Source organism: Salmo salar, chromosome ssa13 (genome assembly GCF_905237065.1).
Source record: "Salmo salar chromosome ssa13, Ssal_v3.1, whole genome shotgun sequence".
Lineage (NCBI taxonomy): Eukaryota > Metazoa > Chordata > Actinopteri > Salmoniformes > Salmonidae > Salmo > Salmo salar.
This window is the reverse complement of record NC_059454.1, coordinates 114,058,150-114,202,328: the sequence shown is the minus strand read 5'-3', so window position 1 is coordinate 114,202,328 and position 144,179 is coordinate 114,058,150. Positions and strand designations below refer to the sequence as shown.

The window sequence follows — 144,179 nt, the reverse complement described above, 5'->3', positions numbered from 1 at the left end:
ATTTTAGGCTTGTGTTTGGATGAACGGCAATGAATACCCATTTCATGAAGATCCTAACGAACAGTTCTTGTGCTGACGTTGCTTCCAGAGGCAGTTTGGAACTCGGTAGTGAGTGTTGCAACCGAGGACAGAGGATTCCTGCCTTCCCATTCTGTGAGCTTGTGTGGCCTAGAACTTTGTGGCTGAGACATTGTTGCTCCTAGATGTTTCCATTGAACAATAACAGCACTTACAGTTGAACGGGGCAGCTCTAGCAGAGCAGAAATTTGATGAACTGACTTGCTGGAAAGGTGGCATCCTTTGACACATTGACACATTTAAAGTCACTGAGCTCTTCAGTAAGCCCATTCTACTGCCAATGTTTGTCTATGGAGATTACATGTCTATGTGCTCGGTTTTATACAACTGTCAGCAACGTGTGTTTCTGAAATAGCCAGATCCACTCATTTGAAGTGGTGTCCCCATACTTTTGTATATATAGTATATCTTTGATCAACAGATGTATATTTATATTCCCAATCATGTGAAATCCATAGGTTAAGGCCTAATTATTTAATTTCAATTGACTGATTTCCTTTTATGACTGTAACTCAGTAAAATCTTGTGTTTATATTTTTGTTCAGTATAGAATAAGTCAAGTTATCCCTCTGTCACAGATTGTGAATTATACTGACTTCCTCTGGTCACTGCAATTCCTGTACTGAAAGTAATCTGTGTCCTCTGTTTCTCTCTACAGGAAAACGTTTGTCACGGGTGTCGTAGGTTAGAGACCAAGGCGCAGCGGGTTGCGTGCTCATCATTATTTTATTTATAGGTGAACACGAAAAAAAAACAATAAACAAAGTATGACAGTTTCGCAGGCCATACACAGCAGTGCAAAAACAATCTCCCACAAAGGGAAAGGTGGAAAACAGGCTCCCTAAGTATGACTCTCAATCAGCAACAACGATGTACAGCTGTTCCTGATTGAGAGCCACACCAGGCCAACAAAGAAACATACAACAACCCTAGAATACAAAACAAGAACATAAACCAAAAATCCCGGAACACATAAATCCAACACCCCTGTACATACACACACACCCCGAACCATATAAAACAAATACCCCTCTACCTAAATACATAGCCCAAACCACATGACACAAACACCCCCTGCCACGTCCTGACCAAACAATAATAACAAATAACCCCTATTACTGGTCAGGACGTGACAACGTTAAAAAAAAAAATGGCACATTACTCCAGCGCTGTGGATATGAGATCAAATGCTTAATATGAGGTGGAATTATAGAACATCACCTTTAATTTGAGGGTATTTTCATAAATACAGGGCATTCGGAAAGTTTTCAGACCCCTGGACATTTTCCACATTTTGTTACGTTACAGCCTTATTCTAAAATGTATTGATAATCTCCATCTCTCACTTCAAGCAGCTCCACACTCCAACCAACCTGCTCATCCTCTCTCTGGCTGCGTCAGATCTCCTGGTGGGACTGATTGTGAAACCAGTAATGACTGTAGCAGTAATGGAATCATGCTGGGTTTTTGGGGAATATTTCTGTGCGTTTCATTTCTACATCTCTTTTTTATGTACTTCTTTATCTCTGGGTAATTTGGTCTTGATATCTATTGACCGCTATGTTGCTGTGTCTGATCCCTTATTGTACCACTCTAAAATAACAACAACAAGAATGATGTGTTGTATATCCGTTACCTGGTGTTGTTCTATCATATACGATGCTGCTATTATAAAAAACTTAGTAAATGTACAGGTACCCAGTAGGTGTTTGACAGAATGTTTTATTTTTGAAGGAATAACCTGGGGTAATATCATTGACGTTGTATTTACAATGGTTGTCCCGTGCTCTATTATTATAACACTCTATGTGAAAATCTTTGTGGTGGCCAGATCACAGGCCAGAAAGGTGTTTTCTAAAGAGGCTGCCAGTGTGTCTGGTGTTAAAACTCTACAGGCTAATAAGTCTGAGAGAAAAGCAGCAAAAACTCTAGCTATTGTTGTTTTGAACTATTTAATTTGTTGGATTCCAACTCTATTTATTAACTTTTTTTATTTATTTTTTAATTGACCATTTTTTATCATATTTCATATTTTTCTGCCACTTGTTAATTCCTTAATTAATCCAATAATTTATGCTTTCTTTTACCCATGGTTCAAAGTGACAGCTAAACTTTTAATAACTTTGAATTTAAGACGTTCGTAGATCCTAAAATTTTATTCCATACGTTGGCTATCATAGGTTTGATAGTTTTTTTTCTACAATTGTTGTAAGTATTTATTTCATGTAACAGAACACTGGCATTACTTACCTCAGTGTTGTCATCATAGATACATGTGGTGTTGATACAGATTGATTTGGAATGGATTGGAATGACTTGGAGAAGGCATACCCTTGTTTTATAAAGGATACTGTAGTCATTATGGATTGTGTACTCCAAATACCTAAGGCTGTGGTTGTTCCGTGTTACTTAATGACAAATAGTAAGCCTTCTCATACTACATTTTGAGGACGTCATGAGTCATTCTATATGTTGTTTAACATCTCCCTCTAGTGGCTCAATTGTGACACAACATCTTCATCAAGTTTAGTAAAGTTGAAATGTGCAATACTGCATGATAACAGATAACGTCCAGGTCTAAATAAATTCTGTATTGGGTAACTTGTTGATGGTAAAATGTAAGAATATGCAATTATGGGTAACACTTTATAATAACATTCAGTAATAAACCATTTGTAAGGAATTTACAGTTTGCTCACCTTTAAATATTAAGGCCACATTTGTGAAATGTTACTCAGCTAGGTATTCTCACATTTATAAATAACTACTATAGTATATACATTAATTATTCAACACAACAGAGCAGGAGACCACAGCATACACTTGAACCTCAACATACTGGTTATGAACACTACCACTACTCTCACAACCACTACTCTCCCTACCACTACTCTCACTACTACTACTCTCACTACCATTACTCTCACTACCACTACTCTCACTACATCACTGCTGCTAGGTCAGGGGTCACACCAGAGCAGCTCTCTCAGAAGCTGTTTACTCTGAATGAATATAGAGATTGGGCAACACACTAAATAGTTTATAATGGATTAGTAAATTGTTTATTATCATTTCTCTTATATTTATTTTAGTAAGCTAGTTATTCACACATTTATAAACAACTTTTATAGTCTGTAACAATGATTCAGAAGATCATTCGTCAGATGTTTAATAAATATTCTTATGAACCGTGATTGTTAGTGATTGTTAGTAAAGTAGTTTTGCAGTCCCTCATCCAATGTGAGGACTATTCATACTTTCTTAATACTTTATAAATGTTTTGAACAGTGATCAGTGTAATTTATCACAAAAAGATGGACATGCTATTGGTAGACATTCCAGCAGTACCTGATGCTCCTTAAGTTCCCAAAATGACCTAGAACAAATCAATGGTTAAACAATAAGCAACACAACTTGAATATGAAAAAAGATATATTGAACATTTATTTGAAAACAGTCACACTGTTGTAATAGTGTGCTGAAGGAAGTAACGTGTTTGTCTGAAAATGATAACATTCTTGTTTCTAGGAAGTGACTGATTGCACTCATTAGTATCAAATCAAATCAAATTGTATTGGTCAAAAACATGTGTTTAGGAGATGTTATTGCGAGTGTTGCTAAGTGCTATGCATCTAGTTCTGACAGTGCAGCAAATCTAACAAGTAATATCTAACAATTGCACAACAAATACCTAATACACACAAATCTAAGTAAAGGACTGGAATTAAGAATATATGAATATACGGATGAGCAATGTCAGAGTGGCTGAGACTAAGAGCAGTTCATAGACTGCTCACAGGGTAAGGGAACCAATATCTAAATACATAATTTAACTTAACATTACGTTTCAAGGGTTATTACCTTTAATATACTACAAAATCAAATCAAAATCAAATTTTATTGGTCACAAACACATGCTTAGCAGATGTTATTGCGGGTGTAGTGAAATGCATTTCTTCCTATCTCCAACAGTGCAGTAGTATCTAACAATTCCAACGATTGTCACGTCCTGACCAGTAAAGGGGTTATTTGTTATTATAGTTTGGTCAGGACGTGGCAGGGGGTATTTGTTTTATATGGTTTGGGGTGTGTGTGTATGTAGAGGGGTGTTTGATTTATGTATTCCGGGGTTTTGGTCATTGTTCTATGTTTGTATATTTCTATGTCTGTTCTAGGGTGTTTAGATCTGTGTTTAGGTAATTGGGATTGGGGCCTTCAATTGGAGGCAGCTGTCTATCGTTGCCTCAGATTGAAGGTCCTATAATTAGGAATGTGTTTGTCATGGGATTTGTGCGAGATTATTCTATGCATAGATAGCTGTGTGTTGCCTGCAAGACTGTTTGTCGTCCGTTCACTGTTTTCGTGTTTTATTTTGTAAAATAAACATGAGCATTCACGTACCCAATGCGTCTTGGTCCATTCACTACGACGACCGTGACAACAATACACACAAATCTAAAAGTAAAAGAATGGAATTAAGAAATATATAAATATTTGGACAATCAATGTCTTAGTGGTATTGACAAAAAATACAGCAGAATACAGTATATACACATATGAGATGAGTAAAGCAGTATGTAAACATTATTAAAGTGACCAGTGATTCCATGTCTATGTACAGACTGTAGGACAGCATCCTCTAAGGTGCAGGGTTCAGTAACTGGGTGGTAGTTGCCTAGCGATGGGTATTTAACAGTCTGATAGCTTTGAGATAGAAGCTGTTTTTCAGTCTCTCGGTCCCAGCTTTGATGCATCTGTACTGATCTCTCCTTCCGGATGATAGCGGGCTGAACAGGCCGTGGCTCGGGTTGTTGATGCCCTTGATGATCTTTTTGGCCTTCCTGTGACATCGGGTACTGTAGATGTCCTGGAGGGCAGGCAGAGTGCCCCCGGTGATGCGTTGGTCAGAGCGCACTACCTTCTGGACATCCCTAAGTTTTCTGACTCTTTACTCAGTACCTTGTTGAAGCATCTTTGCCAGCGAATACAGGGTATGACGCTACAAGCTTGGCACACCTGTATTTGGGGAATTTCTCCCATTCTTCTCTGCAGATCCTCTCAAGCTCTGTCAGGTTGGATGGGGAACGTCGCTGCACAGCTATTTTCAGGTCTCTCCACAGACGTTCGGTCAGGTTCTAGTCCAGTCTCTGGCTGATCCATTCAAGCACATTCAGAGACTTTTCCCGAAGCCACTCCTGCATTGCCTTGAATATGTGCTTAGGGTCGTTGTTCTGTTGGAAGGTGAACCTTTGACCCCGTCTGAGATCCTGAGAGCACTGGAGCAGGTTTTCATCAAATCATCAAATCAAATCAAATTTTATTTGCCACATACACATGGTTAGCAGATGTTAATGCGAGTGTAGCGAAATGCTTGTGCTTCTATTTCCGACCGTGCAGTAATATCTAACAAGTAATCTAACCTAACAATTTCACAACAACTACCTTATACACACAAGTGTAAAGGAATGAGTAAGAATATGTACATAAAAATGTATGAATGAGTGATGGCCGAACGGCATAGGCAAGATGCAGTAGATGGTATAGAGTACAGTATTTACACATGAGATGAGTATTGTAGGATATGTAAACATTATATAAAGTGGCATTGTTTAAAGTGGCTAGTGATACATTTATGACATCAAGATGGCAAGATGCAGTAGATGGTATAGAGTACATTATATACACATGAGATGAGTAATGTAGGGTATGTAAACATGATATAAAATGGCATTGTTTAAAGTGGCTAGTGAATCATTTATTACATACATTTTTCCATTATTAAAGTGGTTAGAGTTGAGTCAGTATGTTGGCAGCAGCCACTCAATGTTAGTGATGGCTGTTTAAGAACCACGAAGGACCATCCAGTCATTTAAAATAACACTCATCAAGATATGTTGCCTAATAGTCCTACTCATCACTTATTATTATTAGAATTACAGATAGAAGATGATCACTTCTCACAATGGTGCTCTTTAGTAAAGTTAGATCAAAGATCAATGTCTCACAAGATCACATAAAGATGAATTTGTATTATATATAACAGCACCGAATAGCAAAGCAGGCCTATTACATTACTGTAACCACAAAAACACCTAATTTCTAATGGGATTTGAGGTTGGTTAGCAGAAGCCGAATAATTAAAAATGTATATCATTATGCATCAAAACTCAGAGCCACTGTGCAGGATGTCTGTTATGTATGCCTAACTTGCTGTTTGAGGGTATTAGAAAGGTAACATTTCTTGAGACAATATGTCTGGGCATAGGCAAACGTTTCGATTGGAGGATGCATATTATGCATATTTTATAACAGGGCTCTCCAACCCGGTTAAAGCCCCCTTTTCAATTACAGAATAGTTTTGCAGATACTTATTACATTTCCGGGAAAAGAAACTGACTGGACACTCAACATTGTCATCATTTTACTGGAGAAGCACAGTCCCAGCACCGATTTGACTGGCGTCTACCTGCAATTTGAAAGGTTTCCCAAAATTTGGTGCTGCCAACACGGGTGCCAAACACAAAAGAGCCTTAACTGCATCAAATGCCTCTTGACACTGGGTGGACCAGATAAATTCAGCCTTGGCCTTCAACAGATTGGTCAGTGGGGACACTACTACCGAAAGTTTACAGAAAGCACGGTAGTACCCCGCCATTCCCAGGAAGCGCATCAGTTCTTTCTTTGTGGAGGGCTGTGGGAACTGCTTCACAGCCTGGACCTTGGCTTCCACGGGACAGACAACACCCTGACCAACAACCTTGCCTAGGTATGTGACTGTAGCTTTGGCAAACTCACACTTTGCCAAATTGATAGTCAACCTGGCCCACACCAGTCTTTCGAACAGGGCTTGCACTCTCCAGACATGCTTCTCCCAGGAGTCTGAGTAGACGACCACGTCGTCCAAATACACGGCACACCCTTCCAGACCTGAGACCACCCGATTCATCAGCCTCAGGAAGGTGGCTGGACCATTCCGCAAGCCGAAAGGCATCACTGTATAAGAGAACAAACCAGATGGAGTTATAAAGGCAGCAATCGCACAAGCTCTTTTGGTAAGGGGTACTTGCCAATATCCCTTTAACCTCTATGGGCTAGGTGGGACGCTAGCGTGCCACCCGTGGTGCACTCCATCAACAGCAGGTGCATTTCAAGAGCGGCAAATTTGAATCCAAATAAATGTCAAAATTCCAATTTTTCAAACATACAACTATTTTACACCCTTTGAAAGATAAACATCTCCTTAATCTAACCACGTTTTACGATTTCAAAAAGGTTTTACGGCGAAAGCATAAATTTAGAGTATGTTAGGACAGTACATTTACAAGAGTTGTGTGTAATGTTTTGTCAATTCAAAGACAGGGTCACCAAAACCATAAAACCAGCTAAAATGATGCACTAACCTTTTACAATCTCCATCAGATGACACTCCTAGGACATTATGTTAGACAATGCATGCATTTTTAGTTCTATCAAGTTCATATTTATATCCAAAAACAGCGTTTTACTATGGCATTGATGTTGAGGAAATCGTTTCCCTCCAATAACCGGCAGTCAAGTCAGCGTCACAAATTAAATAATTAAAATTAGAAAACATTGGTAAAATATTATATTGTCATTTAAAGAATTATAGATTTACATCTCTTGAACGCAATCAACTTGCCAGATTTAAAAATAACCTTACTGGGAAATCACACTTTGCAATAATCTGAGCACTGCGCCCAGAAAAATACGCGTTGCGATACAGACTAGACGTCATGTTGGGGAGATCTAAAATCGAAAATACTATGTAAATAATCCATTACCTTTGATTCTCTTCATCAGATGTCACTTCCAGGTATCACAGGTCCATAACGAATGTAGTTTTGTTCAAAAAAGCTCATCATTTATGTCCAAAAATCTCCGTCTTGTTAGCACATGATCTAAGCCAGCCGGACTTCTCGTCATGAACGAGGGGAAAAAATATATTTACGTTCGTTCAAACATGTCAAACGTTGTATAGCATAAATCATTAGGGCCTTTTTTAACCAGAACATGAATAATATTCAAGGTGGACGAATGCATACTCTTTTATAACGTATTGGAACGAGGGTACCCAACATGAACTCGCGCGCCAGGTGTCTAATGGGACATCATCGTTCCATGGCTCTTGTTCGGTCAGATCTCCCTCCAGAAGACTCAAAACACTTTGTAAAGGCTGGTGACATCTAGTGGAAGCAATAGGAAGTGCCAAAATATTCCTCAGCCCCTGTGTTTTTCAATGGGATAGGTTTAAAGGTAATACAACACATCAGGTATCCACTTCCTGTCAGAAAATGTCTCAGGGTTTTGCCTGCCAAATGAGTTCTGTTATACTCACAGACACCATTCAAACAGTTTTAGAAACTTTAGAGTGTTTTCTATCCATATATAATAAGTATATGCATATTCTAGTTACTGGGTAGGATTAGTAACCAGATTAAATCGGGTAAAAAATTTTTATCCAGACGTGCAAATGCTGCCCCCTAGCCCTAACAGGTTAAAAGATCAAATTTGTTGACATACTTTGCTGACCCAACTTGATCAATACAGTCCTCCATCCTAGGAAGAGGGTAAAGGTCTGCTTTAGTAACATTGTTAACTTTTCTATAATCAGTGCAAGGTCTGAAAGTGGAATCAGACTTTTTGACCAGAAGACAGGGTGAAGCCCAATTTGAATAACATGGCTCCGCAATACTATTGTCCAACATATACTGCACCTCTGTTTCCAATTGCAGTCTCTTCTTCTGAGATGCACGATAACATCTCTGTTTGATAGGCTTAGCATTTCCGATGTCGATGTCATGCTCAATTAAATGGGTTTTCGATAGAGTGTCAGAAAACACAACAGGGTAGCTTCTAATAAGAGCTACCAATTCATCACGTTTCTCAGAGTCTAAATGATCTACCAAAAAAAAAAAGATCTTTGCAAAGTCTGGGAGTTTTTCAACCGACCTTGTAAGATCTCATCCGAAACCCTAACTTCCTTCTCTTCTCAACCCTCCACAAAGTTAAAGCCACAAGATGCAGTGACTGGAGCAGCAGTCAACGCTGACCTCACCGCTGGAGTGCCTTCCACTTTGCTTAGACCACTGGAGTGATAAAATTTTAACAGGTTCACATGGCATAATTTAGAGGACTTCCTATGACCAGGGGTTTCAATAAGATAGTTCAAATCTGACACTGCGCAACACAGTGAAAGCACCACAGTATTTTGCCTGAAAAGGTGAACTTACAAGAGGCAAAAGAGCAAGTACACAATCACCGGGACTAAACTCACGCAGCTCAGCCTGTCCGTCATATTTCAGTTTCATTTTCTGTTGAGAACATATTCGTTTTTCTTTTGCCAGTTCACCAGCCCTATACAACTTCAGCCTAAAACCATTTACATAGTCAATAAGGTTCCGAGGTGGTTCTTCAGGCAAACTACCATCCTGCAGCACTGCTAAAGGCCCACGCACCTTATGCCCAAACATTAAGTCATTTGGGCTAAACCCTGTGCTTTCCTGCACTACTTCACGAACAGCTAGTAACAACCAAGGTAACCTCTCCTCCCAATCTGCAGACAGTTCTGTACAGTATGCACGAAGCAAGGATTTTAATGTTTGATGAAAACGTTCCAAAGCTCCCTGACTCTGAGCATGGAACGCAGTAGACTTATTGTGTTTAACTTTAAGCTGTTTGAGAACCTGAGCAAAGAAATGGGAGGTAAAGTTAGACCCCTGATCTGACTGGATGATTTTTGGAATCCCAAATGTTGAAATAAATTGAGTTAACACTTTAACTACTGATTCGAAGTGATGGAACGCAAGGAAAAAGCTGCCAGATATCTAGTTGCTTGACACATAACAGTTAATAAGTAGCTATGACCTGACTTGGACCGTGGTAAAGATCCAACACAATCGATAATAAGATGCTCAAAAGGTTGCCCTATGGCTGGTATTGGATACAAAGGTAATGGCTTTACAACCTGGTTTGGCTTGCTTGTGCGCTGACACGTATGACAACACAGTATGTATCTATAATGACAACACTGAGATGAATAATGTCACTATGTTGTTACATGAAATAAGCATCTACAACAATTTTATAATGTACCTATATCAAAACTATGTTTGTCAAACAAATACAAATACAGGAACTATGAACACCTTAACTTCAGAATTAAAATATGTTGCACTGTCATTTTGAACCATGGATAAAAGAATGCAACAATTATTGGATTAATTAAGGAATTAACAAGAGGAAGAAAGCTGATGAATGATACTAAATTGTCAACAACATAGCGGTCAATAGATATCAAGACCAAATTATCTTTTCCTCGATCCTGACTAGTCTCCCTGTCCTGCTGCTGAAAATCATCCCCACAGCACGATGCTGCCACCACCATGCTTCATCGTAGGGATGGTGCTAGGTTTCCTCCAGACGTGACTCTTGACATCTCGCCAAAAGTTTCTTCAGGCCACAGAATCTTGTTTCTCATGGTCTGAGAGTCATTTAGGTGTTTTTGGCAAACTCCATGCGGGCTGTCATGTGCCTTTTACTGAGGATTGGCTTCCGTCGGGACACTCTACCATAAAGGCCTGATTGGTGGAGTGCTGCTGAGATGTTTGTCCTTTTGGAAGGTTATCCCATCCCTGGCCAAGGCCCTTCCCCACCGATTGATCAGTTTGGCCGTGCGGCCAGCTCCAGGAAGAGTCTTGGTGGTTACAAACTTCTTCCATTTAAGAATGATAGAGGCCAATGTGTTCTTGGAGACCTTCAATGCAGCATAATTTTTTGTTTCCCTTCCCCAGATCTGTGCCTCGACACAATCCTGTCTCGGAGGAATATGACAATAAATAGTTAAAATGTAAAAAGGCTATAAAACACGATTTTTGTAAAAATGTTCTTAACCAGGTGGTTGATATGTCAGTAAAAAATATGGTGGACTAAGAGTAGATAACATTTTTTTTTAATATAATTATTTTTGGTGAAAAAATTGATTGAATTGTTGACAACCACGTTTCATGACCCACGGGATTAATGAATCAATATTCAGACATAACGTTGCCAATAAAATAAGGCCTATAATTGTAATAAAAATGCATTTTGTCATATCATAGCTCAAATCTTACTTATGTAGCAAAATTTGAAATTGTGTTTGTTACATTGGACAAAAGTAGAGATTCTGAGCTACAAATGGCCTTTGAGAAAATGGCCTTTGAATGTCCTGGTACTTCTACTGGAGGGCTCTCTTTGTCTACACCCATTCAGCATCGTTCACACCCTCTTAAGGGTTGATCCGAGCATTCTGTATTAACAACAGCAGTCAAGCACCCCTATAAAGAGTTATTATACACAGATTCAAAAAAGCTATTGATAACAAATGTGTATGTTGTGGTAGTGACCAAGAGACTCTTGACCATTTATTTTGGGACTGTTCTCATGTCAGAAGATTTTGGAGTGAGTTAGAAGATTTTATTACAAAATCAACTACTATTAATGTTAATTTGAAACACTGATATTGTGTTTTATTTTGATCAAAATTATATGAACCGTGATTTAACCTGTTGGGGCTAGGGGGCAGAATACTCTTGCCCAGAAATTAGTAGATTTGAATAGAAAACACTCTAAAGTTTCTAAAACTGTTTGAATGGTGTCTCTGAGTATAACAGAACTCATATGGCAGGCCAAAACCTGAGAAGATTCCATACAGGAAGTGCCCTGTCTGACAATTTGTTGTCCTTCTGTGGCATCTCTATCAAAGATACAGCATCTCTGCTGTAACGTCACATTTTCTAAGGCTTCCATTGGCTCTCAGAAGGCGCCAGAAAGTGGAATGGGGTCTCTGCAGTCTCTGGGCGAAAAACAGCACGAGTTTTTGTGAGTGGTCAGACAGGGAACAATGACACTGGAGATGCGCGTCCACGAGACGACTGCATGTTTTTCTTTCAGTCTTTGAATGAATACAACGTTGCCCGGTTGGAATATTATCGCTATTTTACGAGAAAAATAGCATAAAAATTGATTTTAAATAGCGTTTGACATGCTTCGAAGTACGGTAATGGAATATTTTGAATTTTTTTGTCACGACATGCGCTCGTGCGTCACCCTTCGGATACTGACCTGAGCACACGAACAAAACGGAGCTATTTGAATATAACTATGGATTATTTGGAACCAAAACAACATTTATTGTTGAAGTAGAAGTCTTGGGAGTGCAGTCTGACGAAGAACAGCAAAGGTAATCCAATTTTTCTTATAGTAAATCTGAGTTTGGTGAGGGCCAAACTTGGTGGGTGTCAAATTAGCTAGCCGTGATGGCCGGGCTATCTACTCAGAATATTGCAAAATGTGCTTTTGCCGAAAAGCTATTTTAAAATCTGACACCGCGATTGCATAAAGGAGTTCAAAAAGGCTGTGTGATTATTTTTGACAGGGTACTCTCCTGACATAATCTAATGTTTTGCTTTCACTGTAAAGCTTTTTTGAAATTGGACAATGTGGTTAGATTAACGAGAGTCTTGTCTTTAAAATGGTGTAAAATAGTCATATGTTTGAGAAATTGAAGTTATAGCATTTATGAGGTATTTGTATTTCGCGAAATACAAATACCTCATAAATGCTATAACTTCATATATATATATATATATATATATATATATTTAAAATATATTTAAAAGCAGTCAGGCAACCAAGCTAACTTGCTAGCTCCTTCCAAACACAAGTGAGAGAACAGCTCACTGAACATTACTCACCCTAGCAGAGCTGGTTAGGCTGTTATGTTATCCAATGCGTTGGTGACTGGAATCCAGGCTGTATCACAACCGGCCGTGATTGGGAGTCCCATAAGGCGGTGCACAATTGGCCCAGTGTCGTCTGGGTTTGGCCGGTGTAGGCTGTCATTGTAATTAAGAATTTGTCTAAACTGACTTGCCTAGTTAAATAAAGGTTACATTTAAAAAAAGTAAAAAAACTGTGCAGTCAGATTGTCTATTTGTAAATTCAGAACGTTTCGCTTTCGGAGCTTTCAAGCGCACACTGGACACTGGAGTATGGTTGATCCGAGATTCTGACCTCACAATGGCAGTCAAGCACCCAATCTAACTGGCTAATATTGGCTAGCTTGCTAGCTACTTCCAGAAACATAATGAGAGAACACCACACTCTGACCATTTTACTCGCCCTAGCAGAGCTGGTTAGCCTGTTTTCATGTTATCCAGAGCAGGGGTGCCAGGTAGCCTAGTGGTTAGAGAGTTGGGCCTTTAACCGAAAGGTTGCTAGAACGAATCCCCAAGCTGACAAGGTAAAAATCTGTCGTTCTGCCCCTGAACAAAGAAGTTACCCAACTGTTCTTAGGTCGCCATTGTAAATAAGATAGTGTTCTTAACTGACTTGCCTAGTTAAATAAAAACTGTGCTAATAGTAAAAACATTATTACGCTTTTATGCAACATTTATTGACACCGGCCATATTTCACAGGTTTTGAGCGTTCGTAAATTCATCAGTTATTCTGCGCTCTGGCACACTCAGACGAGAGACTTTTGTTAAGACATGTAGCTAGCTAGCTAGCTAGTTAGGTAAACAATGAACCATAATCCCAACTCATGGTGATACTACCCTGCATGAATCTGCAGGTAGCTAACCAACCAGGCTCAATGTTAGCTAGCTAACATTAGGCTATAACTAGTCAAGCAAATGGGTCTAAGGTGCGAATAATAAGATCATACACGTAATGTTAGCTACCGAGCCAGCCAGTTAATGTTAGCTAGCTAGCTAACAGTACACTTAACCCTCCTGCTGTGTTCCGGACAAATTGGACCAACTTACATGTTTTCTCTCAGAAGATGTAGTTAATTTAATCTGATTGTCATAAGGTTGCATGACTTTGTCGACACAGGGCATCTGAACAGACAAAATACATTTTGATGATTTTCGTTACATTTTGGGTGTTTCTTTTTAAACTTTTGTACACTTGTGGTGTTCCTGGTCAAAAATGACCGGTCATTAGAAATGAATGGGTGAGAGTACAATTAGTGTATAAAATTGAATTCAGGCACATGCCCATTCATCAGATGGACACACTTCATCTCCCAGACCTCCACATGCATTTGAGCACATACACACACACACACACACACAGACACACACACACTTCACTCCCCGTCTTGGCTTCCATGGCAACCCCCACGGGAACCTTTCCCAATAGAATCTTTCCCCCACGGGAACCACACCTGTTGGCATTCTCCCATACAATGGCAACATTGTTTCAATAATATTTAGAACTTTTCTCACAGCTCTGGTATATAAAGCTTTTTTGAAGCCTTGCTCACAATTCATTCTGTGGCAGCACAATGACCAAACTGTCACGTCCTGACCAGCAGAGGGAGTAATTGTATTAGTTTTGGTCAGGACGTGGCAGAGGGTTTGTGTTTTGTATGTATTTCTACGTTCTGTCTAGTTTAGGTTTTCTATGTTTAGGTTTGGGTGTTGGACTCTCAATTGGAGGCAGGTGTTTCTAGTTGCCTCTGATTGAGAGTCCTATTTTTACCTTGTCAGCTTGGGGATTCGTTCTAGCAACCTTTCGGTTACAGGCCCAACTCTCTAACCACTAGGCTACCTGGCACCCCTGCTCTGGATAACATGAAAACAGGCTAACCAGAGCCTCACATAGTATATTGTTTGTGTAAGGGCTGTCGTCGGAGAGAGACCAAGGTGCAGCGGAGTTAGTGTTCATCATAAAAGGTTTTAATTAAAACACAAGAGAACACTACCAACATGAACAAAAACGACAGCAAACAGATTTGCAGGCTAAACAAACAGCAGTGCAAATACAACTACCCACAAAAACCCAAACCGAACACACACCTATATATATAGGACTCTCAATCAGAGGCAACTAGAAACACCTGCCTCCAAAAACCACCTCAAGCTGAACCTCGACAAGACGGAGCTGCTCTTCCTCCCGGGGAAGGACTGCCCGTTCCATGATCTCGCCATCACGGTTGACAACTCCCTTGTGTCCTCCTCCCAGAGTGCTAAGAGCCTCGGCGTGACCCTGGACAACACCCTGTCGTTCTCCACTAACATCAAGGCGGTGACCCGATCCTGTAGGTTCATGCTCTACAACATTCGCAGAGTACGACCCTGCCTCACACAGGAAGCGGCGCAGGTCCTAATCCAGGCACTTGTCATCTCCCGTCTGGATTACTGCAACTCGCTGTTGGCTGGGATCCCTGCCTGTGCCATTAACCTCTCTAGGCTAGGCGGGACGAATTCGTCCCACCTACGTAACAGCCACGGCTATCCTGTGGCGCGATTTTCAAAACCTTAAAAATCCTATTACTTCAATTTCTCAAACATATGACTATTTTACAGCCATTTAAAGATAAGACTCTCGTTAATCTAACCACACTGTCCGATTTCAAAAAGGCTTTACAACGAAAGCAAAACATTAGATTATGTCAGCAGAGTACCAAGCCAGAAATAATCAGACACCCATTTTTCAAGCTAGCATATAATGTCACAAAAACCCAGAAGACAGCAAATGCAGCACTAACCTTTGATGATCTTCATCAGATGACAACCCTAGGACATTATGTTATACAATACATGCATGTTTTGTTCAATCAAGTTCATATTTATATCAAAAACCAGCTTTTTACATTAGCATGTGACGTTCAGAACTAGCATACCCCCGCAAACTTCCGGGGAATTCGCTAACATTTTACTAAATTACTCACGATAAACGTTCACAAAAAGCATAACAATTATTTTAAGAATTATAGATACAGACCTCCTCTATGCACTCGATATGTCCGATTTTAAAATAGCTTTTTGGTGAAAGCACATTTTGCAATATTCTAAGTACATAGCCCAGGCATCACGGGCTCGCTATTTAGACACCCGGCAAGTTTAGCACTCACCATAATCATATTTACTATTATAAAAGTTTGATTACCTTTTGTTGTCTTCGTCAGAATGCACACCCAGGACTGCTACTTCAATAACAAATGTTGGTTTGGTCCAAAATAATCCATCGTTATATCCGAATAGCGGCGTTTTGTTCGTGCGTTCCAGACACTATCCGAAATAGTAAAGAAGTGTCGCGCGCATGGCGCAATTCGTGACAATAAAATTCTAAATATTCCATTACCGTACTTCGAAGCATGTCAACCGCTGTTTAAAATCAATTTTTACGACATTTTTCTCGTAGAAAAGCGATAATATTCCGACAGGGAATCTCCTTTTCGGCAAACAGAGGAAAAAATCCCAAAGGCGGGGGCGGTCAGGGTCACGCGCATAAGCCCAGTGTCCCTTGATCGGCCACTTGAGAAAGGCGATAATGTGTTTCAGCCTGGGGCTGGAATGACGACATTCTGTTTTTTCCCGGGCTCTGAGCGCCTATGGACGACGTGGGAAGTGTCACGTTAGAGCAGAGATCCTTAGTAAATGATAGAGATGGAAAAGAAGTTCAAGAAATGGTCAGACAGGCCACTTCCTGTAAAGGAATCTCTCAGGTTTTGACCTGCCATTTGAGTTCTGTTATACTCACAGACACCATTCAAACACTTTTAGAAAATGTAGGGTGTTTTCTATCCATATGTAATAAGTATATGCATATTCTAGTTACTGGGTAGGAGTGGTAACCAGATTAAATCGGGTATGTTTTTTATCCAGCCGTGTCAATACTGACCCCTAGCCCTAACAGGTTTTAATAATAAAAATTGGATGTAATACATGTATCACTATTCACTTTAGACAATGCCACTTTATATAATGTTTACCCTACATTACTCATCTCATATGTATATACTGTACTCTATACCATCTACTGCATCCTGCCTATGCCATTCGGCCATCGCTCATCCATATATTTATGTGTACATATTCTTATTCATTCCTTTGTGTGTGTGTGTGTGTATAAGGTAGTTGTTGTGAAATTGTTAGATTACTTGTTAGATATTACGGCATGGTCGGAACTAGAAGCACAAGCATTTCGCTACACTTGCATTAACATCTGCTAACCATGTGTATGTGACCAATACAATTTGATTTGATTTGATTTGAAATAGACAGAAGCGTGCTATATGGCAGACCAATCCAAACACATCTCTCGGCATGTCCAGCCCACTCATTATCTCAGCCAATCATGGCTAGCGGGAAGGTTGTGGACTTTTCTGTTGCTAAACCAACTAGGCTCCTAATTGAACAATATTATTAGTATTTACAGATGACATACATTTCTGTTAATAAGGCACATGAAAGTTCACATGTTTGAGAACGCATTTGGTAGAAAAAAAAGTTTACGTTCAAACGGCTCTCGTGTGTAGTACTGACCCGCGACATACGCCTAGTTTCCTGAAACATGTCACATATATTAACTCCAAATGTAGTCTGAACATTGTAATATGGCATAGCTGGTATGACTCTCTTGACATTAGTTAACTGCCTGGTAGAGTTCGGTTATTTCCAAAATATAAAGTGGAATAAAAAAAAAAAATACTTTTGGAAATTCATTTTTGAGTTGTAAGTAATAGGAATTTAAGATGAAATCATTTTTTCAACATGTTTTTCAAGAAGAGACAGTTAAAGGTGTAAAGAACCATGATCGTAAGGTTCTAATTGAAACCTTTCATGGTGCCATAAAGAACCCTTTCATAAGGTTCTATAAAGGTTCTGGGAACTGGTGACAGGTTGCCGCTTATCAAACCAATCAACTTTTTTGCATAGGTGGAGCTCCAAACAGAGGTTTTGTTTCTGAAAAATGTTCAGCATCAAGCTAGGTATCACAAGATAAGAAACTAATGGTGAGTCTTATATGCAAGCCCTGCCACTCAAACACAAACTCTCCTACTGAAGTTCTTTAGACTTCCAATAGTCAAGACAACGAAATGACATTTGGAAGGATGGCCTTGTGAAACTACATCACGGCATATGTCCTTTTGCCAGTGCATATGAAAATTGACAGTTGGGCAGTTGATAAGATGGTATATCTTCATGCAGTATGCGCTAATGGCATACCATAGGAACATTCCATAGACTTGTACAAATGTCCATCTGAACTGAATTATGAAATAATTATTCAAGTTGAGGGAGACAGTTACATCATTGGGACACATAATATTTGCCAGACATCACCTTGCAGTATTCTGACCCAATCATATTGTTTGTATAGTTTGTTATTGTCTCAGATTCCAGAGAGACCTGTTAGCACTAACATGCAAGGCTCTGTAATAATGACACGTCACTCTAACAATTAAAGGTATCAAACAAGATCACACACACACACACGCACACACACACACACACACACACACACACACACACACACACACACACACACACACACACACACACACACACACACACACACACACACAATCACACACACACACACACACACACACACACACACACACACACACACATCTAGTACACTGTGATTTCATATTACATCAGCAAAACTCAACCTGTGCTCTGTGAATGACGTTCAAAACTCTAAGGAATTCTACCAATTTAAGGTGTTGGAGACACACAAATACTTTACTCCAGGGACCTAATAAGGCCCTAAAACAGCATAAACATTCAAAGTGAACCTGAGTACAGCTCTATTGTCATTTGTGTGAGTACAACTTCCATTAGGCCTCAGCCACAGTACAACCCTCACCCCTAAACTAGTCTTCCCTGCACAGGTCAAGAATCATGACTCTGTCACAGGTGGGATCTGAACCGTGGTTTCCTGAGTGGAAAACCAACATCTTAACCAATAGTCCTAGAGGAAAGTCCCTCTTGGACTGAGGGTGACACTGATTTAGAAGTACCTCTGCTACACATTTTAGAAGTACCTCTGACTCACCTCTGCTACACATTTTCCATTTAAGTCATTTAGCAGATGGGCGGGTGGCATTAATTATTAAAAGTCTCAGCCTTTGGGGGTTGGGGGGGTTGTTTTAAGATAAACAATTTGAAGTCAGTTCCAAAAGATATTTGATTTGGCCTTTACTACTATAGCCCATAGAAACACATTGAATAACACATTCATAAATGGCAAAAAAGACAGTCAAATAAAAATCATAAGGAATACGTTTTTGAAGTGTCTGTCCTATATAAGAAAGTTCAGGAAATATATATAGATAATTTATTTACACTTTTATTGGGGTAGGCACAAAACCTCCATACTTTCATCCATTTTTTAAACCGGTTACCTTTAGATGAGTCCCGTGACACTTGTGGGGGTTGTAGAGTAAAACGGAGAACGCCATGGTGTTCATGAGAATCCTCCCTTTTCACAACAGTTTGTAGCCAACTGGTTTTCACTGTCATTTTACAGTTTTTTTTATTTTGTATTTCCTTATCTGTTGTTTCCCTAATAACTATTTTTTTTACTTAAAAATTGCACTGTCGGTGGCCTGTAAGTAAGCATTTCACTGTAAGGTCTACACCTGTTGTATTCGGCGCACGTGACAAATGTGACCCGATTTCAGGAAACTAGGCGTATGTTGTAAGTCACGACTTCACAGGAGAGCCTTATGAACGTACATTTTTGTAGCTTATGAAAATGCAATTTTTTATAAATTTTTGCTGAAATTCCTTCTCGAACATGTGAACTTTCATGTGCCTTTATATCAAACTTGTACGTCATCTGTAAATACGAATAAAATGGTTAAATTACAAGCCTAGTTGGTTTAGCCACAAAGAAAGTCAGCAACCTTCCCGCAAGCCATGATTGGCTGAGATAATGAGTGGGCTGGACATGCCGAGAGACGAGTTTGGATTGTTCTGCAGTCTATAAAATGAGCTGCTTGTAATGCAGTCTTTTATATATATAACTTTAGCCATGGAGAACTGCAAATATGTTGCTACTACTCTCAATAATATTGCTGCCCTGAATTTATCAGGTGCTATTGACAAAGGTCAGTGGGAAAAAGTTGTGATGGACTACTTTCTAGATGACTATCGTGCCATACAATGCTGACTCTCTCACTCTGAAAATAACACGTTTTGAAATCAGTGAAACACTACCGTACATTCAAGCTATGCAAACTAAACGGAAACAACACAGGAGGTCTTATAAAAGGGGTTGCAGTCTCTCATGAAGCTTCCATGTATACAGGTAAGAATCTAGCTACAGATTCAGATATTAAACATTTCTATTTTTGTCAAAGTTGTTTTCATTGCAAGCTAAAGCTTGCTGTAAGCTAACCAGCTGGAGTTCGATGGCTGGCTTGCTAACTATCAATGAACCTAACATTATTTGGTTGACTTTAGCTTGCTATGACAATTGGTTTGTATTGCTAGTAACATTACTGTCACGACTTCTGCCGAAGTCGGGTCCTCTCCTTGTTCGGGCGGCGCTCGGCGGTCGGCGTCGCCGGTCTTCTAGCCATCGTCGATCCACTTTTCATTTTCCATTTGTTTTGTCTCGTTTTTCCACACACCTGGTTTCAATTCCCTCATTTACTTGTTGTGTATTTAACCTGTTAGGGCTAGGGGGCAGTATTGACACGGCTGGATAAAAAACATACCCGATTTAATCTGGTTACCACTCCTACCCAGTAACTAGAATATGCATATACTTATTACATATGGATAGAAAACATCCTAAATTTTCTAAAACTGTTTGAATGGTGTCTGTGAGTATAACAGAACTCAAATGGCAGGTCAAAACCTGAGAGATTCCTTTACAGGAAGTGGCCTGTCTGACCATTTCTTGAACTTCTTTTCCATCTCTATCATTTACTAAGGATCTCTGCTCTAACGTGACACTTCCCACGTCGTCCATAGGCGCTCAGAGCCCGGGAAAAAACAGAATGTCGTCATTCCAGCCCCAGGCTGAAACACATTATCGCCTTTCTCAAGTGGCCGATCAAGGGACACTGGGCTTATGCGCGTGACCCCGACCACCCCCGCCTTTGGGATTTTTTCCTCTGTTTGCCGAAAAGGAGATTCCCTGTCGGAATATTATCGCTTTTCTACGAGAAAAATGTCGTAAAAATTGATTTTAAACAGCGGTTGACATGCTTCGAAGTACGGTAATGGAATATTTAGAATTTTATTGTCACGAATTGCGCCATGCGCGCGACACTTCTTTACTATTTCGGATAGTGTCTGGAACGCACGAACAAAACGCCGCTATTTGGATATAACGATGGATTATTTTGGACCAAACCAACATTTGTTATTGAAGTAGCAGTCCTGGGAGTGCATTCTGACAAAGACAACAAAGGTAATCAAACTTTTGTAATAGTAAATCTGACTTTGGTCAGGGCTAAACTTGGTGGGTGTCTAAATGGCTAGCCGTGATGGCTGGGCTATCTACTGAGAATATTGCAAAATGTGCTTTCACCGAAAAGCTATTTTAAAATCGGACACCTCGATTGCACAAAGGAGTTCTGTATCTATAATTCTTAAAATAATTGTTATGCTTTTTGTGAACGTTTATCGTGAGTAATTTAGTAAATTTTTAGTAAATTCCCCGGAAGTTTGCGGGGGGTATGCTTGTTCTGAACGTCACATGCTAATGTAAAAAGCTGTTTTTTGATATAAATATGAACTTGATTGAACAAAACATGCATGTATTGTATAACATAATGTCCTAGGTGTGTCATCTGATGAAGATCATCAAAGGTTAGTGCTGCATTTAGCTGTCTTCTGGGTTTTTGTGACATTATATGCTAGCTTGAAAAATGGGTGTCTGATTATTTCTGGCTGGGTACTCTGCTGACATAATCTAATGTTTTGCTTTCGTTGTAAAGCCTTTTTGAAATCGGACAGTGTGGTTAGATTAACGAGTCTTGTCTTTAAAATGCTGTAAAATAGTCATATGTTTGAGAAATTGAAGTAATAGCATTTCTAAGGTATTTGAAAATCGTGCCACGGGATTCAACTGGCTGTTGCGTAGGTGGGACAAATTCGTCCCGCCTAGCCCAGAGAGGCTAGCTAACATTCACTTATGTGTATGAAGTGTGTGTAATGTTAGTGTAGTTTTCTCAGAATGGCATTTTGCATTGCTAGTTATAGCCTAATGTTAGCTAGCTAACATTGAACCATTGAACCTTCATTTAGTTAGCTATGACATCGGTTTGTATTGCTAGTTAAAGCTTGCTGTTAGCTAGCCATCTGTTAGATGGCTGGTTAGCTACAGTAGCTAACATTCCCTGTATGAACTGTGTGTAGTGATATCTCAGAACTAATTAATTTGATTATACCTTTATTTAACTTGGCAAGTCAGTTAAGGATAAATTCTTATTTTCAATGACGACCTAGGAACAGTGCCTGTTCAGGGGCAAAACGACAGATTTGTAACTTGTCATCTCGGGATTCGAACTTGCAATCTTTCGGTTACTAGTACAACGCTCTAACCACTAGGCTACCCTGCCTTTTCGCAACTATTGTATAATAATGCTAAAATATTTGTATCTGGAATTTGTCTTGTAAATGATGTCTGAGTGTTGGAGTGTAGTCCTGGCTATCGTCAATAAAAAAATAATTGTGTCGTCTGGTTTAATATAAGGAATTTGAAATTATTTATACTTTTACTCTATGACAATTTAGTACTTTTTCCAACACTGGATGTTATAGCATTTATTTAACATGACCCATCAATTTAAAGAAGTGTGTCTGTGTAAGTGTGTAATATTTATTTAAAAAATATCTGGACACTATGTTTACCTGGAATTGTTCCTTATTGTAGGCTACTACCACTTTTAGTCTTAATCTTTACTATACTACTCACTGTTTAGCACATGACCTCACACGTGAATCCTTGAAGAGATGGGTGGGGCTGGCTTAAGAGGTTGTGAACAATGCTGAATGGGTATAGACAAAGGAGAGCACCCCAGTAGGTACCGAAACTTTCAAAGGCCCTTTTCTCAAAAATGAGTATACAAGTTGATCAACTTTCAAGGCAGAATTACTTTCCTATTCTTCCTCAATTGCGATGTATGATATACCATTTTCTAGAGTCGCTCCTTTTATCCAATGTAAAAAAAATATATTTCAAATGTTGCAACTTAAGACCGATTTGAGCTGGTCAGTCACAAATAAACGTTGATTTGATGTCATTTTAGGCGGAAATTTAAGGGTCTGATCCTTAAGAGGTAAATAAATATGTGAATGACCACCTTACTAGTTATAACTTATTAATACATGTGTGAATAACTAGCTTACTAACAGTTACAGATGTGGGAGTAATGATACATTTATGATGAATAAACAACTTACTAATCCATTACAAATGCTTTATTACATGGTGTTATTTTAAAGTGCTACTACTGACTCTCCATATGTGACTCATTTCAGGAAACTAGGCATATGTCGCACGTCATTACTTCCCAGAAGAGGCATTTGACCGTAAACATTTACTTTAATCAATATGCGTTTTTGGGTTGGCAGAAATGCGTTCTGGAACATATGTGCAACTTTCATGTGCAACTTTCATGTAACAAAAGTGTATGCTATCTGTAAATACGAAAGACAAAAAATTACGAGCTTAGTTGCTTTAGTCACGGAGAAAGACAGGAACCTTGCCGCTAGCCATGATTGGCTGAGATAATGGATTGGCTGGACATGTCGAGAGATGAGTTTGGATTGGTTTTCCATGTAGCATGCTTCTGACTATAACATGAGCTGCTCAGTATGTGTAGATAATCCTTTCTACCTCTGCTTTTTTGAAAGATATCATGAAGAATTGCAAGTGTTACTACTGCTGCCCAGTTTCTGGAGGACGATCATGCCACGTTGACTCTCTCTGATTCTGAAAATTAATCAGACTATGAGGAAATCCATGATTTATGTAAAAACATTTTCATTGAACCAGACATTGTAGAGTCTTCTGATGACAATGATGGGGAAGAAACGACAATCAACAGTGTTGTTGTCATGGAAGAAATTGACCGAGATGCCCGGTGGAAGCAGAGTATGATAGCTGAGGAGATGGAGAAAAATTCTGGCTTTGATTGCAAATATGTAGAGGGATTCAAAAAGAGAGCAGAGAAGGATGTTGTATAAAACACCTATCTCCGGATTACAACCATGGTTTCCATGACAGTGTATGCTATCTGCACTCATCCATGTACCATAAATGGGTAAGAGTCTAGCAAGTAAAATTTACAGATAGTATACATTTCTAATTTTGTCAAAAGGTAGTTTTCATTGCTGGCTTGCTAGATAACATTACATCCATGATCTTTGTAGTTATATTACTCGTATCTCAGAAAGCCATTTGCATTGCTAGTTATAGCCTAATATTAGCTAACTAATATTTTTAGCAACTCGGAAATCTCTGCCTTACAACTTCAGTGCATTGATAGGCCCAGGACAAGATAAAGAAAACTAAAGCAGGAAGTACCAGTGACTCGCTCAATAAGGAAGTGGTCAGATGGCGCAGATGCTACGCTACAGGACTGTTTTGCTAACACAGACTGGAATATGTACCGGCATTCATCCAAAGGCATTGAGGAGTATGTCACCTCAGTCATCGGCTTCATCAATAAGTGCATCGAAGACGTCGTCCCCACAATGACCGTACGTACATATCCCAACCAGAAGCCATGGATTACAGGCAATATCCACATCAAGCTAAAGGCTAGAGCTGCCGCTTTTGTAAGGGGCTGCGATCTGAGCTGGACAGGAGACTTCAGACATGGCAGCTAACTTATGGCCTAGCATGGCAGGATACACTAGACCTACTTGAGGGTCAGAACATACTTGGCCTTCTGGGAAGGCAGGGGACTATAAACCTGACCCTACCAGGAAGGAAGGAACCTCTCACCCTACAAGGAAGGAAGGGAACTCTGACCTTACCAGGAAGGAGGGGAACTCTGACCCAACAGGGAAGGAGGGGAACTTTCACCCTACAAGGAAGGAAGGGAACTCTGACCTTACCAGGACGGAGGGGAATGACAAAGATCTGTTAAATAGCTGTTGTCCCATTCAGGACAGGAGGTATCTCTAGTGTCTGTCAGGGGAGTAGACTGGCGACTTGGGGAGTCCCGGCTGTGATGACGCTCCAGTGGCGGAGACGATGGCTCCAGCCGGGGAGGCCTGGAGCTGTGGTGGTCATTATCTCTGGTTAGAAGGACAACGTAAAAAAGGTTGGCTGATATGCCCTCACCCATCTGAGCGGTCGGCTGTGAATTCCCTCACACGCTATATACTTATAACTGATTGGTCTGGTTCTGTCCTCTATGGTGCTGTCCTGTTAGAACATGATGTTTAGGCCCATCACTGTACTCTTGTTGGTCACCACCACACACACAGACACAGATGTTTCCATTTGAGGATGTTTGTATGATTTTGGTCATCCGAATGACTTAGAATCATATTGTTGTGGTTCTGTAAGGCACAAATATACACACATGTAAACAGTATTAGTTCAATCAAATATGCCGAATACTGTCAAACACTTACTTCCAAGCCCTTAACCAACAATGCGGTTCAAGAAATAGATTTAAGCAGTTGCAGTTGCCTTACCAGGTGGTGATGATAAGGGTTATGACTATGCAATATACATATATGTACATGAATAATTGGGAAATAGAATTACACTTACAACATGACTATGAAGGGCTATAAACACAGCATCAATATAAACATAAACTTAAAAATTCACCTCTTAGAGAGAGAGAAACGAATTACTTGGATTGACAAAGGGTCAAGATTCATGGCACCCTCTCTCTCCAGCCTTGTGTCAGAATCTGCCAGGCTGAGTTCTTATCAGATCTGCCCTGGCACCACGGGGTCATAAATTACTCTGCACATGCGCAAGCTCCAAGAACCGTCTGGGGTGACTCTGTGATGACTCTAGAAGCTCGCCCATGGCAGCGAAATAAAACACCTTAATTAATAAAGGCCACTATGGAAAACGCTGTGGTAGTTTGTGCATGCAAAATACTATGTTGACCATTACAACAAGAGTGAAGGAAAAGCAGCCAACAAGTTCTCAGCATATGTGGGAATTAAGAGAACTTTGGCAGTATGTCGGTTGGACGTACTGCCAAATTCTCTAAAATGACATGGGGAGGCAGCTTATGGTAGAGAAATTAACATTACATTCTCCAACAACAGCTCTGGGGTACATGTAACAGTTTTGCTTCCGTCCCTCTCCTCGCCCATACCTGGGCTCAATCCAGGGACCCTCTGCACACATCAACAATAGTCACCCACGAAGCACCGTTACCCATCGCTCCACAAAAGCCGGGTCTCAGAGAGAGTGACATCACCGATTTAAATGCTGTTAGCGCCGACCCCGCTAACTATCTAGGCATTCCTCACCGGTTTAATACATACTTGCGGAAAGCATGCCAGCATTCCAATTCTCATGCTCCCTTAAAACTTGAGACATCTGTTGTGTTGTGTTGTGTGACAACACTGCATATTTTAGAGCGGCCAGACGGAAGCCACACCACAGTAAAAGGCACATAATAGCCTTGGAGTTTGTCAGAAGGCACCTAAAGGACATTCAGACCATGAGAAACAAGATTCTCTGGTCTGATGAAACCAAGATTGAACTCTTTGGCCAGAATGCCAACCGTCATTTCTGGAGGAATCCTGGCACCATCCCTACAGTGAAGTATGGTGGTGGCAGCATCATGCTAAGGGGATGTTTTTCAGTGGCAGGGACTGAGAGACAAGTCACGATTAAGGGAAAGATGAACGGAGCAAAGTACAGAGAGACACTTGATCTCAGAGAGCTCAGGATCTCAAACTGGGTCGAAGGTTCACCACCCAAGAGAACAACGACCCTAAGCACACAGCCAAGACAATGCATGATTGGCTTCAGGACCAGTCTCTGAATGTGCTTGAGTTGCCCAGCCAGAGCCTGGACTAGAACCTAATCGAACATCTGTGGAGAGACCTGAAAATAGCTGCAGCAACACTTCCCATCCAACCTGACAGAGCTTGAGAGGACCTGCAGAGAAGAATGGGAGAAACTCCCCAAATACAGGTCTTCCAAGCTTGTAGCGTCATACCCTGCAATCGCTGGCAAAGATTCTTCAACAAGGTACAGAGTAAAGGGTCAAAATACTTAGGGCTCTCCAGAGGGTGGTGCGGTCTGCCCAACGCATCTCCGGGGGCACATTTCCTGCCTTCCAGGACACCTACAGTACCCAATGTTACAGGAAGGACAAAAACATCATCAAGGACATCAACCACCCGAGCCACGGTCTGTTCACCCCGCTACCATCCATAAGGCGAGGTCAGTACAAGTGCATCAAAGCTGTGACCGAGAGACTGAAAAACAGCTTCTATCTCAAATCCACCAGACTGTTAAATAGCCATCACAGGCCGACTACCACCCGGTTACTCAACCCTGCACCTTAGAGGATGCTGCCCTATGTACATATACACGGAATTACTGGTGACTTTAAATTGAACACTAATCACTCTAATAATGTTTACATACTATTTTACCCATTTCATATGTACATACTGTATTCTACTGAATTTTTTGTCAATACCACTCAGACATTGCTTGTCCTAATATTTATATATTTCTTAATTCCCTTCTTTTACTTTTAGAATTTTGTGTATTATTGTGAATTGTTAGATACTACTGCACTGTTGGAGATACTGTAGGAACCAAAGCATCTCGCTTCACCCGCAATAACATCTGACAAATATGTGTATGTGACCAATAACATTTGATTTTAATTTGATTTTGTAGTGTATTAATAAAACAGTTCAGATGGACATTTTAATGTCTATGGAATGTTCCTATGAAATGTCACAATTTTGATAGCATTTGCTATACGTTTGTACACCATAAACTTATGGCTTATCAACTTCCCTACTGTCAACTTTCCTACACACTGGCCAGCTGACATGTGACGTGTCGTCATGTGTCCTGAGGTTGTGGATTTTGGTCCAAACTGAGCTTTGACATCCCATGTAAAATAGCCTTTGAGTGACAAAAACATCACCCATGTTGTATTTTCCCCATTAAAATGCTCAATTGGGTAAATGTACCTTTTCTCTCAGCTCTATCAGTAAGGCTGAAGGACAGGCTAGGTGGGCACAGCAACATCCAATCCTGTCATACATTACATCATGCTTTCACAAAAAATGTGTTTAACAAACCGTTTGTTCAATTCTGTGCTCACTTGTGTATGTTTTGTTGGTGGTGGTGTGTGTGTGTGTGTGTGTGTGTGTGTGTGTGTGTGTGTGTGTGTGTGTGTGTGTGTGTGTGTGTGTGTGTGTGTGTGTGTGTGTGTGTGTGTGTGTGTGTAGTGAGACTCTGGGGAGGAGAGTGTCTATCAGTAACTCAGGGATAAATAGAGAGGCAGAGCTCAGAGTTTGTCAGACGGTGGACCTGACAGGGTCACACACAGGACCAAGCAGGAGAAGGACCTCAGCATTTTTACCTTTTATTACAAATGGAGGAAAACAAAGATGTTCAGTACTGTTTTCAAGACGGAAACTCTTCTTGCAGAAAGGCTTTGCTATTGACATCTATCTACATAACACTGTACATCTTCTTCTCATTGATTTCAGCAGTTACAGTATTTTTGAACATACTGGTGATCATCTCCATCTCTCACTTCAAGCAGCTCCACACTCCAACCAACCTGCTCATCCTTTCTCTGGCTGCGTCAGATCTCCTGGTGGGACTGATTGTGATACCAGCAACGACTGTAGCAATAATGGAATCATGCTGGGGTTTTGGGGAATATTTCTGTGTGTTTCAGATCTACAGTACTTTCTTATGTACTTCTTTATCTCTGGGTAATTTGGTCTTGATATCTATTGACCGCTATGTTGCTGTGTGTGACCCCTTAATGTACCACTCTAAAATAACAACAACAAGAATGATGTGTTGTATATCCGTTACCTGGTGTTGTTCTATCATATACGATGCTGCTATTATAAAAAACTTAGTAAATGTACAGGTACCAAGTAGGTGTTTGACAGAATGTTTTATTGTTGAAGGGTCAATCTGGGGTAATATCGTTGATATTGTAATTACAATGGTTGTCCCATGCTCTATTATTATAACACTCTATGTGAAAATCTTTGTGGTGGCCAGATCACAGGCCAGAAAGGTGTTTTCTAAAGAGGCTGCCAGTGTGTCTGTTGTTAAAACTGTACAGGCTAATAAGTCTGAGACAAAAGCAGCAAAAACTCTTTCTATTGTTGTTTTGAACTATTTAATTTGTTGGATTCCAACTGTATTTATTAACTTTTTTTTTTCTTTTTTAATTGACAATTTTTTATCATATTTCATATTTTTTCTGCCACTTCTTAATTCCTTAATGAATCCAATAATTTATGCTTTCTTTTATCCATGGTTCAAAGTGACAGCTAAACTTTTAATAACTTTGAATTTAAGACGTTCGTAGATCCTAAAATTTTATTCCCTACGTTGGCAATCATAGGTTTGATAGTTTTTTTTCTACAATTGTTGTAAGTATTTATTTCATGTAACAGAACACTGGCATTACTTACCTCTGTGTTGTCATCATAGATACATGTGGTGTTGATTCAGATTGATTTGGATTGGAATGGAATGACTTGGAGAAGGCCCTTGTTTTATAAAGGATACTGTAGTCATTATGGATTGTGTACTCCAAATACCTAAGGCTGTGGTTGTTCCGTGTTACTTAATGACAAATAGTAAGCCTTCTAATAGTACATTTTGAGGACGTCATGAGTCATTCTATATGTTGTTTAACATCTCCCTCTAGTGGCTCAATTGTGACACAACGTCTTCATCAAGTTTAGTAAAGTTGAAATGTGCAATACTGCATGATAACAGATAACGTCCAGGTCTAAATAAATTCTGTATTGGGTAACTTGTTGATGGTAAAATGTAAGAATATGCAATTATGGGTAACACTTTATAATAACATTCAGTAATAAACCATTTGTAAGGAATTTACAGTTTGCTCACCTTTAAATATTAAGGCCACATTTGTGAAATGTTACTCAGCTAGGTATTCTCACATTTATAAATAACTACTATAGTATATACATTAATTATTCAACACAACAGAGCAGGAGACCACAGCATACACTTGAACCTCAACATACTGGTTATGAACACTACCACTACTCTCACTACCACTACTCTCACTACCACTACTCTCACTACCATTACTCTCACTACCACTACTCTCACTACCACTACTCTCACTACATCACTGCTGCTAGGTCAGGGGTCACACCAGAGCAGCTCTCTCAGAAGCTGTTTACTCTGAATGAATATAGAGATTGGGCAACACACTAAATAGTTTATAATGGATTAGTAAATAGTTTATTATCATTTCTCTTATATTTATTTTAGTAAGCTAGTTATTCACACATTTATAAACATCTTTTATAGTCTGTAACAATGATTCAGAAGATCATTCGTCAGATGTTTAATAAATATTCTTATGAACCGTGATTGTTAGTGATTGTTAGTAAAGTAGTTTTGCAGTCCCTCATCCAATGTGAGGACTATTCATACTTTCTTAATACTTTATAAATGTTTTGAACAGTGACCAGTGTAATTTATCACAAAAAGATGGACATGCTATTGGTAGACATTCCAGCAGTACCTGATGCTCCTTAAGTTCCCAAAATGACCTAGAACATATCAATGGTTAAACAATAAGCAACACAACTTGAATATGAAAAAAGATATATTGAACATTTATTTGAAAACAGTCACACTGTTGTAATAGTGTGCTGAAGGAAGTAACGTGTTTGTCTGAAAATGATAACATTCTTGTTTCTAGGAAGTGACTGATTGCACTCATTAGTATCAAATCAAATCAAATTTTATTGGTCAAAAACATGTGTTTAGCAGATGTTATTGCGAGTGTTGCTAAGTGCTATGCATCTAGTTCTGACAGTGCAGCAAATCTAACAAGTAATATCTAACAATTGCACAACAAATACCTAATACACACAAATCTAAGTAAAGGACTGGAATTAAGAATATATGAATATATGGATGAGCAATGTCAGAGTGGCATAGACTAAGAGCAGTTCATAGACTGCTCACAGGGTAAGGGAACCAATATCTAAATACATAATTTAACTTAACATTACGTTTCAAGGGTTATTACCTTTAATATACTACAAAATCAAATCAAAATCAAATTGTATTGGTCACAAACACATGCTTAGCAGATGTTATTGCGGGTGTAGTGAAATGCATTTCTTCCTAGCTCCAACAGTGCAGTAGTATCTAACAATTCACAACGATTGTCACGTCCTGACCAGTAAAGGGGTTATTTGTTATTATAGTTTGGTCAGGACGTGGGAGGGGGTATTTGTTTTATATGGTTCGGGGTGTGTGTGTATGTAGAGGGGTGTTTGATTTATGTATTCTGGGGTTTTGGTCATTGTTCTATGTTTGTATATTTCTATGTCTGTTCTAGGGTGTTTAGATCTGTGTTTAGGTAATTGGGATTGGGGCCTTCAATTGGAGGCTGCTGTCTATCGTTGCCTCAGATTGAAGGTCCTATAATTAGGAATGTGTTTGTCATGGGATTTGTGTGAAATTGTTCTTTGCATAGATAGCTGTGTGTTGCCTGCAAGACTGTTTGTCGTCCGTTCATTGTTTTCATGTTTTATTTTGTAAAATAAACATGAGCATTCACGTACCCAATGTGTCTTGGTCCATTCACTACGACGACCGTGACAACAACACACACAAATCTAAAAATAAAAGAATGGAATTAAGAAATATATAAATATTTGGACAATCAATGTCTTAGTGGTATTGACAAAAAATACAGCAGAATACAGTATATACACATATGAGATGAGTAAAGCAGTATGTAAACATTATTAAAGTGACCAGGGATTCCATGTCTATGTACAGACTGTAGGACAGCATCCTCTAAGGTGCAGGGTTCAGTAACTGGGTGGTAGTCGCCTAGCGATGGGTATTTAACAGTCTGATAGCTTTGAGATAGAAGCTGTTTTTCAGTCTCTCGGTCCCAGCTTTGATGCATCTGTACTGATCTCTCCTTCCGGATGATAGCGGGCTGAACAGGCCGTGGCTCGGGTTGTTGATGCCCTTGATGATCTTTTTGGCCTTCCTGTGACATCGGGTGGTGTAGATGTCCTGGAGGGCAGGCAGTGTGCCCCCGGTGATGCGTTGGGCAGACTACACCACCCTCTGGAGAGACTTACGATTATGGGCGGAGCAGTTGCCGTAGCAGGCGGTGATACAGCCCAACAGGATGCTCTCGATTGTGCATCTATAAATGTTTGTGAGTGTTTTTGGTGACAAGCCGAATTTCTTCAGCCTCCTGAGGTTGAAGAGGCGCTGCTGCGCCTTCTTCACCAAGCTGTCTGTGTGGGTGGACCATTTCAGTTTGTCTGTGATGTGTACGCCGAGGAACTTAAAACTTTCCACCCTCTCCACTACTGTCCCGTCAATGTGGATAGGAGGCTGCTCCCTCTGCTGTTTCCTGAAGTCCACGATCATCTCCTTTGTTTTGTTGACATTGAGTGTGAGGTTATTTTCCTGACACCACACTCCGTGGGCCCTCACCTCCTCCCTGTAGGCCGTCTCGTAGTTGTTGGTTATCAAGCCTACCACTGTAGTGTCGTCTGCAAACTTGATGATTGAGTTGGAGGCGTGCATGGCCAAGCAGTCGTGGGTGAACAGGCAGTACAGGAGAGGGCTGAGAACGCACCCTTGTGGGGCCACAGTGTTGAGGATCAGCAGGGTGGAGATGTTGTTACCTACCCTCACCACCTGGGGGCAGCCCGTCAGGAAGTCCAGGACCCAGTTGTACAGGGCGGGGTCGAGACCCAGGGTCTCGAGCTTAATGACGAGTTTGGAGGGTACTATGGTGTTAAGTGCTGAGCTGTAGTCGATTAACAGCATTATTACATAGGTATTCCTCTTCTCCAGATGGGTTAGGGCAGTGTGCAGTGTGATTGAGATTGCGTCGTCTGTGGACCTATTGGGGCGGTAAGCAAATTGGAGTGGGTCTAGGGTGTCAGGTAGGGTGGAGGGTATGTGGTCCTTGACTAGTCTCTCAAAGCACTTCATGATGATGGAAGTGAGTGCTATGGGGCGGTAGTCATTTAGCTCAGTTACCTTAGCTTTCTTGGGAACAGGAACAGTGGTGGCCCTCTTGAAGCATGTGGGAACAGCAGACTGGGATAAGGATTGATTGAATATGTCTGTAAACGCACCAGCCAGCTGGTCTGCGCATGCTCTGAGGATGCGGCTGTGGATGCCGTCTGGGCCTGCAGCCTTGCGATGGTTAACACGTTTAAATATTTTACTCACGTTGGCTGCAGTGAAGGAGAGCCCACAGGTTTTGGTAGCGGCCGTGTCAGTGGCACTGTATTGTCCTCAAAGCGAGCAAAGAAGTTGTTTAGTCTGTCTGGGAGCAAGACATTGTGGTCCGCGATGGGGATGTTTTTTCTTTTGTAGTCCGTGATTGAGATCAAGGATCTCTCTGTACTTTGCTCCGTTCATCTTTTCCTTTATCCTGACTAGTCTCTCAGTCCCTTCCACTGAAAAACATCCCGACGGCATGATGCTGCCACCACCATGCTTCACCGTAGGGATAGTGCCAGGTTTCCTCCAGATGCGATGCTTGGCATTCAGGCCAAAGAGTTTAATTTTGGTTTCATCAGACCAGAGAATCTTGTTTCTCATGGTCTGATAGTCCTTTAGGTGCCTTTTCGCAAACTCCAAGGCTGTTATGTGCCTTTTACTGTGGCGTGGCTTCAGTCTGGCCACTCTACAATAAAGGCCTCATTGTTGGAGTGCTGCAGAGATATTTGTTATTCTGAAAGGTTCTCCCTTCTCCACAGAGGAACACTGGAGCTCTCTCAGAGTGACCATCTGGTTCTTGGTCACCTCCCTGACCAAGGCCCTTCTCCCCCGATTGCTCAGTTTGGCTGGGCGGCCAGCTCTAGGAAGATTCTTTGTGGTTCCAAACTTCTTCCATTTAAGAATGATGGACGCCATTGTGTTCTTGGGGTCCTTCAATGCTGCAGAAATGTTTTGTTACCTTTCCCCAGATCGGTGCCTCGACACAATCCTGTCTAGGAGCTCTACAGACAATTCCTTCCTGTCTTGGTTCAGGCTCTGACATGAACTGTCAAAAGTGGGACCTTAGACAGGTGTGTGACTTTTCAAATCATGTCCAATCAATTGAATCAACCACAGGTGGACTCCAATCAAGTTGTGGAAACATCTCAAGGATGATCAATGGAAACAGGATGCTCCTTAGATCAATTCCGAGTCATAGCAAAGGGTCTGAATACTTATGTAAATGAGGTATTTCTGTTTTTATTTGCAAATACAATTGCAAGAAATTCTAAAAAACAGTTTATGGGGTATTGTGTGTGGACCGATGACAGAAAAAAATATGTTAATCAATTTTAGAATAGTGCTGTAACGTAACAAAATGTGGAAAAAGTCAAGGGGTATATATACTTTCTGAATGTACTGTATGTATGAAAATACCCTCAAATAAAAGGTGACATTCTATCATGTCGCCTCATATTTAACATTTGATCTCATATCCAATGTGCAGGAGTAAAGAGCTAGATTCTTTAAAATGTTTTCCTGCTGAGTGGAACAGAGGACAGGGATTATTTTCAGTATGTACAGTGACCAGAGGAAGTCAGTATCAATCACAATCTGTGACAGAGGGATAACTTGACTTATTCTATACTGAACAAAAATATAAATGCAATATTTTGCTGAGTTACAGTCATATAAGGGATTCAGTCAAATTTCTGCCCTGTTAGAGCTGTCCCGGTCAACTGTAAGCACTGTGAAGTAGAAACATCTAGGTGCCCGCACAAGCTCACAGAACTGGAAGGCTGAGTTCTGCAGCGCATACCGAGTAAAAATCCTCTGTCCTTGGTTTCACATCTCACTACCGAGATCCAAACTGCCTCTGGAAGCAACATCAGCACAATATCTGTTAGTCGGGAGCTTCATGAAATGTGTTTCCATGGCCAAGCAGCCGAACACAAGCCTAAGATCACCATGCTCAATGCCAAGTGACGGCTCGAGTGGTGTAAAGCACACCGCCATTGGACTCTGGAGCAGTGGAAACACGTTCTCTGGAGTGATGAATCACGCTTCACTATCTGGCAGTCTGACAGACGAATCTGGGTTTGGCGGATGCCAGGGGAACTCTACCTGCCCCAATGCATAGTGCCAATTGTAAAGTTTCCAGTAAGTTACTGAACATTTTACAGGAAATGTTTTACGGTGTGGTTCCAGTTGCACCTACTGGGACAGCACCAGTCTGCAGTTTGCCTCGTGGCACTATATACAAGGAAATGCTGAGGGCCTGTGGGACCAGGAGGAATCTTGGTTCCCACTGGATTTTCATTTCCAACTGAAAGAGAAAGCTGCTCCACTGGCTGTAGGACGGACATGTTGAAGAACAGATGTTTCTCTACACAGCCGTGGCAGCTGCCGCTTCAGATTGACAAAACCAGACATATTAGCTTCACACTCCTGAAGTAGGAACCTAGGTTTCAATTTACAATATTTGGAATGTCAAAGTCAATATAGACCTCGATCTGCATAAACAAACCAAATGTTGTCTGACTTTGTCCCTCTGGCTTTCTATTTTATTGGTAAATTTTGGCCCAAAATCAATGGGAGTGAAGGAACTCAAGATGCAACTGTTTTCAAAATGGTATCTCTTAAATATCAAACATGTTCAAATATGGATTGTGTAGGCCCATGTAGCTCAATAATTACTTTGTCTCAAATTGTAATTCAGAAAACATAAAAAAACACATATTCCTCTATCATTCACGAATCCTAAAGGGGCAATCTGCAGTTCAAACAACAACAAAGCGGACACCCCACCACCTTTTTAGGTAAACATTTTAGGGATGGACTGAAGAAATGTAACTATTCTCCTGAGTGGCGCAGTGGTCTAAGGCACTGCATCTCAGTACTAGAGGTGTCACTACTGGATGGAAAAATACTGAGGATAATAGCGGACGATATTTCCACTCCTATTTGCAATATTCTCAATTTAAGCCTACTCGAATGTGTGTGCCCCCAGGCTTGGAGGGAAGCATAAGTCATTCCGCTACCTAAGAATAGTAAAGCCCCCTTTACTGGCTCAAATAGCCGACCAATCAGCCTGTTACCAACCCTTAGTAAACTTTTGGAAAAAATTGTGTTTGACCAAATACAATGCTATTTTACAGTAAAGAAATTGACAAGAAACTTTCAGCATGCTTATAGAGAAGGACATTCAACAAGCAAAGCACCTATTCAAATGACTGATGATTGGCTGAGAGAAATTGATGATAAAAAGATTGTGGGGTCTGTCTTGTTAGACTTCAGAGTGGCTTTTGACATTATCAGTCATTGTCTGCTGCTGGCAAAACGTATGTGTTACGGCTTCACACCCCCAGCTATATTGTGGATGAAGCGTTATCTGCCTAACAGAACACAGAGAGTGTTCCTTAGTGGAAGCCTCTCCAACATAATTCAGATAGAATCAGGAATTCCCTAAGGCAGCTGTCTAGGCCCATTACTTTTTTTTCTCAATCTTTACTAATGAATTGCCACTGGCTTTGAGAAAAGCCAGAATGTCTATGTATGCGGATGACTCAACACTATACATGTCAGCTACTACAGTGACTGAAATGACTGCAATACTTAACAAAGAGTTGTGGTTAGTTTCAGAGTGGGTGTCAGAGTGGGTGTCAAGGAATAAGTTAGTCCTAAATATTTCTAAAGCGAAAAGCATTGTATTTGGGACAAATCATTCACTAAACCCTAAACCTCAACAAAATCTTGTAATAAATAATGTGAAAATTGAGAAAGTTGAGGTGACTAAACTGCTTGGAGTTACCTTGGATTGTAAACTGTCATGGTCAAAACATATTGATACAACAGTAGCTAAGATGGGAAGAAGTACAGTTGAAGTCGGAAGTTTACATACACTTAGGTTGGAGTCATTAAAACTCATTTTTCAACCAATCCACAAACTTCTTGTTAACATACTATAGTTTTGGCAAGTCGGTTAGGACATCTATTTTGTGCATGACACAAGTAATTTTTCCAACAATTGTTTACAGACACATTATTTAACTTATAATTCACTGTATCACAATTCCAGTTGGTCAGAAGTTTACATACACTAAGTTGACTGTGCTTTTGAACAGCTTGGAAAATTCCAGAAAATTATGTCATGGCTTTAGAAGCTTCTGATAGGCTAATTGACATCATTTTTGTCAATTGGAGGTGTACCTGTGCATGTATTTCAAGGCCCTCCTTCAAACTCAGTGCCTCTTTGCTTGACATCATGGGAAAATCAAAAGATATCATCCAAGACCTCAGAAAAGAAAATTGGTGACCTCCACAAGTCTGGTTCATCCTTGAGAGCAATTTCCAAACACCTGAAGGTACCATGTTCATCTGTACAAACTATAGTACGCAAGCATAAACACCATGGGACCACGCAGCCGTCATATCGCTCAGGAAGGAGACGCGTTCTGTCTCCTTCTTGGAAAAAGTGCAAATCAATCTCAGAACAAGAGCAAAAGACCTTGTGAAGATGCTGGAGGAAACTGTAACGGTTGTCTTCATAAATGGACCAAGGCGCAGCAGGTATGTGAATACTCATGGTTATTTATTACCAAAAAAGAGTAAAGCATCCACTTGAAAAAACAATGAAGGTGACAACAGTTTTACAGGCTATAAACGCAGTGTAAAAACAACCACCCACAAACCCCAGTGACAAACATACTCCTACATATATGACTCCCAATCAGCAACAACGATCCCCAGCTGTTCCTGATCAGGAGTCACAAGACACACAGAACATTCAAACACACACACAAGACTGCCACGTCCTGACCCCCAAACTACTACAACAGCTCCATCTGCTGGTCAGGACGTGACAGAAACAGGTACAAAAGTATCTGTATCCACAGACATAACCTGAAAGGCCACTCAGCAGGGAAGAAGCCACTGCTCCAAAACCGCCATGAAAAAGCCAGACTACAGTTTGCAACATGGGGACAAAAATCGTACATTTTGGAGAAATGTCCTCTGGTCTGATGAAACAAAAATAGAACTGTTTGGCCATAATGACCATTGTTATGTTTGGAGGAAAAAGGGGGAGACTTGCGAGCCGAAAAACACCATCCCAACCGTGAAGCACAGGGGTGGCAGCTTCATGTTGTGGGGGTGCTTTGCTGCAGGAGGGACTGGTGCACTTCACAATATAGATGGCATCATGAGGATGGGAAATTATGTGGATATCTTGAAGCAACATCTCAAGACATCAGTCAGGAAGTTAAAGCTTGGTCGCAAATGGGTCTTCCAAATGGACAATGACCCCAAGCATACTTCCAAAGTTGTGGCAAAATGGCTTAAGGACAACAAGGTCAAGGTATTGGAGTGGCCATCACAAAGCCCTGACCTCAATCCTATAGAAAATTTGTGGCAGAACTGAAAAATTGTGTGTGAACAAGGAGGCCTACAAACCTGTCTCAGTTACACCAGCTCTGTCAGGAGGAATGGGCCAAAATTCACCCAACTTATTGTGGGAAGCTTTTGGAAGGCTACCCGAAACATTTGACCCAAGTTAAACAATTTAAAGGCAACGGTACCAAATACTTATTGAGTGTATGTAAACTTCTGACCCACTGGGAATGTGATGGAAGAAATTAAAGCTGAAATAAATCATTCTCTCTACTATTATTCTGATATTTCACGTTCTTAAAATAAAGTGGTAATCCAAACTGACCTAAGAAAGGGGATTTTTACTCGGATTAAATGTCAGGAATTGTGAAAAACTGAGTTTAAATGTATTTGGCTAAGGTGTTTGTAAACTTCTGATTTCAACTGTACGTTTATAATAAAGCACTGCTCTACCTTCTTAACAGCAAAACCTAGTTTTGTCGCACCTGGACTACTTTTCAGTCGTGTGGTCAGGTGCCACAAAAAAGGACTTAGGAAATGTTGCAATTGGTTCAGAACATGGCAGCACGGCTGGCTCTTGAATGTACACCGAGAGCTAATATTAACAATATTCATGTCAGTCTCTCCTGGCTCCAAGTGGAGGAGAGATTGACTTCATCACTACAGTACTTGTATTTATGAGAGGTATTGACATGTTGAATGCACCGAGCTGTCTGTTTGAACTACTGGTGCACAGCTCTAACACCCATACATAACCCACAAGACATGCCACAAGAGGTCTCTTCACAGCCCCCAAGTCCTGAACAGACTATGGGAGGTGATCCAGCCTCTCTCCTGACTGACGTCCCTCTAGGCCCCCCCGGCCAGAGGCACAGGAGCGTCGGGATCACTTCTGTTCCCCAGACCATCCTAACTCCCAAGTATATGAAATCAAGAGTGCACATTCCACAACACCATGGTCTGCACCCTCCTCAGCCAGCGTCTTGACTAGCCAGAGTCAAGGAGACTCCCGCTCCAGTCGTGGAACCACAGCTAGCCTCTGTCAAGGGCCTGTTCTGGTTGCCGTCGCAGTTGTCTTTTCCTCCCTGTGTGGCCGACACTCGGGTGCCCGAGGTTCGACTGTCTGCTACCCTGGAAACTTCAGCCACAAAGACTCCACCTGCTCTCCCTCAGGAGCCCCTCACTGCTCCTGGCCCAGAGTCCAAGCCCGCACTGAAGTCGTTACCCGCTCCTTGGATGGAGCCACAGCCTGCAGCTACAGCAGAGGTCAAGTACAGGGGTCTCTCCAGTCACAGCCTGATGGGACCGGCCAGTCCCAGGCCTGGAGTCCTGCTGGCCCAACCTGCTAGGACTGTGATAGTTCCGGCCTCCGAGGGTTCTAGCCCATGTGGGTCATCAGGCTCTTGCCCCGCTAGGTTCAAAGGTACCAGTTGCTCTAGTAGGGCCAGCGCTCTACTATTCTCCAAGTCCAGCGTCAGTATCCCTGGTAGGTCCAGAGTCGTTCTCTCTGTCAGGTCCAGAATCGTTCTCCTTGTCAGGTTCAGAGTTGTTCTCCCTGTCAGGTTCAGAGTCGTTCTCCCTGTCAGGTTCAGAGTCGTTCTCCCTGTCAGGTTCAGAGTCGTTCTCCCTGTCAGTTTCAGAGTTGTTCTCCCTGTCAGGTTCAGAGTCGTTCTCCCTGTCAGGTTCAGAGTTGTTCTCCCTGTCAGGTTCAGAGTCGTTCTCCCTGTCAGGTTCAGAGTTGTTCTCCCTGTCAGGTTCAGAGTCGTTCTCCCTGTCAGGTTCAGAGTTGTTCTCCCTGTCAGGTTCAGAGTCATTCTCCCTGTCAGGTTTAGAGTCGTTCTCTCTGTCAGGTTCAGAGTCGTTCTCTCTGTCAGGTTCAGAGTCGTTCTCCCTGTCAAGTTCATAGTATTTTTCCCTGTCAGATTCAGAGTTGTTCTCACTGTCTCCAGCTCTAGTCGGCCCTCAGTCTGCTGCTCTGCCAGGCTTTAGGTTATCTGCCCCACTAGGTTTGCAGCATCTGCCCTAAGTTGGTCGGCAGCACACAGCCTCAGTCAGCAAGCAGTCAGCTCCCTCTGTGTTACATGCTAAACCACCTGCCCTAGTTCTAGGCCCTGGGTCTCCCGTCCCGCTATACCCAGAGTTATCTGCTCCTCTAGGTGTGCAGTTAGACAGTTCACAGCCCTCAGCCTGCACCCAGTCACCTATACTAGCACTAGGCTATATACGTTCCCTGCTTGGCTAGATTTGCGGCCTCCCACTATACCTGGCTTGCAGTCCTCAGATTTAGTAGTGTGTTCCAAGTCCTCTGCCCTGCTAGGCCCTCAGCTCCCTGACATACATACAGTGCATTCGGAAAGTATTCATACCCCTTGACTTTTTCCACATTTTGTTACGTTACAGCCTTATTCGAAAATGCATGAAATTATTTTTATTTCTCATCAATCTACACACAATACCCCATAAAACTTTTTTTGTCAATTTGCAAATGTATTAAAAATAAAAACAGAAATACCTTATTTACATAAGTATTCAGACCCTTTGCTATGAGACTCGAAATTGAGCTAAGGTGCATCCTGTTTCCATTGATTATCCTTGATGTTTCTGTAACTTGATTGGAGTCCACATGTGGTAGATTCAATTGATTGGACATGATTTGGAAATGAACACACCTATCTATTTAAATTCCCACAGTTGACAGTGCAGCTCTGAGACAGGATTGAGTCGAGGCACAGATCTGGAGACAAATGTCTGCAGGATTGAAGGTTCCTCTGTGGAGATGGGAGAACCTTCCAGAAGGACAACTATTTCTGCAGCACTCCAACAATCAGGTATTTATTGTAGAGTGGCAAGACGGAAGGCACACTTCAATAAAAGGCACATGACAGCCTTGGAGTTTGCCAAAATGCACCTTATTAAGTACTCTCAGACAATGAGAAACAAGATTCTCTGGTCTCATGAAACCAAGATTGAACTCTTTGGCCTGAATGCCAAGTGTCATGTTTGGAGGAAACCTGGCACCATCCCTGTGGTGAAGCATTGTGGTGGAAGAATCATGCAGTGGGGATGTTTTTCAGTGGCAGGGACTGGGAGACCAGTCAGGATCGAGGGAAAGATAAACGGAGCAAAGTAAAGAGAGATCCTTGATGAAACCTGCTCCAGAGTGCTCAGGACCTCAGACTGGGACGAAGGTTCACCTTCCATCAGGACAATGACCCTAAGCACACAGCCAAGACAACGCAAGAGTGGCTTCGGCACAAGTCTCTGAATGTCCTTAAGTGTCCCAGCCAGAGCTCGGGCTTAAACCCGATGGAACATCTATGGAGAGACATTAAAACAGCTGTGCAGTGACGCTCCCCATCCAAACTGACAGAGCTTGAGAGGATCTACAGAGAAGAATGGAAGAAACTCCCCTAATAAAGGTGTGCCACGCTTGTATCATCACAGAAATTGTTGCCAAAGGTGCTTCAACAAGGTAGAGGGTAAAGGGTCTGAATATTTATGTATATTTCTGTTTTAAACGTTTCATCAGGTTAGCAGTTGACCTTACTCTTCAATAACACAGACCCCAAAATTAATCAAGAGGAGAAAAATAGGTATATTCAAAGAGGGCAAATCATAGATATTAGGCCATTAGGTAGATGCTCATTCTCCCCTGTCCTCAGTGATTCTCTCCACAGAACAAAGATAGAGGATGTAGTTTTATAACCAAACCCTAGCCTGTGGTTGACCAATTAGAATTCCTTGCAATGAAACTGGGCCAATGGCCAAATAACAAGTATCCTGTTTCAGGCTCAACGCCAAGACAAATTTCTTCCATGTCCCTGACCCATTGATCATTAATTCCATATTACAGAAAAAAACTATTTCCATTGATCGTTAATTCCCTCTTGGCCATTAGTCCTCTGCGTTGTGTATTATCTTAAAATATTATTACAGTCACTATGGTGTATTGTGAGTAGATTGATTAGGGGTAAAAAAACAACAATTCAACATTTTTTAGAATAGGCCTTTAATTTTAAAATATTTGGAAAAATAATGTCAGAAAACTCCCAGGGAGAAGACCCAAGCGAATAGATGTGTGAGTGACACTGTCCTTCAGGGGGGCAGAGCAGGTTCTATGGAGGTTGGCTGCTCTGTCCCCCTTTTTTTCTGGAAGTTGCTGTAGCCCTGCTTGGGATTTTTAGCCAATATTGACTATTGGTTGAGACACAGGGCCCATTAGTGTGTGTCAGGGTAAGAAATCGGAAATGTGAATTGGGCAGGTTGACGGTAATAATGCATTATGGTTCTAGTTTATTGAGATGCATGAATACAATACACCAAAAGATAGATTTTATGACTGTTTGAAAACTAATTTCCTGCAATTCTACGAAGTAATGATTTAAGTTCACTGCCTGGTTGATTTGATGATCAAATCTATGCAAATAAATGATAAATGATGAATTGATAGTTCAGCCCTCTTTTTTATTTCATTTTGCAATAGGTATATTGTAACCATGTGTTTTTTCAAGCTAAATCAAATCAAAGTTTATTTAGCGCTGTCCTTTAAGAACCACGAAGGACCATCCAGTCATTTAAAATAACACTCATCAAGATATGTTGCCTAATAGTCCTACTCATCACTTATTATTATTAGAATTACAGATAGAAGATGATCACTTCTCACAATGGTGCTCTTTAGTAAAGTTAGATCAAAGATCAATGTCTCACAAGATCACATAAAGATGAATTTGTATTATATATAACAGCACCGAATAGCAAAGCAGGCCTATTACATTACTGTAACCACAAAAACACCTAATTTCTAATGGGATTTGAGGTTGGTTAGCTGAAGCCGAATAATTAAAAATGTATATCATTATGCATCAAAACTCAGAGCCACTGTGCCAGATGTCTGTTATGTATGCCTAACTTGCTGTTTGAGGGTATTAGAAAGGTAACATTTCTTGAGACAATATGTCTGGGCATAGGCAAACGTTTCGATTGGAGGATGCATATTATGCATATTTTATAACAGGGCTCTCCAACCCGGTTAAAGCCCCCTTTTCAATTACAGAATAGTTTTGCAGATACTTATTACATTTCCGGGAAAAGAAACTGACTGGACACTCAACATTGTCATCATTTTACTGGAGAAGCACAGTCCCAGCACCGATTTGACTGGCGTCTACCTGCAATTTGAAAGGTTTCCCAAAATTTGGTGCTGCCAACACGGGTGCCAAACACAAAAGAGCCTTAACTGCATCAAATGCCTCTTGACACTGGGTGGACCAGATAAATTCAGCCTTGGCCTTCAACAGATTGCTCAGTGGGGACACTACTACCGAAAGTTTACAGAAAGCACGGTAGTACCCCGCCATTCCCAGGAAGCCCATCAGTTCTTTCTTTGTGGAGGGCTGTGGGAACTGCTTCACAGCCTGGACCTTGGCTTCCACGGGACAGAAAACACCCTGACCAACAACCTTGCCTAGGTATGTGACTGTAGCTTTGGCAAACTCACACTTTGCCAAATTGATAGTCAACCTGGCCCACACCAGTCTTTCGAACAGGGCTTGCACTCTCCAGACATGCTTCTCCCAGGAGGCTGAGTAGACGACCACGTCGTCCAAATACACGGCACACCCTTCCAGACCTGAGACCACCCGATTCATCAGCCTCAGGAAGGTGGCTGGACCATTCCGCAAGCCGAAAGGCATCACTGTATAAGAGAACAAACCAGATGGAGTTATATAGGCAGCAATCGCACAAGCTCTTTTGGTAAGGGGTACTTGCCAATATCCCTTTAAAAGATCAAATTTGCTGACATACTTTGCTGACCCAACTTGATCAATACAGTCCTCCATCCTAGGAAGAGGGTAAAGGTCTGCTTTAGTAACATTGTTAACTTTTCTATAATCAGTGCAAGGTCTGAAAGTGGAATCAGACTTTTTGACCAGAAGACAGGGTGAAGCCCAATTTGAATAACATGGCTCCGCAATACTATTGTCCAACATATACTGCACATCTGTTTCCAATTGCAGTCTCTTCTTCTGAGATGCACGATAACATCTCTGTTTGATAGGCTTAGCATTTCCGATGTCGATGTCATGCTCAATTAAATGGGTTTTCGATAGAGTGTCAGAAAACACAACAGGGTAGCTTCTAATAAGAGCTACCAATTCATCACGTTTCTCAGAGTCTAAATGATCTACCAAAAAAAAAAAGATCTTTGCAAAGTCTGCGAGTTTTTCAACCGACCTTGTAAGATCTCATCCGAAACCCTAACTTCCTTCTCTTCTCAACCCTCCACAAAGTTAAAGCCACAAGATGCAGTGACTGGAGCAGCAGTCAACGCTGACCTCACCGCTGGAGTGCCTTCCACTTTGCTTAGACCACTGGAGTGATAACATTTTAACAGGTTCACATGGCATAATTTAGAGGACTTCCTATGACCAGGGGTTTCAATAAGATAGTTCAAATCTGACACTGCGCAACACAGTGAAAGGACCACAGTATTTTGCCTGAAAAGGTGAACTTACAAGAGGCAAAAGAGCAAGTACACAATCACCGGGACTAAACTCACGCAGCTCAGCCTGTCCGTCATATTTCAGTTTCATTTTCTGTTGAGAACATATTCGTTTTTCTTTTGCCAGTTCACCAGCCCTATACAACTTCAGCCTAAAACCATTTACATAGTCAATAAGGTTCCGAGGTGGTTCTTCAGGCAAACTACCATCCTGCAGCACTGCTAAAGGCCCACGCACCTTATGCCCAAACATTAAGTCATTTGGGCTAAACCCTGTGCTTTCCTGCACTACTTCACGAGCAGCTAGTAACAACCAAGGTAACCCCTCCTCCGAATCTGCAGACAGTTCTGTACAGTATGCACGAAGCAAGGATTTTAATGTTTGATGAAAACGTTCCAAAGCTCCCTGACTCTGAGCATGGAACGCAGTAGACTTATTGTGTTTAACTTTAAGCTGTTTGAGAACCTGAGCAAAGAAATGGGAGGTAAAGTTAGACCCCTGATCTGACTGGATGATTTTAGGAATCCCAAATGTTGAAATAAATTGAGTTAACACTTTAACTACTGATTCGAAGTGATGGAACGCAAGGAAAAAGCTGCCAGATATCTAGTTGCTTGACACATAACAGTTAATAAGTAGCTATGACCTGACTTGGACCGTGGTAAAGATCCAACACAATCGATAATAAGATGCTCAAAAGGTTGCCCTATGGCTGGTATTGGATACAAAGGTAATGGCTTTACAACCTGGTTTGGCTTGCTTGTGCGCTGACACGTATGACAACACAGTATGTATCTATAATGACAACACTGAGATGAATAATGTCACTATGTTGTTACATGAAATAAGCATCTACAACAATTTTATAATGTACCTATATCAAAACAAATACAAATACAGGAACTATGAACACCTTAACTTCAGAATTAAAATATGTTGCACTGTCATTTTGAACCATGGATAAAAGAATGCAACAATTATTGGATTAATTAAGGAATTAACAAGAGGAAGAAAGCTGATGAATGATACTAAATTGTCAACAACATAGCGGTCAATAGATATCAAGTCCAAATGATCTTTTCCTCGATCCTGACTAGTCTCCCTGTCCTGCTGCTGAAAATCATCCCCACAGCACGATGCTGCCACCACCATGCTTCATCGTAGGGATGGTGCTAGGTTTCCTCCAGACGTGACTCTTGACATCTCGGCCAAAAGTTTCTTCAGGCCACAGAATCTTGTTTCTCATGGTCTGAGAGTCATTTAGGTGTTTTTGGCAAACTCCATGCTATAACTTCAATATATATATATATATATATATATATATATTTAAAATATATTTAAAAGCAGTCAGGCAACCAAGCTAACTTGCTAGCTCCTTCCAAACACAAGTGAGAGAACAGCTCACTGAACATTACTCACCCTAGCAGAGCTGGTTAGGCTGTTATGTTATCCAAAGCGTTGGTGACTGGAATCCAGGCTGTATCACAACCGGCCGTGATTGGGAGTCCCATAAGGCGGTGCACAATTGGCCCAGTGTCGTCTGGGTTTGGCCGGTGTAGGCTGTCATTGTAATTAAGAATTTGTCTAAACTGACTTGCCTAGTTAAATTAAGGTTACATTTTAAAAAAGTAAAAAAACTGTGCAGTCAGATTGTCTATTTGTAAATTCAGAACGTTTCGCTTTCGGAGCTTTCAAGCGCACACTGGACACTGGAGTATGGTTGATCCGAGATTCTGACCTCACAATGGCAGTCAAGCACCCAATCTAACTGGCTAATATTGGCTAGCTTGCTAGCTACTTCCAGAAACATAATGAGAGAACACCACACTCTGACCATTTTACTCGCCCTAGCAGAGCTGGTTAGCCTGTTTTCATGTTATCCAGAGCAGGGGTGCCAGGTAGCCTAGTGGTTAGAGAGTTGGGCCTGTAACCGAAAGGTTGCTAGAACGAATCCCCAAGCTGACAAGGTAAAAATCTGTCGTTCTGCCCCTGAACAAAGAAGTTACCCAACTGTTCTTAGGTCGCCATTGTAAATAAGATAGTGTTCTTAACTGACTTGCCTAGTTAAATAAAAACTGTGCTAATAGTAAAAACATTATTATGCTTTTATGCAACATTTATTGACACCGGCCATATTTCACAGGTTTTGAGCGTTCGTAAATTCATCAGTTATTCTGCGCTCTGGCACACTCAGACGAGAGACTTTTGTTAAACCTCTCTAGGCTAGGCGGGACGAATTCGTCCCACCTACGTAACAGCCACGGCTATCCTGTGGCGCGATTTTCAAAACCTTAAAAATCCTATTACTTCAATTTCTCAAACATATGACTATTTTACAGCCATTTAAAGATAAGACTCTCGTTAATCTAACCACACTGTCCGATTTCAAAAAGGCTTTACAACGAAATGCAAAACATTAGATTATGTCAGCAGAGTACCAAGCCAGAAATTATCAGACACCCATTTTTCAAGCCAGCATATAATGTCACCAAAACCCAGAAGACAGCTAAATGCAGCACTCACCTTTGATGATCTTCATCAGATGACAACCCTAGGACATTATGTTATACAATACATGCATGTTTTGTTCAATCAAGTTCATATTTATATCAAAAACCAGCTTTTTACATTAGCATGTGACGTTCAGAACTAGCATACCCCCCGCAAACTTCCGGGGAATTCGCTAACATTTTACTAAATTACTCACGATAAACGTTCACAAAAAGCATAACAATTATTTTAAGAATTATAGATACAGACCTCCTCTATGCACTCGATATGTCCGATTTTAAAATAGCTTTTTGGTGAAAGCACATTTTGCAATATTCTAAGTACATAGCCCAGGCATCACGGGCTCGCTATTTAGACACCCGGCAAGTTTAGCACTCACCATAATCATATTTACTATTATAAAAGTTTCATTACCTTTTGTTGTCTTCGTCAGAATACACACCCAGGACAGCTACTTCAATAACAAATGTTGGTTTGGTCCAAAATAATCCATCGTTATATCCGAATAGCGGCATTTTGTTCGTGCGTTCCAGACACTATCCGAAATAGTAAAGAAGTGTCGCGCGCATGGCGCAATTCGTGACAATAAAATTCTAAGTATTCCATTACCGTACGTCGAAGCATGTCAACCGCTGTTTAAAATCAATTTTTACGACATTTTTCTCGTAGAAAAGCGATAATATTCCGACAGGGAATGTCCTTTTCGGCAAACAGAGGAAAAAAATCCCAAAGGCGGGGGCGGTCGGGGTCACGCGCATAAGCTAGTGTCTCTTGATGGGCCACTTGAGAAAGGCGATAATGTGTTTCAGCCTGGGGCTGGAATGACGACATTCTGTTTTTTCCCGGGCTCTGAGAGCCTATGGAAGACGTGGGAAGTGTCACGTTAGAGCAGAGATCCTTAGTAAATGATACAGATGGAAAAGAAGTTCAACAAATGGTCAGACAGGCCACTTCCTGTAAAGGAATCTCTCAGGTTTTGACCTGCCATTTGAGTTCTGTTATACTCACAGACACCATTCAAACAGTTTTAGAAAATGTAGGGTGTTTTCTATCCATATGTAATAAGTATATGCATATTCTAGTTACTGAGTAGGAGTGGTAACCAGATTAAATCGGGTATGTTTTTTATCCAGCCGTGTCAATGCTGCCCCCTAGCCCTAACAGGTTAAGACATGTAGCTAGCTAGCTAGCTAGTTAGGTAAACAATGAACCATAATCCCAACTCATGGTGATACTACCCTGCATGAATCTGCAGGTAGCTAACCAACCAGGCTCAATGTTAGCTAGCTAACATTAGGCTATAACTAGTCAAGCAAATGGGTCTAAGGTGCGAATAATAAGATCATACACGTAATGTTAGCTACCGAGCCAGCCAGTTAATGTTAGCTAGCTAGCTAACAGTACACTTAACCCTCCTGCTGTGTTCCGGACAAATTGGACCAACTTACATGTTTTCTCTCAGAAGATGTAGTTAATTTAATCTGATTGTCATAAGGTTGCATGACTTTGTCGACACAGGGCATCTGAACAGACAAAATACATTTTGATGATTTTCGTTACATTTTGGGTGTTTCTTTTTAAACTTTTGTACACTTGTGGTGTTCCTGGTCAAAAATGACCGGTCATTAGAAATGAATGGGTGAGAGTACAATTAGTGTATAAAATTGAATTCAGGGCACATGCCCATTCATCAGATGGACACACTTCATCTCCCAGACCTCCACATGCATTTGAGCACATACACACACACACACACACACACACACACACACACACACACTTCACTCCCCGTCTTGGCTTCCATGGCAACCCCCACGGGAACCTTTCCCAATAGAATCTTTCCCCCACGGGAACCACACCTGTTGGCATTCTCCCATACAATGGCAACATTGTTTCAATAATATTTAGAACTTTTCTCACAGCTCTGGTATATAAAGCTTTTTTGAAGCCTTGCTCACAATTCATTCTGTGGCAGCACAATGACCAAACTGTCACGTCCTGACCAGCAGAGGGAGTAATTGTATTAGTTTTGGTCAGGACGTGGCAGAGGGTTTGTGTTTTGTATGTATTTCTACGTTCTGTCTAGTTTAGGTTTTCTATGTTTAGGTTTGGGTGTTGGACTCTCAATTGGAGGCAGGTGTTTCTAGTTGCCTCTGATTGAGAGTCCTATTTTTACCTTGTCAGCTTGGGGATTCGTTCTAGCAACCTTTCGGTTACAGGCCCAACTCTCTAACCACTAGGCTACCTGGCACCCCTGCTCTGGATAACATGAAAACAGGCTAACCAGAGCCTCACATAGTATATTGTTTGTGTAAGGGCTGTCGTCGGAGAGAGACCAAGGTGCAGCGGAGTTAGTGTTCATCATAAAAGGTTTTAATTAAAAAACAAGAGAACACTACCAACATGAACAAAAACGACAGCAAACAGATTTGCAGGCTAAACAAACAGCAGTGAAAATACAACTACCCACAAAAACCCAAACCAAACACACACCTATATATAGGACTCTCAATCAGAGGCAACTAGAAACACCTGCCTCCAAAAACCACCTCAAGCTGAACCTCGACAAGACGGAGCTGCTCTTCCTCCCGGGGAAGGACTGCCCGTTCCATGATCTCGCCATCACGGTTGACAACTCCCTTGTGTCCTCCTCCCAGAGTGCTAAGAGCCTCGGCGTGACCCTGGACAACACCCTGTCGTTCTCCACTAACATCAAGGCGGTGACCCGATCCTGTAGGTTCATGCTCTACAACATTCGCAGAGTACGACCCTGCCTCACACAGGAAGCGGCGCAGGTCCTAATCCAGGCACTTGTCATCTCCCGTCTGGATTACTGCAACTCGCTGTTGGCTGGGATCCCTGCCTGTGCCATTAAACCCCTACAACTCATCCAGAACGCCGCAGCCCGTCTGGTGTTCAACCTTCCCAAGTTCTCTCACGTCACCCCGCTCCTCCGCTCTCTCCACTGGCTTCCAGTCGAAGCTCGCATCCGCTACAAGACCATGGTGCTTGCCTACGGAGCTGTGAGGGGAACGGCACCTCCGTACCTTCAGGCTCTGATCAGGCCCTACACCCAAACAAGGGCACTCCGTTCATCCACCTCTGGCCTGCTCGCCTCCCTACCTCTGAGGAAGCACAGTTCCCGCTCAGCCCAGTCAAAACTGTTCGCTGCTCTGGCACCCCAATGGTGGAACAAGCTCCCTCACGACGCCAGGACAGCGGAGTCAATCACCACCTTCCGGAGACACCTGAAACCCCACCTCTTTAAGGAGTACCTGGGATAGGATAAAGTAATCCTTCTAACCCCCCCTTAAAAGATTTAGATGCACTATTGTAAAGTGGTTGTTCCACTGGATATTATAAGGTGAATGCACCAATTTGTAAGTCGCTCTAGATAAGAGCGTTTGCTAAATGACTTAAATGTTAAATGTAAAATATCTTTGATCATGACACTGGTGAGGAGGAGAGAGTCCTTGTTCAACTTTGACACAAAGTAGTCTGTGATAAATAGTACAATACGTTTCAACTGAGCATTTGTTATAGTCAAAATAATCCATACATTATGCTTTTTTTACTCAAAAACGAGTTGTATGAGCTCAGGTCAATGAGGCCTACAGGCCATAAATAGCAAATAGAAGTTCAAAACTTGTAATGTTCACAAGAACTTAAGTTGATAAAAAGATCTAACACAGTATTAGGTGATAATAAATTAATTATTATGGATTTATAATCAGCTATAATGGGGTGGTCCTTTTGGACCGGGAACACAGAATAAATTAACATGAAACAGGAGGGTTAAACTTGAAATGAAAGCGCTTTCTGTCAAAATTAGACAGGTGTAATATCTGAAAATGTAGCTAGCTAGACTATCTTACCCGTGGTCTGAAATCTGAGTAGACACCAAGAGTGAATTTACCAGCTAGTACGTCTATCAACAGTTGTTGCGATGACATTCTATTGAAATGAATACTTGCATAGTGTAGTCTTTTATTAAGACATGTAGCTAGCTAGCTAAAAAATTTACCATAATCCCAACTCATGACAATACTACTCTGCATGAATCTGCAGGTAGCTAACCAACCAGGTTCAATGTTAGCTAGCTAACATTAGGCAATAACTGGTTAAGCAAATGGGTCTGAGATATGAATAATAAGATAGTACACGTAATGTTAGCTAGCTGTCACAGCGGTCATATTGAGTGGACCAAAACACAGCGGGTAAAGTGCTCATCTTCTTATTTTATTAAAGAAAAAACACTTAAACAAAACAAACGACGAAAACAGTCCAGGAAGGTGCACAGACTATACTAGAAACAACCACCCCATAAAACACAATAAAAAAAAACCTACTTAAATATGATCTCTAATCAGAGGCAATGAGGATCAGCTGCATCCAATTAGAGATCAACCCCAAACAATCCCAACATAGAAATAGACAAACTAGATTTAAACATAGAATTAGAAAACATAGATAGTAAACCAAAAACCCCAATACACACAAAACAAACACCCCCTGTCACGCCCTGACCATACTATCAATACAAATAACCCCTTTTACTGGTCAGGACGTGACACTAGCGAGCCAGCCAGCTAACGTTAGCTAGCTAACAGTACACTTTAACTTGAAATGAAACCACTTTATGTAAAAATTTGGTAGGTGTAATATCTGAAATTGTAGCTAGCTAGACTATCCTACCCGTATACATCATTAATGGACACGTCTCCTGTCGGATGCCATGGTTGCCCTTAGTTTGAACATGTAATCCAGAGACAGGTGTTTTCTCCATCTCATTAGCTATCATACTCGAAATCCACTGATTTCAAAACTCAGTCCTCCAGAAAGTGGAGCGCTTACACATAACGAGCGAGCCAGCCAGCTAACGTTAGCTAACTAACAGTACACTTTAACTTGACAATAGGCTTATGCAATTTCACTACGCGATAAACAAAAATAAAAGCCGCCATAGGGATATTACCTAGACATACAGACCAGCTCAAATATAGGCTTTATATACCCTCGCCATCCTTTCGGCAAATTTGACCACGACTCCATTTTGTTGCTCCCAGCCTATAGACAGAAACTAAAACAGGAAACGCCTGTGCTCAGGTCTGTTCAATGCTGGTCTGACCAATCTGATTCCACGCTTCAAGATTGCTTTAATCACGTGGACTGGGATATGTTCTGGATAGCGTCGAACGACAACATGGATGTATACGCTGATTCGGTGAGCGAATTTATTAGCAAGTGCATTGGTGATGTTGTACGAACAGCGACTTTTAAAACCTTCCCCAACCAGAAACTGTGGATTGATGGCAGCATTTGTGCAAAACTGAAAGCGCGAACCACTGCTTTTAATCAGGGCAAGGCGACTGGAAACATGACCGAATACAAACAGTGTAGCTATTCCCTCCGCAAGGCAATCAAACAAGCTAAGCATCAGTATGGAGACAAAGTAGAGTCGCAATTCAACGGCTCAGACACGAGAGGAATGTGGCAGGGTCTACAGTCAATAATGGACTACAAAATGAAAACCAGCCCATGTGGACAAACTAAACAACTTCTTCGCAGGCTTTGAGGACAATACAGTGCCACCGACAGGGCCAGCTACCAAAACCTGCAGACTCTCCTTCATCGCAGCCAACATGAGTAAAACATTTAAACGTCTTAACCCTCGCAAGGCTGCCAGCCCAGACGGCATCCCTAGCGTGTCCTCAGAGCATGCGCAGACCAGCTGGCTGGTGTAAAGTATTCAATCAATCTCTATCCCAGTCTGCTGTTCCCACATGCTTCAAGAGGACCACCATTGTTCCTGTTCCCAAGAAAGCGAAGGTAACTGTGCTAAACAACTATCATCCCCGTAGCACTCACTTCTGTCATCATGAAATGCTTTGAGAGACTAGTCAAAGATCATATCACCTTCACCCTACCTGACACCCTAGACCCACTCCAATTTGCTTATCGCCCCAATAAGTCCACAGACGACGCAATCGCAATCTCACTGCACACTGCCCTAACCCATCTGGACAAGATGAATACCTATGTAAGAATGCTGTTAATCGACTACAGCTCAGCATTTAACCTGTTAGGGCTAGGGGGCAGTATTGACACGGCTGGATAAAAAAACATACCCGATTTAATCTGGTTACCACTCCTACCCAGTAACTAGAATATGCATATACTTATTACATATGGATAGAAAACACCCTAAATTTTCTAAAACTGTTTGAATGGTGTCTGTGAGTATAACAGAACTCATTTGGCAGGCAAAACCCTGAGACATTTTCTGACAGGAAGTGGATACCTGATGTGTTGTATTACCTTTAAACCTATCCCATTGAAAAACACAGGGGCTGAGGAATATTTTGGCACTTCCTATTGCTTCCACTAGATGTCACCAGCCTTTACAAAGTGTTTTGAGTCTTCTGGAGGGAGATCTGACCGAACAAGAGCCATGGAACGATGATGGCCCATTAGACACCTGGCGCGCGAGTTCATGTTGGGTACCCTCGTTCCAATACGTTATAAAAGAGTATGCATTCGTCCACCTTGAATATTATTCATGTTCTGGTTAAAAAAGGCCCTAATGATTTATGCTATACAACGTTTGACATGTTTGAACGAACGGAAATATATTTTTTCCCCTCGTTCATGACGAGAAGTCCGGCTGGCTTAGATCATGTGCTAACAAGACGGAGATTTTTGGACATAAATGATGAGCTTTTTTGAACAAAACTACATTCGTTATGGACCTGTGATACCTGGAAGTGACATCTGATGAAGAGAATCAAAGGTAATGGATTATTTACATAGTATTTTCGATTTTAGATCTCCCCAACATGACGTCTAGTCTGTATCGCAACGCGTATTTTTCTGGGCGCAGTGCTCAGATTATTGCAAAGTGTGATTTCCCAGTAAGGTTATTTTTAAATCTGGCAAGTTGATTGCGTTCAAGAGATGTAAATCTATAATTCTTTAAATGACAATATAATATTTTACCAATGTTTTCTAATTTTAATTATTTAATTAGTGGTGCTGACTTGACTGCCGGTTATTGGAGGGAAACGATTTCCTCAACATCAATGCCATAGTAAAACGCTGTTTTTGGATATAAATATGAACTTGATAGAACTAAAAATGCATGCATTGTCTAACATAATGTCCTAGGAGTGTCATCTGATGGAGATTGTAAAAGGTTAGTGCATCATTTTAGCTGGTTTTATGGTTTTGGTGACCCGGTCTTTGAATTGACAAAACATTACACACAACTCTTGTAAATGTACTGTCCTAACATACTCTAAATTTATGCTTTCGCCGTAAAACCTTTTTGAAATCGTAAAACGTGGTTAGATTAAGGAGATGTTTATTTTTCAAAGGGTGTAAAATAGTTGTATGTTTGAAAAATTTGAATTTTGACATTTATTTGGATTCAAATTTGCCGCTCTTGAAATGCACCTGCTGTTGATGGAGTGCACCACGGGTGGCACGCTAGCGTCCCACCTAGCCCATAGAGGTTAACACCATAGTGCCCTCCAAACTTGTCATTAACCTCGAGACCCTGGGTCTTGACCCTGCTCTGTGCAACTGGGTCCTGGACTTTCTGACGGGCCGCCCCCAGGTGGTGAGTTTAGGAAACAACATCTCCACCCCGCTGATCCTCAACATTGGGGCCCAACAAGGGTGCATTCTCAGCCCTCTCCTGTACTCCCTGTTCACCCATGTCTGTGGCCATGCACGCCTCCAACTCAATTATCAAGTTTGCAGACGACACTACAGTAGTAGGCTTGATTACCAACAACGACGAGACGGCCTACAGGGAGGAGCTGAGGGTCCTCGGAGTATGGTGTCAGGAAAACAACCTCACATTCAACGTCAACAAAACAAAGGAGATGATCGTGGACTTTAGGAAACAGCAGAGGGAGCACCCCCCTATCAACATCGACAGGACAGTAGTGGAGAAGGAGGAAAGTTTTAACCGCTGGGCACAGGCCATCCCCATTTAATGTTCACTCTCGGTGGGAGTTCGTTCGATTTAAACCTTGACGGTTTAGAGCTGACCAAACATGCGGGGAACGCAGGTTTTGTTTCATCACAGCCTTCTGTGATCAGACCGATTCCGACAGGACACCGGTTCGGCCGTTCCCCATTATCTTGGCCCTCCCTCTCCTGGCCGAAGCCGGGGCAGCGTTCGAGCCATCGTTCCCTGATTGGCTGCCTGCTAAGGGGGGCAGGCTTCATGTCAAGAGCTCTCCTGCAGATCATCGGGTCAGGTGCAACCGCCCACGCATTAGTTTCATGCGATCAATAGCCGTTGCCCTCTGCAGGACCCTCCTTGCAGTAGACCAGTATCGAGGCAACTCTTGTTTACATGCTGTCGACACCTGCTGAGGTAGGTGGACTGTAGGAGGGGGTTGAAAGAGCCTTACGAGAAGGCTGCCTCCCTTACCCCCTGCACTAGCATTACAGAGACAGTTCGCTAGTGGCTAGTGGCTAGGCGGGGTTGGGGAGGTTGCCCTCCTTTCTCCCACACGCCCTTCGCCAAAGCGAGAGGCCATAGTTCAAAGACAATAGGTTTAACTTAAGGGGGCCTCCGGGTGCTCCTCTGCGTCGTCGCCGAAGTGCCGGTGAAGCCGGGGAGACATTAAACCCCCGCCTGCGCCGGGGCGCAGAGCAGTTGACTGGGTTCCCAGTGCCGCGCGAGGATACGGGGCGATACTCAAGCCGCTTAAATATGTGAGACCATTTTGGGAAGTCCCGGTCCACTGGACACCCCCAGTCCCCCTACACACCCGCCCATCGGTGCGTCATTTAGCCGTGCCTAACGGGGAAAGGGGATGGAGCCAGTCGGGCACATCCCAGGCGAGGAGGAGTTGCCGGGGACCTCGCTCGAACGGGGCGCGGTTGAAGCTTGTCAATAAGACGGGAGGCCGTCTCCGACAGGGGCTCCCTCGATAGAGGCTATCCACGTGGGGCGGGAGGAACCGTCCGTCTGAACACCGACCAATGGCCGGCCGACAGGGGCCCTCCCAGGTGGTTTCCTCCCCGCTTACCCTTCGCCTGCCCTGCGCTTGTGGCGCTTACTTGGCCACACCGGTTTATCTCCTTCCCGTAGCTTCCTCCCCGGGCCCCCGGAGCCAGGGCTGTGGAGGGTCCTGATCGTATGCCCTGTCGGTGTCCGGAAACGCCCACTGTATAGCTATTCTCTATATCTCCTACTGAGGAGAAAATACCTGTCAATGTGAGTAGGCCATCTCTCCATCCCCTACTAGGATACCTCCTAAGTCGGGTGGATAGCTATTCTCTATATCTCCTACCAAGGAGAAAACACCTCTCTAGGTGAGAAGGCCCTCCTCTCTATCTCCTATTAGGGAGAGCTCATATGTCAGGTGAATAGCTGTTCTCTATATCTCCTACTAAGGAGAAAACACCTGTCAATGTGTGTAGGCCATCCTCTCTATCTCCTACTAAGGAGAAATCATGTGTCAGGTGAATAGCTATTCTCTATGTCTCCTACTAGGGAGAAACACCGTCAATGTGAGTAGGCCATTCTCTCCATCCCCTACTAGGATACCTCATAAGTCAGATGGATAGCTATTCTCTATGTCTCCTACTAAGGAGAAGCCCTGTCAATGTGAGTAGGCCATTCTCTCCATCCCCTACTAGGATACCTCATAAGTCAGGTGAATAGCTATTCTCTATGTCTCCTACTAAGGAGAAAACACCTGTCAAGGTGAAAAGGCCATTCTCTCTATCCCCTACTCGGGGGAAATAATATGTAAGGTGAATAGCTATTCTCTATATCTCCTACTAGGGAGAAAACACCTCTCGATGTGGGGAGGCCATTCTCTCTATCTCCTACTAAGGAGAAATCACCTATCAAAATGGAAAGGCCCTTCTCTCTCTCTCTTTCCCATCCGGAGTCCCCTCTCAAGGAGAGACTGTCCACTCCCTCTCCCTCTTTATTTCGCTCGAACGGGGCGCGGTTGAAGCTTGTCAATAAGACGGGAGGCCGTCTCTGACAGGGGCTCCCTCGATAGAGGCTATCCACGTGGGGCGGGAGGAACCGTCCGTCTGAACACCGACCAATGGCCGGCCGACAGGGGCCCTCCCAGGTGGTTTCCTCCCCGCTTACCCTTCGCCTGCCCTGCGCTTGTGGCGCTTACTTGGCCACCCCGGTTTATCTCCTTCCCGTAGCTTCCTCCCCGGGCCCCCGGAACCAGGGCTGTGGAGGATCCTGATCGTATGTCCTGTCGGTGTCCGGAAACGCCCACTGTATAGCTATATCTCCTACTAAGGAGAAAACACCTCTCAAGGTGAGAAGGCCCTCCTCTCTATCTCCTATTAAGGAGAAATCATGTGTCAGGTGAATAGCTTTCTCTATATCTCCTACTAAGGAGAAACCCTTGTCAATGTGTGTAGGCCATTCTCTCTATCTCCTACTAAGGAGGAATCATATGTCAGGTGAATAGCTACTCTCTATATCTCCTACTAAGGATGACCACCTGTCAAGGTGAAAAGGCCATTCTCTCTCTCTCCTACTAAGGAGGAAACACCTGTCAATGTGTGTAGGCCATTCTCTCTATCTCCTACTAAGGAGAAATCATGTGTCAGGTGGATAGCTATTCTCTATGTCTCCTACTAGGGAGAAAACACCGTCAATGTGAGTAGGCCATTCTCTCCATCCCCTACTAGGATACCTCATAAGTCAGATGGATAGCTATTCTCTATGTCTCCTACTAAGGAGAAACCCTGTCAATGTGAGTAGGCCATTCTCTCCATCCCCTACTAGGATACCTCATAAGTCAGGTGAATAGCTATTCTCTATGTCTCCTACTAAGGAGAAAACACCTGTCAAGGTGAAAAGGCCATTCTCTCTATCCCCTACTCGGGGGAAATCATATGTAAGGTGAATAGCTATTCTCTATATCTCCTACTAGGGAGAAAACACCTCTCGATGTGGGAGGCCACTCTCTCTATCTCCTACTAAGGAGAAATCACCTATCAAAATGGGAAGGCCCTTCTCTCTCTCTCTTTCCCATCCGGAGTCCCCTCTCAAGGAGAAAATGTCCACTCCCTCTCCCTCTTTATCTCGCTCGAACGGGGCGCGGTTGAAGCTTGTCAATAAGACGGGAGGCCGTCTTCGACAGGGGCTCCCTCGATAGAGGCTATCCACGTGGGGCGGGAGGAACCGTCCGTCTGAACACCGACCAATGGCCGGCCGACAGGGGCCCTCCCAGGTGGTTTCCTCCCCGCTTACCCTTCGCCTGCCCTGCGCTTGTGGCGCTTACTTGGCCACACCGGTTTATCTCCTTCCCGTAGCATCCTCTCTGGGCCCCCGGAACCAGGGCTGTGGAGGATACTGATCGTATGCCCTGTCGGTGTCCGGAAACGCCCACTGTATAGCTATTCTCTATATCTCCTATCAAAATGGAAAGGCCCTTCTCTCTCTCTCTTTCCCATCCGGAGTCCCCTCTCAAGGAAAAATGTCCGCTCACTCTCCCTCCTTATCTCGCTCGTACGGGGCGTGGTTGAAGCTTGTCAGTAAGACGGGGCCGTCTCCGACGGGCTCCCTTGATAGAGGCTATCCACGTGGGGCGGGAGGAACCGTCCGTCTGAACACCGACCAATGGCCGGCCGACAGGGGCCCTCCCAGGTGGTTTCCTCCCTGCTTACCCTTCGCCTGCCCTGCGCTTGTGGCGCTTACTTGGCCACACCGGTGTATCTCCTTCCCGTAGCTTCTCCCAGGGCCCCCGGAGCATGGGGCTGTGGAGGACCTGATCGCACGACCTGACGGTGTCCGGGACCGCCCACCGCAGGTATCTATTATCTATTAATAATCCTGTATCCTGTATCTATTAATAATATCCTCTCTAGTCCCCTCTAGCTCCCATATGGTATGTGTGATCCTGGCTCTTTTCCCTCTGTATCTTAGACCGTGTGTACTTGAACCAAATCCTAATGGGCGGCGTATAGGGAGGGTTTGAGCATCCCCACACCGCCCACATTCATTTTTTACGGCTGGTCCCGCGCCATGACAGGCGTCATAAGGGAGGGTTTGGGGCAGCCCTACTCGAGGGCTCCCCCCTTACCTCCCTATGCCCTCCTGCCAGAGCTAGATCAGTACCTCCGCCCGGTGTCGTGGGAGTAGGGGTTGGGGGGGTCCTACTAGAGGGCCCCCCCCTTACCTCCTCCCACTAACCCGACGGAGGCTGCTTCGCATTGATCAGTTAGCCTTTCTCTCTGCTCAGCCACTGCTCTGCTCCTGACTGGCATCCTACGGCGAGGGGTTGGCGAGGCCCTGCTAGAGGACCCCTCCCTTACCTCCCCATACTAGCCTGCCAGAGACGGCCCGGTCGCTCTCCTACCGGCGACAACCAGGGGGGTCCGAAGAGGCCACATGTAGGCCCCCTCCTCATCCCCCCTGACGCCGCCCAGTTGGTGAGTTCGTGGACCACGCACACAAGGCTTCGTGCCTGGAGTTATTGTGGGGGCCCTGTTGGATATCCCCCCTTTACCTCCTTGCACTCACCTGCAACCACCAATCCGATACCTTTCAGTTGGCATCACACCGGTAGGGGCTGGAGGGGCCCTACTAGAGGGCCCCTCCCTTACCTCCCAGTGCTGTCCTCCCAAGACTTTCCCTACTCTCTCTTTCTTCTCTGGTTATTGCCAAGCGGGGGTTTTGGGTTTGCCCTCGCCTCCCTACCTTGGCCACCCGAGGTATGCCTCCGGGCCCTGCTCAGCCCCATATGGAGCCCCCTAGGTATGTGCCAACTGGCCTGGTTCTGGTGACGCTTATTGTTTAAAGTGCTATCAATGTATGGGATTGTGTGTGTAGAGTATATCTCCTGTGCATCTATAACACTAAACGGTAGAAGAAATATAAATGTATATAGCTTCACTGTTAATGTGAGAAGGCCATTCTCTCTATCCCCTACTAAGGGGAAGACACTGTCAGGTGGACAGGCAGCTCTCTCTATCTCCTACTAAGGAGAAAGCCCCTGTCAGGGTGAAAGGGCCATTCTCTCTCTATCCTTCTGAGGAGAAGTCACTTCCCGGTGACTAGCTATCCTGTATATCTCCTACTAAGGAGAAATCACCTATCAAGGTGGAAAGGCCCTTCTCTCTCTCTTTCCCATCCCGGAAAAAGTCCACTCACTCTCCCTCCTTATCTCGCACGAACGGAGCGCGGCTGAAGCTTGTCATCAAGACGGGATAATAACCGTCTCCGACAGGGGCTCCCCGATAGAGGCAATTCCACGTGGGGCGGGAGGAACCGTCCGTCTGAACACCGACCAATGGCCGGCCGACAGGGGCCCTCCCAGGTGGTTTCCTCCCTGCTTACCCTTCGCCTGCCCTGCGCTTGTGGCGCTTACTTGGCCACACCGGTGTATCTCCTTCCCGTAGCTTCTCCCAGGGCCCCCCGGAGCATGGGGCTGTGGAGGACCTGATCGCACGACCTGACGGTGTCCGGGACCGCCCACCGCAGGTATCTATTATCTATTAATAATCCTGTATCCTGTATCTATTAATAATATCCTCTCTAGTCCCCTCTAGCTCCCATATGGTATGTGTGATCCTGGCTCTTTTCCCTCTGTATCTTAGACCGTGTGTACTTGAACCAAATCCTAATGGGCGGCGTATAGGGAGGGTTTGAGCATCCCCACACCGCCCACATTCATTTTTTACGGCTGGTCCCGCGCCATGACAGGCGTCATAAGGGAGGGTTTGGGGCAGCCCTACTCGAGGGCTCCCCCCTTACCTCCCTATGCCCTCCTGCCAGAGCTAGATCAGTACCTCCGCCCGGTGTCGTGGGAGTAGGGGTTGGGGGGGTCCTACTAGAGGGCCCCCCCTTACCTCCTCCCACTAACCCGACGGAGGCTGCTTCGCATTGATCAGTTAGCCTTTCTCTCTGCTCAGCCACTGCTCTGCTCCTGACTGGCATCCTACGGCGAGGGGTTGGCGAGGCCCTGCTAGAGGACCCCTCCCTTACCTCCCCATACTAGCCTGCCAGAGACGGCCCGGTCGCTCTCCTACCGGCGACAACCAGGGGGGTCCGAAGAGGCCACATGTAGGCCCCCTCCTCATCCCCCCTGACGCCGCCCAGTTGGTGAGTTCGTGGACCACGCACACAAGGCTTCGTGCCTGGAGTTATTGTGGGGGCCCTGTTGGATATCCCCCTTTACCTCCTTGCACTCACCTGCAACCACCAATCCGATACCTTTCAGTTGGCATCACACCGGTAGGGGCTGGAGGGGCCCTACTAGAGGGCCCCTCCCTTACCTCCCAGTGCTGTCCTCCCAAGACTTTCCCTACTCTCTCTTTCTTCTCTGGTTATTGCCAAGCGGGGGTTTTGGGTTTGCCCTCGCCTCCCTACCTTGGCCACCCGAGGTATGCCTCCGGGCCCTGCTCAGCCCCATATGGAGCCCCCCTAGGTATGTGCCAACTGGCCTGGTTCTGGTGACGCTTATTGTTTAAAGTGCTATCAATGTATGGGATTGTGTGTGTAGAGTATATCTCCTGTGCATCTATAACACTAAACGGTAGAAGAAATATAAATGTATATAGCTTCACTGTTAATGTGAGAAGGCCATTCTCTCTATCCCCTACTAAGGGGAAGACACTGTCAGGTGGACAGGCAGCTCTCTCTATCTCCTACTAAGGAGAAAGCCCCTGTCAGGGTGAAAGGGCCATTCTCTCTCTATCCTTCTGAGGAGAAGTCACTTCCCGGTGACTAGCTATCCTGTATATCTCCTACTAAGGAGAAATCACCTATCAAGGTGGAAAGGCCCTTCTCTCTCTCTTTCCCATCCGGAAAAAGTCCACTCACTCTCCCTCCTTATCTCGCACGAACGGAGCGCGGCTGAAGCTTGTCATCAAGACGGGGATAACCGTCTCCGACAGGGGCTCCCCCGATAGAGGCAATTCCACGTGGGGCGGGAGGAACCGTCCGTCTGAACACCGACCAATGGCCGGCCGACAGGGGCCCTCCCAGGTGGAAATAGATTGCAAATCGGTCAGAAGATGTAAAACAGGCTCGACAACAGAGGACAACCATGGATACGCAACATGTTGGAAGCTAGGGACGGACACATTCATGGGACAAGAACCATGGTCATGGAGGACCCAAACCCACAAGGTAATAGCTGAGATAGAGCACCTGTCCAGGACAGAGCTCAATATCCTCCCACCACCAAGCTGGGAAAATCGGATCAATACTTAGGACCAATCGGGCGCCGGAGGGATATGGTCCAAAGTACTCACGGTTCTGAGGGGCTTGTAACCCTCAAAAGTGTCCATAAAGCTCTCCCTATTCGGCATGAGTAGTAATCATCAATCGGTCGCCAAAGGGATATGGACCGAACTACCATGGTTCCGAGGGACAAGCAACCCTCAGAAGTGTCCGTTTCGCATTTATTATATCGGACTAGTAGTTTGCCACTATCCCCGAGCTTCTAGGCCGTGGAAGTCGTGTTGTCAAAAACCAGGTTTCTGATTTCGCGCCGGTACCTGTCTGCCCCACACGGGCATGACTGTGTAAAGACGGGAATACGGAATTTACCGATCTTCACTGTGTTACTCACACAGTATATTTTTTTCCCCGTTCTCCCGTATGAAAATCCGGACCACAAAAAAACACTTTAACCTGTTGGGTCTAGGGGGCAGCATTTGCACGTCTGGATAAAAAAAATGTACCCGATTTAATCTGGTTACTAATCCTACCCAGTAACTAGAATATGCATATACTTATTATATATGGATAGAAAACACTCTAAAGTTTCCAAAACTGTTTGAATGGTGTCTGTGAGTATAACAGAACTCATTTGGCAGGCAAAACCCTGAGACATTTTCTGACAGGAAGTGGATACCTGATGTGTTGTATTGACTTTAAACCTATCCCATTGAAAAACACAGGGGTTTAGGAATATTTTGGCACTTCCTATTGCTTCCACTAGATGTCACCAGCCTTTACAAAGTGTTTTGAGTCTTCTGGAGGGAGATCTGACCGAACAAGAGCCATGGAACGGTGATGTCCCATTAGACACCTGGCGCGCTACTTCATGTTGGGTACCCTCGTTCCAATACGTTATAAAAGACTATGCATTCGTCCACCTTGAATATTATTCATGTTCTGGTTAAAAAAGGCCCTAATGATTTATGCTATACAACGTTTGACATGTTTGAACGAACGGAAATATATTTTTTCCCCTCGTTCATGACGAGAAGTCCGGCTGGCTTACATCATGTGCTAACGAGACGGAGATTTTTGGACATAAATGATGAGCTTTTTTGAACAAAACTACATTCGTTATGGACCTGTGATACCTGGAAGTGACATCTGATGAAGAGAATCAAAGGTAATGGATTATTTACATAGTATTTTCGATTTTAGATCTCCCCAACATGACGTCTAGTCTGTATCGCAACGCGTATTTTTCTGGGCACAGTGCTCAGATTATTGCAAAGTGTGATTTCCCAGTAAGGTTATTTTTAAATCTGGCAAGTTGATTGCGTTCAAAAGATGTAAATCTATAATTCTTTAAATGACAATATAATATTTTACCAATGTTTTCTAATTTTAATTATTTAATTTGTGACGCTGACTTGACTGCGGTTATTGGAGGGAAACGATTTCCTCAACATCAATGCCATAGTAAAACGCTGTTTTTGGATATAAATATCAACTTGATAGAACTAAAAATGCATGCATTGTCTAACATAATGTCCTAGGAGTGTCATCTGATGGAGATTGTAAAAGGTTAGTGTATCATTTTAGCTGGTTTTATGGTTTTGGTGACCCTGTCTTTGACTTGACAAAACATTACACACAACTCTTGTAAATGTACTGTCCTAACATACTCTAAATTTATGCTTTCGCCGTAAAACCTTTTTGAAATCGTAAAACGTGGTTAGATTAAGGAGATGTTTATCTTTCAAATGGTGTAACATAGTTGTATTTTTGAAAAATTTGAATTTTGACATTTATTTGGATTCAAATTTGCCGCTCTTGAAATGCACCTGCTGTTGATGGAGTGCACCACGGGTGGCACGCTAGCGTCCCACCTAGCCCCAAGAGGTTAAACTTGAATAAATCGAAAAGTACAACTCCAATCCTGATGGGGGTTTTTTTGCACGAAATGGCACATATAAACGAACATTTCCATATAATTTAAACCGTTTTTCCATAAAAATTTTCGAAAAAAAGTTCCCGGAACAGAAAAAATTAGTTCCTATAGATGCGACATTTTATAAACAGGGGATAATTGTTACCCATCACGAGAGAGGTTATGAGCCAAAATTCGGGAACTCTAGCCCCTCAGGAAGTATTTTTAATCATTATTTGAAAATGTCAGATTTTGGTCAAAAAAAGTTACAAAGTGCCAACTTTTCAGTTCGCTTCAGAGACTAAGTCCAAACGGGCACCTGGTTTTATTCTTGGTTACCAGGTCTACATTTTAAAAACGGTTTTAAATACTTTTAAAGGGTATAGGGACCTCCATACCCACCCTGAGAGCACCCTACTACGGGCCCAAGTCAATGGGGGCCGGCCTGGCTGATTTATGGAAGTTTTAAAAAATCTTCACAAAAATGGTCCAAAATTCTCAGAAAATCGGCTATGTTTCACCTCTCAGAAATTGCACTATGTTTTTGGGTTACCAGGACCATTTTTTAAAAACGGTTTTAAATACTTTTAAAGGGTATAGGGACCTCCATACCCACCCTGAGAGCACCCTACTACGGGCCCAAGACCAAATGACACACACAAAGACATGGGTGAGTTTCAAATAAATAGTCTTTATTTATCAGTGAATCATGGGTTGATTTGTCCCTCAATTAGTGTCCGCGCTCGGCTGGCGTTACGAGGCAAATTATGGAACCGGTAGTACCGTGCCTGGGTTTCCAGAGAATGACACATATGGTCAGCCACAGTCCCCCGGTCTTTAACCGAGCCTTGATTAAAGTTCAATGTAGCAATGCTTCGTCGAATTGTACCGAAGGTGACTTTACTTCCAATGCCAAATTCTTCAAATAGCTGGCCCACATACTCACAGATATTGCTGTACGGTTGACCGCAGGACGTGAAAAAGAAGAGTGTTGTGTCTGAGGTCATTCCACTCAGATTAGGCCTGATCTGATGGAATCGTTTAAGCCAAGTGTATTCCTGCCCAGATAGAACAATTCTGCACTCACCGAAGCTATAGTTCGTTTTGTGGCTTGAAATAGACATCTGATAACCCCCACTTTCCGGGGTTACTTCAGTAAATTCCCTCTCACTGAAGATGGTGACTGGGGATCGTCGAGTGCCATTAAAGATGGCCAACCGGCTGGACATGAGAGATGCAAACCTACGTCTATCAGCGCAGGTGGGTCGGACCTCCAGCCTACTGAGAACCGAAGGAATAGCTTGATTGCTTTGCTCAACAAATCGGCTTAACTCCGCAGCGCTGAGCACCTCGTCCCTGCAGCGTTTGCGGAATTTTGCCCTGTGTGTTGCCTGGCCCTGCCGCGAATCCCTGTCCATCTTTGCCAAGCAGAGTAACAACTTTCGAATTTTACTGGCTCTAGCCTGCAGACCTTCTGGCCGGAACTGAATGAGATAGTTCAAGAAACTTCGAACATTGGATCGGTACATTTTTAACGTGGATGGTGCCAAACAACGGTCTTCACATTGACCGTACCACTCAGACGCACGTCTGTAGTTATCCAGAGAACACAGTCCTTCATCGGCCTTGCCCTCTGACATATAGCGGAGGAATTTCCGTACTCGGGATAGACTGGTGCGACAATTGTCAATTCGTTTAACCTGTTAGGGCTAGGGGGCAGTATTGACACGGCTGGATAAAAAACATACCCGATTTAATCTGGTTACCACTCCTACCCAGTAACTAGAATATGCATATACTTATTACATATGGATAGAAAACACCCTAAATTTTCTAAAACTGTTTGAATGGTGTCTGTGAGTATAACAGAACTCAAATGGCAGGTCAAAACCTGAGAGATTCCTTTACAGGAAGTGGCCTGTCTGACCATTTCTTGAACTTGTTTTCCATCTCTATCATTTACTAAGGATCTCTGCTCTAACGTGACACTTCCCACGTCTTCCATAGGCTCTCAGAGCCCGGGAAAAAACAGAATGTCGTCATTCCAGCCCCAGGCTGAAACACATTATCGCCTTTCTCAAGTGGCCGATCAAGGGACACTGGCTTATGCGCGTGACCCCGACCGCCCCCGCCTTTGGGATTTTTTTCCTCTGTTTGCCGAAAAGGAGATTCCCTGTCGGAATATTATCGCTTTTCTACGAGAAAAATGTCGTAAAAATTGATTTTAAACAGCGGTTGACATGCTTCGAAGTACGGTAATGGAATACTTAGAATTTTATTGTCACGAATTGCGCCATGCGCGCGACACTTCTTTACTATTTCGGATAGTGTCTGGAACGCATCGAACAAAACGCCGCTATTCGGATATAACGATGGATTATTTTGGACCAAACCAACATTTGTTATTGAAGTAGCAGTCCTGGGTGTGTATTCTGACGAAGACAACAAAAGGTAATGAAACTTTTATAATAGTAAATATGATTATGGTGAGTGCTAAACTTGCCGGGTGTCTAAATAGCGAGCCCGTGATGCCTGGGCTATGTACTTAGAATATTGCAAAATGTGCTTTCACCAAAAAGCTATTTTAAAATCGGACATATCGAGTGCATAGAGGAGGTCTGTATCTATAATTCTTAAAATAATTGTTATGCTTTTTGTGAACGTTTATCGTGAGTAATTTAGTAAAATGTTAGCGAATTCCCCGGAAGTTGGGGGTGCTAGTTCTGAACGTCACATGCTAATGTAAAAAGCTGGTTTTTGATATAAATATGAACTTGATTGAACAAAACATGCATGTATTGTATAACATAATGTCCTAGGGTTGTCATCTGATGAAGATCATCAAAGGTGAGTGCTGCATTTAGCTGTCTTCTGGGTTTTGGTGACATTATATGCTGGCTTGAAAAATGGGTGTCTGATTATTTCTGGCTTGGTACTCTGCTGACATAATCTAATGTTTTGCTTTCGTTGTAAAGCCTTTTTGAAATCGGACAGTGTGGTTAGATTAACGAGAGTCTTGTCTTTAAATGGCTGTAAAATAGTCATATGTTTGAGAAATTGAAGTAATAGGATTTTTAAGGTTTTGAAAATCGCGCCACAGGATAGCAGTGGCTGTTACGTAGGTGGGACGAATTCGTCCCGACTAGCCTAGAGAGGTTAACTGAAGGGTTTCTACCTGTAGCAAAGTGCTCATATTCAGTCAAAATTGCAGCCTTGCTCCCTCGGTTCCGAGCATGGTTCACCACCGATCTGACTGGTTGACTGCACCGGCGCAGTCGCCACCGCCTGCTGACTCTCGTCCAACAGCTGCTGATCCACGGACAACTCACTTCCCACACACTGGAAATACACAGGGTTCTTCCAGGGCTCCAGCAGCGGTGCAACATCGTTGTTAGGCTGCGTACACTTCCATGATTCGGGCCGCTGTCTCTCGGCTGAAAGCCGGCAAGATTGCATAGCACGCTTCCATTTAATAGTACCAGGCTTAACCTGTTAGGGCTAGGGGGCAGCATTTGCACGTCTGGATAAAAAAAATGTACCCGATTTAATCTGGTTACTAATCCTACCTAGTAACTAGAATATGCATATACTTATTATATATGGATAGAAAACACTCTAAAGTTTCTAAAACTGTTTGAATGGTGTCTGTGAGTATAACAGAACTCATTTGGCAGGCAAAACCCTGAGACATTTTCTGACAGGAAGTGGATACCTGATGTGTTCTATTACCTTTAAACCTATCCCATTGAAAAACACAGGGGTTGAGGAATATTTTGGCACTTCCTATTGCTTCCACTAGATGTCACCAGACTTTACAAAGTGTTTTGAGTCTTCTGGAGGGAGATCTGACCGAACAAGAGCCATGGAACGATGATGTCCCATTAGACACCTGGCGCGCGAGTTCATGTTGGGTACCCTCGTTCCAATACGTTATAAAAGAGTATGCATTCGTCCACCTTGAATATTATTCATGTTCTGGTTAAAAAAGGCCCTAATGATTTATGCTATACAACGTTTGACATGTTTGAACGAACGTAAATATATTTTTTCCCCTCGTTCATGACGAGAAGTCCGGCTGGCTTAGATCATGTGCTAACAAGACGGAGATTTTTGGACATAAATGATGAGCTTTTTTGAACAAAACTACATTCGTTATGGACCTGTGATACCTGGAAGTGACATCTGATGAAGAGAATCAAAGGTAATGGATTATTTACATAGTATTTTCGATTTTAGATCTCCCCAACATGACGTCTGGTCTGTATCGCAACGCGTATTTTTCTGGGCGCAGTGCTCAGATTATTGCAAAGTGTGATTTCCCAGTAAGGTTATTTTTAAATCTGGCAAGTTGATTGCGTTCAAGAGATGTAAATCTATAATTCTTTAAATGACAATATAATATTTTACCAATGTTTTCTAATTTTAATTATTTAATTTGTGACGCTGACTTGACTGCCGGTTATTGGAGGGAAACGATTTCCTCAACATCAATGCCATAGTAAAACGCTGTTTTTGGATATAAATATGAACTTGATAGAACTAAAAATGCATGCATTGTCTAACATAATGTCCTAGAAGTGTCATCTGATGGAGATTGTAAAAGGTTAGTGCATCATTTTAGCTGGTTTTATGGTTTTGGTGACCCTGTCTTTGACTTGACAAAACATTACACACAACCCTTGTAAATGTACTGTCCTAACATACTCTAAATTTATGCTTTCGCCGTAAAACCTTTTTGAAATCGTAAAACGTGGTTAGATTAAGGAGATGTTTATCTTTCAAAGGGTGTAAAATAGTTGTATGTTTGAAAAATTTGAATTTTGACATTTATTTGGATTCAAATTTGCCGCTCTTGAAATGCACCTGCTGTTGATGGAGTGCACCACGGGTGGCACGCTAGCGTCCCACCTAGCCCATAGAGGTTAAGTGCATGGACAGACTTGAAATGCCGGTCTATCCGCGCGATATTCAGCTTGGAACAAAGCCCACAGTCACGTCTTAGTCTGCCGCTCATAGCTTCTCTCTCTCTCCTGCCTTCCCGAGTGTGTGTCTCTCTTGGTGTGCTCCACCACATTAATACCTAACCCTAACCATGGATAGAGTACAGTACTTATTGGAGGCTAATAGACAACTGAATAACCCAAAAAATTATGTCACATTAGATCACTCTATTCAATCTGAGACCAAAAACATGATTAAGATGATATTGTTGGAATTGCTTTACCTTCAGATCCATGGAACGGCTATGGGGAAGAAGTTTGCTCCAGCCTTTGCCAACCTATATATGTGTTTTTGGGAAGAGACAGTGTTTGTGAAGTGTCAGACCCTCCCCTCTTTGTATCTTAGGTATTTGGATGACATCTTTGGGATTTGGGTGAATTCTATGAGGGAGTTTGAGTGTTTCTTGGAATCCCTAAATACACATCATCCTGCAATTACAATATCCCACAATATACAAAGAGAAAAACTAGAGTTTTTAGACACTCAGGTTTTCTTTGTACCTTCGGAGGGGCAGACTAAATCATTGGCTACTAAAGTCTTCTTTAAGGAGACAGATAGGCATGCTTTGCTACATAAGGCAAGTTATCATCCAAAACATACCTTTAGATCGATAATTAAATCCCAGTTGATCCGGTTCAACAGAATTTGTACATTGGGTGAGCATGTGGAGGAGGCAACAACCATTCTTTTTGGAGCTTTGGGGCCACGGGGATATTCAAAACATTTCCTTAGGGAGATAAAAGCAGAGGTAGGAAAATTATTTGGAAGGGAAGAGGGTTACAATAAAACAGCAGAAACACATAATCTGATACCATTTGTTGCTACATACTCTGGGAGTCTGGGTGGATTTAGCAGGACGTTGAGGTCTAACTTCCGGGAAGCGCAACAAGCGGTGGAGGGGCTGTTGAATTGTAGAATAATCTCAGCATATAGGAAAAATAAAAACCTTGGGGATAAATTAGTCCACTCTGCCTTCCGGCCGAAAGAGGTACCTAACAAATTGGAAAAATACCTGGAGAGACCAAAATATATTACTAATGCCTTCTCGGGTTTGGGGTTTCCTATAAGACAGAGAATCGAATTGTCAACGGTAAACTTGATTTATGTAATCAAGTGCAAATTGTGCCAAAAAATGTATATAGGAGAAACCAAGAATGCACTACAGGCTAGACTAAAACAACACCTATACAATATGGCCAAAGGTAATAAGAGCACGGTGTTGTATTTACATTTTAGCCTACATGCCAGTGATAATTTGAATATCTTTGGTCTGGAGACAAACGGGGGCTGGTCTAGGAAACAACGACAGGGGATGGAAAGAATTTGGATTGGGCGCCTCCAAACAATAGATCCCAAGGGCCTGAATGAAAAATATTACATTTATTCTGGCTTACTTACCTGATGGGAGGTGCCATCTCCAGTGGGATTGGATGAGTGGGTTTTCGTTTGGGGATAGGATGGTGGGGGGCTGTGGGAGAACCGCACAAGATAAATGTTCGTTTATCAAATAATTTAATTATTTATTTATTTTTACATATGTTTTCAAGCACTTATGATCAATATTATGGCACTTATTTTATTTATAGGATTAGATTTATGTTGTTATTATTATTTATTTAGTGTGGTGTGGTTTTATCTTTCTATATATACCCCCATAGCACTTATTTTGAGTTTAAAGCACTTGCATATTTAGTGGGGTATGTTTGTTTATTTATTTATTTATTTATTTATCAAAGCACTTATTTTCATATGTACGTCTTTTTTTAAATGTTTATTTATGATTTACGTTTATTTATATATATATATATTTTTTTATATGCTTTTTTAACATCTATGATGATATTTATTTTATGTACATTCATTTTCTGTATCTTTTAGTCTGGCGTGGTTTTATTTGACTTTCTTTTGTATATATTTTTTGAGCACTTATCTTAATTTGATAGCACTTATTTTTACACTCAGTGTGGGACGTTGATCCGTTTATTGTGGTCTTGCCTTTGTGTAGTAGCACTTATTATTGTCCTGTATCGGTACCTTTTATTTGTGTGTTTGTCGGGCGGTTCCCCACTCCTGAAATTCTACTCCTCGAAATCCTGATTCCCTATCCTAGACCCTTATATTCAACCCTAATTTTAAAATCCTAATTATTTACCCTAATTTCTAGATCCTCATGCCTAACCTTAACCCCTAGACCCTAGATCTAAACCTGATTCTTGGATTGATCTTAACTTTAACCCCAACCTCTGGTTCTTAGGTCCCAACCCTTATTTTTCCATTTTCACCTCAATCTCTGCACCTTTCTTACCTAACCCCTACCCGAACCCTCATATCCCTTTATCTAACCCTAATCCTCATACCCCTTTAGTTCTAATCTTAACCTTTATATCCCCTTATCTAACCCTAACCTTTATACCTGCTTACCTAATCCTAACCTTGATACCCCCTTATCTAACCCTAACCCTTATACTCCCTTATAATCCTAACCTTAACCTTTTATATCCCTTTATGTAACCCTTATATCCCCTTAGCTCTAACCTTAACCTTTATACCCCTTATCTAACCCTAACCCTTATACCTGCTTATCTAACCCTAACCTTTATACCCCCTTACCTACCCAAACCCTTACATCCCCTTATCTAACCCTCAGTTTACCCTTTATATCTCTTTATTTAACCCTTACATCCCCTTAGTTCTAACCTTAACCCTTATACCCTCTTATCTAACCTTAACCTTTATACCTTCTTATCTAACCCTAACCTTTATACCCCCTTATCTAACCTTCATACCCCCTCATCTAATCCTAATCCTTATACCCCCTTGACCCTTATATCCCCCCGTCTGGCCCTAACTCTTGGAGCTGGTGTGCCGAACTTTAACCCCTGTACTTTTATGACCATCCTAATTTCAGGTTGGTGGTCTTGACCTTGGGTTTTGGCCTCTATCCCTTAGGGATTGCATCTTGGGTTGCAAACCTAGGTTTTATCTTCCGGGTAATCTTTTTATCAATATTTTTTATTTTCCTTCTTCCCCCCCCCCTTTTTTTTCTTTTTTCCCTCCCCTGTTCTTAATCAAGGTATTTTATACAAGGTTTTTACCATTTATTTAAAGTTTTGCCTGTGCCAGTGCATATCAGATTCGTCTGTTTTTTTTTCAACCCTAACCCTAACCCTAACCCTAACCGTGCAACCCAAGGTTTGACACCAACACAAACATAAACCCTCTTAAACCTAACCCTAACCCTAACCCTAACCCTAACCCTCTTAAACCTAACCCTAACCCTAACCCTATTTTCCCTTTATCTAGAGTTTTACTCTATTTTCCCCTTTATTCTCTGATATAACTGGGTTCCCTTGTACTCTCAACCTATCATACTAGCTAATATCAGCCAAGGACCAATCAGACATTGACGCATCAACCTAAGCATTCTTGACCTATGCCCTCTCAACCTAGCATACTAGCAAAATCTCACTTAAGATCCAATCAGACTAGGACACATTAGAATTAGGACATATCATTCGTTCAAAAAGAATAACAGAGGCAAATATGAACCAATAGCCTTCGTGTAATTGGTTGAGAACCCACCCCCCTTCCCTTCCAACTAGGATTTATATCCCTTCCTCAAAGACAGCTCTCCTTAGCCTCTGAAGAAGCATTATACATGCGAAACGTCAGGCTTTTTTCCCCTTTTCCTTTTTGTTTTTAGGAGTCAATCTAGTATATTTTAACATCTTAGCCCCTTCAGGGTCCTAGATAACCACTCAGACTATCATTTTTAGAAACAATATTAACCTACTTACGTTTTGTAAAGGTTTTTAGGAGTCAATCTAGTGGATTTTAACAGTAGAATTTATTCAGATTGGAGGGGTACACAGCAATAGGCCTGCGCACCACAAGACAAATCAGTCTCTTTTTAACCCTACTTCAATTCAAAACCTAACCCTAACCCTAACCCTAACCCCTAACCCCTAACCCTAACCCTAACCCTTTTTCCTTTTTGTTTGATACAGTGAACTTATTGAAATTTGCTTTTGAAAGTTTTTTAAGAATAAAGGTACATTTTAATCCAGCTATTGGGAGGAAATAAGATACAACTTAAGAACTAACAACCGAAGACAACTGAAGAACCAACAACTGAAAACCTAAAAAGACAATCCAGAAATCAAGAAGATAAGAAGACAACGAACAACATAAGCTACCTGGGTCACTCCCAGCGGACACAAAGAGGATAATGAATCCATAAAACTTGAAAGGGATTCACCACTTCAACAGTATAACAGTCAAATTGGTTGTAACATCCACCTGTGCTAATACCCCTCTTTTCAGGCTCTATCACCCACAGAAGGCGGTAAGCATAATTCAACAACCATCATCTTGTATGTGACTGAACATTAGCTGGGTTAAATATGCTTAACAATAGATTCACTGTTTTGAACACCCTTCCACAGGAGGGGGAGACAAACACCCACATTACAGTACAACACATTATGCCTAACACACCTTCTACTCAACACACAACTAAGACCTACTTCAAACTGATACAAGCCATACAGCACAAACAAATCATTGAACATGCACTCAACACTCAGATATTTCCAGTGGGGATGATGAAACAGGTCACTAAACTCACAGACTTTATTAAACCATCATCCCCCAACATAGAGACAAAGCAGAAAGTAGCTGATAATACAAAAAATTGGATGTCAGCAAATATGCATATCTTGCATGAACATTACCAGGCAATACTAAACACTCTATCCCCTACAGGCTTTCCGTTTAACAATAGTGCCTTCCAGACAGCAGTTCGTTGGGCCCAACACAGGTACAAGCACAAATTACGTGACAGTACAGTCCCCATAGTGCAATCACTGTTAGAGGACCCACCATCCACTAGTGCTTCAGAACCAGCAACCAAGGATCATTCCCTTTCTCCTATCACAACCCCCGAGACTGAAAATAATCTAGTTTTAGCACAGGCCAGACCATCTACTCCAGCCTCAGGGCCACGTCCCACAGCCAGAGCCAAGACAAGCTTACCAACGTTAGGGTCTTCCCCACACGTCTTAGCCGAGACACTACCATCCACTCTGGCATCCAGGCTGACTCTGGAGGACATTGACTAGGGCCATGGAGACCGCACAACCACCCCAAACACCAATTATCAGCAATGTAGCGATTCAATCTGATCTAAACATTTCTGACCTCTCTGGGTCAGAAACTAACATCTCCACTCTTGTTCCCACAGAGGTTCAACCAAATACACACCCTAACTCTGCTGAGGTGGTGACTATGGAAAGAGGAGTAAAGGTGGAAAAAGTTGTGATGATGGGAGAAAACAAAGGGAAAATCAATCCCAACAGTTTCCTGTCTGAACCTTCCCCAATACTAACCTCTCCACACACCAGATACCTCTTACCCACCCCACTTAGTCTGTCTCCAAAAAATAGGGTTCCTTCAGAGCCCACTGTGAGACTCTCCCCTCTACCTTCACCCAGACACTCTACCCCAACATCCCCAGCCACCCCCCCATTCTTGTACCAGCCAACTAGACATGATATGACAAACAGAAAAATGTATGACTGGAAAATAAAATCTCTCAAACCGATTGCCATCATTGGAGATTCAAACTTGAAAAGAATACCCTACCATCCGTACAAACACATCCAAATTGACAGTTATCCTGGAGCACAGTTCCACCACATTACTGGGGTATTGGCAAAATCTACCCCAAATCCTAACACCAAGGTGGTTGTGCTGTCTCTGGGCCTGAACAACAAAGATCAAACACAGAAACAAACACCCATAGGACAACTACAATCACTTCACAGTAAAGCAACAGTGATGTATCCCAATGCAACCATTTACTTCCCCATCATTAACTACTCCCCCCACCTGTCAGAGAAACAACAAACCATGTTGAAATATATTAATTCACACATCGCCACACACTACAACCCCCTATTAGAAATCCACCATTTAGATTTCCACACAGAGAAAGACAACATACACTGGACACCAGATACAGGGGCAAAAATACTCCAACATTGGATGGAACAGCTAAAATAGTGGGGGAGGGTATGCCTACATCACAGCCCCTCCACCAAGACACAAACATCGTTAATCTTTCATCCACATTTCATTTATCACCTTCTGAGACTCGGCTGCTGGAGAGGGGACTCACTTTTATCCCCACACCACTGCATTCTGACCATGGGGACCTCCAGAGGGACATCTACAGGTATCATAGAGCTCTGAAGCTTTTGGACCACTTTGATTATACATCTGATTACCAAACCCTACCATTCACAGCTCCATCCAGATGGGAACCAAAATCACAGACAATATCAGCACCCATTAGGAAACTAATTTAAACCAACACACACATCATCAGAGAATTCCATACCGCCACCATAACTTCACAACAGAATATCACAGTAGAAGAAAGACAAGCCATAGCTAAATTAAGGAAACACAAACATATAACCATAAAACCAGCAGACAAAGGCTCAAAGATAATTATTATGGACAACCAACAGTACCTCTTTGAAGCCCACCGCCAACTCTCTAACACACAACACTATACTTCTATCCCTGCTTCTACACAGATCCAGACACAAATAAAAATTTGACAGATAATATCAGATCTTTATAAAAATAAATACATTACATATAGACAAAAGGAATATCTAGATGGGCCAGACTTACCCAGACAGAGACTCTTCTATCTCCTCCCTAAGATACATCAAACATCAGATACCTGGACAGTCCCTTTTGAGGTCCCGAAGGGAAGACCTATTGTGTCGGACTGTGGGAGTGAGTCCTCGCCAGCAGCGGAGTTTATAGACTACTTCCTCAACCCCATTTCACAAAGGCACCCCAGCTACCTGAAGGACACATACCACTTCATAGACACTCTTCACAACATTCCAGTCCCAGCAAATGCATACCTATTCATAGATATAGACTCTCTCTACACTAACATAGATATCTTGTCAGGTTTAACAGCGGTGAAATCTGCACTCCGGAGATACCCAGATCCAGACAGACCAGACTCACACCTCCTACAGCTTCTAGAACTTGGATTAAGAAACAATGACTTCACATTCAATAATAAACACTACTTACAGATTCATGGGACGGCGATGGGTAAAAAGTTTGCCCCAGCCTATGCTAATATTTATATGGCGGACTGGGAGTTGACAGCCTTAGATAAATGCCCATTGCGTCCCATGTTTTATAGACGATACCTGGATGATATCTTCGGAGTGTGGGAACACGATCTGGTACATTTCAAAACGTTCATCGAAATACTCAATAACCATCATCCGACCATAACTGTTAAATATGTAATTCACCCACATACAATCAACTTCCTGGATACAACAATATTCTTTCCAGATACTGACACACACATAGTCTCTTTACAAACAAAAGTATACATTAAAGACACAGACACACGCCTTACTTCACAAGTCCAGTTATCACCCAAAACATACATTCATTGGTATTGTAAAATCACAACTCATTCGATTCCATAGACTATGTACACAACAGAAAGACTTTCATCTAGCCACACAGACAGTTTTTAGTGCACTGAGGAAGAGGGGATATTCAAAGAGATCACTGAGGTACATAAAGGCTAACACACTGGCGGGCTTCCCCCAAAACAGATTGCCTGATCCTCCTAACCCTACCTCTAACACTAACCTTAACCCTAACCTTAACACTAACCTTAACCCTAACCTTAACCCTAACCTTAACCCTAACCTTAACCTTAACCCTAACCCTAACCCTTAACCCTTAACCCTAACCCTTTCCCGATTCTGGGTCCGTATCCCTATCCCCCCCATCCTATCCCTGTCCTCCACCCTCAGACCTTTCCCAGACCCCCTGTTCCCATTCCCCCAACAGACACAGAACCCCACAATATACCAATTATCAGCACCTTCTCTGATGTAAACAGACTCCTTCACTCTAGACTGAAAGCCGCTTTCACCCAAACACAACGCACATTTCCCCCACTTCAGGAATTCAGACCCATATCAGCTTTCCACAGAAATCCCAACTTAAGGGATCTCTTAATTTTTGCAAAATGTTCCAATAAACCCACTCCTAAACTACCCATTGAACAACAGTATTATAGACAACTCTCACACATTCAAAATTCATATGCACAAACCTCCAGTCCTATCTCACAACTCATGACCATTCAAAGCACTAATATTGTCTATGCCATAACATGCGCACTATGCCATAACATTTATATAGGAGAAACCGGTCACACAGTCTTCACACGCCTCAAACAGCACCTCTACACAATTGAAAAAAACATTTTACAAACACACCTGGTCAAACATTTTCAAACGCACCCAACCACCTCCCTCCGTATTACCGGTCTGGAGATGAAATCCACCTGGACCACAGGCCAGAGGAAGGCGGCCGAATCCAGGTGGATTTCAAAACGTAATGCTTTGGCTCCACTGGGCATGAACATGAAAGAATAATAGAAAACACTAATAGTGGGAGGGGGTGGGGACCTAATTAAGGGGGCTGGAGGGGCCACTGGAACGAGGAGGAGGTTAAAATAATAAAAAAGAAGCATTTGATTGCTGAACCTGGGGGTGTCTTTTTTTGTATTTGGTGCTGAATTTTATTATATTATACATTTTAACACGACAGGTGATTCCTTCATCTTATTTACTTGATTATTTATTCAACTTTTAAAAGAAATCCAATTTTTATTTTTTAGTTATCTAATTGATCTGGTAGGCGTGTTTTAATGTGATTTTATATGAAATTTGGTTTAAGGTTAAACCTTTTACTCCCAGGTTGTTTTTGGATGATTGTCCTCCTCCTACTTTTGAATTGTTGTGGATGGCCCCTCGGAGCTCTCAGTCTCCCATGTCCTCCCACTTTCTCCGGACCGGTAGGGGGTGCAATAGGCCCGTGCAACCCAAGGTTTGACACCAACACAAACATAAACCCTCTTAAACCTAACCCTAACCCTAACCCTGTGCCAGTGCATATCAGATTCGTCTGTTTTTTTTCAACCCTAACCCTAACCCTAACCCTAACCCTAACCCTTTTTTCAAACCTAACCCTAACCCTAACCCTAATCCCTAACCCTAACCCACCCTGAGAGCACCCTACTACGGGCCCAAGTCAATGGGGGCCGGCCTGGCTGATTTATGGAAGTTTTAAAAAATCTTCAGAAAAATGGCTAAGTCCAAACTGGTCAGAAAAACGACTAAGTCCAAATATCTCAGAAAATCGGCTATGTTTTATTTTGGGTTACCAGGGGAGCTCCATATCTCCATTCCTCTGGGCTTACTCTCTATACCCTGCCTGCCCACCTGCCTGCCCTCTATCATACATTCTCAACCATGACCAAATGACACACGCAAAGACATGGGTGAGTTTCAAATAAATAGTCTTTATTTATCAGTGAATCATGGGTTGATTTGTCCCTCAATTAGTGTCCGCGCTCGGCTGGCATTACGAGGCAAATTATGGTACCGGTAGTACCGTGCCTGGGTTTCCAGAGAATGACACATATGGTCAGCCACAGTCCCCCGGTCTGTAACCGAGCCTTGATTAAAGTTCAATGTAGCAACGCTTCGTCGAATTGTACCGAAGGTGACTTTACTTCCAATGCCAAATTCTTCAAATAGCTGGCCCACATACTCACAGAGATTGCCGTACGGTTGACCGCAGGACGTGAAAAAGAAGAGTGTTGTGTCTGAGGTGATTCCACTCAGATTAGGCCTGATCTGATGGAATCGTTTAACCTCTCTGGGCTAGGCGGGACGAATTCGTCCCACCTACGTAACAGCCACTTGAAGCCTGTGGCGCGATTTTCAAAACCTTAAAAATCCTATTACTTCAATTTCTCAAACATATGACTATTTTACAGCTATTTAAAGACAAGACTCTCGTTAATCTAACCACACTGTCCGATTTCAAAAAGGCTTTACAACGAAAGCAAAACATTAGATTATGTCAGCAGAGTACCAAGCCAGAAATAATCAGACACCCATTTTTCAAGCTACCATATCCTGTTAGGGCTAGGGGGCAGCATTTGCACGTCTGGATAAAAAAAATGTACCCGATTTAATCTGGTTACTAATCCTACCCAGTAACTAGAATATGCATATACTTATTATATATGGATAGAAAACACTCTAAAGTTTCTAAAACTGTTTGAATGGTGTCTGTGAGTATAACAGAACTCATTTGGCAGGCAAAACCCTGAGACATTTTCTGACAGGAAGTGGATACCTGATGTGTTGTATTGACTTTAAACCTATCCCATTGAAAAACACAGGGGCTTAGGAATATTTTGGCACTTCCTATTGCTTCCACTAGATGTCACCAGCCTTTACAAAGTGTTTTGAGTCTTCTGGAGGGAGATCTGACCGAACAAGAGCCATGGAACGATGATGTCCCATTAGACACCTGGCGCGCGAGTTCATGTTGGGTACCCTCGTTCCAATACGTTATAAAAGAGTATGCATTCGTCCACCTTGAATATTATTCATGTTCTGGTTAAAAAAGGCCCTAATGATTTATGCTATACAACGTTTGACATGTTTGAACGAACGGAAATATATTTTTTCCCCTCGTTCATGACGAGAAGTCCGGCTGGCTTACATCATGTGCTAACAAGACGGAGATTTTTGGACATAAATGATGAGCTTTTTTGAACAAAACTACATTCGTTATGGACCTGTGATACCTGGAAGTGACATCTGATGAAGAGAATCAAAGGTAATGGATTATTTACATAGTATTTTCGATTTTAGATCTCCCCAACATGACGTCTAGTCTGTATCGCAACGCGTATTTTTCTGGGCGCAGTGCTCAGATTATTGCAAAGTGTGATTTCCCAGTAAGGTTATTTTTAAATCTGGCAAGTTGATTGCGTTCAAGAGATGTAAATCTATAATTCTTTAAATGACAGTATAATATTTTAGCAATGTTTTCTAATTTTAATTATTTAATTTGTGACGCTGACTTGACTGCCGGTTATTGGAGGGAAACGATTTCCTCAACATCAATGCCATAGTAAAACGCTGTTTTTGGATATAAATATGAACTTGATAGAACTAAAAATGCATGCATTGTCTAACATAATGTCCTAGGAGTGTCATCTGATGGAGATTGTAAAAGGTTAGTGCATCATTTTAGCTGGTTTTATGGTTTTGGTGACCCTGTCTTTGACTTGACAAAACATTACACACAACTCTTGTAAATGTACTGTCCTAACATACTCTAAATTTATGCTTTCGCCGTAAAACCTTTTTGAAATCGTAAAACGTGGTTAGATTAAGGAGATGTTTATCTTTCAAATGGTGTAAAATAGTTGTATTTTTGAAAAATTTGAATTTTGACATTTATTTGGATTCAAATTTGCCGCTCTTGAAATGCACCTGCTGTTGATGGAGTGCACCACGGGTGGCACGCTAGCGTCCCACCTAGCCCCAAGAGGTTAAAATGTCACAAAAACCCAGAAGACAGCTAAATGCAGCACTAACCTTTGATGATCTTCATCAGATGACAACCCTAGGACATTATGTTATACAATACATGCATGTTTTGTTCAATCAAGTTCATATTTACATCAAAAACCAGCTTTTTACATTAGCATGTGACGTTCAGAACTAGCATACCCACCGAAAACTTCCGGGGAATTCGCTAACATTTTACTAAATTACTCACGATAAACGTTCACAAAAAGCATAACAATTGTTTTAAGAATTATAGATACAGACCTCCTCTATGCACTCGATATGTCCGATTTTAAAATAGATTTTTGGTGAAAGCACATTTTGCAATATTCTAAGTACATAGCCCAGGCATCACGGGCTAGCTATTTAGACACCCGGCAAGTTTAGCACTCACCATAATCATATTTACTATTATAAAAGTTTGATTACCTTTTGTTGTCTTCGTCAGAATGCACTCCCAGGACTGCTACTTCAATAACAAATGTTGGTTTGGTCCAAAATAATCCATCGTTATATCCGAATAGCGGCGTTTTGTTCGTGCGTTCCAGACACTATCCGAAATGGTAAAGAAGGGTCGCGCATGGCGCAATTCGTGACAAAAAAATTCTAAATATTCCATTACCGTACTTCGAAGCATGTCAACCGCTGTTTAAAATCAATTTTTATGCCATTTTTCTCGTAGAAAAGCGATAATATTCCGACCGGGAATCTCCTTTTCGGCAAACAGAGGAACAAATCACACAAAGACGGGGGCTGTCAGGTCATGCGCCTAAGCCCAGAGTCCCTTGATCGGCCACTTGAGAAAGGCGATAATGTGTTTCAGCCTGGGGCTGGGATGACGACATTCAGGTTTTTCCCGGGCTCTGAGCGCCTATGGATGACGTAGGAAGTGTCACGTTAGAGCAGAGATCCTTAGTAAAAGATAGAGATGGAAAAGAAGTTCAAGAAATGGTCAGACAGGCCACTTCCTGTAAAGGAATCTCTCAGGTTTTGACCTGCCATTTGAGTTCTGTTATACTCACAGACACCATTCAAACAGTTTTTGAAACTTTAGGGTGTTGTCTATCCATATGTAATAAGTATATGCATATTCTAGTTACTGGGTAGGAGTGGTAACCAGATTAAATCGGGTATGTTTTTTATCCAGCCGTGTCAATACTGCCCCCTGGCCCTAACAGGTTAAGCCAAGTGTATTCCTGCCCAGATAGAACAATTCTGCACTCACCGAAGCTATAGTTCGTTTTGTGGCTTGAAATAGACATCTGATAACCCCCACTTTCCGGGGTTACTTCAGTAAATTCCCTCTCACTGAAGATGGTGACTGGGGATCATCGAGTGCCATTAAAGATGGCCAACCGGCTGGACATGAGAGCCGCAAACCTACGTCTATCAGCGCAGGTGGCTTGGACCTCCAGCCTACTTAGAACCGAAGGAATAGCTTGATTTCTTTGCTCAACAAATCGGCTTAACTCCGCAGCGCTGAGCACCTCGTCCCTGCAGCGTTTGCGGAATTTTGCCCTGTGTGTTGCCTGGCTCTGCCGCGAATCCCTGTCCATCTTTGCCAAGCAGAGTAACAACTTTCGAATTTTACTGGCTCTAGCCTGCAGACCATCTGGCCGGAACTGAATGAGATAGTTCAAGAAACTTCGAACATCGGATCGGTATATTTTTAATGTGGATGGTGCCAAACAACGGTCTTCACATTGACCGTACCACTCAGACGCACGTCTGTAGTTATCCAGAGAACACAGTCCTTCATCGGCCTTGCCCTCTGACATATAGCGGAGGAATTTCCGTACTCGGGATAGACTGGTGCGACAATTGTCAATTCGTTTAACTGAAGGGTTTCTACCCGTAGCAAAGTGCTCATATTCAGTCAAAATTACATTTCTCCAACCTTCAATTCCGGAATCCACACCGCCGCCTTCATCGCTCTCGCTCTCCGTGGAAGTCGCCTCCGCGCAGCCTTGCTCCCTCGGTTCCAAGCATGGTTCACCACCGATCTGACTGGTTGACTGCACCGGCGCAGTCGCCACTGCCTGCTCACTCTCGTCCAACAGCTGCTGATCCACGGACAACTCACTTCCCACACACTGGAAATACACAGGGTTCTCCCAGGGCTCCAGCCGCGGTGCAACATCGTTGTTAGGCTGCGTACACTTCCATGATTCGGGCCGCTGTCTCTTGGCTGAAAGCCAGCAAGATTGCATAGCACGCTTCCTTATAAGCGTGCTGAAAATCTCTTGTAAAATTGTTTACTGTAAAATAGCATTTTATATGGTAATAATTTTACATTTTTTAAAGTTTACTCAGGGTTGGTAATAGGCTTTTGGCTAACTAGCAACCTCAGGTAGAATGGTGCTGGAGAGGATGGCTGACGTTTTACGTGCTCCAACCAACTGTGTTATTTGTTTGTTTTTTGCGTTGTTTGTAACTTATTTTTTAACTTATTTTGAACATAATGCTGTTGCTACTATCTCTTATGACCAAAATTAACTTCTGGATATCAGAACAGCGATTGCTCACCACAAACTGGCCGAAGCTTTTTCCTTTAACGAGTCTGACATGAAGGATATACTGCTTTCCCGGGAACAGGCCCATATCCCCGTCATTTGTGTAAGGAGAAGACGGAGGAAAAGGGGGCGAAGGTTGGGCTGCCTTCTGAGAATTCATAGGCGAGCGAATAAACCCCCATTGTCACCCGTTCTACTGGCCAACGTGCAATCATTGGAAAATAAAATCGATGAACTACGAGCAAGATTAAACTACTAATGGACATTAAAAACTGTAATATCTTAGGTTTCACTGAGTCATGGCTGAACAACGACATGAACAACATACAGCTGGAGGGTTTTACACTCTATCGGCAGGATAGAACAGCAGCCTCTGGTAAGACAAGGGGTGGTGGTCTATGTATATTTGTAAACAACAGCTGGTGCATGACATCTAAGGAAGTCTTGAGGTTTTGCTCGCCTGAGGTAGAGTATCTCATGATAAACTGTAGACCACACTATCTGTCTAGAGAGTTTTCATCTGTGTTTTTCGTAGCTGTCTACATGCAGTGGCTTGCGAACGTATTCACCCCCCTTGGCATTTTTCCTATTTTGTTGCCTTACCACCTGTAATTAACCTCTTTTGGCTGGGGGCAGTATTTTGACGTCTGGATGACAATGAAATCACTAAAACCTGACCTTAACCGCTAACCCTAAAAAAGTAACCCCTAACCCTAAGACAGCAGGCAGAATCAGGGCAGTACATGCAGCGGATCAATGGTGGTGGAATACGGCTTGAGCACAGGGAGAACCCTGTGACTTTGCAGGGGGTTGAGAGTGAGCAGGCGGTGGCGGCAGTGGCGCAGGCAACCAGTCAGAGCGGTGGGGAACCACGGTTGGAACGAGGGAGCATTGGGGCGACTTCAACAAACAGCGAGAGTGATGAAGTCGACGGTGAATCATCCAGAATTGAAGGTCGGGGGAATGCAATTTTGACTAAATATGAACACTTTATTCTGGGTAAAAACCCTTCAGTGAAACGAATTGACAATAGTCACACCAGTGTTTCCCAAGTACAGGAATTCCTCTGCATTATGTCAGAGGAATTCAATTCACTGGATAATTACAGACATGTGTCTGAGTGGTATGGCCAATGTGAAGACCGTGGTTTGGCACCATCCACATTAAAAATCTACCGGGCCGATGTTCGAAGTTTCCTGAATTATCTTCTTCAGTTAGTCTAAAGCCAGTGGAATTAGAACGGTGTTTGCTTGGCAAAGATGGATCGGGATTCGCGGCAGACCCAGAGAGAGCACAGGGCAAAATTTTGCAAACGGTGCAGAGTTAAGCCGGTTTGTCGAGCTAAGTAATCAAGCTATTCCTTCGGTTCTCAGTAGACTGGAGGTCCGAGCCACCTGCTCTGACAGACGTAGGTTTGCGGCTCTCATGTCCAGCCGGTTGGCCATATTTAATGGCACTAGACGATCCCCAGTCAACATGTTCAATGAGAGGGATTTTACAGAAGTAACCCAGGAAAGTGGGGGTTACCAGCTCTGCGTTGCAAGCCACAAAACGAACTATAGCTTCGGTGAGTGCAGAATTGTGATGTCTGAGGAGGGTTACACTTGGCTTAAACGATTCCATCAGATCAGGCCTCATCTGAGTGGAATTACCTCATGCACAGAATCGTTAATTTTCACATCCTGCGGCAAAACGTACGATAATCTCGGTCAGTATGTGGGCCAGATATTTGCCGAGTTCGGCATTGGAAGTAAAGTGACCTTCGTTACACTTCGACGAAGCGTTGCTACAATGAACTTTAATCAAGGGTTGCTTACAGACCATGGATCCGTGGCCAGCCATATGTGTCACTCCCTTGAAACACAGGCACGGTACTACTGGTACCATAATTTGCCTCATAACACCAGCCGGGCCTGGTCACTAATTGAGGGACAAATCAATCCATGATTCACTGATAAATGAAGTACATTTATTTTAAATTCACCCTTGTCTTTGTGTGTCATTTGGTCATGGTTGACAATGTATGGAGGCCTGGCGGTCTGAATGACCAGGGTGTTATAGGGTACCAGTTGCACCAAGCTGAAGTGACAGGCCGAGAGAGAGGGCAGGCAGGCGGGCAGGCAGGGCAGAGAGAGTAAGCCCAGAGGCATGGAGATCTGGAGACACCTGCTAACCCGTTCAATCACCAGGCGCACAGTCTGGACTTAGTGCAATGAGAGAGAAGTATAACTCTGTCATTGACTTGCATTGGGTTCACAGGTACGGGGAATTAAAAACGGCTTAAAATGACCAGGGGCGTCCCCCATTGACTTAGCCCGGGTGTGGGATGCTCCCAACCCGGGCATGGACCATCACCCCCCTGAAGCCATTAAGAACCATCCAAAAATATAGACCTGGTAACCCATTCAATCACCAGGCGCACGGCAAAACATGCAGTGCAACAGTGCAATGACAGAGAAGTCTGGACTTAGTGCAATGAGAGAGAAGTATATCTGGCATTGACTTACATTGGGTTCCCAGGTGCTGGGGATTGAAAACCTCCTAAAATGCACCCCCCTAAATGTATTAAAAAGTATTTTCTAAATCTACGCCTGGGAACCCGTTCAATCACCAGGCGCACGGCCAAACAGAAATTGGGACTCTGTCATTTTTCTGAAGATTTTCTAAAAATGGCATAAAATGACCAGTAGCGCCATTGGCATAACCCAGGTGGAGGGTGCTCACTACCCAGGCATGGAGCCCTAGAACCCCCCTTAATGTATTAACCTCTCTAGGGTAGGGGGCAGTATTTTCACATCCGGATAAAAAAACATACCCAATTTAATCTGGTTATTACTCCTGCCCAGAAACTAGAATATGCATATAATTGTTTTATTTGGATAGAAAACACCCTAAAGTTTCTAAAACTGTTTGAATGATGTCTGTGAGTATAACAGAACTCATATGGCAGGCAAAAACCTGAGAAAAATCCAACCAGGAAGTTGGACCTCAGAGGGTTGTAGTCATTTCAAATTATGTTCTGTCTAAACTACAGTATCTGTGATGTCATATTGCACTTCCTAAGGCTTCCACTAGATGTCAACAGTCATTAGAACCTCGTTTGAGGCTTCTACAATGCAATTTGATTGAACAATACCCGGAACAGTATGTGGTCGACCTGGGGTCATTGACTTACCTCGCGCGTGCTCACGAAGGATTAGCCATTTTTCTTTTTCTTCTGTAATGAATCTGCTATTATCCGGTTGGAATATTATCGCAATTCTACGATTATAACACCCTAAAGATTGATTGTGAACATGGTTTGACATGTTTCTATAAACGCTGAGGGAACTTTATAACCTTTCGTCGACGGTGGATAGATGCATTTTGGAATGGGGATCTGGACGCGCCATCAAAACTGATTTATTTCGACATAAATGATGGACTATATCGAACAAATGAACATTTCTTGTGGAAGTGGGAGACCTTCCGAGTGCATTCAGCCGAAGATCAGCAAAGGTAAGATAATATTTTTAACATATTTCAGCGTTTTGTGGATGCCTGTATTGTCTAACATAATGTCCTAGGAGTGTCATCTGATGAAGATCGTCAAAGGTTAGTGCATAATTTTAGCTGGTTTTGTGCTTTTGGATGGCTAACCCAACCCAGTGGTGGAGCACCCGGATGCTTTTCATTCAACCTCGAACCTTGTTGCTCCGTAAACTGTGGCCTCTCACTCTGGCAAAGGACGGGCGGGGGAAAGGAGGGCAACCTCCCCAACTCCGCCTAGCCACTAGCCTCTGCGTACAACTGAAAAACAAGAGTACAACTCTTAGCGGTGGATCACTCGATTTGTGCATCAATGAAGAACGCAGCTAGCTGCGAGAACTAATGTGAATTGCAGGACACATTGATCATCAACACTTCGAACGCACCTTGCGGCCCCAGGTCCCTCCTGGGGCTACGCCTGTCTGAGGGTCGCATTGCCATCAGGCGCCCACATTCCCCGCATGGTCGGGCACGACTGCCAGTGGACTCTGTCTCTCCGTGCTGCCCACGTTACGCATGCGGTTCTCGGGGTAGCGCTCGGGATTAGGTTTGGGCCGCGGAGCTCCGACCGCCGACCTGAACCGGTTTGAGAAGGTGAGTAAGGACTTAGTACCCGCTGCGTCACGTCCCCCTGCGGGGGGACACAGGGCCCCCTGGCCCCAGCGCGACTGTCAACTGGGTCGGACTGTCCTCCGTGCGCACCCGACCGCGTTGCGTCGCAAGGGCGGGGATCGGCTCATGGAAACTGGCGCCAAAGGTCAGAGGTGATGTCGGCAACCCACCCGACCCGTCTTGAAACACGAACCAAGGAGTGTAACGCACGAGCAAGACAGAGGGCTTTCTCTGAACACACCCCGTGGCGCAATGAAAGTGAGGGCCGGCGCGCGGCGACTGGGGTGGGATACCAGCCCTGTGAGGCCAGGCGCACCTCCGGCCCGTCTTGCCCGCTCTATCGGTGAGGTGGAGCGTGAGCGCTTGCGATAGGACCCGAAAGATGGTGAACTATGCCTGGGCAGGGCGAAGCCAGAGGAAACTCTGTTGGAGGTCCGTAGCGGTCCTGACGTGCAAATCGGTCATCCGACCTGGGTATAGGGGCGAAAGACTAATCCGACCATCTAGAAGCTGGTTCTCTCCAAAGTTTCCCTCAGGATAGCTGGTGCTCAAAGTTTCGCAGTTTTATCTGGTAAAGCGAATCATTAGAGGTCTTGGGACCGAAACGATCTCAACCTATTCTCAAACTTGAAATGGGTTAGAAGCCCGGCTCGCTGGAGCCGGGCGTGGAATGCGAGCTGCCTAGTGGGCCACTTTTGATAAGCAGAACTGGCGCTGCGGGATGAACCGAACACCGGGTTAAGGCGCTCGATGCCGACGCTCATCAGACCCCAGAAAAGGTGCATGGTGCTGGAGCGTCAGGCCCATACCCGGCCGTCGCTGGCCACCTGAGCCTCGAGGGCTACCGCGGTGTGCACGGAAGCCTAGGGCGCGGGCCCGGGTGGAGCTGCTGCGGGTTAGGGTTAGGTGTTAGGTTTATGTCGATATAGGACTCGTTTTACTGTGGATATAGATACTTTTGTACGTGTTTCCTCCAGAATCTTCACAAGGTCCTTTGCTGTTGTTCTGGGATTGATTTGCACATTTTGCACCAAAGTACGTTCATCTCTAGGAGACAGAACGCGTCTCCTTCCTGAGTGTTATGACGGCTGCGTGGTCAAATGGTGTTTATACTTGCGTACCATTGTTTGTACAGATGAACGTGGTGTCTTCAGGCGTTTGGAAATTGCTCCCAAGGATGAACCAGACTTGTGGAGGTCTACAATTGTTTTTCTGAGGTCTTGGCTGATTTCTTTTGATTTTCCTAAAATGTCAAGCAAAGAGGCACTGAGTTTGAAGGTAGGCCTTGAAATACATCCACAGGTACACCTCCAATTGACTCAAATGATGTCAATTAGCCTATCAAAAGCTTCTAAAGCCATGACATAATTTTCTGGAATTTTCCAAGCTGTTTAAAACCTGTTAGGGCTAGGGGGCAGTATTGACACGGCTGGATAAAAAAACATACCCGATTTAATCTGGTTACCACTCCTACCCAGTAACTAGAATATGCATATACTTATTACATATGGATAGAAAACACCCTAAATTTTCTAAAACTGTTTGAATGGTGTCTGTGAGTATAACAGAACTCATTTGGCAGGCAAAACCCTGAGACATTTTCTGACAGGAAGTGGATACCTGATGTGTTGTATTACCTTTAAACCTATCCCATTGAAAAACACAGGGGCTGAGGAATATTTTGGTACTTCCTATTGCTTCCACTAGATGTCACCAGCCTTTACAAAGTGTTTTGAGTCTTCTGGAGGGAGATCTGACCGAACAAGAGCCATGGAACGATGATGGCCCATTAGACACCTGGCGCACGAGTTCATGTTGGGTATCCTCGTTCCAATACGTTATAAAAGAGTATGCATTCGTCCACCTTGAATATTATTCATGTTCTGGTTAAAAAAGGCCCTAATGATTTATGCTATACAACGTTTGACATGTTTGAACGAACGTAAATATATTTTTTCCCCTCGTTCATGACGAGAAGTCCGGCTGGATTAGATCATGTGCTAACAAGACGGAGATTTTTGGACATAAATGATGAGCTTTTTTGAACAAAACTACATTCGTTATGGACCTGTGATACCTGGAAGTGACATCTGATGAAGAGAATCAAAGGTAATGGATTATTTACATAGTATTTTCGATTTTAGATCTCCCCAACATGACGTCTAGTCTGTATCGCAACGCGTATTTTTCTGGGCGCAGTGCTCAGATTATTGCAAAGTGTGATTTCCCAGTAAGGTTATTTTTAAATCTGGCAAGTTGATTGCGTTCAAGAGATGTAAATCTATAATTCTTTAAATGACAATATAATATTTTACCAATGTTTTCTAATTTTAATTATTTAATTTCTGACGCTGACTTGACTGCCGGTTATTGGAGGGAAACGATTTCCTCAACATCAATGCCATAGTAAAACGCTGTTTTTGGATATAAATATGAACTTGATAGAACTAAAAATGCATGCATTGTCTAACATAATGTCCTAGGAGTGTCATCTGATGGAGATTGTAAAAGGTTAGTGCATCATTTTAGCTGGTTTTATGGTTTTGGTGACCCTGTCTTTGAATTGACAAAACATTACACACAACTCTTGTAAATGTACTGTCCTAACATACTCTAAATTTATGCTTTCGCCGTAAAAACTTTTTGAAATCGGAAAACGTGGTTAGATTAAGGAGATGTTTATCTTTCAAAGGGTGTAAAATAGTTGTATGTTTGAAAAATTTGAATTTTGACATTTATTTGGATTCAAATTTGCCGCTCTTGAAATGCACCTGCTGTTGATGGAGTGCACCACGGGTGGCACGCTAGCGTCCCACCTAGCCCATAGAGGTTAAAGGCACAGTCAACTTAATGTATGTAAACTTATTACCCACTGGAATTGTGATACAGTGAATTATAAGTGAAATACTCTGTCTGTAAACAATTGTTGGAAAAATTACCTGTGTCATGCACAAAGTAGTGTCCTAACCGACTTGCCAAAACTGTAGTTTGTTAACCTGTTAGGGCTAGGGGGCAGTATTGACACGGCTGGATAAAAAACGTACCCGATTTAATCTGGTTACTACTCCTGCCCAGTAACTAGAATATGCATATAGTTATTGCCTTTGGATAGAAAACACTCCAAAGTTTCTAAAACTGTTTGAATGGTGTCTGTGAGTATAACAGAACTCAAATGGCAGGTCAAACCTGAGAGATTCCTTTACAGGAAGTGGCCTGTCTGACCATTTATTGTCTTTCTTTGACATCTCATTCCATTACAAAGGATCTCTGCGGTAATGTGACACTTCCCACGGCTCCAATAGGCTCTCAGAGCCCGGGAAAAACCTGAATGTCGTCATTCCAGCCCCAGGCTGAAACACATTATCGCCTTTCTCAAGTGGCCGATCAAGGGACTGTGGGCTTAGGCGTGTGCACTGGCCGCCCCCGTCTTTGTGTTTTTTCCTCTGTTTTCCGAAAAGGAGATTCCCGGTCGGAATATTATCGCTTTTTTACGAGATAAATTGCATAAAAATTGATTTTAAACAGCGGTTGACATGCTTCGAAGTACGGTAATGGAATATTTAGAATTTTTTTGTCACGAATTGCGCCATGCGCGCGACCCTGATTTACCATTTCGGATAGTGTCTGGGACGCACGAACAAAACGCCGCTATTCGGATATAACGATGGATTATTTTGGACCAAACCAACATTTGTTATTGAAGTGGCAGTCCTGGGAGTGCATTCTGACGAAGACAACAAAAGGTAATCAAAGTTTTGTAATAGTAAATCTGATTTTGGTGAAGGCTAAACTTGCCCGGTGTCTAAATAGCTAGCCCATGATGGCTGGGCTATGTACTTAGAATATTGCAAATTGTGCTTTCACCAAAAAGCTATTTTAAAATCGGACATATCGAGTGCATAGAGGAGTTCTGTATCTATAATTCTTAAAATAATTGTTATGCTTTTTGTGAACGTTTATCGTGAGTAATTTAATAAATTGTTAGTAAATTCCTCCGGAAGTTTGCGGGGGGTATGCTAGTTCTGAACGTCACATGCTAATGTAAAAAGCTGGTTTTTGATATAAATATGAACTTGATTGAACAAAACATGCATGTATTGTATAACATAATGTCCTAGGGTTGTCATCTGATGAAGATCATCAAAGGTTAGTGCTGCATTTAGCTGTCTTCTGGGTTTTTGTTACATTATATGCTAGCTTGAAAAATGGGTGTCTGATTATTTCTGGCTGGGTACTCTGCTGACATAATTTAATGTTTTGCTTTCGTTGTAAAGCCTTTTTGAAATCGGACAGTGTGGTTAGATTAACGAGAGTCTTGTCTTTAAATTGCTGTAAAATAGTCATATGTTTGAGAAATTGAAGTAATAGGATTTTTAAGGTATTTGAGAATCGCGCCACTGGATTACACTGGCTGTTACGTAGGTGGGACGATTACGTCCCGCCTAGCCCATAGAGGTCAACAAGAAATTTGTGGAGTGGTTGAAAAATGAGTTTTAATGACTCCAACCTAAGTGTATGTAAACTTCTGACTTCAACTGTATATATACAGTTGAATATATCTATATATATATATAATATTGCAAATATATATCCTACCGTTCAAAAGTTTGGGGTCACTTAGAAATGTCCTTGTTTTTAAAAGAAAAACACCTTTTTTGTCCATGAAATTGACATCAAATTGATTAGAAATACGGTGTAGACATTGTTAATGTTGTAAATGACTATTGTAGCTGAAAACGGCAGATTTTTTTGAGGAATATCTACATAGGCGTACAGAGGTCCATTATCAGCAACCATCACTCCTGTGTTCCAATGGCACGTTGTGTTAGCTCATCCAAGTTTATCATTTTAAAAGGCTAATTGATCATTAGAAAACCCTTTTGCAATTATGTTAGCTCAGCTGAAAACTTTTGTTCTGATTAAAGAAGCATCAAAACTGGCTTTCTTTAGACTAGTTGAGTATCTGGAGCATCAGTATTTGTGGGTTGGATTACAGGCTCGAAATGGCCAGAACAAAATACTTTCTTCGGAAACTCGTCAGTGTATGCTTGTTCTGAGAAATGAAGGCTATTCCATGCGAGAAATTGCCAAGAAACTGAAGATTTCATACAATGCTGTGTACTACTCCCTTCACACTCTAACCAGAATAGAAAGAGGAGTGGGAGACCCCGGTGCACAACTGAGCAAGAGGACAAGTACATTAGAGTGTCTAGTTTGAGAAACAGACGCCTCACAAGTCCTCAGCTGGCAGCTTCATTAAATGTACCCACAAAACACCAGTCTCAACGTCAACAGTGAAGAAGCGACTCTGGGATGTTGGCCTTCTAGGCAGAGTTCCTCTGTCCAGTGTCTGTGTTCTTTTGCCCATCTTAATCTTTTATTTTTATTGGCCAGTCTGAGATATGGCTTTTTCTTTGCAACTCTGCCTAGAAGGCCAGCATCCCGGAGTCGACTCTTCACTGTTGATGTTGAGACTGGTGTTTTGCGACGGCTAGGCAAAAGAGTATGTCATAGATCCAAGATACAGCTCAGAAGTGACTGTTGAACTAACACTGGGCGTCCTCGTGGGAGTCGAACTGTAGCTTCTCACGTGGAGTTCAACGTGGAGACGAGCAGGGAAGCGTAGTGAGAATTTCACTTTGTTCTCATGAAGGCGTTTCACATTGAGGAATTTTGCTCTTCTCTTGCTAACACTCGAGCAGATGTCAGGAAAGATGAACACCTTGCATCCAGCGAAATGTAGCTGATCTCTGCCCTGCCTCTGGAGGATGCACTCCTTGTCACGGTAGTAGTGAAAACAGACAATAAACACTCTAGGCTTGGAGTTGTCGTCTTTTCCCGCTGGGGAGGGGCCAACACTGTGGGCTCTGTCTAGCTTTGGGGGTGATGGAAAGATGGCCGGACCCAGCACCTTCAGGAAGAAGTCTGACATGAACTTAACTGAGTCTCCTCCTTCAAGTTTCTCTGGTATACCAACAACCCGAACATTGTAACGGCGAGAACGGGATTCCACGTCTTCGGTCTTGTGTAGTCACACAGGTCATGTTCAAAGCCGTAAAGTCGGCGGCCTTGTTCATCCGCAGCGTTTCGGACACCGTCCAGGACGGTGGAGAGGAGGACCAGAGCAGCATCGATGGCAGTTTTGAGCTGAGTGGCAATGGTGGCTGTAATGTCCGAGACCAGAACCGTATGGGGGTTCTGAAGATGAGTGTCGTCAGTGTGACCGCATGAGACTCTGTAACGGTTGGACTGGAGTCGGCGTCATTACCATTCACGTTTGCCATCGCGGTTGAAATGTTAGTTACAGGTCTTCTGCTCCTCAGGTCATGTGACATTTGAATCAAAAAGGTAACTTACAAACTCATCAATCAAATCTGATATGTAAGAAAGTGGAATGCAAAGTACAAATTTGGCAAAATTGACTTATACGTAGGAGCCTCGTCCACACGTTTTTTCTCCATTCACATGCTAAACCGGAAGCCGGCAATTCTTTTTTAACGTGGAGCACCTTTACAGGATGCGCCACTCGGGAGTCCTGTACCTGCAAGTTTACGAGCTGATTTATATAGCCTACGGAATATGACTATTCTAATAAGTATTACTAATTTTCTATTTATGAAACATAAGCATAACTTTTCATTAAGATGTCAAGCTGTTAACCTGTTGGGTCTAGGGGGCAGCATTTGCACGTCTGGATAAAAAAAATTTACCCGATTTAATCTGGTTACTAATCCTACCCAGTAACTAGAATATGCATATACTTATTATATATGGATAGAAAACACTCTAAAGTTTCCAAAACTGTTTGAATGGTGTCTGTGAGTATAACAGAACTCATTTGGCAGGCAAAACCCTGAGACATTTTCTGACAGGAAGTGGATACCTGATGTGTTGTATTGACTTTAAACCTATCCCATTGAAAAACACAGGGGTTTAGGAATATTTTGGCACTTCCTATTGCTTCCACTAGATGTCACCAGCCTTTACAAAGTGTTTTGAGTCTTCTGGAGGGAGATCTGACCGAACAAGAGCCATGGAACGGTGATGTCCCATTAGACACCTGGCGCGCTAGTTCATGTTGGGTACCCTCGTTCCAATACGTTATAAAAGAGTATGCATTCGTCCACCTTGAATATTATTCATGTTCTGGTTAAAAAGGCCCTAATGATTTATGCTATACAACGTTTGACATGTTTGAACGAACGGAAATATATTTTTTCCCCTCGTTCATGACGAGAAGTCCGGCTGGCTTACATCATGTGCTAACGAGACGGAGATTTTTGGACATAAATGATGAGCTTTTTTGAACAAAACTACATTCGTTATGGACCTGTGATACCTGGAAGTGACATCTGATGAAGAGAATCAAAGGTAATGGATTATTTACATAGTATTTTCGATTTTAGATCTCCCCAACATGACGTCTAGTCTGTATCGCAACGCGTATTTTTCTGGGCGCAGTGCTCAGATTATTGCAAAGTGTGATTTCCCAGTAAGGTTATTTTTAAATCTGGCAAGTTGATTGCGTTCAAGAGATGTAAATCTATAATTCTTTAAATGACAATATAATATTTTACCAATGTTTTCTAATTTTAATTATTTAATTTCTGACGCTGACTTGACTGCCGGTTATTGGAGGGAAACGATTTCCTCAACATCAATGCCATAGTAAAACGCTGTTTTTGGATATAAATATGAACTTGATAGAACTAAAAATGCATGCATTGTCTAACATAATGTCCTAGGAGTGTCATCTGATGGAGATTGTAAAAGGTTAGTGCATCATTTTAGCTGGTTTTATGGTTTTGGTGACCCTGTCTTTGACTTGACAAAACATTACACACAACTCTTGTAAATGTACTGTCCTAACATACTCTAAATTTATGCTTTCGCCGTAAAACCTTTTTGAAATCGTAAAACGTGGTTAGATTAAGGAGATGTTTATCTTTCAAATGGTGTAACATAGTTGTATTTTTGAAAAATTTGAATTTTGTCATTTATCTGGATTCAAATTTGCCGCTCTTGAAATGCACCTGCTGTTGATGGAGTGCACCACGGGTGGCACGCTAGCGTCCCACCTAGCCCCAAGAGGTTAAAAGAAAAACTGAAGACTAACCTGCAGACTAATCTGGTGGGTTCTGTAAGAAACTGTTCAATACTGTACTTTACTGCCTTCCCAAGAGATTATGTCTACATATCTTCTTAAACTTATCTTCTTAAACTTATTTGTTGGTTTTTGCAACAATTAGGGGAGGTATTTAAAAAGAAAAAGAAATAAAATGCGAGTGTAACTTTTTGGTAAAGATGGAGGAAAAGATATCCTAGGCATGCGCAGATTAATTGGCATGACTGTGAATGTGTTCTTGCCATGACATTGTGTGGCACAACACTGTGCAGTGTGTCGGTTTTGCCCACTCGTTTCAAATTCTTGTCATAAAATAGGCTAATTGAGTTTGACAGCCCTTTGTGGCTGCTAGAGCACAGTGACTACTTATCAAACAAGGGCTTCTCACAAGGCTTCAGCAAACATAGTTTTGAATATCAACTCTGTTCACAAAAGTCTGTTCTTCACATAATGGTCGATGACAGGAAGGTCCATACACCTTTTTTATGTTTTCATTTGCATTTTGCATGTTTTATCTGGAAGGTGTGTGGACTCTGTGAAGAACAAACTTTCATGAAAAGAATCGATTTGCATTTTGATGTTTCATTAGATAGGTTTGTGGGATTTTCTCTTATCTGAAGGCTGTGTGAAGAACAGGCTTTTGTGAACAGAGACGATATGCAAAACTTGTGTTTACTGAAGCCATGTGATGAGCCCTTGGTAGGGAGGGATCACAGTGTGTTTAATCAGTCACACTTCAGTGTGAGCCTCATCTACAGAGATGTTCTGTACGTGTGTCCCTAAAAGGTAGGGGCTTACAGTGTAGTAATCTAACAGTGTGCCAGAACAGATATTCATCCTGAACACAGCTCCTGTAGAGGCCATTTCACTTTAAAACAGAGTTTAATAGATTATTATACGTAGCAGTAGTAGCAGTAGAATATTCCAATACATCTCCAATTGACCATGCCTCAGGACTACCTGGCCTAATGACTCCTTGCTGTCCCCAGTCCACCTGGCCGTGCTGCTGCTCCAGTTTCAACTTTTCTGCCTGCGGCTATGGAACCCTGACCTGTTCACCGGACGTGCTACCTGTCCCAGACCTGATGTTTTCAACTCTCTAGAGACAGCAGGAGCGGTAGAGATACTCTGAATGATGGGCTATGAAAAGCCAACTGACATTTACTCCAGAGGTGCTGACTTGTTGCACCCTCCACAACCACTGTGATTATTATTATTTGACCCTGCTGGTCATCTATGAACATTTGAACATCTTGGCCATGTTCTGTTATAATCTCCACCCGGCACAGCCAGAAGAGGACTGGCCACCCCTCATAGCCTGGTTCCTCTCTAGGTCTCTCTAGGTCTTCCTAGGTTCTTTCTATGAGTTTTTCCTAGCCACTGTGCTTCTACACCTGCATTGCTTGCTGTTTGGGGTTTTAGGCTGGGTTTCTGTACAGCACTTTGAGATATCAGCTGATGTAAGAAGGGCTTTATAAATACATTTGATTTGATTTGATTTGATCATGCAGAGAGAGAGAGAGACCCTGATGTTGCAGATTTTATATTATGTATAGTTCTTTATTAATGCTGCATGACTTCATTTCTAAGACTCTTAAATATTTATAACATATTAATAAAACATCAACGCACTTTTTCTCAGTTGCGGAAACACCATTTTTTAAACGTCTACCATAGTTACCAAAATAACAGTTGGTGCAAAAACCAAAACCATCCACTCATACTTCATGCATTTCCAAATATTAAGATTCTATTTAAAATTGTATTCTACATTTGCATAACCAAATGCTAGCCAAATCATTAAATAATTAAAGAATAATTTGACAGAGTGGCTCGTCTTGAGTACCGCCTTTGCCTTTGCTGGATTTTTCCCGGGAGTTCCCAGAGTGCAGTAAGCTGTAGTGTTCCCTTATTTCTTACAGATTTCGTACGTATTTCTTATGTATTTTTTGTTTTTTATTATTATTATTATTTTTATGTTTTCATGTCTTAAGGACCTAAGATGGCTCCCGAGTGACGCAGCTGTCTAAGGCACTGCATCTCACTGCTAGAAGCATCACTACAGACACCTGGTTCGAATCCAGGCTGTATCACAACCGGCCATGATTGGGAGTCCCATAGTGCGGCACAAAATTGGCCTAGTGTCATCTGGGTTTGGGTGGTGTAGGCCATCATTGTAAATAAGAATTTGTTCTTAACTGACTTGCTGGTTAAATAAAGGTTAAATAGTTTTACAAAAATATATTTAAACATTTTAATATTACGGGCAAAACAAAACCTCTCGGTCAGGGAAAATGCAGGCCACCTGTGTCACTGATTGCTTCCTTTAAAAATAGTCTGAAGCAAAAATGCCACGGCCAAAAACAGAACACAAAACTGGAAAGTTGTGGTCTACCATTTTTTTTCTGAGGTCTTGGCTGATTTCTTTTGATTTTCCCAAAATGTCAAGCAAAGAGGCACTGAGTTTGAAGGTAGGCCTTGAAATACATCCACAGGTACACCTCCAATTGACTGAAATTATGTCAATTAGCCTATCAGAAGCTTCTAAAGCCATGACATCATTTTCTGGAATTTTCCAAGCTGTTTAAAGGCACATTCAACTTAGTGTATGTAAACTTCTGACCCACTGGAATTGTGATACAGTGAATTATAAGTGAAATAATCTGTCTGTAAACAATTGTTGTAAAAATTATCTGTGTCATGCACAAAGTAGATGTGCTAACCGCCATGCCAAAACTATAGTTAGTTAAGAAGAAATTTGTGGAGCGGTTGAAACACTTACTTTGGAGTCATTAAAACTAGTTTATGTAAACTTCTGACTTCAACTGTACATAACCCGTAGTATTTACTCTATCTATGCACACTAGGTAAGACCTGGGCAGACCACCTCCTGTTTTTTGGTTAGCGCTCCAGGTGGTGCTAAGATTAGGTAAGTAGTGGGTAGGTAGGTAAGGTAGGAGAGGGGGCTCTTTAACTTTAACTTTCTTTGCTTTGGTTCTGTCCAGTCTCTTTTCTCCACTTTACCGTGTGAAGGAAATAAATTCCCTGTAAACGGTCATTTTTCTCAGCCTCTGTCGTCTTTCCCCACACCTACAATCACATACCTTTTTCACTCCATGGGGAGTTGAGTTGTAGCAGGGTGTTGCGTTCCCTCTGCCAAGTGGTGTACGTAACAGGCAGTAATAAAGCCGCTCCTGAAAAAGCCAAACCTTGACCCAGAAAATAAAAAAACTATCGGCCTATATCGAATCTCCCATTCCTCTCAAAAACTTCAGAAAAAGCTGTTGCGCAGCAACTCACTGCCTTCCTGAAGTCAAACAATGTCTTCGAAACGCTTCAGTCTGGTTTTAGACCCCATCATAGCACTGAGACGGCACTCGTGAAGGTGGTAAATTACCTTTTAATGGCGTCAGTCCGAGGCTGTGCTTTTGATTCCATCTATCACCACATTCTTTTGGAGAGATTGGAAACCCAAATTGGTCTACATGGACAAGTTCTGACCTGGTTTAGATCTTATCTGTCTGCATTGCTTGCTGTTTGGGGTTTTAGGCTGGTTTTCTGTACAGCACTTTGTGACATCAGCTGATGTTAGAAGGGCTTTATAAATACATGTGATTGATTGATTGATTGATTGATGATTTATTAAGTAAAGGCTGATTTGTAATTCATATATACAGAAAATGAAACCTATACATATCTAACTCCCTTCATCTGCATTAATCTGAGGATACAGGATAGTATTTCATTGAGATACTTAATTTCAATCAGTTGAGAATGTGAAATGCTTTATTGAAAGAAGTTCCTTATCCAGGTTTATAAATACATAATACATGCAGTACTATTATGATAATTGTAATATTATGTTATACATTTAAATTCAATATGTACTTCAATGCACATATGGTGTGCATTATAAAACGAGGAAGAAAGACGAGGTGGGGAGAAAGGTGTAAAAGACAGAAAGGGAAAGAGGTAAGAACAGAGGCAGACAGCATACGACTAATGAATTACAGTGCTACCCTAATATTCTCTCAGTTCATCACAATTACAGTTTCTCTAGCAGTGTCTCCTAACCAGCCTTGGGCCCCCAGTTGGCCCGAAGTTTATCTTAAGAGCGGGTGAGGTGGCGATGACGGGACTGGCTTCCTCTCTCACATCAAAACATACCTGCAGACGAGAGACATATGGATAGAGAGAGAGCATGATTAAGCCTTGTTTTTTTTTATTCTAACACGGTCAGTCATCATAATCAGGAGGTGAAATGCAAAACTGACCTTGGATCATTAACTCGCTACGAGCGACAAGAAACCTCAAGAAAGATAAACAACCATTAACTCTGGGACTACTACATCTCTATCTGTATTTCATGTAAAGCATCTCTTTAATAATACTTCCTGTTGACTCGACCAAGTGACCTCTCACCTATGATCACGCTGTGCCCTCTGTGTCAGCCAGTTCAGATTCGGGAGGGGTTCACCAGCCCAGCTGATATAACCTAGAGGATTTAGGGAGAAGGCAGAGAGGGATGAAGTGAAGGAGAGAGACTGTTATTGTGTGTGTGTGTGGTCTCACCTGGTGCGCACACTAAGTGGCTACAGAGTACTTTATACTGAAAAACAGACACATGAGGACAAACAATAGAAGATAATGTCATTATTAGACATAAATACCACTTGAAGCTTGTAAAAAAAGCTAACCATTACACTGTCATGAAATATGATTATATATCGACTACGAAACAAATAGGACATGGCCTGCTTATGAGTTGCCATGAAAGAAAGTTAGATTAATTCAACTGAAAATGGCGAGAACAGGCTTTCGTAGCAAAATGTTTTTGGTTAACTTGAAAATAATAATTGCATGATTTATCATTCTACGGTATGTAATATAGTAGAATGTTATGAACCGACACTGAATCGTAGGAGCTATGTAAAAGTTGGACTGATGAACGCCCAGTGCTGCTTACCTGAGATGCCATCATCCCACAGTCCTTCTTCGTAGGTGTCCGCTATGACTTCCTTTGTGTCGAAAAAAAGTTGCTTTTCAGAACAATATTTTGGGATTGAAAATAAAAAAGTTTTGCTCTCGACAAAAATACACTAAATGTACCTCCATAGCATATAACAATTTGCCTGTGAATAACCAGCCCTTCATACAAACTTGCTACTGAATGCAGAATATAGCCCAGTACTGTACTGCCGACCGTCACATTGTACAGCACCATATTTTCCGTTCCATCCTAACAGAAACCCAGAGGGTTTTTTGTTTTTCATGGAATAGAAACACCATAATATTAATCAAATGAATTAAGCAAGTACCAGTCAAAATGTTGTACACACCTACTCATTCCAGGATTTTTCTATATTTTTACTATTTTCTACATTGTAGAATAATAATGAAGACATCACAACTAAAAGCAAAAGAAAACTGCAAGACTGAATAGGAGAAAAAACAAGCAACAAACAAAGAAGATAGGCTTTTGAAAAATAACTATTTTTCATAAAATTGTAGTTATCTTAGCAAGCTGAATTGTTTACCAGTTGCTAAGCAGTTGCTAGGGACTCTTTTGGAAGAAGCTAGCTAGCTAACGAAGAACAACAAAGAATATCTAGTTAACAGAAGAAAAGAAAGTGAAAATCAGGACAGAAGAAAAAGGATATCAAAGTGAAACAGTTCTCTAAAGACACAGGAGACAATAATACAAGAAACAACACTTCTGTAGCTTGTCAACTATGTGTCTGTCTATCCCTGTTCTCTCCCCTCTGCACAGGCCATACAAACGCTTCACACCGCGTGGCCGCTGCCACTCTAACCTGGTGGTCCCAGCGCGCACGACCCACGTGGAGTTCCAGGTCTCCGGCAGCCTCTGGAACTGCCGGTCTGCAGCCAACAAGGCTGAGTTCATCTCAGCCTATGCTACCCTCCAGTCCCTAGACTTCCTGGCGCTGACGGAAACATGGATTACCACAGATAACACTGCTACTCCTACTGCTCTCTCTTCGTCTGCCCACATTTTCTCGCATACCCCTAGAGCATCGAGCCAGCGGGGTGGTGGCACTGGAAACCTCATCTCTCCCAAGTGGACATTCTCTCTTTCTCCCCTGACCCATCTGTCTATCTCCTCATTTGAATTCCATGCTGTCACAGTTACCAGCCCTTTCAAGCTTAACATCCTTATCATTTATCGCCCTCCAGGTTCCCATGGAGAGTTCATCAATGAGCTTGACGCCTTGATAAGTTCCTTTCCTGAGGATGGCTCACCTCTCACAGTTCTGGGTGACTTTAACCTCCCCACGTCTACCTTTGACTCATTCCTCTCTGCCTCCTTCTTTCCACTCCTCTCCTCTTTTGACCTCACCCTCTCACCTTCCCCCCCTACTCACAAGGCAGGCAATACGCTTGACCTCATCTTTACTAGATGCTGTTCTTCCACTAATCTCATTGCAACTCCCCTCCAAATCTCCGACCACTACCTTGTATCCTTTTCCCTCTTGCTCTCATCCAACACTTCTCACTCTGCCCCTACTCGGATGGTATTGCGCCGTCCCAACCTTCGCTCTCTCTCTCCCGCTACTCTCTCCTCTTCCATCCTATCATCTCTTCCCTCTGCTCAAACCTTCTCCAACCTATCTCCTGATTCTGCCTCCTCAACCCTCCTCTCCTCCCTTTCTGCATCCTTTGATTTTCTCTGTCCCCTATCCTCCAGGCCGGCTCGGTCCTCCCCTCCTGCTCCGTGGCTCGACGACTCACTACGAGCTCACAGAACAAGGCTCCGGGCAGCCGAGCGGAAATGGAGGAAAACTCGCCTCCCCTGCGGACCTGGCATCCTTTCACTCACTCCTCTCTACATTCTCCTCTTCTGTCTCTGCTGCTAAAGCCACTTTCTACCACTCTAAATTCCAAGCATCTGCCTCTAACCCTAGGAAGCTCTTTGCTACCTTCTCCTCCCTCCTGAATCCTCCTTCCCCTCCCCCCTCCTCCCTCTCTGCGGATGACTTCGTCAACCATTTTGAAAAGAAGGTTGACGATATCCGATCCTCGTTTGCTAAGTCAAACGACACCGCTGGTCCTGCTCACACTGCCCTACCCTGTGCTTTGACCTCTTTCTCCCCTCTCTCTCCAGATGAAATCTCGCGTCTTGTGACGGCCGGCCGCCCAACAACCTGCCCACTTGACCCTATCCCCTCCTCTCTTCTCCAGACCATTTCCGGAGACCTTCTCCCCTTCCTCACCTCGCTCATCAACTCATCCTTGACCGCTGGCTACGTCCCTTCCGTCTTCAAGAGAGCGAGAGTTGCACCCCTTCTGAAAAAAACCTACACTCGATCCCTCCGATGTCAACAACTACAGACCAGTATCCCTTCTTTCTTTTCTCTCCAAAACTCTTGAACGTGCCGTCCTTGGCCAGCTCTCCTGCTATCTCTCTCAGAATGACCTTCTTGATCCTAATCAGTCAGGTTTCAAGACTGGGCATTCAACTGAGACTGCTCTTCTCTGTGTCACGGAGGCTCTCCGCACTGCTAAAGCTAACTCTCTCTCCTCTGCTCTCATCCTTCTAGACCTATCTGCTGCCTTTGATACTGTGAACCATCAGATCCTCCTCTCCACCCTCTCCGAGTTGGGCATCTCCGGCGCGGCCCACGCTTGGATTGCGTCCTACCTGACAGGTTGCTCCTACCAGGTGGCGTGGCGAGAATCTGTCTCCGCACCATGCGCTCTCACCACTGGTGTCCCCCAGGGCTCTGTTCTAGGCCCTCTCCTATTCTCGCTATACACCAAGTCACTTGGCTCTGTCATATCCTCACATGGTCTCTCCTATCATTGCTATGCAGACGACACACAATTAATCTTCTCCTTTCCCCCTTCTGATAACCAGGCGGTGAATCGCATCTCTGCATGTCTGTCAGACATATCAGTGTGGATGACGGATCACCAGCTCAAGCTGAACCTCGGCAAGACGGAGCTGCTCTTCCTCCCGGGGAAGGACTGCCCATTCCATGATCTCGCCATCACGGTTGACAACTCCCTTGTGTCCTCCTCCCAGAGTGCTAAGAACCTTGGCGTGATCCTGGACAACACCCTGTCGTTCTCCACTAACATCAAGGCGGTGACGCGATCCTGTAGGTTCATGCTCTACAACATTCGCAGAGTACGACCCTGCCTCACACAGGAAGCGGCGCAGGTCCTAATCCAGGCACTTGTCATCTCCCGTCTGGATTACTGCAACTCGCTGTTGGCTGGGCTCCCTGCCTGTGCCATTAAACCCCTACAACTCATCCAGAACGCCGCAGCCCATCTGGTGTTCAACCTTCCCAAGTTCTCTCACGTCACCCCGCTCCTCCGCTCTCTCCACTGGCTTCCAGTTGAAGCTCGCATCCGCTACAAGACCATGGTGATTGCCTACGGAGCTGTGAAGGGAACGGCACCTCCATACCTTCAGGCTCTGATCAGGCCCTACACCCAAACAAGGGCACTGCGTTCATCCACCACTGGCCTGCTGGCCCCCCTACCTCTGAGGAAGCACAGTTCCCGCTCAGCCCAGTCAAAACTGTTCGCTGCTCTGGCACCCCAATGGTGGAACAAGCTCCCTCACGACGCCAGGACAGCGGAGTCAATCACCACCTTCCGGAGACACCTGAAACCCCACCTCTTTAAGGAATACCTAGGATAGGATAAAGTAATCCTTCTAACCCCCCCCTTAAAAGATTTAGATGCACTATTGTAAAGTGGTTGTTCCACTGGATATCATAAGGTGAATGCACCATTTTGTAAGTCGCTCTGGATAAGAGCGTCTGCTAAATGACTTAAATGTAAATGTAAATGTAACTATGAAATAACAGATATGGAACCAGTTAAGAATAAATTCTTATTTACAAGGACAGCCTACTAATTCCTCCCCGTCGAGGAATTGAACCCCGGGCTCCCGCGTGCCTGCAATATGGAAGACTATCAAATGCTTCTCAAAGATGCCCCCTGGTGGTCAAACTAGCAACAACTTGCATTTTCAGAAAAAATGGCTGACAATTAGATAACGTGCCACAGAATGCTGCAGCAGCCCGCAAGGTGTGCCGCAATATGATGCAACATTGAAAGGAGGAACCACTGTAGCTCGAAACCTGGGGAGAGAGAATATAGTAGACGGTTTCTGTCAAAAAAGTGATTGATGAGTTATTCCTGTGTCATGTGTCAATGCCCTTTTAAGAACATCCTGTCTAGATGTTCTTATGCTATTTAGGGTGTGCTTGTGTAAATTGATAGTGCAGCTGTTTCTTTGAAGTAAAGCAAATGTTTGAAATAAGAAGTAATGGCCTGGTGATTGATGAGTGGTGTAGTGTCCTTGTTGAACTTAACTTCTCTAGGGCCAGTGGGACAATTTCGTCCCACCTACGTAACAGCCAGTGGAATCCCGTGGCGCGTTATTCAAATACCTTAGAAATGCTATTACTTCAATTTCTCAAACATATGACTATTTTACAGCATTTTAAAGACAAGACTCTCGTTAATCTAACCACACTGTCCGATTTCAAAAAGGCTTTACAACGAAAGCAAAACATTAGATTATGTCACCAGAGTACCCAGTCAGAAATAATCAGACACCCATTTTTCAAGCTAGCATATAATGTCACATAAACCCAAACCACAGCTAAATGCAGCACTAACCTTTGATGATATTCATCAGATGACAATCTTAGGACATTATGTTATACAATACATGCATGTTTTGTTCAATCAAGTTCATATTTATATCAAAAACCAGCTTTTTACATTAGCATGTGACGTTCAGAACTAGCATACCCCCCGCAAACTTCCGGTGAATTTACTAAATTACTCACGATAAACGTTCACAAAAAACATAACAATTATTAAAAAAATTATAGATACAGAACTCCTCTATGCACTCGCTATATCCGATTTTAACCTCTCTGGGCTAGGCGGGACGAATTCGTCCCACCTACGTAACAGCCACTTGCAGCCTGTGGCGCGATTTTCAAAACCTTAAAAATCCTATTACTTCAATTTCTCAAACATATGACTATTTTACAGCTATTTAAAGACAAGACTCTCGTTAATCTAACCACACTGTCCGATTTCAAAAAGGCTTTACAACGAAAGCAAAACATTAGATTATGTCAGCAGAGTACCAAGCCAGAAATAATCAGACACCCATTTTTCAAGCCAGCATATAATGTCACCAAAACCCAGAAGACAGCTAAATGCAGCACTCACCTTTGATGATCTTCATCAGATGACAACCCTAGGACATTATGTTATACAATACATGCATGTTTTGTTCAATCAAGTTCATATTTATATCAAAAACCAGCTTTTTACATTAGCATGTGACGTTCAGAACTAGCACCCGCAAACTTCCGGGAATTCGCTAACATTTTACTAAATTACTCACGATAAACGTTCGCAAAAAGCATAACAATTATTTTAAGAATTATAGATACAGACCTCCTCTATGCACTGGATATGTCCGATTTTAAAATAGCTTTTGGTGAAAGCACATTTTGCAATATTCTAAGTACATAGCCCAGGCATCACGGGCTCGCTATTTAGACACCCGGCAAGTTTAGCACTCACCATAATCATATTTACTATTATAAAAGTTTGATTACCTTTTGTTGTCTTCGTCAGAATGCACACCCAGGACTGCTACTTCAATAACAAATGTTGGTTTGGTCCAAAATAATCCATCGTTATATCCGAATAGCGGCGTTTTGTTCGATGCGTTCCAGACACTATCCGAAATAGTAAAGAAGTGTCGCGCGCATGGCGCAATTCGTGACAATAAAATTCTAAATATTCCATTACCGTACTTCGAAGCATGTCAACCGCTGTTTAAAACCAATTTTTATGCCATTTATCTCGTAGAAAAGCGATAATATTCCGACCGGGAATCTGCAATAAACTAAACAGCCGAATTAAAATACTCCACGGGGGCTAATCGCGCACGCGCCTCACTCCATTGTCACCTAATGGGACACTTGAATAAGATGATAATCTGTTTCAGCCTGAGGCTGCCTCGTCAACCTTCATGATTTTACCGCGTCCTGAGAGCCTATTGGAGCCCTAGGAATTGTCACGTTACAGCTAAGATCCTTACTTTTCAATAAACAGATGCAAGACGCACGACTCCTTGTCAGACAGGCCACTTCCTGCATGAAACCTTGTCAGGTTTTTGCCTGCCATAGGAGTTCTGTTATACTCACAGACACCATTCAAACAGTTTTAGAAACTTCAGGGTGTTTTCTATCCAAACCTGAACAATAATATGCATATTCTAGCTTCTGAGTTGGTGTAGGAGGCAGTTAAAAATGGGCACATATTTTTTCCAAAATTCTCAATACTGCCCCCTAGCCCAAACAGGTTAAAATAGCTTTTCGGTGAAAGCACATTTTGCAATATTCTGAGAAGATAGCCCGGCATCACAGGGCTAGCTATTTAGACACCCACCAAGTTTAGCACTCACCAAAGTCAGATTAACTATAAGAAAAATGTTATTACCTTTGCTGTTCTTTGTCAGAATGCACTCCCAGGACTTCTACTTCAATAACAAATGTTGGCTTGGTTCAAAATAATCCATAGTTATGTTCAAATATCCTCTGTTTTGTTCGTGCGTTCAAGACACTATCCGAAGTGTAAAGAAGGGTGACGCGCACGACGCATTTTGTGACAAAAAAATTCTAAATATTCCATTACTGTACTTCGAAGCATGTCAACCGCTGTTTAAAATCAATTTTTATGCCATTTTTCTCGTAAAAAAGCGATAATATTCCGACCGGGAAAGCATGTTTACATTCAAAGAGAGAGAAAATAAAAACATGGGATCCCCTCGTGCACGAGCCTCAGTCTGATGGTCCTCTGATTGGCCACTTACCAAAGGCGATAATGTTTTTCAGTCAGGGGCTGGAATGACATCATTCAGCTTTTTCCCGGGTTCTGAGAGCCTATGGGAGCCGTAGGAAGTGTCACGTTACAGCAAAGATCCTCAGTTTTCAATAAACAGAGCCAAGAAGCTCAAGGATTGGTCAGAGAGGGCACTTCCTGTACAGAATCTTCTCAGGTTTTTGCCTGCCATATGAGTTCTGTTATACTCACAAACACCATTCAAACAGTTTTAGAAACTTTAGGGTGTTTTCTATCCAAAGCCAATAATTATATGCATATTCTAGTTTCTGGGCAGTAGTAATAACCAGATTAAATCGGGTACGTTTTTTATCCGGCCGTGTAAATACTGCCCCCTAGCCCTAACAGGTTAAAGAAAATGTGTTTGAACATTTGAAAACAGTTGGGAATTTTTGGAGTGAACTTATGGAGCTGCTGTGTAGTGAGCTTGTAAACCTTGTAGAATGAAGAAGTGAAAAACTTATGTGATTTTAGGTGCGTGGAAAGACGACAGAGGCTGAGAAAAGTTACCATTTACAGGGAATTTATTTCCTTTACACGTTAAAGTGGAGAAAAGAGACTGGACAGAACCAAAGCAAAGAAAGTGTCACGACTTCCGCCGAGGTCGGTTCCTCTCCTTGTTCGGGCGGCATTCGGCGGTCGACGTCACCGGCCTTCTAGCCATCGCCGATCCACTTTTCATTTTCCATTTCTTTTGTCTTTCTTTTACACACCTGGTTTCAATTCCCCAATTACATGTTCATTATTTTACCCTCCACTTTCCCCATGGTTTTTGTGGATGATTGTTTTATGCATGTTTTGTCCGTTATTGTGGGCTCGGTATTACGACATGTTATTGGAATATTTGAGTAAAGTTACTTGTGTTACTCATCTCTGCTGTCCTGCACCTGACTCCTCTGCACCAGCTACACCCAGACCATTACAGAAAGTAAAAGTTAAAGAACCCCCTCTCCTACCTTACCTACCTACCCAATACTTACCTAATCTTAGCACCACCTGGAGAGCTAACCAGAAAACAGGGGGTGGTCTGCCCAGGTCTTACCTAGTGTGCATAGACAGAGTAAATACCACAGGTTATGAACAGTTGAAGTTGGAAGTTTACATAAACTAGTTTTAATGACTCAAACCTAAGTGTTTCAACCACTCCACAAATTTCTTGTTAACAAACTATAGTTTTGGCAAGTCGGTTAGGACATCTACTTTGTGCTTGACACAGATAATTTTTCCTACAATTGTTTACAGACGGATTATTTCACTTATAATTCACTGTATCACAAATCCAGTGGGTCAGAAGTTTACATACACTAAGTTGACTGTGCCATTAATCAGCTTGGAAAATTCCAGAAAATGATGTCATGGCTTTAGAAGCTTCTGACTGGCTAATTGACATCATTTGAGTCAATTGGAGGTGTACCTGTGGATGTATTTCAAGGCCTACTTTCAAACTCAGTGCCTCTTTGCTTGACACCATGGGAAAATCAAAAGAAATTAGCCAAGACCTCAGAAAAAAATGGTAGACCTCCACAAGTCTGGTTCATCCTTGGGAGCAATTTCCAAATGCCTGGAGGTACCACGTTCATCTGTACAAACAATAGTATGCAAGTATAAACACCACGGGACCACGCAGCCATCATATCGCTCAGGAAGGAGACGTGTTCTGTCTCCTAGAGATGAATGTACATTGGTGCGAAAAGTGCAAATCAATCCCAGAACAACAGCAAAGGATATTGTGAAGAGGCTGGAGGAAACAGGTACAAAAGTATCTATATCCACAGTAAAACGAGTCCTATATCGACATAACCTGAAAGGCCGCTAAGCAAGGAAGAAGCCACTGCTCCAAAACCGCCATAAAAAAGCCAGGCTACGGTTTGCAACTGCACATGGGGACAAAGATCGTACTTTTTGGAGAAATATCCTCTGGTCTGATGAAACAAAATAGAACTGTTTGGCCATAATGACCATCGTTATGTTTGGAGGAAAAAGGGGGAGGCATGCAAGCCAAAGAATACCATCCCAACCGTGAAGCACGGGGGTGGCAGCATCATGTTGTGGGGCTGCTTTGCTGCATGAAGGACTGGTGCACTTCACAAAATAAATGGCATCATGAGGAGGGAAAATTAGGTGGATATATTGAAGCAAAATCTCATGACATCAGTCAGGAAGTTAAAGCTTGGTCGCAAATGGGTCTTGCAATTGGACAAAGACCCACAAGCATACTTCCAAAGTTGTGGCAAAATGGCTTAAGGGCAAGAAAGTCAATGTATTGCAGAGACCATCACAAAGCCTTGACCTCAATCCTATAGAAAATTTGTGGGCAGAACTGAAAAAGTGTGTGCGAGCAAGGAGGCCTTCAAACCTGACTCAGTTACACCAGCTCTGTCAGGAGGAATGGGACAAAATTCACCCTACTTATTGTGGGAAGGTTGTGGAAGGCTACCCGAAACGTTTGACCCAAGTTAAACAATTTAAAGACAATGCTACCAAATACTAATTGAGTGTATGTCAACTTCTGACCCACTGGGAATGTGATGAAAGAAATAAAAGCTGAAATAAATTCTCTCTGCTATTATTCTGACATTTCACATTCTAAATATAAAGTGGTGATCCTAACTGACCTAAGACAGGGACATTTTACTGGGATTAAATGTCAGGAATTGGGAAAACTGAGTTTAAATGTTTTTGGCTAAGGTGTATATACACTTCTGACTTCAACTATATATACATCACAACAATTAAATAACACACATGGAATCATGTAGTAACCAAAAAAGTGTTAAACAAATCAAAACATATTTTATATTTTGAGTATTCTTCAAAGTAGATCACTTAATCCATCACTTAATCCAAGGTGGCGTAGCAGTCAGACGTCTTTGTCTTTGTCCTGTCGTGTCCCTTGTATATATCTTTTATATCTTTTTCTACACATATCTTTTAAAAATATTTTCCTAAACCTCAACTTCTAAATATTCTCCTGCAACCCGCCTCACCCAATGTGGCGTGGATCTGTTTTTTTCTAAAGTATTTCTATTTACTTTGGATCTGGAATCCCTCAACTGAAGCTAGCCAGCGAACTAGCTACCAGCTATCAGTCAGCAAACCACTGCTAGCAGTCATCAGCTAACCTTTAGCTCGGAAAGCTCTCGCCAGTTCGTACAACTTGACTCAAACCAGAGCATAACGGACCTATTTTTCTCTCCATATCCCAGGATTCCTACCGCAAACTATGAACCTTTTCATCTGGATCTTCGCAACTAGCTAACTGTAATCCCGGGTGACCTGACTAGCGTTTCCATCCCAGAGCAAGCACCAATTAGCCTGTAGCTAGCCCGGCTAGGGCTCCTGGGCTACCACCGAAGCCCACTCCCGGGCTACAATATCCGGACCCCTTCTACTGCCGGTACGGGGCACGGAACCCTGCCGATCCTCTACGACTGGAATACCCACATAATCTGCCCGAGGATTCCAACAGGCCCCTCAGGCGTGACGTCTGCTGAAGGCCCATTCTGCTAACCGCGGCCTGCAAGCTATCTAGAGCTACTTGGAACCCTCCTCTTCAAAGGGGGTGACACTCTAGACCCAAACTGCTACAGACCTATATCTATCCTACCCTGTCTTCTAAGGTCTTTGAAAGCCAAGTTAACTTCACTAGGATAGGTGGCAGCATTCGGAATTTTGGATGAAAAGTGTGCCCAAATTAAACTGCCTGCTACTCAGGCTCAGAAGCTAGGATATGCATATAATTGGTAGATTTGGCTGGAAAACACTATTTTCCAAAACTGTTACAATAATGTCTGTGAGTATAACAGAACTCATATGGCAGGAAAAAACCTGAGAAAAATCCAACCAGGAAGTGGGAAATCTGAGGTTTGTAGTTTTTTTAAGTGATTGCCTATCCAATATCCTGTGTCTGTGGGGTCAGATTGCACTTCCTAAGGCTTCCAGTACATGTCAATAGTCTTTAGAACGTTGTTTCATGCTTCTATTGTGAAAGGGGAGAGAATAAGACCACCTAGGGGGCTCAGCTGAAAGCCATGAGTTGTTTATCGTGCGTGGCCGTGCGCACGGCGTTCGTTCCCTTTCTGTTCTAATGACAAAGGAATTGTCCGGTTGGCATATTATTGAAGATTTATGATAAAAACATGCTAAAGATTGATTATATACATCGTTTAACATGTTTCTATGAACTTTAATTTACTTTTCGTCTTGACTTTGTGCCTGCGCTTTGTACATTTGGATAACTGGACTAAACGCACGAACAAAGATTGCACTTCCTAAGGCTTCCATTAGATGTCAACAGTCTTTACAAGTTGTTTCAGGCTTATATTGTGAAAGGGGATCGAATAAGAGCTGTTTCAACAAGTTGTCAAGTTGAAAGACAATAGTTTAGTCTCGCGCGTGGCCGTGCGCACGACGCTCGTTCTCTTTCCTTTCTAATGACAATGGAATTGTCTGGTTGGAATATTGTTGAAGATTTATGATAAAAACATCCTAAAGATTGATTATATACATCATTTGACATGTTTCTAAGAACTTTAATGGAAGTTTTTTTACTTTTCGTCTGGACTTTGTGCCCGCGCTTTGTGCATTTGGATTACTGGAGTAAACGTGCAAACAAAAAGGAGGTATTTGGACATAAAGATGAACTTTATCGAACAAAACAAACATTTATTTTCTAACATGGAGACCTGGGAGTGCCATCAGATGAAGATCATCAAAGGTAAGTGATTTAACGCTATTTCTGACTTTTGTGAAACGTCTCCTTGTTGGAAAATGGCTGTATGGTTTTCTGTGGCTAGGCGCTGTCCTAACATAATTGCATGGTGTGCTTTCGCCGTAAAGCCTTTTTGAAATCGGACACAGCGGCTGGAGTAACAAGAAGTGCATATTTAACCCTATGTATAACACTTCTATCTTTCATCAATGTTTATGATGAGTATTTGTGTAATTTGATGTGGCTCTCTGCAATTTCACCCTGATGTTTGTTTGAGACAATGCATTTCTGAACATATTGCGCCAATTTCTAATTAGGTTTTTGGACATAAAGATTAACTTCATCGAACAAAACACACATTTATTGTCTAACATGGAGTCCTGGGAGTGTCATCTGGTGAAGATCATCAAAGGTTAAAGATTAATTTTAACGACATTTCTGACATTTGTGACACCTCTCCTTGTTGGAAAATGGCTGCATGGTTTTCTGTGGCTAGGCGCTGACCTAACATAATCACATGGTGTGCTTTCGCTGTAAAGCCTTTTTGAAACCGGACACTGTGACTGGATTAACAAGAACTTTATCTTAAAAATGGTGTATAATACTTGTATGTTTGAGGAATTTTAATTATGAGATTTCTGTTGTTTGAATTTGGCGCCCTGCAATTTCACTGGCTGTTGCGAGGTGGGACACACGTCCCGAACAATCCCAGAGTGGTTAAGCGACTCCTGTGGCCTCCCACGCGCTTGCAGGTTCAGCGTGTGTGATAAAGAAAGAAAGGGTTGATGCTGTAAATCTCCCACGCTGTCTCCTAGATCTGCCACCTCAGTGGTAGGTGGAAACTGGAAGGTGACCATGTTAGGAGGGGCGTAGCTGCAACAACTCAGGACAATTCCATTGCAGTCAGCTGCGGGGCATCCCTCTAACCATGGCGATGCATTGATTGCAGGAAGGAGTTTTCTGGGTACAAAGGGGAAGCAGCTACGTCAGTACCTCTCCTTGTGCTAGAAAGTAGAACGACCGGCCGAAGCTGGTGTTTGCTTTAGTTTGAATTACCTGTTTTTGTTTGTGTTTTCATAGTGCAGCCGGAGGACAGGAGGCTGTAGCCAGAGAGCCAGCACTTAGGGTTAGGGTTATTTAGTTGGTTGTCAACTTTCACCCTGTGAAGAGCTTTGTCTGATTGGAGTTAGAAATAGTAAATAAAAATATAGAGAAAGTCAATTGGAAGTCCCCACAAATATAGGAATACAAACGTGTGCGTTTCCGTGTCCGTGTGTGTGTGCCTGTGTGTGCTAGGGAGAGTGTGTGCTTTGTCTCATCGCTCACTGGGAGTTGTTGGGGTGAGCTGACTTGATTTGAATCGCAGATTCCAAATTTGGTGAAACGGGGGAAAATAAATTGACAAGTTTCAATATTAAAAAAGCTACCGATTTGTGCACACAGCTCATTCAAGTCAACAAAACAATACTTGTTCTCTCACAAAGGTTGTGACACTGGCCCAAATTTCCCATGCAAATTCCACACTGGCCAATGGGACTGCTATGAGTGTCCCTGCATCTGGGCTGTGTGCCGGACTGGACTGTATATATATACAGGTCACATCCTGAAGAGTTTCAGCACACTTCTCTGTGAGGCCTGGCTTCCAGTTTCCATTCGGTCTTCACTGACAGAGACAGAGAGAGAAAGAGACAGAGACAGACAATGGGGTTTGTGTGTGGGGTGTTTCTCCTGCTCACTCTGCCTGCACTGGCTTGGACAAAAGTAGTAAACGATTTCAGCGAGTGTGAAAAATACTTTTTGGATAGGAAGCCTCCGACGGTGCTCCCTGATCAGAATCGTTACAAACGGATCTGTCAGAGTCCTGAAAATAATTATGAATTTGCGACTCTTTACGATATAAGAAAACGTATTCCAGTGTATTCGGCGTACACATATAAAATCTGTGGGACGGGTAGTAGAGGAAAAAAGTGGGTCACCGAAAAAGATGTGAGTAGTATTTAAAAAAATATTTTTACAAATTATTTCAATAAATTAATATTAACTATTCTGTGTATCTTCTTTTAACCTTCAGTTACAAATAACTTTAAATGTTATTTTTTAGTTTATTGAGCACTGAAGCAGTCACTGCTAATTCTTGAGCAGAATTCTGTTTCTTTCTAACAGTCATGTGGTGGATACGAGCTGTGTATGTTTCATTGCAATGTTTCCACAGCTTGATGAAACATCTCAAGCTCTGGACAAAGACTACAAAACTATAGAAGATTCCCAGAAAGTTCACGGATATAACAGAGGCCACCTGTTTCCTGTGTGCCATGCAGAGTCACAGTCTGCTAAGGACGCAACCTTCACTCTGACCAACATTGTTCCACAGAATGTACAGTTTAATAACTTTGGCTGGGGTCAAATGGAACTTGATGTTCGTTCGGTTATGGACCAGAAGTGCAGCCCTAGTGTTACCTATATTGTTACTGGAGCTGTGCCCAGCACGAACAATTTGGTGAACAGCAAGGTGAACATACCTGATTATATGTGGACGGCTTTTTGCTGCATAAAGGATGACAGGTCGGTGTCAATGGCTCACTATGGGAAGAATGCTATGGGAGAAGTTCCTGTTCCAGTGAGTCTGGAGAAGCTTGAAGAACAGCTAACAATAGATTATAAAGTGAGTTTCCTTGTATTCGGAGGAAAGTGCTATGAAGACAAACCATTTACATCAAAATATTTAGATTATTCTACGAATTTATTTAAACATTACGTTGACAGACTATGTGGAAATAGAGTGATAAAAACTGAACAAGGTTAAATGGGAATAAATCATGTATTGACCATTTATAAAAAATGTTGAATCAGATTTGCTTGATTGCGATTATTGCTAGCGCTGCTTAAAGCATAAATAAAAAATTAAAGAAGCAAAAGATTCTCAGCATAAAGCATCACTTAGATTTCCCCCTAGTTTCTCTCTCAGCACAGAGACACAGGTCACCTTCTCAATCACCGAAGCCCTCACACACAGCTCCCATACAGTGTGTGCGAGTGCATCATTATATTATTCTCAATGTATAATCTGGTATTATTAACCTGTGTGTTTGTTGATCATTTATAAAAGTTTATTAGCAATCCCTCAACTCAGATGTTACTGACAGGCATTTTAAAGGTCAGAGTGAAATGTACCAGCTGTTGTAACCTAGGCTTGATATAGGTATGCTTGGCAGGTTTGGATTTTTTTTTACCTCAATGGATCGGACCCTTTCTTTCAATTTTCTCCTAAAATGACATACCCAAATCTAACTGCCTGTAGCTCTGGACCTGAAGCAAGGATATGCATATTATTGATACCATTTGAAAGGAAACACTTTGAAGTTTGTGGAAATGTTAAAATAATGTAGGAGAATATAACACATTAGATCTGGTTAAAGCATAAATAAAAAATTAAAGAAGCAAAAGATTCTCAGCATAAAGCATCACTTAGATTTCCCCCTAGTTTCTCTCTCAGCACAGAGACACAGGTCACCTTCTCAATCACCGAAGCCCTCACACACAGCTCCCATACAGTGTGTGCGAGTGCATCATTATATTATTCTCAATGTATAATCTGGTATTATTAACCTGTGTGTTTGTTGATCATTTATAAAAGTTTATTAGCAATCCCTCAACTCAGATGTTACTGACAGGCATTTTAAAGGTCAGAGTGAAATGTACCAGCTGTTGTAACCTAGGCTTGATATAGGTATGCTTGGCAGGTTTGGATTTTTTTTTACCTCAATGGATCGGACCCTTTTTTTCAATTTTCTCCTAAAATGACATACCCAAATCTAACTGCCTGTAGCTCTGGACCTGAAGCAAGGATATGCATATTATTGATACCATTTGAAAGGAAACACTTTGAAGTTTGTGGAAATGTTAATATAATGTAGGAGAATATAACACATTAGATCTGGTTAAAGATAATGTTTTTTTTGTACCTTCATCTTTGAAATGCAAGAGAAAGGCCATAATGTATTATTCCAGCCCAATTTAGATTTTGGCCACTAGATGGCAGCAGTGTATGTGCAAGGTTTTAGACTGATCCAATGAACCATTGCACTTCTGTTAAAAATGTTGTATCAAGACTGCCCAAATGTGCCTAATTGGTTTATTAATAAATGTTCAAGTTCAAAACTGTGCACACTCATCAGTAATTACGAACCAATTTCCTCATTTTAGTTTTTTTATTTGTTTCACATTCTGGAGCTTCATTTTTGATTATCTAAAAACTTGTTTCTCTGTTCTATGTGAACTGAGTTGCCTATGGAGCTTGGGCTGGCAATTGATTTATGATGGCTAGGTGAGAAAACCTACAGCCTGCATTCCATTCTATGATTACTGTCTGTATGTGAGGTACCAGGGAGGAGATGGCTTCGGTCTGGCTGGGGGCTATTCATTTATCTTATACAAACCCCAACCTTTTGACCCATTCCAGCATATCTGTTTTTTGTCAGGTACTCAGGAGGATGTTCTTAGTCTATAAAGGTTGTAAACCCTACTTTGCTCGGTTCTCAACAACTACCTCCGGGTGGCCGCTGACCAGCTCCATAATTATTGCAATAATGAATTAATACTTAAATTGTTTTGATGAAATCTAAAAGTCTCTCTCCTTTGGTTAGAATAATTTCATGACATGTTATTTCATTTCTAAACAATACACCATTTTTATTTTCCTCAAGCTGCAACTCCCTCTCATGACATGACATCGACATCCCGACAATAGTGCTGCTCCCACCGCACCGCCGATATTTCCCGAACGCTTTTCCCGAAAGAGGACCCAAGAAACAAGTTTTTAAATAATTACAAATTAAGCTCCAGAATTTAAAATGTAATTTCATATCTTTAAATCTATAAATATAATATTTTAAAATGTGGTATGTTATCCTATGTACTAAAACTTTTCAATCTTTAAAGGTTTTCTGTAGTTTGTTTTACATTTTTTATTATTATAATTGTAATTACACACACACACAGTTACAGTGTACTGACACACACACATCCTCCTAATTTAATTGTGGGTTAGGGTTAGGGGTTAGGGGTTAGGGTTAGGGGTTAGGGGTTAGTTTGGGGACAAATTCTTAATACCGAATAGGTATTAAGTGTGCACGGGCACAGGGGCTATATATATCCTCCAATGTATTTTATATACACTGTGTGCACAATTATTAGGCAAGTGAGTATTCTGATCTTATCATTGTTTCTATTCACATTTTCGAACTAAATATGAGCCCTTTGTTCCCTTTAGATGACCCGCGTTACAGGGAGGGTGTGGCGAAAGTGAATAACACCTTATTTCAAGGTGTGCATAATTATTAGGCAGCCTCATTACCTCAGGTAAAATGGGCCAAAAAAGAAATTTAACTGACACTGAAAAGCCAAAAATGTAAAATGCCTTTTAGACGGATGCGACACTCTTTAAATAGCTAAACTATTGAGGTGTGACCACCGGACATTCAAACGTTTTGTTGCGAATAGTCAACTGGGGCGCAAAAAACACATGGGGAAGAAAAGGCGCAAATTAACTTCTTATGGGTAGGGGGCAGTATTTTGACATCCGGATGAAAGGCGTGCCCGTAGTAAACTGCCTGCTACTCAGGCTCAGAAGGTAGGGCATGCATATTATTAGTAGATTTGGATAGAAAATACTCTGAAGTTTCTAAAACTGTTTGAATGATGTCTGTGAGTATAACAGAACTCATATGGCAGGCAAAAACCTGAGAAAACATCCAACCAGGAAGTGTGGACATCTGAGGATTGTAGTTTTTCAAGCCTAGGCCTATTCAGTATACAGTGACTTAGGGTTAATTTTGCACTTCCTAAGGCTTCCACTAGATGTCAACAGTCTTTAGAACGTTGTTTCATGCTTCTACTGTTAATAGGGGGAGAATAAGAGCTCATGGAATTACATTACTGAGGAAATGACATGACTTCAGTGGTGCACGCTCCCGTGAGAGTTAGCTGCGTTCCTTTAATTTTTTGAAGTCATTGGAATCGTCCGGTTGGAATATTATGGAAGATTTATGATAAAAACATCCTAATGATTGATGCTATACATCGTTTGACATGTTTCTACGAACTGTAATATAACTATTTTGACTTTTCGTCTGAAATTAATGCGCGAGCACAGTGCATTTGGAGTACTCGACTGAACGCGCAAACAAAAAGGAGGTATTTGGACATATATATGGACTTTATCGAAACAAATGAACATTTATTGTGGAACTGGGATTCCTGGGAGTGCATTCTGATGAAGATCTTCAAAGGTAAGTGAATATTTATAATGTTATATCTGAGTTTTGTTGACACCGCAAAATGGCGGGTTTGGTTTGGTGTCTGAGCGCCATACTCAGATTATTGCAAAGTGTGCTTTCGCTGTAAAGTTTTTTTGAAATCTTTCTTTGAAACCCCCACCATACCCGGGGACCCAGAGACCCGGCCATACCCCGACCAGGGTGGCACAGGGAGGGCTCCTTTTGGGGAAAACAAGGACGATTGAGGGAGAGGAGCAGAGGTAGAGTGTTAGGGTGGGCTCTGAACTTTCATTTCCATCCCATACCCAGACCAGGGTGGTATGGAACGAAAATCAGCAGGAGCAGGTTACAACTCCCCAACCATCTATTTCCATATACTCTTCAAAGTCAACAAAATTATAACAATCATCATGACCTACAACTCATCAAGCTGCCGGGTGGTGACCCTTCCATGTTCACTCCCCAAATCCTTATGGGACCTGGTTGACCAGAGACCTGAGTAAATTTAAACCACCACTCACCCGTAGCCCAACGGGTAGCCAAAAGGAGGAGGATGAGGAGAAACCAGCAACCAACATTGAGACAACATCATCACCACATCCACTCCACAAACTAACTGACCTACAACTCACCAAGCTGCCGGGTGGCGACCCGAATTAAGAAGAGGCTACTCTCAAAGTAACTACTTCCTCTCCACACACCCATCATGACCTCCAATAGAAATACCAACCTGAGGGATTCCTTGGTACGCAGCCATCTCCAAAGGTCTCACAAAGAACCAAAGAATCCCAAATATTTCACCAACTTACAGAGACTGATGACACTGAGCAATCCGATTACAAAACCCCAACATCATCTAAAAATTGGATGGAAGAAAGAAAAACAGAAAGACCTCCCCAGTTGGCAACAGGACCCCACAGCAAATGTATGCAGCCACCTATAAAGCTCCAACAAAAAAACAAAGAATCTCACCGGGACCTACAGGCCTAGGAGGGTCCTCCTATATCCCTTTGGATATTATTATCACTACCACAAACTGGATCATCACCAAAGAACTAAAGAATCTAAACCAGGACCTACAGGCTTAATTTAAAGACCCTTGCTCCCTTCGGTCTCAACATAGACTTTGATCTGAAGCCATTCTTGTGATAATTGTGATTTTGCCATTGTAATTGTTTGTTAGATACATTTTAGACTACAAATGCTATGATCGTATGCTATCCATTTGTTTGTCTTTTTGTATGTTCTTTGTATGCCATTTTTTTTAAATATTTGAGTTAACCAATGATATTAGGCCCTACTTGGCCATGATTACAAACACCTGTGTGTCTCTTGACACTATATAAATGACTCATCTCGCAGTGTTTGATGATACCCTGATGAAGACAGCTTCGCTGTCGAAACGTTGGTGATTAAATTTTTGCATCTGAGCTCTTAGAGTGTGCGGCTTTCCTTTATTTTCTAGTATTTGAATAACGCGCCACGGGATTACACTAGCTGTTGAGTAGGTTGGACGCAAGCGTCCCACCTAGCCCATAGAGGTTAAGAGGGTTCTCTTACATCTCCTTGGACATTAATACCATCAACACAACCGGATCATCACCAAAAACTCCTAAACAACAAAGCCTCCTGGAAACACACTACACCTTCACAACCCATACTCCACACCTCATACAAAAGAAAGGGGGTCATTAGGACAATAACAACAGATCTGTAAATAGCCAGAGTTACCGTGACCATGGACTCTTAAAAAGTATAGTTCTGATTGATCAATTGGATCTTTTAAAAAAATAAAATAATAATAAAAACAACTTTTTTCAGTTTCTTCACTTGGGGTTACCATGACCATGGACCCTTGGATAAATAGGATAATATAATATTAACCTAAAATATCCTCTCAACAACCTACCATCTTCAGAAAACATTTTTTTAAACTTCTTTTTTGATATACCCACCTACACCCCCAACGGACGAGAAATATTTTTTCTCCAACAACTCTGGGGACCCCGACCTTGGGGACTCCCCCGCAGCGATTTCTCTCCTAAGCAAAATAGGCCCTTCCACGCCCTGAAGGACATTGCAGGTTAAAGTGGATAGACCGGAATCCTTCGGGACCTCTCCGGGCCCCGTTGTGCAGACCAACAGGCCAACAATCTCCACCCCGCCAAATGAGGGCTCACGTACCACGCTGGACGACTACCTACCCCAGTTTAGAATTGGATTGGTAGTATGTTCAGTAGTGCGTGTTTACGTCGAGTGGATAGAGTTCTTTTAAGTTAAGGTAAAATTGTGCTTTGGGAGGTGGGCGGTGCCGCTGGAATCATCCCCGGGCCGGGAGATCCCTGGGGTGCCCAGATTATGTCTGGCGGAGCGTTTGATCCCAAAGAACAATTTTCCACTGTTGGAGACCTCGCCCCGCCGTACTCAGCCTGGACAACCGAACCACTTTTTGACCTTTCTGACTATGATACAATTCACTCTCTAGGGATGACATACCACTGGTACACTACGATCCTGGAAGGGAGTAGCCCAATTGGTCACTGCCACCCGAACCACCGGATGACCCAGGAATACACTTGGGGCGGATGCACGACAACTGTATGGGAGGTCTCCTCCTTGAGGCTTTTTTGTCTGCGGAAACTCACAAGTATGACAGACTGACATGGCTGGTATGGACACATGGCAACCAACCGAGAAACCAGACCATCATATGGTAAGCGACTCAAGGGTTTTGCCTGATCCTAAACCTACCATGTATCTACAAGGACGCTGGACGGAACTCCAAGGGCGGATGCATGACAACCGTAGAGAGGGCTTGCCCTTTGGGTATTTGTCTGCTCAAACCAATGGAAGTTCAATGACTTACCACTCGACAGGGACGCATGGCAACCAACTGAGGGCCGGACCTGCATAAGGTACGTAACTCGAGGGCCTTTGCCTGATCCTACGCCGAGTATACCCAAACAGACCAGCTGGATTCTACTAGACATGGGTTGATTGCAAGTTAGGTTCCTGGAAGGGAATACCTCTTAATTATACCAATGATTGAAAACATCCAGGACAAAAAGACAGAAGGACACGGAAGTAAATACATAGACAACGTGGAGAAAAAAAAAGAAGGATCAGATGGGGAGTAACTCCTAGGTTGAACAATGCTTTCCACATCCGTTGACAAGCGTACCTAGACACCAATGACTACTAGTCGACAGGGACACATGGCAACCAACTGAGGGCCGGACCTGCACAAGGTACGCAACTCAAGGGATTTTGCCTGATCCTACATCGAGTTTACCCATACAGACTAGCTGGATTTGATTAGACATGGGATAATTGGGAGTTAGGATCCTGGAAGGGAATAACTCTTAATTCTACTTATGATTGAAAACATCCAGGACTACAGACAAGAAGAACACGGAGTAAATACATAGACAACATGGAGATAAAAAGAAGGATCCGATGGGGAGTAACTCCTAGGTTGAACTATGCTTTCCACTTCCGTTGACAAACAGACCTTGAAAAGACTCACTTAACCTCTTATGGCTAGGGGGCAGTATTTTCACGGCTGGATAAAAAACGTACCCGATTTAATCTGGTTACTAATCCTACCCAGTAACTAGAATATGCATATACTTATTCTATATGGATAGAAAACACCCTAAAGTTTCTAAAACTGTTTGAATGGTGTCTGTGAGTATAACAGAACTCAAATGGCAGGTCAAAACCTGAGAGATTCCTTTACAGGAAGTGGCCTGTCTGACCATTTCTGGAACTTCTTTGCCATCTCTATCTTTTACAAAGGATCTCTGCTCTAACGTGACACTTCCTACGTCGTCCATAGGCGCTCAGAGCCCGGGAAAAAACAGTATGTCGTCATCCCAGCCCCAGGCTGAAACACATTATCGCCTTTCTCAAGTGGCCAATCAAGGGACTGTGGGCTTAGGCGCGTGACCTGGCTGCCCCCGTCTTTGTGATTTTTTCCTCTGTTTGCCGAAAAGGAGATTCCCGGTCAGGATATTATCGCTTTTCTACGAGAAAAATGGCATAAAAAAGCTTTTTGGTGAAAGCACATTTTGCAATATTCTAAGTACATAGCCCAGGCATCACGGGCTCGCTATTTAGACACCCGGCAAGTTTAGCACTCACCATAATCATATTTACTATTATAAAAGTTTGATTACCTTTTGTTGTCTTCGTCAGAATACACACCCAGGACTGCTACTTCAATAACAAATGTTGGTTTGGTCCAAAATAATCCATCGTTATATCCGAATAGCGGCGTTTTGTTCGTGCGTTCCAGACACTATCCGAAATAGTAAAGAAGTGTCGCGCGCATGGCGCAATTCGTGACAATAAAATTCTAAGTATTCCATTACCGTACTTTGAAGCATGTCAACCGCTGTTTAAAATCAATTTTTACGACATTTTTCTCGTAGAAAAGCGATAATATTCCGACAGGGCAAACAGAGGAAAAAATCCCAAAGGCGGGGGCGGTCGGGGTCACGCGCATAAGCCAGTGTCCCTTGATCGGCCACTTGAGAAAGGCGATAATGTGTTTCAGCCTGGGGCTGGAATGACGACATTCTGTTTTTTCCCGGGCTCTGAGCGCCTATGGACGACGTGGGAAGTGTCACGTTAGAGCAGAGATCCTTAGTAAATGATAGAGATGGAAAACAAGTTCAAGAAATGGTCAGACAGGCCACTTCCTGTAAAGGAATCTCTCAGGTTTTGACCTGCCATTTGAGTTCTGTTATACTCACAGACACCATTCAAACAGTTTTAGAAAATTTAGGGTGTTTTCTATCCATATGTAATAAGTATATGCATATTCTAGTTACTGGGTAGGAGTGGTAACCAGATTAAATCGGGTATGTTTTTTATCCAGCCGTGTCAATACTGCCCCCTATCCTAAACAGGTTAAAATCGGACATATCGAGTGCATAGAGGAGTTCTGTATCTATAATTCTTAAAATATTTGTTATGCTTTTTGTGAACATTTATCGTGAGTAATTTAGTAAATTCTTAGCAAATTCCTCCGGAAGTTTGCGGGGGGTATGCTAGTTCTGAACGTCACATGCTAATGTAAAAAGCTGTTTTTTGATATAAATATGAACTTGATTGAACAAAACGTGCATGTATTGTATAACATAATGTCCTAGGTGTGTCATCTGATGAAGATCATCAAAGGTTAGTGGTGCATTTAGCTGTCTTCTGGGTTTTTGTGACATTATATACTAGCTTGAAAAATGGGTGTCTGATTATTTCTGGCTTGGTACTCTGCTGACATAATCTAATGTTTTGCTTTCTTTGTAAAGCCTTTTTGAAATCGGACAGTGTGGTTAGATAAAGGAGAGTCTTGTCTTTAAAATGCTGTGAAATAGTCATATGTTTGAAAAATTGAAGTTTTTGTATTTTTGAGGAATTTGTCATTCGCGCCACACCTATCATTGGATATTGGAGCAGGTGTTCCGCTAGCGGAACGTCTAGATGTAAGAGGTTAAACCAACCCTAACCTTAACCTTACCCTTACCCTTACCCTTACCCTAACCCTTACCCTAACCCTAACCCTAACCTTAACCCTGACCCTAACCCTAACCCCTAACCCTAACCCTAACCTGAACCTCTCCCCAAACCCCACGCCTAACCTTAACCTCTCCCCAAACCCTAACCCTAACCTTAACCTCTCCCCAAACCCCACGCCTAACCTTAACCTCTCCCCAAACCCCACGCCTAACCTTAACCTCTCCCCAAACCCCACGCCTAACCTTAACCTCTCCCCAAACCCCACGCCTAACCTTAACCTCTCCCCAAACCCCACACCTAACCTCAACCTCACCCCAAACCCCACACCTAACCTTAACCTCTCTCCAAACCCCACACCTAACCTTAACCTCTCCCCAAACCCCACACCTAACCTTAACCTCTCCCCAAACCTCCGCCTAAGCTTAACCTCTCCCCAAACCCCACACCTAACCTTAACCTCTCCCCAAACCCCCGCCTAAGCTTAACCTCTCCCCAAACCCCACGCCTAACCTTAATGTTCACCATTACCCTAACCAGGTTTCTCATTCTAACTTAACCCCTATCTCCCTCCCTCACCCTAATACTGACTCCCCTATGGGGAGTGATCTGCACCAATCACTAAACCGCAACACTTCCTCTGTCTCTTCTCCTTTGTCGTCAATACTCAATCAACAGACAATTATCATCCCCTAGTAACCACATTTTCACATAGAATCAGATCCCTACATCAATCAATCAAACACAACTTCTCTATAGTTCAGCACACTTACATACCACTCAAACCATACAGAATAATTTCAGCATTCAGAAAGAACAAAAATTTAAAGGACCTCCTCACCAAAGCAAGATTCAGTAGTAAGCCACCACAAGACCCCAAATCTCACAATTCCCATTTTCAACAGATAAAGTTCATTACAAACGTACACATCCATACATCAGCACCAGTACAAGAATCCTATTCACTGAACACACATAACGCTATTTATATCATTACATGCACACTCTGCAATAAACAATACATTGGAGAAACCAAACACACCATAGAAACCAGACTCAAACAACACCTGTATAACATTAAAAGGGCACACTTACAAACGGCACTAATAACCCACTTCCAGGATCACCCCATCACTCACCTCACCATATCAGGGTTACAGTCGTATATAGGCTGGACCTGTGGGCAGCGAAAGAGGGCAGAACGGGAGTGGATCCAGCACCTACAGACAATAACGCCAAATGGCCTGAACGAGAGGTTTTAGAAAATGGGTTTTAACAGACAGGAAAATGGATGCAGAAGAACATGGTTTTATTTATACTCTATGTATTTATGTTTTGTTCGGTGTTAGTTTGGCATCTTCCTTTTTTAGGTTTTTCCTTTCTTTTAACAGAATAAAACAATAAAACCAACTAAATGCACAATATTGCTTTTATGTTCATATTTAACAACACTATGGTTGAATGAATCTCTCACCACATCGGCTCCTGCACTGTCACCCAGAAAAATAGGCATTTTAGAACTTACTTCAGTTTATTTTATGATCTTAGGAGGACACCTACAGGCCTTTTTAAGTACTACACCTAATATAACAGATCATCAGGAAAGGGATAAACAGGAGATAGGCCTGTGCACCGTAAAAGAAACTAGCTGACACAAAACACAATTATATTCAAAACCTAACCCTAACCCTAACCCCTGACCCTAACCCTAACCCCTAACCCTAACCCTACTGGACCACACAATGACAACTATCCCACCAAGAACACTGGATAACCCAACTGGGCACAGACACCCCACCTCTCGGACTCAATACAAGACTCCATCCCATCTAGGCGATCCCCACCCCACTTTCAACAAAGACAAAACACAACCATCAACATCATCATCACCCCCAAGGCACTAGCCATCGAGGGAGCAACTTTTACACATGGAGGCAACAGCCCTCCCTTGTTTAAAACCATCCACTCTCCAATCAAGCTTCTCATCAACTTCAACTACAATCAACCCACTACAATCCACCAACAAACCCTACAACAGAGAGGACCTAAACACTCCTCCAACCTTCGGTCCCTTGGCCCGTCCCAACGAGCCGTCTGTGCGCTGAGCCTCCCTAGCAAATCAGGCCCGTCCAAATCCTAACTCCAAAGGGCGAAGACTACGGTTAAAAGGTAACCATCCAAACACGCCTGTGGGACTCTTATTTTCTTGCCCAGAAACGAGAATATGCATATAAATAGTAGATTTGGATAGAAAACACTCTAAAGTTTCTAAAACTGTTTGAATGGTGTCTGTGAGTATAACAGAACTCATATGGCAGGACAAAACCTGAGAAGATTCCATACAGGAAGTGCCCTATCTGACAATTTGTTGTCCTTCTGTTGGATTATTTGGACTATGGATTATTTGGAACCAAAACAACATTTGGTGTTGAAGTAGAAGTCCTGGGAGTGCAATCTGATGAAGAACAGCAAAGGTAATCCAATTTTTCTTATAGTAAATCTGAGTTTGGTGAGGGCCAAACTTGGTAGGTGTCAAATTAGCTAGCCGTGATGGCCGGGCTATCTACTCCGAATTTTGCAAAATGTGCTTTCGCCGAAAAGCTATTTTAAAATCAGACACCGCAATTGCATAAAGGAGTTCTGTATCTATAATTCTTAAAATAATTGTTATATATTTTGTCAACGTTTATCATGAGTAATTTAGTAAATTCACCGGAAGTTTGCGGTGGGTATGCTAGTTCTGAACATCACATGCTAATGTAAAAAGCTGGTTTTTGATATAAATATGAACGTGATTGAACAAAACATGCATGTATTGTATAACATAATGTCCTAGGAGTGTCATCTGATGAAGATCATCAAAGGTTAGTGCTGCATTTAGCTGTGGTTTTGGTTTTTGTGACATATATGCATGCTTTGAAAATGGCTGTGTGATTAGGGTTAGGGTTAGCAAGCGTCCCACCTTGCCCAGGGAGGATAAGCTTGGCACATCTAGCCACTAGGATTTTGGCCCATTCTTCAAGGCAAAACTGCTCCAGCTCCTTCAAGTTGGATGGGTTCTGCTGGTGTACAGCAATCTTTAAGTCATACCACAGATTCTCAATTGGATTGAGGTCTGGGCTTTGACCAGGCCATTCCAAGACATTTAAATGTTTCCCCATAAACATCTCGACTCTTGCTTTAGCAGTATGCTTAGGATCAGTGATCATCAATCCATTTTACCAAATTTCCACCAGCATGTTAAATGTGCAAACAGAAGGAAAAACACTCTAGACCACCTTTATTCCACACACAGAGATGCGTACAAAGCTCTCCCTTGCCCTCCAATGGGCAAATCTGACCATAATTCTATCCTCCTGCTTACAAGCAAAAATTAAAGCAGGAAGCACCAGTGACTCGGTCAATAAAAAAGTGGTCATATGAAGCAGGTGCTAAGCTACAGGACTGTTTTGCTAGCACAGATTGGAATATGTTCCGGGATTCTTCCGGTGATATTGAGGAGTACACCACATCAGTCACTGGCTTTATCAATAAGTGCATCGTCCCCACAGTGACTGTACGTACATACCCCAACCAGAAGCCATGGATTACAGGCAACATCCGAACTGAGCTAAAGGGTAGACCTGCCGCTTTCAAGGAGCAGGACTCTAACCCGGAAGCTTATAAGAAATCCCGCTATGCCCTTCGACAAACCTTCAAACAGGCAAAGCGTCAATACAGGACTAAGATTGAATCATACTGCACCGGCTCAGACGCTCGTCAGATGTTGCAGGGCTACAAAGGGAAGCACAGCCGAGAGCTGCCCAATGACACGAGCCTACCAGATGAGATAAATTACTTCTATGCTTGCTTCGAGGTAAGTAACACTGAAGCGTGCATGAGAGCATCAGCTGTTACGGATGACTGTGTGATCACGCTCTCCGCAGCTGTGAGTAAGACCTTTAAACATGTCAACATTCACAAGGCCGCAGGGCCAGACGAATTACCAGGACGTGTACTCCAAGCATGCGCTGACCAACTGGCAAGTGACTTCACTGACATTATCAACCTCTCCCTGTCTGAGTCTATAATACCAACATGTTTCAAGCAGACCACCAGGTTCCCTGTGCCCAAGAACACTAAGGTAACCTGCCTAAATGACTACCGACCCGTAGCACTCACGTCTGTAGCCATGAAGTGCTTTGAAAGGCTAATCATGGCTCACATCAACACCATTATCCCAGAAACCCTAGACCCACTCCAATTTGCGTACCGCCCTAACAGACTCACAGATGATGCAATCTCTATTGCACTCCACACTGCCATTTCCCACCTGGACAAAAGGAACAAGAATGCCACTCATCGATTACAGCTCAGCGTTCAACACCAAATGCCCTCAAAGCTCATCACTAAGCTAAGGACCCTGGGACTAAACACCTCCCTCTGCAACTGGATCCTGGACTTCCTGATGGGCCGCCCCCAGGTGGTAAGGGTAGGTAACAACACATCCGCCACACTGATCCTCAACACGGGGGCCCCTCAGGGGTGCATGCTCAGTCCCCTCTTGAACTCCCTGTTCACTCATGATTGCATGGCCAGGCATAACTCCAACACCATCATTAAGTTTGCCAATGACACAACAGTGGTAGGCCTGATCACCGACAATGATGAGACAGCCTATATGGAGGAGGTCAGAGATCTGGCCATGTGGTGCAAGGGCAACAACCTCTCCCTCACCGTGATCAAGACAAAGGAGATGATTGTGGACTACAGGAAAAGGAGGACCAAGCACGCCCCCATTCTCATTGACGAGGCTGTAGTGGAGCAGGTTCAGAGCTTCAAGTTCCTTGGTGTCCACATCACCAATAAGCTAACATGGTCCAAGCACACCAAGATAGTCGTGAAGAGGGCACGACACAACCTATTCCCCCTCAGGAGACTGAAAAGAGTTGGCATGGGTCCTCAGATCCTCAAAAGGTTCTACAGCTGCACCATTGAGAGCATCCTGAATGGTTGCATCACTGCCTGGTATGGCAACTTCTCAGCCTCCGACCGCAAGGCACTACAGAGGGTAGTGCGTACGACCCAGTACATCACTGTTGCCAAGCTTCCTGCAATCCAGGACCTCTATACCAGGTGGTGTCAGAGGAAGGCCCTAATAACTGTCAAAGACTCCAGCCACCCTAGTCATAGATTGTTCTCTCTGCTACCGCATTGCAAGCGGTACCGGAGCGCCAAGTCTAGGTCCAAGAGACTTCTAAACAGCTTCTACCCCAAGCCATAAGACTGCGGAACAATTAATCTCCTGAACTTCTACCCCCTCTTCTACACCGCTGCTACTCCCTGTTATTATCTATGCATTGTCACTTTAATAACTCTACCTACATGTACATATTACCTCAATTACCTTGACTAACCGGTGCCCCCACACATTGACTCTGTACCAGTACCCCCTGTATATAGCCTCAATATTGTTATTTTACTGCTGCTCTTTAATTATTAGTTACTTTTATCTCTTATTCTTATTTTTTAAGGTATTTTTCTTTTAACTGCATTGTTGGTTAAGGGCTTGTAAGTAAGCACTTCACTGTAAGGTCTACACCTGTTGTATTCGGCGCATGTGACAAATAAAATGTCATTTGATTTGAGGCTGATTGGTCCGCTATTTGAGCCAGTAAAGGGGGCTTTCCTATTCTTAGGTAGGGGAATGACTTTTGCTTCCCTCCAGGCCTGAGTGCAGCCACTTTCTAGTAGGCTTAAATTAAAGATTTGGCAAATAGGAGTGGCAATATCGTCCGCTATTATTATCCTCAGTAATTTTCCATTCAAGTTGTCAGATCCCTGGTGTGTAAATATAATTTCATTTTCATTTTTCATTTTTGGCAAAGCATTTAATAATGGGTGAGCCTGTATTACATTACAGCTGTACTGGTAGGACATGCAATTCAGAAAATAAGCTTTTTAGTTGTGTTGTAATTCTCATGACCATGCTTGTCTGACTATTCTTCTGTTATGTTTAATGAGGTTACAAACTAAATACTGCTACAGTACTATTGTGACTTATTGTTAGAATAATATTATACTACTGCTGAATACTGTCTTGATAGATGTTTTAACATTACTCCTGTCTGGCCACTAAAGGGAGCCACAGATCCACTTACCAGCTGCCTTACTGTCCTCTGGTTGACCAGCCCATTAGACCATGTGTCTCAGTATACTGTCCTCTGGTTGACCAGCCCAGTAGACCATATGTCTCAGTATACTGTCCTCTGGTTGACCAGCCCATTAGACCATGTGTCTCAGTATACTGTCCTCTGGTTGACCAGCCCATTAGACCATGTGTCTCAGTATACTGTCCTCTGGTTGACCAGCCCATTAGACCATGTGTCTCAGTATACTGTCCTCTGGTTGACCAGCCCATTAGACCATGTGTCTCAGTATACTGTCCTCTGGTTGACCAGCCCAGTAGACCATATGTCTCAGTATACTGTCCTCTGGTTGACCAGCCCATTAGACCATGTGTCTCAGTATACTGTCCTCTGGTTGACCAGCCCAGTAGACCATATGTCTCAGTATACTGTCCTCTGGTTGACCAGCCCATTAGACCATGTGTCTCAGTATACTGTCCTCTGGTTGACCAGCCCATTAGACCATGTGTCTCAGTATACTGTCCTCTGGTTGACCAGCCCATTAGACCATGTGTCTCAGTATACTGTCCTCTGGTTGACCAGCCCATTAGACCATGTGTCTCAGTATACTGTCCTCTGGTTGACCAGCCCATTAGACCATATGTCTCAGTATACTGTCCTCTGGTTGACCAGCCCATTAGACCATATGTCTCAGTATACTGTCCTCTGGTTGACCAGCCCATTAGACCATATGTCTCAGTATACTGTCCTCTGGTTGACCAGCCCATTAGACCATGTGTCTCAGTATACTGTCCTCTGGTTGACCAGCCCATTAGACCATGTGTCTCAGTATACTGTCCTCTGGTTGACCAGCCCATTAGATCATGTGTCTCAGTATACTGTCCTCTGGTTGACCAGCCCATTAGACCATGTGTCTCAGTATACTGTCCTCTGGTTGACCAGCCCATTAGACCATGTGTCTTTTTTAAACCAGGATTTATCAGGAATAAGGTCTAGGCTATCTTAGTGAATGCAAGGTCACTGCTAGAATGGCCATGCTTAGGCCTGCTGCCTTTCTTCCTAATGTTACCCTTTAAGGCCTACTGTATAATGTAGGCCTATCTCTGAGGCCAGGATAGTGGTTTCCTAAAGCTACATAGTATTTCCCAGCCATCTTTGTCCTGGGCCTGTTCCTCTGAATGTACTGTTAAACATCCTGGCACATTAAAAGCCTCTCTGAGGTTGAGTAAGAGTAAGTGGTTTCTGTGAGTTACATCATTATGGTTAATAATTTATGCACCATTTAGGCTGGCTGCTCCTTATGGTTTGGCAGTGTTTCACATCGTTCCCCTTGTGACACATTAACGCAGACCAGTAAGAATTCCCAAAACCAATTCATGTTTCTAGAAGTTAAATCCAGATGCACTAAAAGCATTAAGGATATTTCTCCATTTGAGAAAGGTATCCAGAAATAGTCACATATTTTATGTGGTCTAGGTCTATAGACCTAGCTAAATGTATACATGTCTAGTCCAACGTTTGTCATAAACTGAACAGAATCCCCTCTGATATTGCACAGTATTTATGTTTACGTTAGAGATGAGCTTGACCTTGTGCTTGGTTCACTAGGTTTCTAATGTGGCATTGATAGAACATGTCAACTGTTCCTGGGTAGGGTTTTGTTAAGAGTCCTTTACATCTTACTGCCTTGATCCTACACTAAACCAAGAATTTTCTTTGTGTGTTTTGTAAGGGTTAATCATGTATAAGTTATAGCAGCTAATTAAGACGCTGTCATAAACTATACCTGACCCTGAGAGCATCACAATAGGCCTGAGGAATCCTTTGTGTTTGTCCTCTTGACATGTCCAGAGTGGCGTGTTGGATGTCCTGGGGGAATCTCTCCTCCGCGAAGTGCCGTGCTATACCGGCCTGGTCTGGTCTGGCATGGAGGACAGAAAGTAACTGGAGTCAAATGAATTAGCCTCAGATGAGTTTTCCACTCACAGTAAGCAGCGACAAAGACCAAGGGAGCATGGAGTTAGGGCCATACAGCCAGCCTTGAGGTGACCCCACCTTACACAGCCAGGCCCAGCCATGAAACAATCATCACCCAGCCAGCCTAAACCTCAACCCAAACTCCAGAGAACACAGCCATCCTCAACCATGGATAGACAATCAGCACCCAGGCAGCCTAAACCTCAACCCTTACCCCCAGAGAAACCCACAGAAACACAGCTAGCCTCAGCCATGGATAGACAAACATCAGACAGCAGGTCTAGAGTCAGTTTGCTCTTTTGTCTTCTGAACCAGGGAAGAGGGCTACTGCCATGAGAATTGGACAGTGGTCAGTGATACGATATTTCTATATAGAGCTGAATATCTCACCACTGATATATACAGTCTGACATGCTGTAAAATACACAGGCAGATCTTGTAAAGGACCTACTGTAAATTGTAATGAACAATGGCTGCTTGCGCTTCTTGTTAAATCCAGCAAGTGGCAGCAGCTAAGCGCAGGGAAGCTCTCCAAGATAGCAGCTGTTCAGAGAGGTGTTATTGTAATGGATCTCTTCATTCAAATGATGAGGCATCACTACATACCCTGGTTCGATTCCAAGCTGAGTCACAACCGGCCGTGATTGGGAGTCCCACAGGGCGGTGCATTATTTGCGCACCAAAATAATTTGTTCTGAACTGACTTACCTAGTTAACTTGTCTAGTTAAAAAAGGTTAAACAAAATGTAACAAAAAAAAGATTCAAATCAAAAGATAATACCAATGACACAGATCCTTATTGTTTTCCTAACGGGAGCTGGTCTGAGTGAGGCAAAGCATGTTGTGTTGACATCATTTGGAAATATTGAACTGTCTTACTGTATCTATGGGCCTACTACTGTCATATCCCCTGAGGACTACTGAAGTTCTACAGATGATCTAATGTCAGATCCATAACTGAAGTTCTACTGAAGATCTACTGTCATATCACCTACTGAAGAACTACTGTCATATCCCCTACTGAAGATCTACTGTCATATCCCCTACTGAAGATCTACTGTCATATCCCCTACTGAAGATCTACTGAAGATCTACTGTCATATCCCCTACTGAAGATCTACTGTCATATCCCCTACTGAAGATCTACTGTCATATCACCTACAGAAGATCTACTGTCATATCCCCTACTGAAGATCTACTGTCAAATCATCTACTGAAGATCTACTGTCATATTCCCTACTGAAGATCTACTGAAGATCTACTGTCATATCCCCTACTGAAGATCTACTGTCATATCACCTACAGAAGATCTACTGTCATATCCCCTACTGAAGATCTACTGTCAAATCATCTACTGAAGATCTACTGTCATATTCCCTACTGAAGATCTACTGAAGATCTACTGTCATATCCCCTACTGAAGATCTAATGAAGATCTACTGTCATATCCCCTACTGAAGATCTACTGTCATATTCCCTACTGAAGATCTACTGAAGATCTACTGTCATATCCCCTACTGAAGATCTACTGAAGATCTACTGTCATATCACCTACTGAAGATCTACTGTCATATCCCCTACTGAAGATCTACTGTCAAATCTTCTACTGAAGATCTACTGTCATATTCCCTACTGAAGATCTACTGAAGATCTACTGTCATATCCCCTACTGAAGATCTAATGAAAATCTACTGTCATATCCCTTACTGAAGATCTACTGTCAAATCATCTACTGAAGATCTACTGAAGATCTACTGTCATATCCCCTACTGAAGATCTACTGTCATATCCCCTACTGAATATCTACTGTCATATCCCCTACTGAAGATCTACTGTCATATCCCCTACTGAAGATCTACTGTCATATCCTCTACTGAAGATCTACTGTCATATCCCCTACTGAAGATCTACTGAAGATCTACTGTCATATCCCCTACTGAAGATCTACTGTCATATCCTCTACTGAAGATCTACTGTCATATCCCCTACTGAAAATCTACTGTCATATCCTCTAATGAAGATCTACTGTCATATCCCCTACTGAAGATCTACTGTCATATCCCCTACTGAAGATCTACTGCCATATCCCCTACTGAAAATCTATTGTCATATCCCTTACTGAAATTCTACTGAAGATCTACTGTCAATTACTCTATTGAAGTTCAACTGAAGATCTATTGTCATATCCCTTACTGAAATTCTACTGAAGATCTACTGTCATATCCCCTACTGAAAATCTATTGACTGTCTACTCCTCTCAGCACAGGCCACACAAACGCTTCACACCGCATGGCCGCTGCCACTCTAACCTGGTGGTCCCAGCGCGCACGACCCACGTGGAGTTCCAGGTCTCCGGCAGCCTCTGGAACTGCCGGTCTGCGGCCAACAAGGCAGAGTTCATCTCAGCCTATGCTACCCTCCAGTCCCTCGACTTCTTGGCACTGACGGAAACATGGATTACCACAGAAAACATTGCTACTCCTACTGCTCTCTCCTCGTCTGACCACGTGTTCTCGCATACCCTGAGAGCATCTGGTCAGCGGGGTGGTGGCACTGGAATCCTCATCTCTCCCAAGTGGACATTCTCTCTTTCTCCCCTGACTCATCTGTCTATCTCCTCCTTTGAATTCCATGCTGTCACAGTCACTAGCCCATTCAAGCTTAACTTCTCTAGGGCCGGCGGGACGAAATCGTCCCACCTACGTAACAGCCAGTGGAATCCTGTGGCGCGTTATTCAAATACCTTAGAAATGCTATTACTTCAATTTCTCAAACATATTACTATTTTACAGCATTTTAAAGACAAGACTCTTGTTAATCTAACCACACTGTCCGATTTCAAAAAGGCTTTACAACGAAAGCAAAACATTAGATTATGTCAGCAGAGTACCCAGCCAGAAATAATCAGACACCCATTTTTCAAGCTAGCACATAATGTCACAAAAACCCAGAAGACAGCTAAATGCAGCACTAACCTTTGATGATCTTCATCAGATGACACACCTAGGACATTATGTTATACAATACATGCATGTTTTGTTCAATCAAGTTCATATTTATATCAAAAACCAGCTTTTTACATTAGCATGTGACGTTCAGAACTAGCATACCCCCCGCAAACTTCCGGTGAATTAACTAAAAATGTACTAAATTACTCACAATAAACGTTCACAAAAAGCATAACAATTATTTTAAGAATTATAGATACAGAACTGCTCTATGCACTCGATATGTCTGATTTTAAAATAGCTTTTTGGTGAAAGCACATTTTGCAATATTCTCAGTAGATAGCCCGGCATCACAGGGCTAGCTATTTAGCCTCTCTAGGCTAGGCGGGACGAATTCGTCCCACCTACGTAACAGCCACGGCTATCCTGTGGCGCGATTTTCAAAACCTTAAAAATCCTATTACTTCAATTTCTCAAACATATGACTATTTTACAGCCATTTAAAGATAAGACTCTCGTTAATCTAACCACACTGTCCGATTTCAAAAAGGCTTTACAACGAAAGCAAAACATTAGATTATGTCAGCAGAGTACCAAGCCAGAAATAATCAGACACCCATTTTTCAAGCCAGCATATAATGTCACCAAAACCCAGAAGACAGCTAAATGCAGCACTCACCTTTGATGATCTTCATCAGATGACAACCCTAGGACATTATGTTATACAATACATGCATGTTTTGTTCAATCAAGTTCATATTTATATCAAAAACCAGCTTTTTACATTAGCATGTGACGTTCAGAACTAGCATACCCCCGCAAACTTCCGGGGAATTCGCTAACATTTTACTAAATTACTCACGATAAACGTTCACAAAAAGCATAACAATTATTTTAAGAATTATAGATACAGACCTCCTCTATGCACTGGATATGTCCGATTTTAAAATAGCTTTTTGGTGAAAGCACATTTTGCAATATTCTAAGTACATAGCCCAGGCATCACGGGCTCGCTATTTAGACACCCGGCAAGTTTAGCACTCACCATAATCATATTTACTATTATAAAAATGTCATTACCTTTTGTTGTCTTCGTCAGAATACACACCCAGGACAGCTACTTCAATAACAAATGTTGGTTTGGTCCAAAATAATCCATCGTTATATCCGAATAGCGGCGTTTTGTTCGTGCGTTCCAGACACTATCCGAAATAGTAAAGAAGTGTCACGCGCATGGCGCAATTCGTGACAATAAAATTCTAAGTATTCCATGACCGTACTTCGAAGCATGTCAACCGCTGTTTAAAATCAATTTTTACGACATTTTTCTCATAGAAAAGCGATAATATTCCGACAGGGAATCTCCTTTTCGGCATACAGAGGAAAAAATCCCAAAGGCGGGGGCGGTCGGGGTCACGCGCATAAGCTAGTGTCTCTTGATGGGCCACTTGAGAAAGGCGATAATGTGTTTCAGCCTGGGGCTGGAATGACGACATTCTGTTTTTTCCCGGGCTCTGAGCGCCTATGGACGACGTGGGAAGTGTCACGTTAGAGCAGAGATCCTTAGTAAATGATAGAGATGGAAAAGAAGTTCCAGAAATGGTCAGACAGGCCACTTCCTGTAAAGGAATCTCTCAGGTTTTGACCTGCCATTTGAGTTCTGTTATACTCACAGACACCATTCAAACAGTTTTAGAAAATTTAGGGTGTTTTCTATCCATATGTAATAAGTATATGCATATTCTAGTTACTGAGTAGGAGTGGTAACCAGATTAAATCGGGTATGTTTTTTATCCAGCCGTGTCAATGCTGCCCCCTAGCCCTAACAGGTTAGACACCCAGCAAGTTTAGCACTCACCAAAGTCAGATTTACTATAAGAAAAATGTTATTACCTTTGGTGTCTTCGTCAGAATGCACTCCCAGGACTTCTACTTCAATAACAAATGTTGGTTTGGTCCCAAATAATCCATAGTTTATCCAAACAGCGGCGTTTTGTTCGTGCGTTCAAGACACTATCCGAAAGGGTAAAGAAGGGTGACGAGCATGGCGCAATTCGTGACAAAAGAATTCTAAATATTCCATTACCGTACTTCGAAGCATGTCAACCGCTGTTTAAAATCAATTTTTATGCCATTTTTCTCGTAAAAAAGCGATAATATTCCGACCGGGAATCTGCATTTAGGTAAACAGACGAAAGAAAATAAAGCACGGGGTCGACTCGGGCACGCGCCTAAGCCCATTGTCCTCTGATCGGCCACTTGCCAAAAGCGTAAATGTGTTTCAGCCTGGTGCTGCCTCGATATCATTCAGCTTTTTCCCGGGCTCTGAGAGCCTATGGGAGCCGTAGGAAGTGTCACGTTACAGCAAAGATCCTCAGTCTTCAATAAAAAGAGCCAAGATGAACAACAACTTGTCAGACAGGCCACTTCCTGTACAGAATCTTCTCAGGTTTTGGCCTGCCATTTGAGTTCTGTTATACTCACAGACACCATTCAAACAGTTTTAGAAACTTTAGGGTGTTTTCTATCCAAAGCCAATAATTATATGCATATTCTAGTTACTGGGCAGGAGTAGTAACCAGATTAAATTGGGTACATTTTTTATCCGGCCGTGTCAATACTGTCCCCTACCCCCAACAGGTTAACATCCTTATCATTTATCGCCCTCCAGGTTCCCTTGGAGAGTTCATCAATGAGCTTGACGCCTTGATAAGTTCCTTTCGTGAGGATGGCTCACCCCTCACAATTCTGGGTGACTTTAACCTCCCTACGTCTACCTTTGACTCATTTCTCTCTGCCTCCTTTCCACTCCTCTCCTCTTTTGACCTCACCCTCTCACCGTCCCCCCCTACTCACAAGGCAGGCAATACGTTTGACCTCATCTTTACTAGATGCCGTTCTTCTACTAATCTCACTGCAACTCCCCTCCAAGTCTCCGACCACTACCTTGTATCCTTTTCCCTCTCGCTCGCCTCCAACACTACTCACTTTGCCCCTACTCAGATGGTATTACGCCGTCGCAACCTTCGCTCTCTCTCTCCTGCTACTCTCTCCTCTTCCATCCTATCATCTCTTCCCTCTGCTCAATCCTTCTCCAACCAATCTCCTGATTCTGCCTCCTCAACCCTCCTCTCCTCCCTTTCTGCATCCTTTGACTCTCTATGTCCCCTATCCTCCCGGCCGGCTCGGTCCTCCCCTCCTGCTCCGTGGCTTGATGACTCATTGCGAGCTCACAGAACAGGGCTCCGGGCAGCCGAGCGGAAATGGAGGAAAACTAGCCTCCCTGCGGACCTGGCGTCTTTTCACTCCCTCCTCTCCACATTTTCTTCCTCTGTTTCTGCTGCTAAAGCCACTTTCTACCACTCTAAATTCCATGCATCTGCCTCTAACCCTAGGAAGCTCTTTGCCACCTTCTCCTCCCTCCTGAATCCTCCTCCCCCTCCCCCCTCCTCCCTCTCTGCGGATTACTTCGTCAACCATTTTGAAAAGAAGGTTGACGACATCCGATCCTCATTTGTTAAGTCAAACTTGTTTCAAAAAATGAGATCCCCCCACCCCTGAAAAGTGGTGTGTTCATATGTATTCACCCCCTTTGCTATGAAGGCCCTAAAAAATATCTAGTGCAACCAACTACCTTCAGAAGTCACATTATTAGTAAAATAAAGTCCACCTGTGTACAATCTAAGTGTCACATGATCTCAGTATATATATATATACCTGTTCTGAAAGGCCACAGAGTCTGCAACACCACTAAGCAAGGGGCACCACCAAGAAAGCGGCTCCATGAAGCCCAAGGAGCTCTCACAACAGGTCAGGGACAAAGTTGTGGAGAAGTACAGACCAGGTTTGAATTATAATAAAATATCCGAAACTTTAAACATCCCATGGAGCACCATTAAATCCGTTGTTAAAAAATTGAAAGAATATGGCACCACAACAAACCTGCCAAGAGAGGGCCGCCCACCAAAACTCACAGACCAGGCAAGGAGGGAATTAATCAGAGGGGCAACAAAGAGACCAAAGATACAATTTTTACATTTTAGTCATTTTAGCAGATGCTCTTATCCAGAGCGACTTACAGTAGTGAATGCATACATTTCATACATTTTCTTCTCTGTACTGGTCCCCCGTGGGAACCCCGAAGGAGCTGCAAAGCTCGACAGTGGAGATTGGACTATCTGTCCATAGGACCACTTTAAGCCATACACTCCACAGAGCTGGACTTTATGGAAGAGTGGCCAGAAAAAAGCCATTGCTTAAAGAAAAAAAATATGCAAGCACGTTTGGTGTTCCAAAATATGGAAGGTCAGATGAGACTAAAATTGAGATTTTTGTCCATCAAGGAAAGCGCTATGTCTGGTGCAAACCCAACACCTCTCATCACCCAGAGAACACCATCCCCACAGAAAAGCATGGTGGTGGCAGCATCATGCTGTGGGGATGTTTTTCATCAGCAGGGACTGGGAAACTGGTCAGAATTGAAGGAATGATGGATGGCATTAAATACAGGGAAATTCTTGAGGGAAACCTGTTTCAGTCTTCTAGAGATTTGAGACTGGGACAGAGGTTTACCTTCCAGCAGGACAATGACCCTAAGCATACTGCTAAAGCAACACTTGAGTGGTTTATGGGGAAACATTTAACCTGTTATGGCTAGGGGGCAGTATTTTCACGGCTGGATAAAAAACGTACCCGATTTAATCTGGTTACTACTCCTGCCCAGTAACTAGAATATGCATATAATTATTGGCTTTGGATAGAAAAGACTCCAAAGTTTCTAAAACTGTTTGAATGGTGTCTGTGAGTATAACAGAACTCAAATGGCAGGTCAAAACCTGGTGCGTATCAAGAAGGGAGACGAGTGGAAAACCGCCTTTAGTACCACATCAGGCCATTATGAGTACCTCATCATGCCGTATGGGTTGAAAAATGCTCCAGCAGTCTTTCAATCCTTTGTTGACGAGATTCTCAGGGACCTGCACGGGCAGGGCGTGATTGTCTATATCGATGACATTCTGATATATTCCGCCACCCGTTCCGCGCATGTGTCCCTGGTGCGCAAGGTGCTTGGTAGACTGCTGGAGCATGACCTATACGTTAAGGCTGAGAAATGTGTGTTTTCCAAACGAGCCGTTTCCTTTCTGGGTTATCGCATTTCCACCACGGGGGTGGTGATGGAGTGTGACCGCGTTAAGGCTGTGCGTAATTGGCCGACTACAACCACGGTGAAGGAAGTGCAGTGGTTCTTAGGCTTTGCCAATTACTACCGGAGGTTTATCTGGGGTTTTGGCCAGGTAGTGGCTCCCATTACCTCACTGCTGAAGGGGGGGCCGGTGCGTTTGCGATGGTCGACGGAGGCGGACGGAGCCTTCAAGAAGTTGAAGACGCTGTTCACCGACGCACCCGTGTTGACGCACCCGGACCCGTCTCTAGCATTCATAGTGGAGGTGGACGCATCCGAGGCTGGGGTGGGTGCCGTGCTATCACAGCGCTCGGGTATGCCATCGAAACTCCGCCCCTGCGCTTTCTTTCCGAAGAAGCTCAGTTCGGCGGAGCGTAACTATGATGTGGGGGACAGGGAGTTGCTAGCGGTGGTAAAAGCCTTGAGGGTGTGGCGGCACTGGCTTGAGGGGGCTAAACACCCCTTTCTCATCTGGACCGACCACCGAAACCTGGAGTACATCCGGGCAGCGAGGAGACTGAATCCACGTCAGGCAAGGTGGGCCATGTTCTTCGCCCGGTTTAGTTTCACTATCTCCTATAGACCGGGTTGCCTGAACACTAGAGCCGACACGCTGTCCTGTCTGTATGACACTGAGGACCGGCCCATCGATCCAACTCCCATCATTCCAGCGTCTAGGCTGGTGGCACCGGTGGTATGGGAGGTGGACGCGGATATCGAGCGGGCATTAGTGTTGGAACCTGCACCTGCGCAGGTTCCCGTGGGTCGCATGTATGTGCCGCTCGGTGTTCGTGATCGATAGATTCGATGGGCGCACACGCTTCCTACTGCGGGTCATCCTGGTGTGGCGAGGACAGTGCGGAGTCTCAGGGGGAAGTACTGGTGGCCCACCTTGGCTAAGGACATGAGGTCCTATGTCTCTTCCTGTTCGGTGTGTGCTCAGAGTAAGGCTCCTAGGCATCTAGTTACAGCCCCTCCCCGTTCCACAACGGCCATGGTCGCACCTGTCTATAGATTTCTTGACAGATCTTCCCCCCTCTCAGGGGAACACTGCGATTCTGGTGGTTGTGGATCGGTTCTCTAAGTCCTGCCGTCTCCTCCCGTTGCCCGGTCTCCCTATGGCCCTGCAGACTGCGGAGGCCCTATTTACCCACGTCTTCCGGCACTACGGGGTGCCGGAGGACATTGTCTCTGATCGAGGTTCCCAGTTCACATCCAGGGTCTGGAAGGCGTTTATGGAGCGGTTGGGGGTCTCGGTCAGTTTGACCTCCGCTTATCACCCCGAGAGCAATGGGCAGGCGGAGAGGGTGAACCAGGAGGTGGGCAGGTTTCTGAGGTCGTATTGCCAGGACCAGCCAGGGGAGTGAGCGAGGTACATTCCCTGGGCTAAGTTAGCCCATAACTCACTTTGCCACTCCTCTACTAACATGTCACCCTTTCAGTGTGTTTTGGGTTACCAGCCGGTCCTGGCACCATGGCACCGGAGCCAGACCGAGGCTCCTGCGGTGGAGGACTGGGTACAGCACTCCAAGGAGACCTGGAGAGCCGTCCAGGACTCCCTAAAGGAGGCCAGTGGACGGCAGAAGAGGAGTGCTGACCGCCACCGCAGTGAGGCACCCGTGTTCGTACCGGGAGACAGGGTCTGGCTCTCGACCCGGAACCTGCCCCTCCGCGTGCCCTGCCGGAAGCTGTGGCCGCAGTGTGTGGGGCCCTTTAAAGTCCTGAGGAGGATAAACGAGGTGTGTTATCGGTTACAACTCCCTTCCTATTACCGTAATAACCCCTCGTTTCATGTGTCTCTCCTCAGGCTGGTGGTAGCTGGTCCCCTGCAGGAAGGTGAGGTGCCGGAGGTACTTCCACCCCCTCTGGAGATCGGGGGGTCCCCGGCGTACAGCATACGGGCCATTCTGGACTCGAGATGCCGGGCGAGGGGCCTGCAGTACCTCGTGGACTGGGAGGGGTACGGCCCGGAGGAGAGGTGCTGGGTGCCGGCGGAGGACGTCTTTGACCCATCCATGTTGAAGGATTTCCATCGCCTCCGTCCGGATCGCCCTGCGCCTCGCCCTCCGGGTCGTCCTCGAGGCCGGTGTCAGCGCACTGCGGGAGCCGCGCGTCAGGAGGGGGGTACTGTCATGATTCCCACCAATGGTGGCGCCCCCTCCTGCTCGGGTGGCGCTCGACGGTCGTCGTCACCGGCCTATTAGTTACCACTGATTCCCCTTTTGGTTTTCCCTTTTTTTGGGTTTTGTGCACCTGTGTTTAGTGTGGGTAATTAGTGGGGCTATTTAATTTAGCTGGTCTGTGTTGTGCGGGATTATTTCAGTACTGACTGCTCAGGTTCGTGTCGGCGCTGTTTTACGCCGTGTGTGTTTTCTCCCCTGTTTTTGGGAATATTTGTTTTATGTGTGAGTGTACATTAAATACGCCACTACCCTGTGCTCGCTGCTTCCTGTGCCTCATTCCTTCACCACGACTACCAACCCGTTACAATAGTGTCACGGTCGTCGTCGGTTAAGGAGGACCAATACGCAGCAGGTATGTGTATGCTCATCTTGCTGTTTATTTAACTTTCCAAAATGAATGCCAAAATAACAAACCATGGGAATGAACGAACAACCAACAGTCTGGCAAAGCATAGGCTCAACACAGAGTTTTTCCTAGGGAGTTTTTCCTAGCCACCGTGCTTCTTTCACATGCTTTGCTTGCTGTTTGGGGTTTTAGGCTGGGTTTCTGTACAGCACTTTGAGAATATCAGCTGATGTACGAAGGGCTATATAAAAATAAATTTGATTTGATTTGATCACCCACAAATAACAAACACACCCTAATATATGGGACTCTCAATCAAAGGCAGATAGACAACACCTGCCTTCAACTGAGAGTCCCAACCCTAATTAACCAAACATAGAACCAGACATACTAGACTAAACATAGAATACCAGAAAACCAAACAGTGCCCAAAAACCCCGTAATACTTAAACCAAATGCCCCTTCAACAAAACACACCACCCCGAACCACATAAAACGAATACCCTCTGCCACGTCCTGACCAAACTACAATACCAATTAACCTTATACTGGCCAGGACGTGACAAATAGATAATATCACCATAATCTAAAACGGACATAAAAGTAGCCTGCACAATTTGTTTTCTTTTTACGGAGGACAGACAAGCCCTGTTTCTGTAAAGGAACCCTATCTTGAATTTGAGCTTTTTTCCCAATTCAGTAACATGTTTTTTAAAAGAAAGCCTTTCATCTAACCATACCCCTAAGTATTTATATGCAGAGACCTGTTTGATTTGAGTACCATCCAAGCTAGTGATTACAAAAGTGTTTCTAACTGAGAGTTTAGACCTAGAAAAAAACTTGACATTTGTTTTCTTAGCGTTTAAAACAAGTTTAAGCTGTAAAAGAGACCCCTGTAGGATCCTAAAATCAGACTCCAACTGCATTAAAGCTTGGTCCACTGTTGGAGCAATAGAGTACATCACTTTGTCATCTGCATATAAATGGAATTTACAATATCTGACATCATCACCAATGTTGTTTATATAAAGTGAGAACAATAGTTGGCCAATTATTGAACCCTGAGGGACCCCTTTAAGTAACTGTAGGGGGTCAGACTTGACCCCGTCGACCATGACGGCCTGAGTTCTATCTTT

At 42.9% G+C, this 144,179-nt stretch overlaps 1 protein-coding gene, 1 long non-coding RNA gene and 1 other non-coding gene across 3 annotated transcripts; 2 read left to right on the top strand and 1 right to left on the bottom strand.

The window, feature by feature from the left end:
- The first annotated feature begins 28,398 nt into the window (after positions 1–28,398).
- On the top strand, positions 28,399–30,175 carry LOC123726154 (trace amine-associated receptor 13c-like). The gene has a single exon (XM_045692746.1). The coding sequence runs from the start codon at positions 28,455–28,457 to the stop codon at positions 29,415–29,417; it is 963 nt and encodes a 320-aa protein (XP_045548702.1). The 5' UTR covers positions 28,399–28,454; the 3' UTR covers positions 29,418–30,175.
- A 13,854-nt stretch (positions 30,176–44,029) lies between these two features.
- Positions 44,030–99,215, bottom strand: LOC123726125 (uncharacterized). The gene is made up of 5 exons (XR_006758453.1): positions 98,968–99,215; positions 70,980–71,049; positions 70,182–70,308; positions 69,805–69,858; positions 44,030–44,159 (listed from the first exon to the last, which is right to left on the bottom strand). It is a non-coding gene; the product is annotated as an uncharacterized lncRNA (long non-coding RNA).
- Positions 87,405–87,558, top strand: LOC123726273 (5.8S ribosomal RNA). Its single transcript, XR_006758663.1, has one exon. It is a non-coding gene; the product is annotated as a 5.8S ribosomal RNA (ribosomal RNA).
- Positions 99,216–144,179: the final 44,964 nt, after the last annotated feature.

What these genes read in the sequence shown, in the direction of transcription:
- LOC123726154 (XM_045692746.1), top strand. Translation starts at nt 28,455, where the DNA reads ATGGAGGAAAACAAAGATGTTCAGTACTGTTTTCAAGACGGAAACTCT.